Source organism: Lepidochelys kempii, chromosome 11, assembly GCF_965140285.1.
Source record: "Lepidochelys kempii isolate rLepKem1 chromosome 11, rLepKem1.hap1, whole genome shotgun sequence".
In the NCBI taxonomy this organism is placed as follows: Eukaryota; Metazoa; Chordata; order Testudines; family Cheloniidae; genus Lepidochelys; species Lepidochelys kempii.
Genome location: NC_136390.1, coordinates 33,623,345 through 33,767,523, shown reverse-complemented (window position 1 = coordinate 33,767,523; position 144,179 = coordinate 33,623,345). Strand labels below are relative to the sequence as shown.

The following is a 144,179-nucleotide window of genomic DNA, read 5'->3' as shown; positions in this document are numbered from 1 at the left end:
GTCTTAAGACAAACTCCTCCAGACAAGGGGTTGGAGACACTTATCACCAGAGGGACTATTGTGTATTATTGTGTTATATAATTGGAGTCTATTGTAATTCTAAGTCAAATACTAATCAAGAGCTGGTGGAGACTTGAGAAGGAAACTAACAGGAATAGATAATCAGTGGTGGGGAGGGAGAACTCTACCTTGAGGTGCACCTCAATGGTCTAATTTGGTATAATTAGGGAAACAAAGAGACACCTTGGTATCCTTCACCTAGGAAGTAAACAGAGAGTGAGTTTGCTTCCTGAAAAAAAGTTCTCAAGCAGACTTGGTTGAATAATGCTGAAGAAAACCTTGAGGATAACTTGTTAGTTAAGTTTAGGCTTTAGAATGTGTGTTATGATGTTATTTTATATGTAATCATTTATACTTATCTCTCACACTGGTTTTTATTTGAATCTCTGTTCTTTTTTACATAAATTTTATTTTGTTTTATAACTGAACCCAAGTGTTGTGCATGTTACAGGACTAGAGGCCTAAGGTAAAACAAGTAAATTGCGGTATACTGTTCCTGTTTGGAAACAGAGGAATTGGGATTTCCATGAGCATCCAGTGATCAGGGGCTAGATACCACAGGGGGACACTTTGAAGGGACTCATAGGTTGGGGAGAATCTGTTATTAACCTGTTATTAACCAAAGACAAGGCTGATGATCCCAGTAGAGTGCTTGAGTGGAAGACAGGCTGGTAGTCTTAGGGAGATAGCACCTAGCAGGTACAGGCAAGACTCCCGCGCTTTGGAGGCAGGTGGCAACAAGGTGACTCACAGCCCAGGGTGTCCTGAGAAGTGACACAGTGGTGCAGTTGGTAGGATTGGTACCCCACTTGCTAGCTAACCAAAAATCATGCTCCCTGTACTTATTAACCAAAAACTGAGAGACTCAAAGGTAAAAAGACTGGAAACCAATCAAGAAAATATTCATTTGTTATTTTCTGTTTGTTTGTTTTGGGTAAAGGTGATGAAACAAAGGAAAGTATGAGTAAGCAGGATCAACAGCAAAGAGATCAGACTGATCCATCAAAGGGGACTGAGTGCAGTGGTGGAGCAGGCTTAGAAGACCAACCTGACCCAATTCTCAGTGAGGCAGCCAGGAAAACCAAACTGGATGAGGTCCAAAAGATGGAAATAGCAGAGCAGACCAAAAGGCTGGAAATGGAAGCTGAGAAGCAAAAGCGGGAAGCAGAGAAGAAGAAACAGGCAGTGGAAATAGAGGCACAGCAGAGAGCACTGCAGCTGGCACAAGCTGCACATCAGTGAGCCAAGGAACTGAAGGAGTGGAAGCATGAGGCAAGAGATCCTGGGCACAAGATGCTGGAGATATGGCTACAGAACCCTCAGACAGCAAGCAATTCTCTCCAGAGATCCCAGAGCTGGGACAAACTGTACCTTACTTACAGGGAGAAAGATTGTACTAATGAATACTTAACCACCTTTGAAATAATCTGTAGCATACATAATATCCTGATGACTGGAGAATGACTGTTTTGCTCTCCAGACACTCTGGCAGAGCTTTGCAAGTGTTTAATATGGATGTAAATGAAGCTATGAGGTATGATATTTTAAAGGTTTAAAATTACAACAGTCATATTGCCTCAAACTCAGAAACCTCAAGATGGTTGATAAGTTATATCACTGGTAATAGATGCATAAAATGGTAGATTATTTGAAAAAAGTGGATAAAGATTAAAGGGGCAGACACCCATGACAAGTTGGTAGATTTGCTGTAGCTCAACGTCTCACTATCACGGCAGTTAAGCACTAGAACAGGTTTCCAAGAGAGTTCATGGAATCCCCATCATTGGAGGTTTTTACAAGCGGGCTGGACAAACCCCTGTCAGCAATGGTTTAGGTTTACCTAGTCCTGCCTCAGCGAAGGTGCTGCACTTCATGACTTCTCAATGTCCCTTCCCAAAAGGGCTAAAATGTGATCCTTGGATGTATAAACAGGGGACTACTGAGTAGGAATAGAGAGGTTAGATTACTTCTATATTCTAGTCAATGATGTGTCTGCTACTGAAATACTGTGTCAGGTTCTGGTGGTCCCACTTCAAAAAGGCTGTTGACAAATTGGAGGGGGTTCACTGAAAAGCCATAGGATTGATTAAAGAATTGGATAACATGCCTTACAGTGACAGATTCGAGGAACTCAACCTATTCAGCATAGTAAAGAGTAGGTTAAGGGGTGATTTGATCACAGTCTATAAGTACCTGCTTGGGGAACAGAAATTTGATAGAGAGCAAAAAATTAACAAGAACCCAGGGCTGGAAGTTGAAGCTAGACAAATTCAGACTAGAAACAAGGTGCACATTTTTAAAAGTGAGGGTAATTAATCATTAGAACAAATTATCAAGGATTGTAGTGAATTCTCCATCACTGGAAATTTTAAAATCAAGATTGGATGTTTTGCCAAAAGATATGCTCTAGTTGAAGCACAGCTATTGGACTCGAGTTAAGAATTTATTCAGGGTAGTCTTGTGCCCTGTGTTATGCAGGAGGTCAGAGTAGCTGATCACAGTGGTCCCTTCTGGCCTTAAAAATCTATGAAAAACAAAGAGGCTGGGTACTATAGAACCAGAACTACTGTACTTAGTTGTTCATTGCCAGGATCTCTTTCTTTCCATGAGTACACTCACGAGGGATTGCCTTAGGCCATCAGAGCCTTGTAGCAGCGCTCTTCTCTTTTTCAGTGACCTTGTATTCATTTATCTTTATATCTTTAAAAACTTCCCTATACTCTTGCCCTGTTTAAAGAAATTGTTTAGTCAGTTTTAACAGGTTTACAAAATCTTGCTATGTGTATATCAGAGACAAAACAATAATCGTGACAAGAGTGAGCTTTTGTTTGGAGAAACGTTATGCAGTAATTTAATCATCAGATCTCTCTATTTAACAAGGTGCTGCCATATAAAAGAGTGTCTTTACACTATTCCATGACATGTCTATTCTCGTAATTATTAAGTTGAGTGACATCTCAGATTATACATTTAACAAAGCAAACTATCAAATGTTAATATTCAAAAAAATTGGACAGGTATGCTTGTGTTCTTGCAGGTGAGTGCTCTTAGGCTGAATATTGAATAATGATCCCCATACAGTTAAGCTTCTATTTATCTTCTGTCTATTTTACTGGGTATGTAATTAGTATGTTAAATTTTCCATAACAATCTTCCTTTTCTTTTTCTTCAAAATTCAACCTTTTTTTAAATATCCTTTTTATCATCACTTATCCTATTAAGCTAATATATTTTCTTGGCCATTTGCATTTTTGTTATATATTCATTGATTGGAAAAAAATTTCTTGTGCAGCCTTCTTGTCCACAAGAATTGAATACAGTAGTAGATTATTTTTCATATTTACAATTTATTTGAAAATTATGTGTGACCAAGATTGCTAACCTTGCCTAACAATTACATTTTGTATTCAATATTTTCTAATTATTGTTTTGACCAATTGCAGGTAGTCCCTAACCAGTTCTGCAGTCCTTTATTGCATGTTTCTTTGTTGCTACAGATGCTTATGATTCTTAATGCCTGGTTTTAAATAATGTTATTGTTAATTGTAAATGTGCTGATGTAGAACTACTTGCTCACTTTACCTACATCTTTCAGGTAACTTAAGATGCTAATTATTTTCAAAAATCCAGGTCAAATGTTCACTGTCTGAATTCATTATCCACTCAGCAAAATTGCTTCTATTATGGCTGTTTCTGTAAAAACATGAAAACTTTACGAATGTTTTTAAAGGTCAAATTCTGGGCTCAGCTGCACCCATTTACTTTATTTGCACTCAGTAATGGATCTATGTTTTTGAAGTGATAGCAATATGAAAATAATATTAGACAAATGAGTGTTCACTAAACTAGCTATGTGGTTTGGGTTAGCTTTGTGAAATACAGTGAATTGTAGGATAACTTTCAGAGTAACAGCCGTGTTAGTCTGTATTCGCAAAAAGAAAAGGAGTACTTGTGGCACCTTAGAGACTAACCAATTTACTTGAGCATAAGCTTTCATGAGCTACAGCTCACTTCATCGGATGCATACTGTGGAAAGTTTAGAAGATCTTATTATATACACACAAAGCATGAAAAAAATACCTCCTCCCACCCCACTCTCCTGCTGGTAATAGCTTATCTAAAGTGATCACTCTCCTTACAATGTGTATGATAATCAAGTTGGGCCATTTCCAGCACAAATCCAGGTTTTCTCACCCCTCCCCCCCCCCACACACAAACTCACTCTCCTGCTGGTAATAGCTTATCTAAAGTGACCACTCTCCTTACAATGTGTATGATAATCAAGGTGGGCCATTTCCAACACAAATCCAGGTTTTCTCACCCCCCCCCCCCACACACACACAAACTCACTCTCCTGCTGGTAATAGCTTATCCAAAGTGACCACTCTCCTTACATTGTGTATGATAATCAAGATGGGCCATTTCCAGCACAAATCCAGGGTTTAACAAGAATGTCTGGGGGTGGGGGTAGGAAAAAACAAGGGGAAATAGGCTACCTTGCATAATGACTAAGCCACTCCCAGTCTCTATTCAAGCCTTAGTTAATTGTATCCAATTTGCAAATGAATTCCAATTCAGCGGTTTCTCGCTGGAGTCTGGATTTGAAGTTTTTTTGTTGTAAAATAGCGACTTTCATGTCTGTAATCGCGTGACCAGAGAGATTGAAGTGTTCTCCAACTGGTTTATGAATGTTATAATTCTTGACATCTGATTTGTGTCCATTTACTCTTTTACATAGAGACTGTCCAGTTTGACCAATGTACATGGCAGAGGGGCATTGCTGGCACATGATGGCATATATCACATTGGTGGATGTGCAGGTGAACGAGCCTCTGATAGTGTGGCTGATGTTATTAGGCCCTTTGATGGTGTCCCCTGAATAGATATGTGGGCACAGTTGGCAACGGGTTTTGTTGCAAGGATAGGTTCCTGGGTTAGTGGTTCTGTTGTGTGGTATGTGGTTGCTGGTGAGTATTTGCTTCAGGTTTGGGGGCTGTCTGTAGGCAAGGACTGGTGGAGAGTGATCGCTTTAGATAAGCTATTACCAGCAGGAGAGTGGGGTGGGAGGAGGTATTTTTTTCATGCTTTGTGTGTATATAATAAGATCTTCTAAACTTTCCACAGTATGCATCCGATTAAGTGAGCTGTAGCTCACGAAAGCTTATGCTCAAATAAATTGGTTAGTCTCTAAGGTGCCACAAGTACTCCTTTTCTTTTTGTAGGATAACTACAAATGCTTACAAAAGGAATAATTTTCAATATCCCCATCTAGCAAAGTAGTCACTGTAGAAACATCAAAGCCAGTCTATTTAAATTGTCCTCAGTCATGGTAGTGCATTGTTAGTTTTAAACTAAGCAAGCGTGGAAGAAGGAATATTCCTAATAGCTGTAGTCATATGTGGAGTAGCAAATAGAGTGACCAGACAGCAACTGTGAAAAATTGGGATGGGGTGGGGGTAATAGGAACCTATAAAAGAAAAAGACCCAAAAAATTGGGACTGTCCCTAAAAATCGGGACATCCAGTTACCCTAGTAGCAAATATCTTTGGCAAGTCAGTGGCACAGCTGGGAATAGAATCCAGGTTTCCAGATTCCCAGTCCTGTGCTCTCTCCACTGGACCACAATGCCTAGAAAAATCAAGTTTTCTACTTTACTAAAATTTTGTACTTTAGTAAAAGTTATTTCAACTAAGCAGGGTGCTGCATCTGGAGTAAAATTCAAATGGTAGCCAACTTGCATCTATACTTCTTCCTTTTGCACTACATGACTCAAAAATTACTACCTTATACACACAAAAACTGCCTTGAAAGATAGGAGGACCAATTTTAGAAGTAAGATTGACGCCTCTTTGAAAATATAAAGCGAAACAATTTTTGTCTTGCAACACAGAACACATTGCTTATTATTTGATATACACAGTATTCTGATTATTTTGAAAGTTCCTTGGATAGAATTTAGATTTCTAATGTATCGGCTGTTTATCTAGGTAGTAAACTTGACACTGTTTAGACCTTTTCATTTTCATTTATCATTTATTTCAATTCCTCCTTATATTCATTTGAGGATCATTTGTTACATTTTATTCAAACTACTGAAGAGTTTACCTAGCTTTGATACTTCTATGGCTACTTTCAAATTAGTTAAGATAACACTTCAGATGTAATATTACTTCTGAAAATGAAGTAGAATAGGTTTTTACTTGTTTATACTTTGTTAGAATAATAATGTATATGTATAATTTGTTCTTTGATTCTACCTTTGTGAACTGCTACACCATGAGAAGAAAATCTGAATAAGACAAAGCCTTTGATTTGACCAAGAGACCAGGCAATCTTTATGTATTTTGAATGAAGAAATAAGAGTAAAGAAGTCTCACTATTTGATGTTAGGCATGCAGAAACTCTCATATTTGGAAGTCTCGGACATTTTAACCAGTGTAACAAGCAGTTCTTTGTATGAATGCTAAGGATCCCACTAGGTACAAGAGTATTCAAAAGGCTCATTGGAGAATGCTGTTTTTAATTTGTTTTTACATTGATTGATGCCAGAAAAAAGGGAAGTCATGCATTATCAGCACTGGTATTGCATACAAATGTATTTAATTTGTCATTGTGTATACATTAATTATCTTCATGTTTATGGCCAAGACAAGTCTTCAAGAGCAAATTAATGGCATAAGTGATATTGTCCTTTCATTGTAATGAAGAATGGGCAATATAGCTTATTTTTATAAGCTTGAGGCCATCTCATAATAAATTGTGATCTTGCCAAAATGCACAAAGGAGTTAGTGCAAACTGGTGCTTTAAGTGAATAAGCCCAAGAGTTCCAAAGAGACACTGCCGCATCAGCTCTCTTTCTTTTGCACAGAACCATTCGCCCAATATGTTTGTTTTTAAGGTAAGACATTAAAGCAGAGGTTCTGGTTTGACATGGTCATCAAAATTCCCACAACACTCTAAAAGTAGGAATGCTAGCCCCAATATCTTGGCCAAACTCTGTCTACCTACATTCCCCATCTAGGTCCTGATTTTGCACCATAGAAGTCAATGGGAGTTTTTTGCTACTAATTTCAATGGGAGAAGAATCAGGTCGCTAGTTTCAATGGGATACAGTATACTTCTCCTTCTCCTGTGCTAAACTATTGTGTGGAGTGGCTGTTGAATAGTTGCACTTCAATGGTAGTCAAAATGATCCCATATAATCTGTATTATTAGTAGAGTTTGCAAAGCATATAAAGCTCTGCTCTTTGGAATCCATCTGGATGAAAAGCCCTTTACAGTTAAAAGATCATTATCATTTATTACTATTGATATTAAATATCTGTGCAAGTTGCATGCATTTGTTCTGAACATGGTGGTGGAAAATAAGGCCATGCATATTCCTACAACAAAGCTGTTCATTGTATAATTTAGTTTTCTGCTGAGTGAACTTACTGCAGGTGAAAATAAGATGATCCAGATCTGTCAGCACTGATATACATGTAGGTGGTTCCATTATTATAATTTGTGAAATGCTCACAAGCTGTCTTTGTGAGGATTCTTATATAGAATAATGTATTAAAACGAAGCAAGATGTTCTACCTTATGATGAGAGTTGCAGTTGTGCAGTTTGTATAAAGTGATCAAACGTGTCTCAAATACATAAGGAACGTTTTTGACCTGAAAGAGAGAATTTTGTTATTGTGTGATATATATTTTTGTGTAAGATATTCAATGTTGTAAGAAAAAAATTCGTTTCTGTTTCTAGGATGGATTCCCTTCAATCAAAAGTGACTGATAATATTTGTAAACCACCTGCTCTTTTCATGATCAGGGGGTTATTACAATAATTATAGCACAACTGTTCTCTACAGTAAGAATTGTCGGTAATAGTAGAACTCTCCATATCTCTTGAATGTGTCAAGTGGTTGTGTTAGTATCTTTAGATTAGCTGGGGTTGTTGCTGTTTTGAGAAGATCACTTTGTTTTTGTCAGCTGTTTCTTTAGATTCTAAAGGCAACTATTGCCTAAATTAAGTTTTCAGGGGTGACTGGAGCTTCAATAGAAGGTAGAACCAATTTGTAATGTCTGTTGAAAAAACAACAGCTTGATTTGACAAACAATAATGCCCACTTTTACTTTGAACACTGTTATTGTATTTCAGCAGTAGACCTGCTTGTGAAAAAAAGTTTGTTTCTTATATGTAATATGACAACATAACCTGATGTGATCCTGCACATAGTACACTGTATTTCAATTTAATTCTTTTACTTTTTCTCTCCAACAGTGTTCAGAAAAGTGGAGCCATCTCTAGTAAAAAAAAGAGAGGAAAAACTTGGTCTAAAACATGCACCAGTTTAATTTCACAATCATTCAATTGTATCCCCATAGGCAGGCTCATGCCACTTTGGAGCTTTGCTCAGTCGGGCTCTGTCTAGGCAGGAGTTGATTCAAGAGAGCATAAAAGAGAATCCAAAGCAAGCAGAAGAGCCAGTTCCATGAAACAATAGGTTAAATACGTGTTATGAAGACAATGAATTCTCACTAGTGGTAGGGTGACCAGATGACCGATTTTATAGGGACAGTCCCAATTTTTGGGTCTTTTTCTTATATAGGGTCCTATTACTCCCAACCCCCTGTCCCGATTTTTCACATTTGCTGTCTGATCACCCTAACTAGTGGTTTAATCCTGCAAACACTTAAACACATGAACAATCATATTCACATGAGTAAAGTCCCAACAGACTTACTATTCTTCTGCTTAAGTGATTTCTGGATGTGGGCCTACATGAGCATGGTGCTTGCAAACATGTGAAACGAAAAGCAAAGTATTCATGTTCTATACCTGAAAACAAAACTTGCATTAAAGTGAACTAAGTAAAACTAAATGGTTGAAGGGCAGGTCTCAGTTGGATAGGGTGACTCCTGAAGTGTATGTGTGGGAATTACAGGAGCCACTAAAGTTCCATACTGAAAGCAGCAGCACTGTTTTTTGCCTTTTGTTCTGGCCAGTGTGCCCATTTTTGAAGTATTCAAACAAAGAACCACAAACCGCTAGTCACACCATAATACCAGCTTGTGTTTATATTTTCAGCTCTCCAGATCATGAACCTTTTGAGTGCACGTAGAGCAAGTGTTCATGTGCACGCGTCCATACGCCATCAGGAGAAATGAAACTGTAAACACAAGCTGGTATTTTGGTGGGAGCACACTAATATGGCGGTTGGTAGGGTCAGAGGGTGGAAGGTGAATTATGGTTTCAGAATTTCCTTGCTTTTTACATTTGAGTCAGGCTGCTTACGCAGTAGCTGCTTTTCAAACTGAAATATTAATCTGCTTTAAAGCAATAGGGCCTAGATTACATGTTAGATTGGAGATCTAGACTTCCAAGAAAATTGATGGAAGCCTTACCAGTTAAAATATTGAAAGGTAGCCTTTCACAAAGTAATATAAAATATACTATGGGGAACTACTCTGCACTGGGAGAGGGATGGACTGGATGTCCTCACAGGTCTTTTCCATTTCTAGCTTCTATGATAGACCAACGGCCTGACAAATGTGATTGTTCAAAATTAAGTGAAATATAATAAAAAGCATTAAAAATTATGATTTTGGAGAAAGGGATGGTCATGTTTAAAACTCTGAGAAAACTATTTAAATCTAGGCTAAGGTTTGTATGCAAATGTAAACTATCAAACTATAAACCTCTTGATTGGTAAACTGAAGAGCTGAGAAATTTTTAACTATAGCTGCATTACCCAGGCATGTGTAAGAGGATTTCTAACGGTTTTTTCCCCTCCATTTAATTAATATTGTAATAGAATAGCATTATTCACCCAGAAGTGATCAGGCATACTTTAACCTACTAATGAGAAGGACAATTAAGGAGTAGCAAAATCATGAGTAATGGTAATGTTTCCTATAGATGAGCTAAATATATGTCACTGCAGCAATGCATACATCTTATATATCGGTACATGAAAACAAAATGCTGTAATATAAAAACTGTAGGTTTAGATCTAAGGACCCATTGGGGCTATATTTTCACAATGGTGTATGGAGAGTATATGTATAAATCTCATTGTCTCTCCTCTACCATATAGTACAACTAAGGCCATGTCTACACTACCACTTATGTCAGCAAAACTTACGTCACTCAGGGGTGTGAAATGACACATAGAATCATAGAATAGAATCATAGAATATCAGGGTTGGAAGGGACCCCAGAAGGTCATCTAGTCCAACCCCCTGCTCGAAGCAGGACCAATTCCCAGTTAAATCATCCCAGCCAGGGCTTTGTCAAGCCTGACCTTAAAAACCTCTAAGGAAGGAGATTCTACCACCTCCCTAGGTAACGCATTCCAGTGTTTCACCACCCTCTTAGTGAAAAAGTTTTTCCTAATATCCAATCTAAACCTCCCCCACTGCAACTTGAGACCATTACTCCTCGTTCTGTCATCTGCTACCATTGAGAACAGTCTAGAGCCATCCTCTTTGGAACCCCCTTTCAGGTAGTTGAAAGCAGCTATCAAATCCCCCCTCATTCTTCTCTTCTGCAGGCTAAACAATCCCAGCTCCCTCAGCCTCTCCTCATAACTCATGTGTTCCAGTCCCCTAATCATTTTTGTTGCCCTTCGCTGGACTCTCTCCAATTTATCCACATCCTTCTTGAAGTGTGGGGCCCAAAACTGGACACAGTACTCCAGATGAGGCCTCACCAATGTCGAATAGAGGGGAACGATCACGTCCCTCGATCTGCTCGCTATGCCCCTACTTATACATCCCAAAATGCCATTGGCCTTTTTGGCAACAAGGGCACACTGCTGACTCATATCCAGCTTCTCGTCCACTGTCACCCCTAGGTCCTTTTCTGCAGAACTGCTGCCTAGCCATTCGGTCCCTAGTCTGTAGCTGTGCATTGGGTTCTTCCGTCCTAAGTGCAGGACCCTGCACTTATCCTTATTGAACCTCATCAGATTCCTTTTGGCCCAATCTTCCAATTGGTCTAGGTCCTTCTGTATCCTATCCCTCCCCTCCAGCGTATCTACCACTCCTCCCAGTTTAGTATCACCTGCAAATTTGCTGAGAGTGCAATCCACACCATCCTCCAGATCATTTATGAAGATATTGAATAAAACCGGCCCCAGGACCGACCCTTGGGGCACTCCACTTGATACCGGCTGCCAACTAGACATGGAGCCATTGATCACTACCCGTTGAGCCCGACAATTTAGCCAGCTTTCTACCCACCTTATAGTGCATTCATCCAGCCCATACTTCCTTAACTTGCTGACAAGAATACTATGGGAGACCGTGTCAAAAGCTTTGCTAAAGTCAAGAAACAATACATCCACTGCTTTCCCTTCATCCACAGAACCAGTAATCTCATCATAAAAGGCGATTAGATTAGTCAGGCATGACCTTCCCTTGGTGAATCCATGCTGGCTGTTCCTGATCACTTTCCTCTCATGCAAGTGCTTCAGGATTGATTCTTTGAGGACCTGCTCCATGATTTTTCCAGGGACTGAGAAAACAGTTCAGGGACACAGTCCTGAGCAACATAGATTTTGCTGTCATAAGTGGTAATGTGCACAGCGCTATGTCAGCAGGAGAGCTTCTTCCACCGACATAGCTCCTGCCACTTGTTGGGGGTGGTTTAATTATGTTGATGGGAGAGCTCTTTCCCATCAGCACAGTGCGGCTACATGGGAGATCTTACAGCTGTGCCACTGCATCAGTACAGCGGTGCCGCTGTAAGCTCTCCAGTGTAGACATAGCCCAAGCTGTTGAAATGCTCTCAGAAGAGCCACTTATTTGTGCGGATATCTAAGGACTCCTTTCCGTGCTAGTGTTTTCCCAAATTCTATAAGTAGTAATTTCTGCTAAAAAAAAGGAGCAGTACATGTCAACATTACTCAAACCCTGAATTCTGAAATGAAAGTAAAACAAAAAGTTATCTTATTCACACATGAAATACTGTTATTTTAAGTGTATATTAAATACATTTTAAAAAGAGATTAACAGAGGATGATGCATGTACTGCACAGGGCTAAATTTTATCTAGAGAAAGCAAAAATTTGACAGCCTCTGTAAAAATCATTTATTCCACTGATTTGCACACAAAACTGATCCTGCACAACAAAGCCCATTTTCCCACCATTTCAAGATGACAGGATCTCATGCAGAGGCCATTGGTGGTCTATTTCCCTTTGCTTCTCAAAAGTAGAATATTGCCGGTGACCTATTCCTCCTTTCAGAGAGAGCAGCAATATGATGCAGAAATAGGCTGAGGGCCCTAAAAAACAAGAATAAAGATGTATGTCAAGAAGAGGAATGCCAGAATCTATGTCATGAACTCTGTGTGGCCTAGAGCAAGTCATATAACATTCTGTACATCTGTATACTCATTTTTAGGAGTTTAATATTTACCTGTCTCACAGGAGTTGTGAAGCTTAATACATTAATGTTTCTTTGGGATTACTGGGTAAAGGTACTATGTATTGTAAGTGCCACATACTATTATTTATTCTTATTATCAGTTCTGGAATTGTAATAGAGTTCAAAATAATCTAATTCTGTAAGTAAATCTGAGACAGTATTGCCAAACCAAGCATTCAAATGTAATGAGTCAGGCCCCCATAATCATTAAATTAACTTAAAAGTCATGGGATTTTTAAAATAATGAAACTTATGGGGCTCTTTGCTTTCTGGGTTTTAAGCCTTTAGGTCATATTTTAAAGCTTTTCTCTTCAAACATGCAGCCAAAAACTTATTTTTTAAAAAAATGAAAGCTGAGTTTCTCATGCAATCCCATCACTCCAAGAGCAGGGGCTTTAAGAACAAATCAATGTTGTGGGATTCTCAGTAAAATCATGAGAGTTGGCAACACTGCTAAAAGCTCGACATGCAAGAATTCCAGTGGGGTGTGTTGGCATGAAAATCCCATTTCCAATTCTCATTCCAATCAGTAGTTGTGGGTGCCAGTCTTTGGTTTGTGTCCTGCCTCTTTCCTCAGTCCTCTCTGTGCCTAAGCTCCCCTCTTCTTCCACTGTGGTGAGCAGCACAAGGTCCCTCAGTGGGGGTAGGATGCAGAGACCTGCTCTTTCTAGGCCTGCTGCCTGGCTTTGTGGGCCTCTCCTTCTCATTCAGTACTCCCTGTTCATGTTCCAGGGTAGAGAAAAAGAAACCCACCAAGGGGCAAAAGGAGTGGGAGAAACTGAGGGAATTCCCTAACTCCAGAGATAAGACAACTTCTGAAGAGGGGGAGTGATAGAAAGGCAGCAGACAGCCACCCAAAAACCCCTCACTTCTAGTCAAGGAAGGCTGTGGGGAAGAGGAGGAACTGAGACCTACTCAACAATCCTCCCTGATCCAGTCAGAAAAGCAGCTAACGGGCGCTGGGAGAGAGTGGAGAACTACTCAACAGCCTCTAGCTTCACAACAGAGCGTGAGTTCTGGTTATATTTCTCCCATTTCCATATTATTATTAGCAGTAGTGGTGGTGATGCTGTGTTGTTTTATTATTTGATATTTCCGTGAGTTCTTCTGTTATCCACCGGAAGCCATAAACCTCTGTTTCGTGACATCACCGCTGTGGACATGATTGTGATATCACACAGAGGATTATGACTTCAGGCTAAGAATAAACAGTAAAAGCAGATCAATCCATAAAAAGCACAGATCGCAGTTTTATGGGAATGTCCTTACTAATAAAAAGCCAAAAATCAGAAAATATTAGATAGTGTGGTGAAATCCTTTCTAAATAGACTATTATCCATTGTAGTGGTTTAGACTGGTTCCGCCCTGTCAGCCTCAAAAGGAGGACGCTCCATCTTGTTACACCACCTAGCATCTGATAGCCAATAGATAGGGGATTAGCGCAGTAAATGTAAGCAAAGAGGCTAGGACCCTGGCCCCTTAGGTCAGGGCAGGGCAATTGGCAGTCTATAGCCCAGCTCTCTGGCTGGAGCAGACAGCAAACAGTCAGGCCATCCAGCCTAAGGTGGGTAGGCTGCCACCTCAGGGGTGGTGTTGGCAGTAGGGGTTATTTCTACATTAGCAAAACTCTGATGTGGTGTTTGTAAGTGTTGAAGCAACAGATGAGCACCTTTTAAAATGCAAACCATTACATTTACAATTAGATTTTAAAACCTTTTTCCAAATGCAAGATTTTATGTTCCACATCTTATCCTGATTTAGGACCCAATCTAACCCCCATTGAAGTCAATGAAAAGACCCACCCTTACACTTATAGTATGTCAAGTGGCTACAGACATGTTTGGTGAAATACATTACTATTAGTGACCTTGTAATGACTATAATTGATTTGTTTGGTTCCTCTTGGTTTTGTGCCTATTTTTCCTTCAGAGTTAGGTCTTATTTACAGTGAATCCTAGGCAGTGAACTTGTGTTACTTTGTGCTCTTCAGTTAGAACAAGTTTTTGTAATTTAAAATAATGTCAGCTTGATACATGTGATTTGTAAAATAAAGTGATATCAATGTGTGTTTAAAAACAAATACTATTGTAATGGGTTAAGTAACTAATCTGAGTATTGTTGTAGGATGGGACACTAGAACAGATTGTAATAAGTTAGACATTAGTAAGAAAAAAAGCTATTATTAATTATTAAATATCATTATAATATGAAACTTAGGGCCCTGCTCATTTTCCCACTGAAGTCCATGAAAAGAAGCAGGATTAGACACATTCTCTAATTTCTCAGGAGTCTCACATGCCAGCACTTTATCAGAGATTGATCACTCAACTCTCTATGCAGAATTTAAGTAGACTTTAGCAGATTTTAGAGATTTAGGTCATAAAGTATATCAGGTTCTCCTCAAGGCAAGTAGACCTTGCTAGAGTATTCATTCATGTTAGAGTTCAAGATCTCTAACATTTCAGAAATAGCGGACAATACATTTGGGAATATAATAACTAAGGTTTATTGCAAAATTATTTACAAAAACAAAACAAACTCATCTTACGTTAAATATATTAACAGTGTTCACATCATCTTAACGTGCTCAAGGAAGGTTCAAAATGAAGACCTGTTTCTCAGAATTATTAATTGAGGTCAGTGGGACTCTGCATAGGTGTAAGGGTCCTCCAACAAGGATTCCTTGGTATGGTTAGGGACTTACTTGGGACCATGGTACAAATGAATCTGTCTATCTGTAAGAAGGTGGGTTTGCAATCCCATTGTTAGAGCTGGTCAAATAATTGATCATGATTAATTCACCTCTTTCTTTTCAGGAACTGTTTGTGAACAGAATGTGATTTTCTCAAATTGATTCATTTACTGTTTACTGTGAATAATTATTGGCCAGTTTGTTTATGAACAGTATACTGTGAATATCTGTTATTCAAAGGTGTTCTGTCTTAACCGGACACAGAGATACAATAATGATACACACAACACAGTAGTTCTCTCATCCGCACAAGCTTCTTCCTTGATGATGACCAACTCCCCCTAAGTAGTTCCTTATAAGGACTATCTTCCCAGCATGCCATCCTGGGAGCTGGCCCTTTAAATCTGGCAGAGACAGCCAGTTGTAATGCTAAAATGGTTCTTTTGCAGCTGGCTGCTGCCTCTCCCTCTATTTCAGCTGGTAAATACTGCGAACTCCTGTTATGTTTTCCCCTCATTTTCCTTTTGTTATCCCTGAGGAGATGGCACATTCCCACAGACAAAAAGACCATGTGTTAATTTTCTATTCCTTGATAGTATGTATCAGGTTGCCAGTGTGAATACTCATGACTACACATTCAGAATTCTCTTTCAGTGAATATTCTGCAATATTTGCTTAAAATTTGCTGCATCAGTGAATATTCCTTCAAGCTAACCCCAAAGGAGTGTGAACAGAGCTAGAGCAAATTAATTTAAAATTCCAAATTAATATCAAGGGAAGTTTTTGTAGCAGTATTTGGATAGCACTAATCAGTACATATGGCCTCATTGTTTCCTCCAAGATTCAGACATAGAAGGTTCTGCCATAGGTGATCTCTCCACCTTTGGTGTGGAAGTGGTGGCTAAACCACTTTTGTGACACCATTAGTTCCCTCCACCCTACCCCAACAACACCCTCTCCATGCAGTCTGGTGTTCACAATGGACGAACAGGAGGAAGATTGGGTGAGCCAGGGGCAGAGGAGATGCACATTTGTGCATGATGCAGACCTTCCCTGAAAAAGTTAATTCATCCTCAATGTGTACTTCCCCTCTGGATACCTTGTTTTGGCCCTATACCCTTACTCCTGTCCCGGTTTGTTCATTTGTTGTTAGTCAGTTGCTAACAGGGTTCAGTGGCTCCTCCCCCCTTAATTGAGGGGATGAGTCTTTAGTTTTGTGTGGACTTAGCCCCACTTGTTGCAGTACCTGCGATAGGGAACCTAAGAGAGCACAATCTGGCCCACAGAATGGAGTGTACTCAAATCTCCTGATGTCTGAATGGCCTCATAGTAGAATGGACAATATGGATTAAAACCCCAATCCATGGCAGGTGGATAAGAACATCAACACTATACTCTCACCCACAAAAATTATGAAATACCCTGCAGATGGTGAAAGGACGAAGAGGAAAAGTCTGTTTTTATTCTCTTTTCCTTTTCCTCAAAATGGAAGGGGATGGAAATAAGCTTTTCAGTTATGGTGTTCATAGACCAGGACTTTTCTCTAGTTACTATGCTATTTAACTGTGACTTAGTATTCCTTGTCTTCCCCAACCTTACAGATTACAAATACATTTTTCTTACAAGCTAGGAGAATGGGGATAATGATTCTAACAGTGAATTCTACTTTCTAACTTGTCTGCCCCAAATGTATTGAGATAGAAATTGGAAGGATTCCTTGCTTGATGGGTAAAAACCATAATTTCCCTCTGACCACTTTAGTTCTTAGCTGATGGCCAATTACGAGGAGGGAGAAAAATTGTTCTTCTTTACCTCTGCGGATAGGACAAGAAGTAATGGGCTTAAATTGCAGCCAGGGAGATTTAGGGTGGACATTAGGAAAAACTTCCTGTCAGGGTGGTTAAGCACTGGAATAAATTGCCTAGGGAGGTTGTGGAATCTCCATCATTAGAGATTTTTAAGAGCAGATTAGACAAACACCTGTCAAGGATGGTCCAGATAATACTTAGTCCTGCCATGAGTGCAGGGGACTGGACAAGATGACCTCTCGAGGTCCCTTCTAGTCCTATGTTTCTATGATACTTTGACAAACATGTAAAATAAATAGTCCAGCATCAGGGGACCCAAAAGTCAAAAAAGATCAAAAAATTATCACTCCTGTTCCTTAGAAGCAAAATGTATTTTGCAAAATTGATTTAAAATGTCTTTGGTTAGATTATATCATCTAGCATTTTTTAAAATGGGATATTTATACCATTGGCAAAAGTACATTCAAACATATGTACATCACTGCATATATCACAATTAGAAGAAATCTACAGCTAAAGATCACAAGCACATTCTGTCCTTGGTCCCTAGGTACTTCAGTACTCTCCAAACAATGAATGCAATGAGTCATGAGACAGAGTGCAGGGAGTGAACAGGTGAGCTTGCACTCTGATCACTCCAAGATCCATTAGTTCCCATTTCCTTCACTTCCTCTCCCTACCCCCAGAGCTGATTGTGGTAATCAGATAATCAGGCTGGCTGGCTGGGTGAGATAAAGAGCCAATTAGCCCATCATCCCAGAAGGATAAAGATACACAGGAAGGAAATGCCAGTGGAGGAAGGGAGAGAGGGAAAAGACAAGAAAAGATGGGAAGCCCAGCCAGCCAGCCAGCTATCTGAGCCCAGACTCACAGAGGCCTCAGAGAAGGGAGACCTCAGGTCCTGAGGAGAAGGCCTAAAGTATAGGGGATATTTACTGTTCCACATTTTCAGTTTTTACCCATTTTACTGATAAATTACCAGGGTTTTCTATTAAATGAGTTCAGTTTTTACTGATTTACACCTGTTTATCAATCCACTCAGTATTTTGTCAGGTACTTAATTTTGTTAAACACTAAAGCTTTACGTGATTGTTTGTCCTGCACCTCCAAGATTGAAGCTGTTCCACAGTGCAAAACACAGAACACACACACCGTGGAGGTCAGAAAATCAGAAACGTTAATATCTCGCTATGATTGGCTTATAAGGAGATGCTTCCTGCTATTTCTTTGTATCCATGTAGTGTGGCACTGAATTTAAGCAATCAGTCCTCCACAGATTAATATATGTAATGCCACTTATCCACCTGGTTACTTCCTTTAGTGCCAGTCTCCTTACAGATTTGGATGGACTGGCCTGGGTTCTTCTGGATCCCCACACAGTCAGTCCTTCCCTTTCTGTGGCTAGCTCCAGACCACCCCCCAAAATGGCTTCTCCCTCTTCCAGGGCTCATAGGAGAGGGAATCTCACTCCCTATTGCTCAGGCTAGCTCTTCTTCCTGGGCTTTCCCTTGTGATCATTTGACTCTGCCCCTCCCTCTGAGCAGGCACGCCTGCAATTCTTCCCAAAACCAGTGGGCCCCTGTTGTTCTACACAGTGTCTCTCCCCTCTCTCTCTCTCTGGGTTGCCTAGCAGACTGTCAGCCCTTGGCTCCCGCTTCCTACCAGGGACAGTGTGCTTCTCCTCCCTGAACTACCAGCACACAGAGCCCCAGGAACCTAGGTAAATTCCTTGGGGTTACATATAGATAAGGTAAAAAGTAAACACGGGGCAAAAATACAAATCTGTGCCTGAATACCAGCAAGAAAATCAGTGCTTCGAAATTTTCAAGAAAAGTGAAGACAGGAGTGAAGATGATGCCTTGCGCTGCAAGTACTGCAGCAGTGAGGTGAGTGCCTCCGCTGACGGAATAAAGGAGCATGTCGAAAGCAAGTGACACAAAAAGCTTAAAGGAGAAAGTGAGTTTTGAGATAAACAGTCAATATCAGGAACTTTCACCAGGACTTAAATGGAAGAGAGGACCCAGCACAATTCTGTCAATGAATTTGTGCATCATGCTTTTTTGTTTTTCCAGACAAACACTATTAATAGTAGACGGGCCTACTGGTGACTGTGCGACAGTACTGTCCAGCAGCAAAAACCCCTTCCGAATGCAGACCACCTCACTCGTAAGTATCTGAAAGAAAATGACAGTGCTTTAGTCTCTAACTGATGGAACAAATTGATGAAAATATGAGGTCTAATCTGATTTTTGACGAGCCTTATGATGCTTTGGACCATCTGATTCTTGGCCTTAATAAACCCACATTGTTTTGTGCTGATGTGACGTTCATCTCCTCTGCTGACAGCCGTTTTGTCGACGCAGTAATAACTGACATGTTTGAGATGTACCAACTAACTTGGGAAAATGTGGCCACAACTAACACAGATTCTGTTTCCTATATTGCTAAATTTACGCAGGAGATTAAACTCCATCAGAAACTGGAGTTGCTATGTATTATCTGTCCTGCTCATCTGATTAACGTTGCACTGTCAGAAGCTACTGCTACAGAAAAAATGAAAGACATGAATTCTTGCATCACTGGCTTCGGTGGCCATTTTCAAGCATGCAAACAAGTTGAAGGCTTTGTTTTACACAGTGCAAGACAAGTGCAGGGCCAACTGCTGATTACCTACCTCTGTTGTGCCACTTAGGTAGATGAGCTTGTATTTCGCTGTAAGTAATGAGCGGACTGTTCTAATGTGTCTCTTGATCATCCTCAGTTTGTTGGTTCTAAAGGAGAAACTCTGAAGAGACTGGCAAATAACCTAAATGACCACCAGATTCTGTGCAGTTAGGTAATGTTCATTGTTGAAAACTTGGAATCTCTGTGTGACACTCAGAAAATACTGGAGTTTTCTCCAACTACTGCCAACACATTTGCCAATACAGATGTTTACCACATCCTGACAAGGAAAATCTCAGCTGAACTGAGCACAAAAGCTGCAGGAGAAACATACAGCCAAAACCCCCAGCTGATTATGGAAATCCTTCTCACCCCAGAACACGAGAGAACCAAAAAACATTCAAAACCTTCAACACAACGCTCAGCAAGAAATGGGAGATGACCATTGCCCATAATCTGAACCCCAAAATGTTCTTTTTGAAATGTCATCCAGGTTATGCAGCCCTTCGTCAAGGTGAATTTTACAGCAGACTATGACTGTTATGCCAGAGTGTTTCAACCATTTGCCACTAAAGATGAAATTTCAAATCTGAAAGGGGAATTTACTACTTACATGAACTTGCCTAACCCTGACAATGTGAAACTAGATGTCTTGGCTTTTTGGAACATTCAAGACACATTTCCCAACTTCAGCAAAGTGGTACGGTGAGCTTTGAGTGTACCCCCTAGGTCTATTGATGCGGATTGCATATTTTCAAAGTTGGACTACCTCCAAGACAGCAAGAGATTCAACATAAGTGAGGATTCTTTGAAGAAAATTATGAGAGCATACACACACCAGGATTTCTGGAAAAACTACTGGGTCTGAGAGAGACAAAATATACCTTTGTACATTTAAAAAGTTGCAATTATATTATATTAAAGTGTGTATATTAGAAAAGGTTTTTTGTTTTGTTTTTTCTTTTGCCCTGGTTTTTTAATTTTTAACCCGAATTCATCCCAGTTTTAATGTCTGGAAAATAAACACTGAAAAATTCCCAGATTGTTTTACAAGTAAAAACTGAAAACATGGAACACTAGGGATATTATAAACAGACTGTTAAATGGGGACTGTAGTGGGCTTGATGGAGGGAACTCAAATAAATGGCACTGTGAATGCACCTCCTATAGAGTCTGTGCAGTTTCTGTGAGGCAAGAAAAAAGGACTAGATGTGGTGTACTGTCCAGGATCATGATTTTCCCCATGTGTGGTGACAGAGGACCAGAAGTGGGAAGCTGGTGGGAGGAGTTGGTGTTCGGGCAATGGAACAGACTCTACAATGGTTGATGGAACAATAATAAAAGATGCACAACATCATGCATTTGTTCCAGCAGTCCCACTGGATGGAACAGCAGTCCCTCCTTGCCTGGCAGACTAAGCAGCAGATGAGCCTGCAAGAGTTCATGAAGGAATCAGTGCAGGTGCAACAGCAATGGATCCGGAGTGTGGTGAGTCCCACAATGGAGAAAAGCAGTAAGACACAGGGTTATCCTGTGTAAGATGGGCTCAGCGCTTGACCTTGATGCATTTTTATCCACTTTTGAGGGGGTAGCGATGGAAGCCGGGTGGGATAAGAGATCATGGGCTCTCCGAGTGGCATCCTATTTGTCAGGGGAAGCACAGGCGGCTTATATGACCCTGAGTAAAGAACAGGCCTGGGACTACTATGGACTAATGGAGGCCATCCTGGACAAAGTAGGCCTCTCCATTGAAAAATCCAGATAGAAATTTCAGGCTGCTAGATGGACTGGAGGTGTGCAACCCAGGGTATTTGCATAAAAATTAACAGACTGGGCAACTCACGGGCTAAGGCCAGACACCCAAAGTGAAGGGGAAAGACACTAATATTGGAGGAATTTTTCCAGAGCCTCCCTGAAAGCGCTTGCCTCTGGGTCTGGAGGCAGCAGCCAACAGCCACAGAGGAAGCAGTGAAGCTTGCAAAAGAGTTTGTGGACATGGACTTTCCCAAGAAGGAATTACAGCTGTTTCAGGGACCGAACTCAGGGAAGAAGGGGGGCAATTTTTCAACACCAATGACAATCAAGAAGAAAAAGGAGGTGATGAGGAGACCTCATTCAGGGAAGTGGGGCATGGTTTGCTACCAATATGGATGCCCAGGGCATATAAAGTGGTTATGGAATGTGGGCTCACAGAGTTTTGTGGGTGGACTGTGGCTAGCAGAGACAGGCAGAAAAGAAAAACTCATAGCATCCCTGTAAAGATGGGGAGGAGGTATCAGAGGGGACTGGTGGAGACTGTTTCAGGATGTTCACTGGTCCAGAGAGATTTATTGAAGCCCCATTGGATGCTGCCAGGTGAGAGCTTAAAACTAGAATGCATACATTTTAGGTGAGAGGAGATTCTGTCTAATTCAGAGATGTCCCTAGAGGTCAAGGGGGCATTTAAGTGGAAGCTGGTGGGGGTGGGAGATAAACTGCTCACAGACTGGAAACCCTTCCCTTAGAAGAGAAAAATGGAAGTCTGGAGTCCCCTGTGACAGGAAGCAGGGCTAATCAGAAACAGGGCAAAGGAGCTTGACATAGAAAAATCAGAAAACCCGAGACCTAAAGACACAAGCCAGGAGGAAAATAGGACATCCCTAAGGGAGGCTGGCAGGCTGGGTAAGATAAAGAGCCAATTAGCCCATCAGCACGGAAGGATAAAGAGACACAGAAAGGAAGTGCTGGGGAGATCAGAGCTAGGGCTAGCTGGGCCCAGTCTCATACCGTATGTCCATACTGCAATTAAAAACCTGTGGCTTGCCTGTGCCAGGTGACTTGGGCTCATGGGGCTTGGGCTTAAGGGCTGTTTACTTGCAGTGTAGACGTGGGCTTCCACTGAAACCTGAGTTCTAAGACCCTGTGAACATCTACATTGCAATTAAACAGCGGTTTAGCCTGAGCCCTGCCAGACAGATTCAGGGCATGAGCCAGCTATGGCTGTCTAATTGCTGTGTAGACATACTCATAGAGGCTTCAGGGAAAGGCAACCTCTGCTCTGTTCAATTCCTGAGGAGAGGGCTGAGAGCACAGACAGTATTGTAAAGAGATGGTTGCATGGGGACTGTAGTGTTGGTGGAGGGAACTCAACCGAATGGTGCTGTGAATACACAATGAGTAAGGCTACATTTTAGTCACAGGTATTTTTAGTAAAAGTCATGGACAGGTCATGGGTGATAAAAATTCACAGCCCCGTGACCTGTGCATGACTTGTACTATATACCCCTGACTAAATCTTGGGTGTTCTGGGGGTCTCTGTGGGCACTGCTGGTGCTGGGGAGGCCACTGGGGCTGCTTGTGTTGGGGAGGGGGGATGTTCCAGGGTGCCCACTGGTGCTCATGGGGGCTTCGGGGCACTCACTGGTGCTGGGGGAAGGTGCTGGCGGTGTGATCTGGGGTGCTCGGGAGTGGGGGGATGACCTGGGACTGCCACTGCTGACAGGGGCCATTAGGGAGCACCGCCGTTGGTGGGGGCCTGCTGGGACTGCCGTGGCCACTGCTGGTGGGGGCCGGCCCAGGACTGCCGCAGCCAGATGCTCGGGTGGCCCTGGGGTCAGGCACACCTGCAGGCTGCAGAAGTCACGGAGGTCCCAGAAAGTCACAAAATCCATGACTTCCATGACCTCCACGACACTCTCACAGCCTTAACAATGAGTAATCTGTGCAATTTCTGTGGGGCAAGAAGAGAGGAAGGAAGGCATGCCCTGTTACAGAACATGTAATATGTTCTGCAAAATCATCACATACTGGAGTGAATTAATGACAGAGGACCAAATTCTGCTCCCCTTAATCAGGCATTTGGTCCCATAACTTCACACTTAATTTCTTTGGTTGGTTAAAGATGAATCCTAAAAATTCTTCAAGCTTATTTTTTGTAGAGTTAGGGTTTTTTAAAAAAAATAGTATTATTAACATGCTTTTCTGGAATTGTGTTGACTAAAGAGACTGAAATGGCTCCTTTGATCTTACTGTCTGGTATTAATATGAATTGAAATACATAAGGTATATATTTATTAGGTAGGTACAGTCCTGCTCCATCCAACAGAAGCCAATGACAAAACCTTCAATTGGAAAGTTATCGAGGCCTTTAATAGTTATGAATCCTTAAGAGCACTTACAGACTATAAAACTATTAGGGTTTTAATATGGACAAAAACAGACTATTCTTCACACGTTAGTAATTTTAGCCTTTCTAACGTTTTTATGTAATGTCCCTTATATTCCTTATATAGAGCAGGGGTTCTCAGACTTCATAGCACTGCAACCCCCTTCATTACTACACAACCCCAGGAGAAACATCCACCTTAACTGAATCGGCCTTGTTAGCATTGATCCCCACCCCCACCCCCACCTCCTAAGGCAACTCCCATCTTTTCATGTGCTGTAAAATATATATACTGCTTACTGTATTTTTCACTCCATGCATCTGATGAAGTGGGTTTTAGCCCACAAAACTTATGCCCAAATAAATTTGTTAGTCTCTAAGGTGCCACAAGGACTCCTCATTGTCTTTGCTGATACGGACTAACACACCTACCACTCTGAAACCCCAGGAGGGCAGACCGAAGCCTGAGCCCACCCGAACCCCACTGACCCGGGGGGAACGCAAAGCCAAAGCCCAAGGGCTTGAGCCCCAGGCAGGGAATCCTGTAACCTGAGTCCCAACACACAGGGCTGAAACTCTCAGGCTTTGGCCTTGGGTGGTGGGGCTCGGGCTTGGGCCCTGGGCCCTAGCAAGTCCAAGCCAGCCCTGACGACCCAAGTTTGAGAACCGCTGCTGTAGAATACAAAAATGCAGCCTAAACTATTTCACTTATTTACAGTTTTATTTTTTCACTTCTTAATCAGACTCTTAAATAACTTTTTACAAAAAATGTACAAAAATATTGAGGTGGAAACTTTGTAATACAGGCTTAAAAATTATTTGGGCTAAGAGGTGGTACGCGCACACTTGGAGAATTAGGTTTGTAATGGAAATGCAGTCAGAAGACTATTAACTGTAGTGGCACTAACAAGGCAGTGTTTAATAATAGATTTTTCATGTAGGAGACAAAGCCATTAAATCCACCTTGTGTGTGTGTGTATGTACATTGGAGGAACACCCCAGTAAGACTTTATGGAGAATTGGCAAGCATTGTCAATAAACAGGCAGGCACGGAGGTGACAAACTCATCTGTGTGGAATTATTGTTTATTGAATTTTCGGTGTATGGATTTCTGAATGTGTCCCTGGTTAAATTAATATTTAAAGAAGTCAGACCAAACTGGTATTTTCCGTTTAGTTAAGGATTCCACAATTTGAACTCTGGAAGCTCAAATGTTTCCTTAATTGTTACGATTCCCCAAATAACTTATTGTTTTAAGGAGCTGATGAGCGGAAGCCAAATGAGTGCATATTCCAAATTAAAATCGAAATGTATGACTCACTTCTTTACATTAAATATTTTCTTTACTTGGTGTAACGGGACATCCACCTATCCTTTGGGGGCTAGTGGGAAAAGGACTCTTAAAAAAAGTATGCAGCAATGGATAGTTATTCCTTTATTTTTAACTTCATTTTTCTTCTCTGAGTCTAGTTAAAGAGCTGTCTGGAAGTCTGAAGCTCTGAAGCTCTTGTTTTGAAGACAAGTGGGACGTTACTTTGGGCGCCTGGGTGAGCGTTGGAGGGCGATTTGATGTTGTTATTAGAAAGCATGGATAGTTTGTAAAGCCTTCCCTTTATTGGTCATGAAGTTTCTCTTTACAGATCAGCATGTACGTTGGTGATAGATTAAATAGACTTCTTTATGGTGACATCTCATCTGCATCACGTTCCCAAATTGTCTCAACTTGCGAGTCAGGTATCCTTGGGGTGTAAGAACAGGAAGGGTTTTCAACTAAAGACATAGTTAATTAGCAATGCAATGGCAATTAATAAGTGTGGGAGCGTAGATGGCACAGAGAAAAGAAAGCAGAAATGGCGATTTTCTGAACTGCATTCACGCTGCAGCATTTTATAATCTGCCTTTTCCTCCCAATTCCAGAGACGCTGAGCGCTTTAGACGTGAAAATATGACTGTTACGAATTCACAGATTATGGAAAACATTACCTAATCACCCCATCCCCGTGCTGGAAGAGAGAGACGTTGGGAAAGCACTGGGGACAGTCTGGTGTGAAATGCAGTAGTCCTGCCATGGGCTTTCCAAATTCATCCCCCTAGCACAAGGAAAGGATCAAGTGAGAATGCGGAGAAATGAAACGCTGAGAAATAAAACAATCAGGCTTCATCAACTGGGAGCCAATTACGCTTGGCGAAGTGAATTTCGCCAGGATTGCTGAGGCAGGCTGGGTGAAATTTGTAAACCATACCCTTGTCTATTGCTTTAGCATTGGCAAAGTCGCCCTAAGGAGCTGGTCCGAAGGCTCGCACGGCACAAGCCCAAGCATTTCATCTGCTTTGTTTAGAAAGATGGTAAGCAGTTATTTCCGAAAAAACAAAGGACAGGATCACCGGTAGAAGCGATTCCCCTACTCGCTGGAAGCGAGGCGCCTTGGGTATTTTTCCCCTGGGGTATCCTATTGTTATCTTTCACGATAAAGGCAAACTCGGCAGGACAACAAAGGTCTGATCTTTGTGTGAGAAGGGAAGGTAATAGAGTGAAAGTCCTCTCCAGAGGGTAATTAATTCCTGACCATTCAGACTAGAAGCCCCCTGTCACTGTTAAGGCTAATGTGCAGGTAGCTCCGCTCTATTTTTCTTTTTTCAAAAATCTTTTTTTTTTAGCAGAATGTTATACTATTAATTGCCAATTTGCATATGTGTGCAGCTGCTGTTTTGGCTCCGATCTCCCATCCGATAAGCTTGCTGGAGGTATCACAGAGCACTTGGCAGCTTTCCTATTTGAAAAGAAAGCCTTCCTAACTACAGAACAGCTGATAGTCTATCAGTGATAGACCCTGATGGCGTGAATTACAATTACACTACTTTTCACACTAAATCTGGGTGATAGCTACTTGGAAAGAAGTTTCATCATTTTTTACCACAAACTGGAAAAAGAATTACATGGTCATGCTGTGCTTTTAAAGGCAGTTTGGTTCACTTTTGTCTATTTAACACCTAATTCGGAGGAGTCCATAGGCATCTGGAGATCTGAACGCCGCGTAATGAATTCACTGTTTAGATGGGAGATTTTTAAAATCTACCTCAAATTACATTTATTAACAAGGCGACCAGGAAGTGTTATAGTTGTTAGACGCTTCATTTATTAAATAATTTGTGGGTATTTTCAGTTGTCATATCCAGAGTCATGGGGGTTTACTTATTTTTAATTAGCAATTCCAAAACAATGCTACTGCAATTTAATAATTCATCGACTAATCTGGGGCTCTTCGGTTCAGCTGCTAATGTTAGATCATTCAGATTGTTATTTTGATCTGTTTATAAATCATTTTGCTATGGTAAGAGAACTGCTGCTTTGAAATTAATAGTCAGGATCCTTAGACTCTGCTAGAACCTACCAGCCAGCAGTGTCTACCTTTGGGTGACCAGTTTTTAAAAAAAGATAAGGTTTGGTATGTGTCAGAGGAATAGTAATTTTAAAAACTCACTTATTTTTTCTCTCACTTTATGATTGGTCCCTATTTCCTGTTGGCTTCCTTTGAAAATCAACTGTGAGAAGGAGAGGGGGGAAATGGAAGTGTCAAAGCAAATTTAATTGTAATACTAAGTCACCCGCATTGCTTCTGAGGTCACAGTCTAAACTTTCCTTTTTATGCAAGGCAGTGAATTCAGCAAGATCCTTAAATGTTTCAGATACTTAAATATGGTTTTTTTTTTAAATATTGAAATGCCCACTGGAAAGCACGAGGCCTGACGTAGCTAACCTAACAGAAAATAGACTCTGTTTTCCTTTTTTAGTTGCTTGCTTTATTGGATTTCTCACTCTCACAGATTATCCAAAAACGACCCATTGATTGATCGCCCGTAGAGCTGCATTTGGTGTAAAGAAAAACTTCACAGCTTTATTGGCTCCCAGGAGACAAAACAAACAGAACAAGATATTCTTATTAATACAAACAATGTAACAAATGAGAAAATCACCACATTTAAATAAGATAGTCAAGTCAGTCCACTGTACATCCCAGCCGCTGATAAACCAGGGATGGCAGCTAAGGTAACGACCAGCTCTCTGAGGGACAAGTTCCCCTGAGAATTGCAATATTGCTCACAGCATCTCATCATAGGGAACACAATTAAGCTAAGAAAACGCCACCGAAGTCAACTTTCAGAAAAAAGAAAAGGAGTACTTGTGGCACCTTAGAGACTAACCAATTTATTTGAGCATGAGCTTTCGTGAGCTACAGCTCACTTCATCGGATGCTACTCTGAAACTTTCAGAAAGTAAACTAGCCTGCCTTTCCCACCCACTTATAATGGTGGTCCAATACGAAACTGCAACTCTGGATCTAAAAGGCGAAATGAGTTTATTCTTTCAAAAGCGTTTTGAAATCCTTCCTGGCATGGGAGATTTATATAGACTGTGATCTGAAAGCAGCTGGTCCGAATTTTGGGGCCTTCTACGAATAATCGTAACCACTATATTTACATGTGTGAGAGACCAGATCCAAACATCCTGCCACGTCTTCAGCAAAAATGATTTCTGTGTGTATATAAAGTCTGCTGCAGTTTCCACGGTAAACATCTGATGAAGTGAGCTGTAGCTCACGAAAGCTCATGCTCAAATAAATTGGTTAGTCTCTAAGGTGCCACAAGTACTCCTTTTCTTTTTGCGAATACAGACTAACACGGCTGTTCCTCTGAAACCAGCAAAAATACAAAGGCCGTTCCTTACTCTTTAATTAGGACTCCCAAGTCACAGAATCAATCTCCACTTTCCACGTGATTATTTAAAGTGGAACAAATGTCCTCCACTTTTTAAAGGAAGCCAACAACCGATTAACTTCCTTTGGGGAAAAGTCGAAAAGTTTGGAAAAATAAAACAGAAAGTGAACCATTTTCAAGGTCAATGACCCAGTAAGTCAACCACGTGTCTGCTGTATTGGCTGCTAACCCATTAGAGGAAGGATGTAGCCAGCCTCTTGGTTCCTAACATTTCCTAAACTTTACATGGGAAAGCCAAGGAGGCACAGAGGGAAATATGGACCTCTTTGAAATGTTGTGGAAGTCTTAACAGCCTTCTGGTCCTGTTACACTCAGGTAAAGAGCTGGGGGATTGCTATTCTACCATGCCACCAGCAATCTCTTCTCTCCTAACAGACAGCCTAAAAACAAGTTAAAGAAACATTTGTCCAAAGTTTGTGTGCTTCTGCTAAAAACAGGATGTCCCCCTGCCTGGATGGCGGCCACATGACTTCGATGAGGCCAGTGGGAGTTTTGAGAAAACTGCACATGTGTCCGCGGGCCTTTACTCTTCTAGATCTGCAAAGAAAAGCTGAAAGGATGGGTTCTTATTGTGTGTTTGCAGAGGGCCGGGCCCAATGGTGTGCCATCCTGGTTGCTGCCTCTAGACCCTACTGTGATACAAATAAAATAAATAATGAGAATAATGAATAAACGCCTACTACACTCAAACTGGTTGACTTGCCTTTGGCCTGCTGTGGGCCTGTGAGCTTGAGAAAGGGCTGCAGGCTCTTTTGAAGTATCAGCTGAAGAACACCACTTTATGCACCTCCAGCTCCCAGGGATAATAAACAGGATGGAGGCCATTCATTCCAGTGGTCATGATGGGTACACAAGGGATGCAGAATGGCACCAGGTGAGCATATATACACGTGGCCCTGTGTATGTGTGTGTGTGTGTAATGTGTATGCCCCCCTACAGGCTTAGTGGCCAGGTAACTTCCATGACGTCAAGGGGAGTTTTGCCCAGGCTCTCTAGAAAAGGTATATTCATATTTAAAGAGTAAAACAATTATGTTTCTACAGTCCAAGTGGAATCGCTTTACCTTTAAAAGAAATGTCACCATTGATTGACTTCCACCCACACTGCTCTTGGTTGGGGCAGTGATTACATAAATGAGTTTCTAGGATTAAGAAATAAATTATTTCAAACAATTGCAATGAAATTATAATACCTAACGTTTGTAAAATTTTTAAAGTTGTAATCAAACAAGTTCCAATAAAATGCTCTAGCCTTAAAATCTTAATATATTATTGCAGGACATTTCAGGCCAAATTAGAAGCAATTTTCATATTACTTTCCAATCACGTTTTCTTTTTACATTACTTTGGACTGAAAGAATATTAGTAAAACATTAATCGGAACCCCCTCGGAAAACATGTTGATATTAGTGTGTTGGGTCAGATTTGCACAAAGGAATGCAAAGCCACTTTGATTACTAGGAAAATTTGCCGTGCCTATTCCCGGTGTTGAAAGATGACTAGACCTGGCAGACGACGCTGTCAAGAACTAATGTTCAAAGAATATTTACCATTTCTTGGATGCCTATGGGCACGATATTCCATGAGCAAGTAAATTAGGGATGACATTCCTTTTGCCACAGTCTCTGTTGTCACTTGAAGCAATTGCGAATCTATGCGTAACAAGTGTGCTTGATAGACTCTATACAAACTGCAGTTAAATGGACACATGGTTGAGAACTTTATTAGAAATTCAGTTTCTGTGGTTTTGGCTGCTGAGTCTCCGTGGGCTTTCACATCTTGAATGGCATGGAGCCCGAGGTTTCTTTCCACTGCTCCTATTGAGCTTGGACTTGGCTTTTTACGCCCCCACCCTTATGTCCACAGTTATGTGTACTGTATTTCCACATACTGAAAATGTAGTCTACACTGCTGAGGCTGACAAGGCTAACAAAGGCTCTTGGGGCGCATACACACCAGATCTATTTGTGCTCTGGAACGTAGCTCTCCAAGCAGATAGTTCGACTGATCTAGTGCTGTACTGGTTGATATGCATAAAACTGGGATTATATTTTTCTTCTCCTTTATCATTATATACCTCCTCCGACTAGGGTAATGCCCAAAGGAAGTCGTGGATATTGCAGTTTCCTTTAATCCACCACAAATAACCTGCTGTTCACAAGTTGATGGTTCGGATGCCCTTTCAACTAGATGACACTTCTGGGACAAGTGCTAATGCACTAAATTTCTGGATTGGATTCCCATCCTACCTACGGTTCAGTTTATGCTATGGAGGCACTGTATTGTCACTCACAGACGCGCCTTCACACACGCAATCTGCATGCGCATTCCTGTTGCACATGTATTGACCCTAGAAATAGCTTTAAATGTTTTTTCAAGGCACCTGCTGTAAACACAACACATTTTACAGACAGCTTCTAAGTCCAGGATCTCAATGTCTTGTTTAATTCCACTCTCCAATTAGTAATTGTTTTTAATAGCCGATGTGCGTGCGCCTAGTGGTGGCGACAAGGGCATTTGGTCCGTTAGAAAATAGCTACATTATCGGTCGCACCAATGTTCACGCTGAAGTATGAAAAAGATGCTTGTAATGACAGTGCATTTTTAGTGCTGTCCGAAGGGTAGCAACGCAGCTGCACAGGCTGCCCTGGTGCATCCGTCTCTTCCAGTTTGTGGGCAGGTACCGAATCGTGTCCCAGCTGGCAGGCAAAGGGAGTTAGCAGGAGAAGAGAGTCTTTTTGCGTATCTTCTGTGAATCCTCAAGAAACACAATCGCGTTCTTGATCTCTAGTGCTTGTAATTAAGAGGATGGCATCTTGGGCTGGAGTGGACGGGAGAAAATCACTTTCACAGCACCTGGAGAGCTTGGGGTGGTGTTTGCTGACTAGGATGACCAGATAACAAGTGTGAATCTTTATGAAGGTTCCATAACCTTTTGCCCTAAGAGACTGTACTTTTGACACGGCAGGATGGAATAATATAGATGTTTGTATGTGGGTGATAGTGCGGGGATTTTAAAACAACGAGACTCCTATTAAAGTATTTTAATGAACTACATTCAAACAATGAAACCCTAACAAAGCCTCCGTGTCCCTGCTAAGAGTAAAGTCTAATTGCTAGCCAGCGACTGTTTTGCTTAGCGAGATTTTGTATTGCAATCAGATACAGAGAAAAAGCTAGCAGGTAAGATTCACATTTAACGTTTTCAGCTCGTGACCTCAGAAATGTCACGCCACTTTTCTTCTATACATCCCCTTTACCTATAGATCTTTATAAAGAAAGTGGTAAAACAAACAAAAAGACTTCATTCGCATTCCGCGTCTGCCTTCTGTCTCACACATATTAAATTTCACAAAACAGAAAGAAACAATAGAGCTTATTAAGAAAAACTTGTTCGGATTGGCAAATTAAGCATAACGGAAACACACACGTTTTTACAAGTACGTGGTTCTCTTCACCAACTGAACATTTATAACCTTTTTGAACGTATATACTTGTCTTTGCAAAATGTTTCCGTTTTAGTTCACTTTCACCATGTCACCCTGTTACATAAATCTGTAATTCGGCCAGTTTTCAGAATCCCTTCTAAATCAGAGCACTCTTCGCCTTTATTTTCTGGGCAGATAGTAACCAAACAAGTGTAATCACTGCTTGTTGATTTTCTTTCCCAGTGAAATAGCTGGAGAAATGCAATGCACTTCTGTAGGTAAGGTTAGTCCCCACTGAACGTTCTTAGGCATGAAAGAAGTGATTAATATGATAGCCAGGGTGGAACCCACAGTCTCAGCATTCCTCTTTCCGGCCAATATGTGTATCATATGATGATGTATATGTTAAACAATCTTGGAAAATTATGTCAAAGGAAGCAACAGCCCAATAAGCCATATGTTCAGGGAACTTAACCGGTTTCCATTAGGGATCAAATATCAGTTCATCTTTGTCTCCTTGTGTGCAAATATTTTTTACAAAAATTCCATGTAGATAAACTATAAAGAGAGCCGAGATTTCATCCCCCATCGCTAGATTCAGAAGCAAAGATGAACAATCTCCTACTTAGCAAAGGGCACAAAGGTTAACATGAATGTCTCCCCCTATTTGTGTATCCAGGAGGTCGGTATTATTTACATATACAAAACTGTGCACCTAGCGTTTTTAACAGTTCTAAAAATGTAAAGAAATCTAATGCTGAGCATCGCGAGGTACTAGACTTCTCCGCATCCTGCGTATTGTAGCGATCTGGAGAATTGATTTTGCAGCCTGGGATGTCAGAAAGCCACAGACGCATGAAAGTCTCACCATCTGTATGCTCATGGAAAGTCTCATCAAATAGTCTCAAATAAAGGCGTAGCATCATTTAAAAAAACAACAACAATAACTAGCTATATACATATTTGAAAACAATTAAAAAGCTATCGAAAGTAGTGTTCAACCTGGATTAGCACGGTCTTCATCACAGGCCTAAAACTAGCACTTTTCTTTGTTTGCTTAACCTTCAAATCCCCTGGTAAGGCACACCAAAATGGTTTTAAATATCTCTTGTAAACGAGAGGTTTTAAACTAAACCGAGACGTGTGGCTAGTGGATTTCGGTAAACCAGGACAGGCTCAGGAACCGGGTGGTGGGCTGACTTTGGGATTAGCTAGTATTCTGAACAAAATCCTCCTGTACGTATTTCTCCTGTCTGTGCCAGAGAACAAGGGGTGTGTATTATTAGGAACCACCTTCTCCCTCTTAATGCAGAAATTACATCGTTCATATACACTCCTGCAAGTAATACAGCATCAATATGTTATTCCCTTAACATAAAAACATCCAGTTTGTGTAAATCTGTAATAAATAATATTTTAATGTTAAGGAGAAGTGTATAGTAATCAAAATCTTTAGGGGCAGGATGGAATAGAAACTGAGAAACATTTGACAGTAAACAATCCAACGCTCATTCTTCTGCCTCACACTAGGAATATGGCGCATTTAGCTGTATCAGTGGTGCAGATGCTACCGCTCTCGGAGCTGCCTTGGTGAAGTCCCGGGGTGCTGGAAGTGGGGGGCAGTGAGCAAGGCCGAGCAGGGCCTGGGCAGACAGCGTCTTCCCCCCGCCTGGAGCGGGGTGGGCGGCTTTCCGCGCAGGGACGCGGTGCGCGCATGTAAAGCAATGTAGACCTGAGCACCTTGTACCCCACTCGAAGGCCACCTCCCTTTGTGCCTCCTCGCAGCCAGCGAGCGGGACCGGCATGTGCCGCGCTTCAGGCTTGCAAGGCCGAGCGGTCTGCAAGGCACGAGGCTGGGCTCAAGGAGAGCCGGGGCAGGCTGCTGATCTGCCGGAGCCGACCAGCGAGACACAAAGACAGCAGGGATCCCCCGGGTCGGGAGCGGCAGAGGCTGGAGCCCCAGTAACAGAGCGCGGCCGTGCGCTTCTCCCGCCTGGGCACCTCTTCTCTGACTCCTCGGCCCGCTACACTGCCAGGAACTAACGGGTCCAGCCTATCCCGGGGCCGGGAGGGGAGCGGGCACTGCCAGGGGACTGCCCCACACGCCGGCCTGTGTGAGGAAGGCCGGGCCAGCGGGAGCTGGGTGCCCCCGGGGGGTCGGGCCGGCTTGCAGGCGATAGGCACGGCGCGCGCGTGGTGTGGTTGCGGAGGGCCCTGGGCTTGCCATGCGGCGGGCGGGAAGGAGGGATCGCGGCAGGCGGGCGGGCGGAGGGAGGAAGGAGGCCGGGCTGATTAGCATGCAGAAGCGCTCGCAAGCCCGGCTCCATTGTTTTAACACCTCCCCTCTCCTCCGCGCCAATCTGTCACCGTTCAGCAGGCGAACGCTGCTGCCTCGAATGCTGCTCTTCTCAAATGAGACGGATAATTAGCTGCCCCGCACGAATGGCGCACTCTTCTCACCCCTGATTGCTATCACCTTCTTGCTCCTGGCAGTTTTGACACCTCGTAATCAGCCTGCTGCTTTTTCTCTTTTCTTTCCCTATTTCTGATTTTTTTCTCTCCCCCTTATTCCAGTTTTTTTTTTTAATGCAATCCCAGTTGCCATTTGGATTGAAACTCCTCTGCTGAGTTAACCTTGTCGGGTTGCGGGGGAAAGGAGGATGTTCGGCAGGGAGGGAAAGAGACAGAGCTTCCTCTGAGCCCCAGCTGCTGAGCTCACCATGGGTGGGAGAGAGGAATAGCTTCGTTTGAGCCTCTAGTGCCCTTTTCTACTGAGGGACCAGCTTCTCCCGAGTCGCCTCTGAATTCACCGTGGAGAGAGAGTGTGTGTGGCGGGGGAGAGGATACTTTGAATGGCACACCGGCTCAATTAATGGGGGGGGGGCAGTAGCATTGCCTCAGTTTAGTTACTTTTGTGGCATGGGGAGGGGAGTTTGAAAGTCCAGTGGCCATTTGGAGACTCTCTTCTGCACGGAGGGAGAAAGAGTTTAGCTTCATCTGAGGCTCCTCGAATGAGCTGACATCTGTGGGGGGGACGGGGGGGGACAGCTCCCACTGGAGCGTGGCAGAGGGGACTGATTCCAGAGCTAAGAGACCTCAATTGATGTCCCGAATCTCTCTCAGCAATCACACAGGGGAGGACTCGGAGGATCTGTCACAGGCGTGTTTTCCTCTCCTCTACCGAGCACTGCCATGACAGGCGAATGACTGGAGCTACACGCAGCTGTCGCGGTAGCCGCGAGACAGAGGAGCTACACGTGTTCTGCCGGGCCGCCAGCACCAGGCACCCCCTGCACCAACGCTACCCCCAGGGGAGACCTCTCGGCAGAGGCCGGGGAAACACGCTGCCTGGGTGGAGGTCAGACCCACTAAGACCTTCACGGGCTGCTGGCTCTGAACACGTGCGTTCGCTGCCACCTACCGCCCTCCCTGCGGGGCAGAGGACTGCAAGCGAGCCAGCAGTGGGGGCTTGTAAGCCTCTGCAGCGCCAGGGCTGGCGGGGACTCGGCTCACGCCTCTAGCCCGGCAGGAAGTAGAGAGAGGGAGGAAAGCAGCACCTTGGCACCAACCTGCTGCTCCTGCCCTCATTCTGCTTCCTTCCTCCCACCCGTGATGGGTTCTTAATGCACTTCCCCTGCGGCCTCAGCCTCCGCTGCTGCGTTAAACGGGGGAGAGGAGCAATCGCTGCAACGGAACCTGCTCTGGTGCGGGGCGTAGTAAAGCCGATGTCCGTGAGCCGCCGCCCCCTCCCCCAGGAGCGCAGCGCGAGAGCGGCGCCCTCACCTCCCGCTGCTCCAAGCGGCTCGCAGCTGGCCAGGGTGTGCTTTGGGGGTGGTGGGGTTTTAAATGGATGCTTGCAGCCCCTTGCTGTGGTCCGGGCACCGCTCGCTGCCCTGGACGTGGCGCCCCTCAGGCAGGAGTGTTTGAAATGCAGATTTAACTCTTGTCGGAGTCAGGCCCCCGAGGCTGATAGGCAAGGTGGATTAGGACTCCCCCTCTTTGGCTTCTTCCTCCAGGAGAGGGAAGGGGCGTTGCTAGGCCTGCCAGCCCTGCTGTGCACAGAGGAGAGCCCTGGCCCCTGGGCGGACACCTCTTCGGCTCGGAGCAGGAGAGGGAAAACGCAGGCACGCGCAAAAAAGGTGCAAAAAAGGTGGCAGGGATTAAAAGGTAATGTGAGTCTTGCTTTTTATGGGCCAGAGGACAAGGCAGTTGGGTGTCAGCCTATTTTGGAGAGCGATTCCCTCCCCCCCTCTCCCCCACACTAAGTACCACCCCCAGCAGCACTCACCTCCCAGCAATAACTGGAGGGGAACTTCACCTGCCCCACTGCGCCCAAAGACATGCCTGCCTCAAACCCTTCCATCCATGGAGCTACGTAGGAAAAGGTGTTTTAACCCTATTATGGTAACAAACGCACTCTCCAGGTCACACGAACAGACAAGCACTGTACCCTGTACTTTATTACAGTACATCAGCAGCCAACAGCTAGTCACATACACAGCAGGCACTTAAAACTACAGTAAATAGTTGTAGAAAAACGTTTAGTGTAGGATCATTCTCCAGTGACTTAAAAATCCACTTCTAAAAACGATGCAAGATTTATATTTCCCTTTAGCTTTGTAAAATGGTGACCCTCACCCCCTAAATCTTTGAAAAGAGAGAAGTTAGGGCCTTGCTTACCTGTAGCTATAGAAAATATATTAATGCTAACAACCACTTTGACTGAACAGTTCCAGTCCAGACTTAAGTGCAGACAGCTCTCTTAGAAGAGATCCTTGCAAGTCAACTGTTTAAAAACAAAATGCAAGCTAGCTGATCTAGCATTCATAAAATACACACACAGCCATCAAAATTTAAATTATAGTTTAAAAGTGATTTCTAGTTTAAGAGAGTATTTTGAAGTGAAGACTTTTGTTCAATTTTTTAAAAAATTCCCTTGTGGTTGAGTAACAGCCAGTAGAGAACCACAAGAAATGCTAAATTATCTTTTCAACTTGTAGTTTTAGGGGAAAGCGTAACCTGGTTCATCTCATCTTCTCTCTATGTAAAAGCATGCGTCAGCTCCCACAGAGGAACAGGTATTTTCCATGAGCTATGGATGCTAACAATATACATTATTTAATAGTGCACCTCTGCCAAAGATACATACCATTGCTATCTTCATTTTAGCCAGAGAGCGAGTATTGTTTTGTATCTGAGACAAATCTGTTTATTACATCATTGGCAGAGATCGGTGTAAACAAAAGACAAATGTATCTTAAGTATGACATACCTGTTACTTGGCTGCTCTAGTGATTTTATAAGAACCTTATCTGCAATAAAAATACAACACTGAACCTGTCTTAAGTCAAATTTAGACATTCCGCCCTCGCCCTTCAGATGTTCTTGGGGCCTGTTCCTGCTTCTATTTACTACAATAGGAGTAGGATCAGGCCCGAGGGCACTGAGGAAAATGGATAGGACTGCTCACACTATCTCCCCAAATTAAAGGCCAAGTTCTGCAAACATGTACTCATGCAAGTAGTCCTTACTTACATAAGTAGTCATTAATTATTGTGGGACTACTCAGGTGAAGATAACTTGCCTAAGAAAAGGTTTGTAGGATCAGGCCCAAAGATCATATTGCAACATGACATACTGAAGTGAAACTGAATTACAGTTTTCTATGGGCTAACTTAAATATGTAAAATTACAAACGTTAAATGTAATTTTAAAAAAATGAAATGAACTTAACTAAAAAACAGTTTCAGCGACATTATGAACATAGTCTTAATTCTGAAGTTAACATACACACATGAATTAAAAATATACAAAAGTGCAACCCAGTATCTCTACAAAGTCTTATTCAGCTTGCTTCCGGATACATTGATTGTTCTTTAAAGTGTGAATTAAGATGCCTGAGAAAATCCCCCCTGGATGTAGTAGATGGTGGGAAAACTTTTTGACAGAATTCACATATTCCAGACTGCTTCAGTTCTGAGTCTGTATAACCTTGTGCCAGTAAGTTATTATCTTGAGTGTGATATGGCTTCCAGAAGGGCTGGAGAAAAAAAAAAAAAAAAGGCAAAAAAGTTATTTATTTGTGTTTTAAATGAATACAGTTCTAAATATAAAAGTTACCAGCATTTGTTTTCCACTAGTTAGATTTTGTACATACGCGATATATTTTAACAACAAAAATGGCATCTCTGGTTCTCATTACATTAAAATCAAGAAAAGACTTCACATTTTGGCAAAGTAAAAGAATCAGAAGGAAACTAAGCATTTATACATTTACATCTGCAAACACTGTGTCAAATACAAGAATAGAAGTAAGATTTTAAAAAACACTCATGAGAATCAACTAAAGCTTCCTTTATCAACAATGTCAGTGTAATAAATACTAAGGCTTTTTATGGACTCTTCAAATATTTCACTGTAGGAAACTAAACCATGGCATCTGTAGTCTCTGTACTGAGATACTGTATAAACATTCCTGTACAGATAATATTGCCCTTTTTAGAAAAAAAAGCAATATACATTTTACATTAGAGTACAGCATAGGTTTACTATATAAGAGTTTAACATGAGGCAGATTTTATTTTACATTCCCCCTATTGGAACGTATCTAGTTTTCAATTTAATCAGAAAGCAATCTCCCTGGCAATGTAGGGTAATTTATATTTTACCTCTTATCTGTTGCTAATATTACAATAATGAAATTAAATTAATCCTTAACCTCCCTTTGCAATCCTCATTTCTTCATCACAAAGACTGTGTGGCCTGAAGTGTCTGAGTCTCTGCTTCTTCTTCCTACTTGGCATCAAGTTATAAGCCAAAGTGCACTCAAACTGAATGGCAGCAAGTAAGTGGCAGGAGGGGGCACAACCCAGGAGAGATTGCTACAGTCTTTTTGCTATAACCTCATGTATGCACAGAAGGGAAAGAGTATTTTGGCAGTAGAAAGGCAAGCAGTTTCCCTTGAAGTTAAGTCTCTTGCTGTCCATCCCCATAAAAGAGCTTCAATTTTCATGTTCCCAAACTTTGCCAGGCTAAAAAGCAGGTGCTTAATCCTCCAGTGGCAACAAACTGTGCTACCAACCTGGCTTTCACAGTGGTTAGTTCTTATTTCTAAACCAGATGCAGTTTCTTTTAGGAGTTAATTCCCTTCCTAAACAAGGTTTAGCATTTCAGGGGGCTGTTGTTCATTAGAAATTACATCAGTTTCTTCTGCAATACAATCTATGGATTGTATATCATGGGTAGTTGATGTAAGTTGCATATGAAATTTGTCTAGATACTAACATACTTTTAAATATTCCTATAGGAGTGTGTTTGTGGTTACTTGCAACACCACCTTGAATAAACTGGCATTTTTAATAACCATATAAAGAGGCATGATATTTAAAGTGGCCAAAAAGATTCTCGTAAAATTTGCTGAAATGTATTGGGGACTAAATAAGGTTCTACTCTTACAATCTGGAACTACCAGGCTTAGGTACCAATCCAGAAAAAAACTTAATACCACAGACTTCTTGGGGACTTAAGCATGTGCTTAAGTGTTTCTCTGAATAGGGACAGATTTAAGGAGATGCTTAAGCATTATGCTGAATTGGGACCTTAAGCATCTATTTAACTGTCTTCAAGCAATAGCAGTCCCATTACAGTCAATGGACTATTCATGTGCTTAAAGTTATGCATTTTTAATGGTTTTCTGAATTGTGGCCTCGCTAGGGTTGGCAGTCCCACTAAATAAAGCACTGCATCAGTAATTAATATTTGAGGAATCAGACCTTAAGTTGTAAAGGTATGCATATATGTACAAACACAGTTAACTATAAATCTGTAAAGTCTTAGGTCCAGTAAGATGCATGTTTATTGTAATCTGCCACATGTTTCAATCACATTGTTTTCAAAGAGGTACTATATCCTAACAGGGCCACCCAGATGGAGAAAAGGGAGGAGGAGAGGAAAAGGGACTGTTTGCAGGGGGCCCCCTAAACTGAGTGGCATTGTGACCGGGCGCATGGGGTTGCAGTGCCACTCAGATTTGGCACTGTGACCCTGTGTAACAGCTCACAATGCCCAGGGTGGGTAGCCAGCCCCACAGGACAAGAGCCACTGCTACACAGTAAGTGTGGGGTAGGCTCACTCTCCATACCCAACCCCTACAGCCTCCCCTCAGCGTTTCTGCACCTTTTTTTTTTTTGGGGGGGGGGGGGGAGGGAAGGGAAGGGAAGGGGAGACTGCTTCAGATTTTGTCCCAGGCCTCCAAAATCTCTGTGCAGCCCTGTACCCTAAGGAAACAGCACTGAGTTTTCCATTTAATATCCATAAAAACAAGAAAGCTAAATTTACCATATAAACTGAGAGCAACAGCTCCAGAGGTTCATTGTTGCCAAATATATTGTATTTTAAGGGGTTGTTCCATCTTATAAGTTAACATATATAGTAACTATGACAAAGTCCTAGTCTATACTAGGGGCAAAAAAAATCCAGCATGTAATTCACCACTGTTGGAGCTTCACCAGTAGCAACTATAGACAGGGCACAGGCAGGCTTCCCAGTACTCAGCATAGGTATCGACAGGGCTTGGATGTTTATTACTAGTCCCTCTACGACAAGGTGGTAAAAAAGATCTGGGCACTGTCTAAACTAGAGCACAACTGCTGCAGCTACACCAGTGAAGAGAATTACACCCCCAAGTTTTGCCAAAGTTGTATTAATCTAACTGGATAATACTTCAGCACTTGAACTCAGCTAAGAGCAAATCTCTAACCCTATAATCAGTAAAAAGACAACAGATCAATTCAATTCACCCAAAACAAAATGCATGAAAACGTTTTGGAGGCAGTTAAGTAAATATACATCACCTTTATTTAAATATACACACATGTATATTTAATGGATTCTAAAGTAATATTGGCTTCTGTCAAATAAACTTCTGGATAAGATGCAACATTTTAATCAATGTCCTTATGTTCTACTTTGCTACATGGATATGACTTCTAAATATTGAAACTATTTTGTATTGCCAGTTTTCTTTTGAAATGTAACATTCGATATTAAAATCTCCCCATAGAGCTGTAGTATTGGTCATTCACATTCTAAAATGATACCCTCAAACTAAAGTAATTTCCTTATTTTTCACAAATACCAATTATCTAACCCTATGCTCTCTTGTCCACCAACTCTCCTGCACTTTTAAAGCTGCATACTTCCCTATCAACTTTTAATCACACACCAGCTGTTTCACTTACTGTAATATACAATGCAGGGTGCCATCTATTGAAAAATGAATTCACAGACTAGCTAGTAAAAGAACAAGCAGGAGAGATAATGGAGAAAAAGGGGGAAAAAAACAAGTAGTAGAATGGACGCTTCATAGATCCACAGGAATTCTACTTGTAATAAAAAGTTGTTTAATGTCTTGTACTCAGTCCCAACTATAACTGAGAATTTGGAGGAAAATAAAGTACAATAAAAAGGAGTATGTAATTAATAATTCAGGATAAAATTAAAATCTACCACAGCACAAACAATATATTGAAAATATAATCATACACTTTGAACAATGAATCTATGGCAATTAAAAAAATAAAATTATGTAAATCAGCACTACAAATCTCGGATTCGCTGCCAAAAATTTTCAGAAATTAAATTTAAGACTATGGTAGACAGTAGAACGAGGCTGGGTCAGTTTTAATAATACATCTACAGCATCTGAGGATCTCTAGAGCAAGGTAAATGTTATTTTAGCCTCACAGCTCCTCTTTTCCTTATTTTAAAGGCAAAGTTGAGGCACAGAGCAGTTAAGGCAATTTGCCCAAGGTCAAAGGGAATAACTGGAAGAGCTGAGAAGAAAGTGCAAAAATTCTAAATATCAATATCTGCTCTAGCCTTTGGGTAATGCTCCCTCCTACGAGAAAGAGACAAAAAGTGAAATCCTGGCCCTATTAAAGTCAATGGAAGTTTTGCCACTGACTTCAATGGAACCAGGATGTCATCCAAAGGCTCTGATTAAGCAGAGCACTCAATGGGACTCACACACACACACAATTGTTTTGCTGAATTTGGCCAAAGGGCCTTATTTTCAGGGACACCGAGCATCTACAGCTCACGCTGAATTCATCTGGAGTTCTGGACATTCATACTTCTGAAAAAAAAAAAAAATCACACCTCAAGCGTCTACTTAAAAAGTAGATATACATTTGCCTGTATTTCCTTAGGTTTCCATTTATGACTATTTGTGGAAATACATATTTTCCTATTCTACAAGTACTTCTAAAGTATTTTATCCCTTTTAAGTTGTTCTGTGTTTGTCCCTCATTAGATCTAAAGATAATTCCTTCTGGGGAAAAAAAAAAAATCATCTATCTGGTATTTTTTTAAAAATAGCACATGCCCAAATGTTCAGTTGTACATTTTTAAAAAGTATAGAGATGCACACTATTTGATTCTATGGAATAAATACCTGGGTAAAGAGAATTTTTGGATAGTTGTGATTAAAATCAATTTTGCAATGGATACAGAAACAGTTACTTAATATCTTCCTGAAGTGAAATTTGTGCAAACATCTATATTCTTAAATCTAATTTAAATCCCTCCATTATTTCACTGAAAATGTAGTTAATGTACACAAATTTAGTGTCAGAAAGCAGATCTACATAAATGTCAAATGTTCACCATAAAAATGGTGTGATTCATATAGGTTTCATTCCTGCCTGAAAGACCTTTGCACGGCACTTGTTTAAATGAAATATTAACTTTTAAAATATACAATATCAATATAAAGATACCTGCTGAGGTCCTCTGACAGCCCTCCCAGTGGCCTCTGAAGAGGGAAAATTTAATTCAATGGCATCTTGATTTGTGTACGGATATACAAGTTTCGTACCAATGTCTGCTGTTTTCAAACATGGTGTTTTGTCCTGAGTATTCTGTTTGAGCATGGTTGTATGGCTTGGGGGTTTTGTTTTGTCAAGTGTAGTTAGGTTTTGCATAGTTATGGGGTCAACTCCATGAGTTTCAAATGGGTTACATTCCAATTTACTCCAGTTCATAGTATGGTCTTCATGCTTCATGTTAAAATGATGATCTTGAAGTATATTTTCAGCTATTGCAGTACAAGGAACTGTTGGTTTATCTGGAGTGCTCTGTAAGAAAGTAGAGTCATTGTCTGTAGGTGGAAACTTGACATTCAATTTAGAAAGTGATTCTACAGAGTTGTCTTCCTCATCTTGGCCCACTCCTCTTGGTGTGATAGATGTTGTGCATGATACACCTCTATTTATATCTGGTTTAACCTGAGGTTTAAAAAGTTCTTCTGCTTGTTCATCAGTTTTATCAGTACACTGAATAGGCATGGAAAATGGAATTTCTGTAAAGGGGGGAAAAAGGAAATTGTCAGACGCCATCTATGGAAATATTTCAAAGTAATTGTTAAAGCACAGATGTGTGGATCAGTTATTTTTCTTGATTCTCTTTCTTGATTTTTTTAGAATATTTTCCTGAAGCCAATAATTTGAGGGATGCTCCCCCTATCATCCCATTAAAGAAGGATAGCCTCAGGGCAAAAAAACCAGAACGTGAAATAAGAGCTTGATTAATTTATTCTAACAATTCTATCCCTCTTAGATTGCCCCATATTCTCAACACACACTCACGTACATTTACTACAGTGTTCTGGCAGCTGTTGCAACTCAAGATATTGTTTTACGGAGTGCCAACAGTGTGCTAGGCACTGTAGTCCCAAAGTATTTGAAGTGAATAGACCTTCACAGTAGGGATGGTCTTCCTCTGTGTTTGAGAGCTCTCAGTGCATTCGAGAACTACAAATAATAATCTACATATTACTTCTAATCAAGTTGGGGAATAGTTTTACTATATATTTCATGTATGCAAAGTCCTCCTGAAATCGCTCCAATCTATGGTGATAGACGCCATATAAATTCACAGGCAGAAACCGGCATGGTAAGTCTACTGCTTTCTATGCTGCAGATATATATTTTTTAAAATTATAGGGTAAATTTGCCCCTTCTAAAACTACGTATAGTCATGTTGGTCCCAGGATATGAGAGACACAAGTTTGGTGAGGTAATATCTTTCTATTGGGCCAACTTCTGCTTTTCAGACCCACAGCTCATCTTCAGGTCTGGGGAAGAGCTCAGTGTGGTCAAAAGTTCATCTCTCTCACCAACAGAAGTTGGGCCAATAAAAGATATTACCTCACCCAACTTGTCTCTTCCTGAATGAGGCAGAGAATCTTAATGCAAAAAGGGGACACAGTATTGTTTATATAGAATAAACAATACACAATAATAATGTACTGTCAAAAAACCCCTCAGAAATCAATTTCACAGGCATCTATTAATTAACTGGAAGCAGCTTGACAGATACCCAGAACTTTGGAATATCAGGTCCCTTATTTACGTTTTAAAATATGGATTTAGGAGCATAACTTTAGACTCTTTCAGTATTTTTTTCAGCATTTGATGTCCAGGTTTAGCTGAAGTAGATACTTGTACATATTGATTTCAGCTGAGTAGAGCAATAAGTGGGTACCATTAAAATTTTATCTTTTTAATTGTTATCTATGAGAAATTATCACAAGTATGGTTACCGTTTAACAGTTAGACAGTGAATACAAGTTTTAAGGGAGTCCAGTGTACTACTTATTAGGACTGGAAGTCACGTTATTAATAAATATATCTCACAGTCTTGATCAGCACTTCATTGTACTTGCCTCAAGAAAAGACAAAACATCAACTTTGGAATAACTTGCTGAGTGCCCCAAATCAGACATAAGAGGGGCACATTTGGCACATAAATAAAAGATCAACTTTCATGTACCCTTTCTCCCCCTTGAAGTCATGGACCACTAGCTCTTATTTCATATGAAGTTGTAACATCTAGTTTGTCAATATGTATTGGAGACATCTGCAGGGAGCTGGAAGAGTAAAGTAAATTTTTTTTTTGTGAGGGCTTGAAAAGCAGTCTATAAAACCCTATCGGGACCTGATCCTGCTGTCTTATAGTATGCAAAAGCTAATGAAACTACTTCAAGTATTATGTACTGTGTCCAGTATAAGTGTTAGCAGGATCAGGCTCATAGGACCTAGTCCAGTTCTCGCTGAAGTCAGTTTTTCCACTGATTTTGGTGAGAGTTGGACCTTTAGTCTGTATAATAAATAACTAACTAAATAAATTAAAAAAGAAAAAAAAAAAGGGCGTTTCAAGTCTGCACAAGGCACTTTGTCTTAAAGTCCTCTACCTCTCCACATGCCAGCAGCCTTCTTTGACAAACGTGAGGCTAGAAATATTCATAACAGGCATTTTTATAAACAGAGCTAAATAAAAAACAAAAAGTGCCGTCACTCAGAGCATGCTGGGGCATCAGACTGAGTGAGAGCCAATGATCTACTTCAAGGGACAAAAAAAGAAGTCTCTTACATGGTGACTGCCTCTTACACATGTAATTTGGAATGTTCCTCATACAATTCCAAAACTCATGGTGCATTTTCTTAGTGAACTGCAGAGCACCATGTGAGCAGACTTGAAAGAAGCAGATGGTAAATAGTGGAAGTACTTTCAATGTATGTGTAATTTACAGTATTTTCAAATATAAAGCAAAGCTTTCAAACAGTTGAATCACAATAAGAGCTAAAGGAAGATGTTACCATTTACAGGTTCTCTCTTTATGTTAAGTTTACTGAGTTGGTCTGTTTGCTTTCTTGCTAGTGTGCATATTCGATGACATTCTTCCTTCATCTCCTGGAAAACCATCTCTAGATCTTCCCTAAAAGTTCAATATTTTAAATCAAAAAGTGTCAGTGGGTTCAGCTCTTTCATGACCTTGAATTAAAAAAAAATATATATATTCCACAACTGTAAGCCAGAGATAGTGTTGACCACCAGAACCATTTAGCTGGTAGTCTTCTCCTTAAGGTGTGTGTGCGCACACACACACTCCTTTGCAAAAGCAAATGGAAGGGAAGAAAGTAGTCAAACATGATGAAATATGTAGCTGTTTGGTCATATCACATGCATAGGCCCCCTGCATGGAAGTGATGGAATGGAGAAAAAAACCTTTATAGGCCAGGGATTCAAAGGAAATGTGAGCCACAGACCTTTCATGTTTCACTGAGTTCCCTCCAGCATTGGCAGTACAACACATCCTTGGCAATTATAGTGCTTCTGTGTTCATGCGAGGGCCAGTCCAGAGAAATTAGCTAATGCTGTTGTGAACATACATTATTTCCCATTTTTGCTGTGGACTTTTTGCATAGCATATTTCCTTTCTTGCATGGACTGAGCAGCTGCTCCCTGGCTCCCTCCTCTCCTTGCTTATGTGACATTTTTGCAGCGGGCTGGAGAACTCCTCACTTAGGCCACGTCTACATTGGCAATTGAACGACAAAACTTGTGTCTTTCAGAGGTGTTTAAAAACAAAACAAAAAACCACACACCCTTGAAAGACAAAAAAGTTTTGTGGGTGACAAGCGCCAGTGTGAACAACGCTTTGTCGGCAGGAGCACTCTCCTGCGGACAATGCTAACGCTGCTCATTGCGGGTGGAAGTTTTTTGTCAGCAGGAGAACCAACAAACAGCGGCTACACAGCACGACTTTTAGCGGCATGGCTGTAGCAACACAGCCATGCCACTAAAGTTGTGTAGTGTAGACATGGTGTCTGTTGCCATTCCCTTCTGCACAACCCACATCCTAGCTTTTTTCTCTTGCTTTTTTTCCCCCTCAGGGCCTTTCACAGGTTCCTAAATGGCTGTCAAATACTTAGTAAAATCACGCTAAGAACGGAAAACATAGCTCTTCATACAAGGGCAGTTTTTGGCTTCTTGAAAAACATGGCATATTACATTATTCTGCTTACTTATGCATCACAAATACTTGAATTGAGGCACATGAGACCACGCAGACTAATGAAGCATAAGTTCCTAGATCTTGCAAAAAGGACTTTTAGTTAAAGGTGAACTGAAGATTTGAGGTGGAGTAGAGGAGAGACACAGAGCGTTAGTGTTTTATTTTGCTTCTTTATGCCGCAGGGTTTTTTTGTTGCTTTTATCAAAAGGTTTTTCTTTGTGAGTTTTTATTCACCCTGTTGCAGTTTGGACTATTAAGTGCTGCCTTCCTTATTTTGCTGGAGGTGTCCCTTGGAGGACACAGAGATGTGGATTAGGAACTCACTCAGAAGAATGAGGACAGCTGGTGAGTGGTTTTAGTATGCATTCCAACTGTTTCTCAGGTGTTTCAGTTCGTTAGTAGTTAAACACCCCAAACTCCACTCAAAGCTTTAAATAGTCTGATACCACAGATATTTTATTCAGTCAGTCAGATTTCACTTGCTTCTCTCTGATGCCATGTCATAATCCTGCAAATTCTTCAGTCATGCATAGCCTGGAGAGAAGAAGAACTGGGCATACGAGAGCTGAATTTTAATGTAAAGAACATGTGCTCAGGTGGGAGGGGGAGAAAAGGGGGAATAATTTAAAAAAACAAAAAAACTAGACACTTCAAATAAGATCTAGAAAAAAAAATAAAGTAGCAAAAAGCACAATGCCATTTTTTTCACCCCATGTGACACCTTTAAGAATCTCCTTCTAAATGATCCTTCAGCAAAAGTTGGTAAAAACCTGCCTTAGGGTCTGCACTTTTCACAGGAGAATATTACTAAGGCTCTGGTCAACCCCCTTCACCATAAAACATGCAGAAGGGCAATACTCACTCATTAAATACAGCAAGGTTCAGTGTCATACACCTCTATGATGCCCTACATTTGATTATTCAGGGATCACAAGGCCTCCTTTGCATTGTGGGCAGTGACTCCATAGCTAAACCTGGCCCCAAACACTCAGATTTGGAAACATAAAGTTGAAGGATTAGTCCCTTGTGCAATCTGTTGAGCCCTCTCCTGGCAGCACTGCCCTCCTATGCTGCACTAGTTATTCCAGCATGGCTGCACGATCGCCTCAAAAGGAGTTAAGGCTGATACAATAACCAGCATTAACATCCATAGCTATTTCCCATGGAGCTTAAACTCCTGCTGCATCACGTGGTTGTTTTTTCTTCCTCCTGATATATCCCTGAATATCCACAGAACACCAGCTATGCATCCACATGCCACACAGGCTCTGCTCCCCTCCCTACGCTGCTTCTGGGCCCTTTTCTGTTCTTTCTGTATTGTGAAAAGGGAGGGAAGCAGCTGACCTTATTACTTTTTAGCAAATGTGAACATTGTTTACAAAAATGCTGCAAAATTATTTACCTTTCATGCACAGTTAAAATACCAGGGATCCCTGGAGATAAATCCTGTCTAGCTGGAGCAATCTTCGTATGTTTAATCTTAAAGTAAAACATGGGATTAGGGATCTTGTTTTGGTGTACGAATTTCGATTCTTACATTTACATGGATTTAACACAAAGGTAGATTAACAAATGTCTCAACATTCTTCAACAATCAGCAGAACCAACTAATCTTACGTGTATCCCAAGAAGCCATTTAGAAAACAAATGTACAAGAAATCTCATGTTTCATTCTTTGATTTTAAAATCCCTTCTAGTACAAATTTGGTAATGCCACTATTTTGCCCTTATACAGAGGTTTTCATATGAGACCACAGGCGCCGACTCTGTGGGTGCTCAGGGCTGGAGCACCCACGGGGAAAAATTAGAGGATGCTCTGCACCCACCGGCAGCCAAGCTCCCCTCCTCCTTTCCCCCGGAGCATGCCCCATCGCTGCTCCTCCACCTACCTCCCAGTGTTTCCTGCCCAGCTGCCAAACAGCTGTTTGGCAGTGTTAGCAAACTCCAGGCTGGGGGGAGGAGGCAGGGCCGAAGCCAGGATTTGGGCAAGGGGTTGGAATAGGGGCGGGGGGGTCAAGTACCCGCAGAAAAGAGCGGAAGTCAGCGCCTATGTTTGAGGCTCTCATAGGACTTTAATATGTGGGTAAGCATTATCCTCCTCTTTATAGGTAGGGAAGCTAATGCACAGAAGTTGTATTGTATTACAATTCAGTTTTAATCATGTATCAGATCATAGGCTCATTTCTAAGGAACTGATGTATTTTAAATTCCAAAAATCAATTGTCTCTAAAATTTTCAACAAGCAGATTAAAGGCTGATAAATTATCTATCATGCTTTTAAACAAGTTGTTACCTTTGACTACCACCTTGTGGATTACACTAGTATTACATGGACTGTAAATTGTTCACTAAATATTGGCTACCCCAGTGGTTTTCAACCTTTTCTCAGTTGTGGACCCCTAAAATATTGCGAATGGAAGTGCAGACTCTTTTGGAAATCTTAGACATAGTCTACAGTCCAGCAGGGGTCTGTGGATCACAGGTTGAAAACCACTGCTCTACCCTGGATGTTTTTCCTGGTAAGTGAAACTCCAAATCTGACCAAAAAAGAGTGGGATAAAAATGGAAGACTGAAGCTAGATATAATATGCAATTTGAGTCTGAACGGTAAAGACCAACTACAATACAGCTATGTAATTTTTCTCCAGCAATATAATAATATTTAATTGTATAACCATTTAAAATAAAAATATGAAGAATAATTAAGGTACACAAAATAAGATTCAAGTATTTTATGGCTTAACTGAAGGAACATTACAGCTAGTGTTACTGTATATATTTTAACAATTTTCTTAGCAACTTACATACAGTTGTAATCTAAAATCTGTTAACCAGAGTAATTTGTATAAACAAAATCTTAAATAAGCATAATTATTTGCAAAGGTGTGGTGTCTCATTTTATTTACTTACCTCCATTTCATATATTGGCATATTTATGCAATCCTGTGCTTCACTTTTTTCTTTTAATCTGTTTTTTAGAAACCTTATTTCTTCTTCTTTAATGGCAATAATAGATACAAGTTTATTTTCCTTTAGAGTGTTTTCTTCCTCAGTTTGCTTCAATTTAATGCCCTCTGTTTCCAATTGTTCCTAAAAATAGCACAATTGGTTAATATTTCCAGAATAGGAAGAATATCATTATGCAACAGCCTGGGATATACTACATTAAGTCTTGGCAACCTAAATGAAATGAGTCTTATCTACTCACTAATGTCAATTTGCGTTGAAATAATTAAAGACCATTTAGTGCTATATACAGATATGTCTGATCATGGACAATTACTCAAAACAATTGTGTGCTGTTTTGAGCTTATAAAAGCCAAGCCAGCAGATTTCACATTAGTGTTTTAAGAAAAGTGGAAGACATGGTCTTACTTCATTTATACACACTGTGTGCAGTAACATTTAGTTTCATAGCATGCTAAACATTGAGTTACAGCAATTTTAAAGAAGGTGACAAAGTCTTCAGAGTTAATTTCTGGAGCAGTTAGAAATGTAGCTCTATCACTTAGGTGATTTAGATTTCCAAAAGACCCAAGCTGCATGCAATGCTGAAAAGATAAGGAATTAGACATTTTAAGTGTAGGCCCTATCCCAAATATTCAACCAGAATTTTGTAGAAATTAAATATGTACAGAGAAAAATCTATCAGGACACCAAAAGGGAAGACTTAGGTTGGTTTTTTTTTTTTTTAAATGTGTAAGTAGGCAATCCTTGAATTATTTCTCAGTAAAAGAATATATGGCTAGCGACACAGAGATGCAGTTACAACAGCTAAAAAGCTGTCTTTCCTTGAAAGTGGTGGAAATGTCTATACCCAAAGTTTCTATACTAATGGAAGCACGGGATTTCTAGAAACTTTGAAGAGGACAATAGAAGCACTAATGACCATTATCCAGTTACATGAATAAACACATTTAAAAAGGGGGAGTAAGAGGGAATTTGGGCAGTTATTTTTGGAGGGATTCAGGCAGCACTGTGGCAGTCAAATAAGAAAAGGCAAATTATGGAAGAGAACTATTTGAATATGGATGACTGAACTGTATTTTTAAAATGCCACAATGCAAACAGGAGACAGACATTCACTTGGTTCAAAATTATATTTGTCCAAAAGCAACCAAATACACCACAAATATTCTGCTCTTATCATTTTGAAATTGGATACAAAAGTCTTTCTCTGAAACAAATTTCAAATTGCTTTGCAAGTTATCCAAATAACAAAGTAATTCAGGTGTTTCATTCCCGAGACTTATTTTCCCACTAAAATTAAATGTTTGTTTGTTTATAAGTGTATTGATCTAACTGATCAAAATAGTTAAATAGAAACACTGTGACTTAGACGCAGGGCTGGAAAAGTCACATGCAATGTCAAGATAAATAATGTGCCAAAATGCAAGTCACACCATCTGGAAAAATAATTATTTTAAAAACAAGGTCAGTGGGAAGGCAGATAAAGAATGCTCAAGGGATGAGCCATATTAAGCCAGGTACCTGCCTCCAACAGGATAAAACTTAAGTCACTGAGTAAAGAATTAGGCCCAAGGTATACCCTGTTCACCAAAACAAAATAAACAAAAAAACCAACTCCTCCCTTCCCCCACCATGTTTTATGAAGCCTGTACATGCAAATACAATGAACTCAAAGTATAATGTATACATGGGATGGGGGGCAGATGGAGGCAATGGAGAAGGAGCCAGCCCCAGGTGTGGTGATACAAGGAGGGGAGTGTATTCAGATAATCCATTAGCAGAATCCCAAAGAGGCTGCCGTAAGAGTCAAAAATATAGACACATTCTGGGATGAAATTTAAAGAAGACATGTTTCTATATTTAAATTTCACAATTTAAGCCAGTTAACCAAGAGTCAGTGCTCCAGGTCAGCTCATCCCGCCCCGCAAATTACCTAGTCCATAGTTGGCCTTCCCTTGCCTCAAGGAGCCACACAGTCAGCTTCTTCCACTCACTGAGTGGTCAAAACAGTCTTTAAAATGGGTTCTCTCCACCGGAGGGAAACCCCTCATCTCCCTGGCTAGCTGAAGTCCTAGCAAACCCAGTTCCTCTCAGTTGGCAGGACAACCCATTTCTAAAGCCATCCTCATATATCTATATATGCTGTTACCTTCCCGATTATTTCCTACAGCTGGAGGACCCTACTTTCAGGTTTGATGCTTCTGCCAGGTACTGTGGGACAGATTTTAGTACCTGTTTCCAGGACAGGCCATTAACCCCTTTCTGTCCTTGTCCAGATTAGGATCTATATACCCCATTACAGGGAGTAGAAAGAGGTCTAGTATCCAAGGAGTCCAAGGAATGGGATGAAGAGAAAAGATGCAGCAAGAGAAGGGTTAGTCTTGACGGGACATGAATACTAGGAAGGAAGAGATTTTTGTACTCAGTTCTGAAATGGATAGGAAGTCTGAAGATTTCAGACTCAAGGTCATGTGTTCCCAACTTCCAGAGAGGGATGAGATTGTTCAAAATATGACAGCTAAATCTTAATTTGACTTAGGAGGGACTTAGGGAAAGCAAAAGGAAATAATCACAAAAGTGAGAGGAGTAGAAGGCACAAAAAGTTTCTGTAGTCAAGGTAATATTTGATGTGGATCAGGTTAGGAGGGGATAAACATTTAGTGAGTTGGGAAGCAAGTAAAAACTTTGCTGAAGTTTAAGACACAGGTTCCTGACCATTTGGGTGAGGTGGTGGTGTTTTTGGATTAAGATATTCTTACCAGTTTTGAATGTGCTGAAGTTGAAGGAAGTTATGGTGGAGCCAGGAGTTGCATAAGGTTGAAGTACTTAGAGAGTGAGGAAAGGGCTGTAAGAGTAAAGGTTATAAAGCATAAGGAGGTCTGAAAAACATTACACAGTAAAGTTAAGAATAAAAATGTAACAATTGTAAAGCAAGGTTAAGCATGAAATGTATTAAGTACATACATTAGAAACAGGCAAATGTACACCACCACTTAGCTCATGGCTCCTTCAGTCCCTGCACACAGCTCTTGCAGAGTCTAAATAGGATTGTGCTCTTTTTACTCTGGCCAAAAGTCAGGCAAATCAAGAGGAGCACAGATTACAGGAGAGCCCCCTGAAACACAGGGCAAAGACCAGAAGCAGTGTGGGAGTTGCTATGGTCTTCCTCTAGACCGAGGACAAAGGCAATGGGGCATAAGGAAGGCAGAGAGAAGAGAAATTCAGTGGGAGAGTCACTACATACCAGCACAACAGCCTGTCTGTGTACTAAAACGAGCATCATGTTGTTGTGAAGAAGCTATTTCATCACATACTGATGAAAGTCGGCATCACGGTGCGCGGTCATGACATTACAGCAGGATACGTTTTGGGTCTCTGACTATTTGGTTATCCATCCAAGTCGTTATATTGCCTTTTCCATATCTTACAGACACTATAACAGTGGCAATTCAACCTTTAAGAACTAGAGTCACCAAGACTGATTGGGTCTGGGTGGCTTCAACATCAATACGATAACTCTCCCAGATTAGTTTATGAACTCATGATATATTTCATATATCTTATATCTCATGATCCCATGACAGCTATGGGACTGTCTAGATGGTACCTAGCTCAATTAACATATCTGGCCATGTTCTGGATCTTATGTACTGGGATTAGCAACAGGGATAGAAATTATACCTTTGTCATGGAGCTCTCCATTATGACACATCTTTCCTGTCAGGGCATGGCAACCTATTTTAATGGTCTGTCCTAGGAAGCTAATGGAACAGGTAAAATTTCAGATGGCTCTAAGGAAGAATGCTGGTCAGCTGACAAACTGCTATCAATGACCTTATGGAACATTAACCATCTTTTGTCTGACTATTGATAAGTTTACCAATAAGTGTCCCATTCAGCTTCAGAGGTCACCTGACTAATTCTGCTTTTCATCACTCCAGTGGTGCACAAAAGGAGGCTTAAAGCTGTCTCAGACAGGCAGGTGCAGGAGAGTCTGCAGCTGGTATAAACCCAGCATATCAGCTATCCATTAGCTGCTCCCTCATCTCAGAGGTAGGTGGAATGGAGGAGGTATAATGGGGTGGGAGGCTGGAACACACAGCACTCCACAGGACTGCCCCAGCTAGCATTTCTTAGAGTAGCCTCTCAGGCTGCTTTAAGTTACATGGGGTGAGGGAGAGGGGCATTTCAGCCCCAGGATCAGGGGCACAGAATGGTGACTTATAGCACAATCCTTACCACTCTGCTTATGCTCTGAACAGCTCAGAACCTAGACCACAAAGTAACTTATTGCAGGATAAAATTATTTTTGAGATTGATGCCCTGGCAGTGCCTCAGGTGTAGAAGCATTTCTTCCCCTCTGCTATAGCATCTAAAGTCTTGGAATATTTCTGGGAGGAATGTGAAGAGTATGGTAAATATGGATGTTTTGTCTTGGTTGTGGAGTCAAGTATTCATGCTTCACAGATAAATTTACTCTGATTCACATGGCACTGTTTGCCTTTGTGGGGAGAGCTGTGTTTAGGGGAGAGAAATGCAAGGTCTTCTTTGCTTGGGTTTCATGTAGTTTTGCCTACAAAGGTCATGGCTATCCTGGGGAGGTTTGGGCTATGACATGAAAAGTGGACCCATGTCCTTCCTAGTTGATAAGATCTAACTGGGAAATACTCAAGACCATTCTGGAATGGAATGGGATATTGACCCCTTGGTCTCCTGAAGGGAAGCATTGACAAATAACTCCTAGTCCCTTTGATCATTCTTTACTGTCTCTGGGTCCTCATAATTATGCCAGTTATTACCCTCTCTAATCTCCTTTTCTGAGGGAAGATTGTTGAGAAGGCTGTGGCGAGGCAGTTCTGGATATAAAGGAGTCCACAGATTTCCATGACTTCATTTTGGTTTTAGCTTGGGTATGGTATAGAGAGACTGCACTAGTCTCTTTGGTCAGTCCCCTTCTGGGATATATGAAGATCATATCAACGATCGTTCTTTCAGACCTAGGAACTAAAAATACAAGTACTTAATGGTGAAAGGCTGACTATGAGGTATAGCTCACACATCTGCAGATTCCAACAGAGAAGACAACGTTTCTCTTGAGAGGCTATGGTTTTTCCTCTGCAAGAGGATCCAGAGGGATATGTTGAGCAATGCTCATATGTCCCAAGGGCACACTCAGGTATGGTTGTATAGGAATTATTCTGTCACCCCTCTTGATCAATGTATAAGAATGCCAATCTGGGAAATCTGTTTGGGTTACAATGTCAACAGATTGCAGATGAAAGAGCCGTGTTCTCAACAAGGGGTACAAGTACCCCGGGGGTACACAGAGGTCTTCCAGGGGGTACATTAATTCATTTAGATATTGGACTAGTTTTATAACAGGCTACATAAAAAGCACTAGCGAAGTCCGTACTAATTAAAATTTCATACAGATAGCTTTATACTGCTCTAAATACTATACACTGAAATGTAAGTACAATATTTATATTCCAATGGATTTATTTTATAATTATATGGTAAAAGTGAGAAAGCAAGCAATTTTTCAACAACAGTGTGCTGTGACACTTTTTATTTGTATGTCTGATTGTGTAAGCAAACACACCTCACTTGAAGGCTGATTTGAAGGCATGAGACAAAGATCAGACTCCTGAAAGGGATACAGTAATCTGGAAAGGTTGAGAATCACTACTAGCCCTGGATAGTGCAACTGTCTATCTCTGAACATTTAAGCAAACATTTTGAACCGCTAGAAATCAGGGATTGATCCTGTACCCATTAAAGTCAATAACAACATTTCCATCAACTTCAGTGGGTACAGGATTGAGCCAAGAGAAAGATTCCAGTAGACCCAGGTGAAGACAATTTGCGTATTTAAGTGAAGTTCTAGGGAAGACCCGGGTAATTACATAACTGGGGAATGTTCTAAAACAGGGGTTCTCAAACTTCATTGCACTGTGACCCCTTTCTGACAACAAAAATTATGCTAGGACTGCAGGAGTGGAGGACCAAAGCCTGAGCCTGCCTAAGCCCCGTCACCCTGGGGGAAAAAGCGGTGGCAAAGCCAAGCCCCACCTCCCCAGGCCAGGAGACCAAAGCCCAAGACCTCAGCCCCAGGCAGGGGGCCTGTAACCTGAGCCCTACCGCCCAGGGCTGAAGCTTTAGGGCTTGGGCTTTGGCCCTAGGCCCCAGCAAGTCTAAGCCAGCCCTGGCGACCTCATTAAAACAGGATTGTGACCCACTTTGGGGTCCTGACCCACAGTTTCAGATCCACGATAAATCTAAACACTAACTAGAGACAGAATGAGGGGACACAAACTATTTTTAATTTAAATGCCACCACCATGGATTTACCCATACTGAATTTATACAGCTAGTGAATGAGACCGTTTTGCTAGGGATGTAGCAGAAAGGAGTTCATGTGGTGGAGGACAATGGCTGTGGATATAGTTTACCTGGTTTTTGGGGAAAAAATTTTGATAGGACATTTAAAAAAAACAAAAAAACCAAAAAACTGAAGTGAACTACCATACTTGGGTTGATGAAAAATCGGTTCTTCTACTGAAGACAGCGTTTACAAGAGAAAGCAATTTAGATTGGGCAGGGTGAAAAATGCAATACTAGGAGGATCAGTTTTGTTCAATATATACCAAAGATCCACATTAAGTAAGCGATTAAATTTACAACGGATACACCTCTTACTCATGCACATTTTTCTGTAAATCAGAGAGATACCTGAATAGTCTAGGAGCAGGTACCGATAGGTAGTTTGTGCCTCAAAAAGAAAGACAGTCTTGTGGTTAAGACACTGGACTAGAATTCAGAAGATCAAAGATCAGAAGATCATTTCCCAGCTCTGCCACAGACTTCCCATGACAGTGTAAGTACATCATATAATCTCGGTGTCTCAGGTCCTTATCTGAGAAATTGGGATAATTCAGCTTCCTTTCTCCCACTCCTTTTCGGTCTTATTTAGATAGATTGTAAGATCCTCGAGGTAGGGGCTGTCTCTTAATATTTGTACAATATAGATTACAATGAGACTTCAATCATGGTTGGACCTCTAGGCTCTACCAGAATACACATAATAATAATGAAATTCAATACAGAAAAATGGAAAGACCTGCAAAGATGTTTTGACAAGGAGTTAACTCTCCAACTAAATTCTACTCTCATTTTCTAATTAAATACAAAGAACTACCAAGGAAATTATATTGTGGGGTTACAAGTGCTAACCCAGAGGCGGAGACCATATGAGGAGGAGATTCTTGTATGCTCCTTTCATTCTAAAATGTCCTAGTAACAATAAACTGAAAATGCTTATTTAAAAAAATAAATAAAATCTTAAAATTAGATTCCTACAAGATAATTAGCAACTGTCACTAATCCGATAAAATGATTTTCAAAACAACACCTCTGATTAAAATGTGCTTAGTTCACCAAAATGCAGGATCACTTTGCCCATAGCTCAGATTTAGCAAACAAATCCCCAAATTAAACTTTTTTAGTCTGAGCTTTTGGTTTTACAAGGTTTATTAAGACAACACTGTGGGGTCATGCTCAGACTGATAATTCAGCCTTATGGGATGTGCAAGCCCCAGAAAACGCAGCAGGGAAAGGATCAGCTTGATGCACAAGGTCTGCTCTGGGTGTGGGAGCCTCATGTAAATCACTTCCTCCCTCCTGAATGCTGCTGTTCTATTCTCATCCCTGCCAACCTCAGTAGGTCTGTGATGAAAACCCTTGTGTGGCTTCAGCCAGCAGCGGGTAGGGGAAAGGAATATATCCAGCCAGTTTTCACAGCAAGTCACTTCTCACCCCAATCACTTGCTGCCGCGCAGACTTGCCAAGTCCCCATCCTCACCCCGATGACTGCATTGTGACAGATTCTCATTACAGAAAAGGGGAGCTCCTTCTTGACTGTCACATACGTGAGGTGAAGAAATAAGTGAGCAGACATGTTCCCCCACCCCTTATTTTTCCCCCGAGTCAACATTATTCCCATGATCGACCCTGCCAAACAGCAACAGAGCTGGGAAAAGTGAAGCCTTATCCTCAACTGGTGGAAATCAGCACAGCTCAACCAACTTTGGTAGAGCTATGATAATTGACATCAGCTGAGGATCAAGTCCATAAGACCCTGGAAAGGGAGCAGTTCTGGGCATCTCTGAAAGCTCATTTCTCCATTAGAGCTTAAAAGCATAAATATAATAATCCCGTTAAAGACAATCAGGCTAGTGTACCTTTAAAAGTTTCTCTCTTTGCATTGCTAGTTTGAGTTTTTCATGGAGCTGATCAAAAGTTAGATTAGGGGAGGTGTCATTTCTCCATGCTTCACTATCTTCAGACACTAGAATGCGGCCATGTGCGCTACCTGTAAAATAAAAACAGCTCTCTGAGCAACACTATTTTTTTCCACCCACCAACCACGTTAGGATTTTTTTTTTTAAATGCATCATATGAATTTGGTATTTTCACTGGGCCAAGTATCACTGCAGATACATATTAAGTTGATTTTAGTTTCCTTTATTGGACCTAGTATTAATCCAACAGAGGCCCAATTCTGCCCTCAAATCTCAGACGGATGAGCAAATCCAACAATAAACACATATTCTTGAAAATAAAGCCATCAGCTTTGCTGGCATTTGTGAAAAGGAAAAGCATTAGACTAGTGTGAATAAATAAAATATTCACAAGAGTGCTTTTACTGAAAGAGTTTTAATGGCCATTTTGCAAACTTTATTTCCATCCTGTGTAGAATTGATTCAGAGAATTAAGAATGTTCACTGACCATTTGAACAGAAAGAGAAACTCCTGTTTATAAAGCTTAAGTAACCCAATAAGTTAACAAAAGAGTGCCATGTAACTTAGCTGACCCGTCACACAACATAAAAAGTGAACACCTATTGTACCCAGTTCTAGAAAAAACTATAGGCTAAAACTTGTTCACACAAATTATTCAAACAATTGTAATAAATATTCATAAAAATAAATCATATCCTGTTTGCAGATAATTTGTTACTACAATTAACAACTCTACTCACCTAAAGTCCATTGGCTTCAATGTGAACAAGCTGTACATTTTTAAAAAAAAAAATCTTCAGTTTCTTCTTGAAGAACAAACAAAAAGGTTTCCAAAGATTTTTCATTTTATAAACAAGATTTGAAAATGCAAAAGTATGTTAAGACTATTTCCGTGTGAACTTGATGATCACTTTAGATAAGCTATTACCAGCAGGACAGTGGGGTGGGAGAGGGTATTGTTTCATGGTCTCTGTGTGTATATAATGTCTACTGCAGTTTCCACGGTATGCATCCGATGAAGTGAGCTGTAGCTCACGAAAGCTCATGCTCAAATAAATTGGTTAGTCTCTAAGGTGCCACAAGTACTCCTTTTCTGTGTGAACAGAAGTAGTTATTTCCCTTAAGCATAGCATTACCGCAGAGTCCTTTTGTGGATACATATTGTAGAATCTGAAGCAATACACAAGTCAAAACTATTCTGCAGTACAATACATGATTAAAGGAAAGACATATAAAGCACACAAATTAGAGTACGTACCTTTGTTAGCATTCACAGGAGCCAACTGTGATTTAAGTTTTGTAATCGTACTTTTCTGAAACGCTATCTGTTCCTGCTGTTCAGATATTTGCTGCTTATAGCTATCTATCTGAAAATACAATAATTTAATTAGCATTAGTCTTATTTTGTTTTGATTAAAGGCTTCAATTTTAGCAGATACAGTTTATCAGCTTTCTTTTTGGGATGCCTGCGGCTGCAATTTGTGCACAGAAACGTGACAGTTTTCACCTGTGACACGTCTAATTTTAAGTCTGTACTGATTGGAAAAAGGTAAACTACTAGATAAAACAAGATTGCTGTAACTCTTGGTTAACAGTGATGGTAGTAAATGTCAGGATAACGTTTATACGGGAGGCAATTTTCAGTCATAACCATAAATTAAAATGTGTTTTAAAATTAGGATTTGGATATTTATTTATTCTTTCACAGAATCTGTTAGTTACCCCAGTTATATCTATATAGGACTCTATTAATTTAACTTTTCAGGAAATAAATCTAAATGTCTAAGTAAAGATATTAGTTTTTTCAAACTTAATTTGAAACAGTATTATAGTTCCACTCCCCATACCTGATGTTTGCTGTTTAACTAAAAAAAAACAAACAAACCAGGAATAAATATACATGTCTATATTTAATACATCAAACTGCGTGTCTTTGCTAACTTTGCCTTCCAAGGCTCCTGGAAGAGGGATGGGGAGAAGGCCCAACTAGCAAAGAAAAGAATAGCTGCTCAGTGTTATTCTTCATCCAACTTTGCCTGATCTTTTCCCCTAGCTTGACCTGCCCTGTTAGAACCTAGAAGGCCACGGAGCTACTCCAGGTAGATGAATATTGGCCAGCCAGTTAACTGAACAACAATCAGCTACCATTCAGGTAGCTGAACAACAAGAATATTAAAATATATACATGATGACACTAGCCCATTCTTGATGGCACAACACTAATAGTGCTGAAGTTATGGGAGAAAACTTGTGAAATTCTAAGAAGAAAGTTTTAGGAGGATTATTTGAATTTTTACTGAAAAAATGATACACATTACTCTACAAAGAGTGGGGGCAAGATTTGTTTAATGAGTTACTTCACTGTTATTGTACTTCATGTTATTGTACTACTGTATTGGAAGCCTCACAGAGTTAAGAGGACTTACTGAAAAGTCGCACTTGTCCATACATCAAGAATAAACCTACAATCTGACTAAAGGTTACTCTGAAAGGCCAAGTAATTGTTGCAGTGAGAGCGTTAAAAAAAAAAAAAAAAAAAAAGAGATCATAGAGCAGTACACTCCAGCAACTATAAAAGACCTCAGGAAGCAGAAAAATCACTGAAAACCAAATTGAAAATGTACAACAGCAATGTCTTGTCAACACTTCTGTACAGAGCACAGACATGACAGCTAAAACAGACAGAAGAGAAGATGCTTTTGACAGCCAGTGTGCACAAATTATTCTTTGAGTCAGATGGCAGCAACAAGTTACCAACTAGAAGATCTGCATGACAACCAACTATCCATCTGTACCAAACACCATCTGGCCAAGGAGACTCTGGCTTCTGTGTGTTTGACATGGCTCCCAACTCTAGAGACTGGTAAAACAAGTGGCCTACCAGTAACTTCAGTAAACTGTTAACAACAAAATGATGGACAAGCCAACAAAGTGCTAAGGCTATGGAGTGAACAGAGAAAGAGGAAGGAAACATTAGAGCAAGCAACATATGTAGGTCATCCAAAATAAACAAACAAACAAAAACTCATGTTTGGTAAAAACCTGTAGTTTCTATAGGTTGACTTCCCTTAGGAAATACTTTTACCTTTAATGGTTCTTTTCTGCAGTCAGAGAATCTGATTGCTGAAGGTTGATTAGGGCAAAGACAAGTTATTATGAACACTTTATGGAAGATCTGTGTATTGCTTGTCTAAGCAAAAGAGAAATGCACAACAAAATCCCATAGAAATTTGTTTCCATCACTGTAGAATACTCACAGTCTCACCCATTTGTTCCTTATGTTCCAATTTTCCACTGAGCTTTAGAAAGGCTGTTCCATAAGCATGTATTTATTTTCTTGTTTTGAATGCAGCATATGTATCCAAAGAGGACAAAATTAAGTTTATAATTTAGCAATTAATTTCAAAGAACGCAGAGTTAGAGTTTAGGAGCTTCTCAGTTGTGTTAAGAGAGCGAGAGCCCCAGTCCAGAACAGCAAATAGCTTGCGGGTAAGGCACTCAGCTAACATGTGGGTGACCCAGGGTTCAAGCATCTGGTCTTTGACTCAGGCAGAGAATGCACTTGAACTGAGGTCTCCCACATCCAAATAAGTGCTCTGAGCACCAGACTATTCTGCGGTAGGACTATTTCTGGGGAGGCAGTAGGGAGGGTTACTGGATTTCAGAATAAAAAGTGTGCTCTCTGGCAAACACTCTCTTACCCCTAACTCCATTACTTCCTCTCTCTGAACTGTAAGTTAATTTAGGACCCATGTTGCTCCAGACAGGCCTGCACCATAGCACCTCCATTGAACTGTGTGTGAACTGATGAACAATGGAGTCTCTCATTCAAGAGCAGGATTTGAAATGCTCTAGAAACCCCTGTGTGCTAGGCAGTATCACAAAGCCACAAACTGCTGCTTTTGCAGAGTATTGGACTGCATGTGCGGCTAGCAGCTCCAGACAACTCATGGAAATGTTGTTGGGTCCAACATGATGGTTGAAATATATCCTTGTAAATGCTTGTTCACATCATTCCAAAATCCTGAAAAACCCAAAATGCTATAAACTGTTCAGAATCTTCCTTGAACCTCCCTCTTCACTGCTTCATTGTTGGATAAAAGGATATAAGTATACAGTTTGATTCCTGTATTTTAAAAAGTGGTAATATTAAAACAACTTGTAAGTTAATTAAAAATACTTATGACAGAAACTATCTTTCTATGTGCTTGTACAGCATCTAGTACAGTGACCAAAGACCCCAATATCTCAATTATTAATAACTTATAAGGCACATCTGTGTGTCAGGTAAGTAACAATATAAATAACTGTCTGAAAGACCTTCAGATTTCCCTATCAATTTGTTGTAAAATAAGAGTAAGATAAATTAGATTTAATATTTTCCATGAAAGATGCTGTCTACAAAGATACATTTACATTTTTAAAGAGCTCCCTGATTATCTTCCGGAGACACCTTTCCCACACCTAAAACCACCTCAAAATTACAAATAAAAGATTAAAGACATGCCAGATGATACACACACATATTGGGAGTTTCTTCCCCACACCATAATGTGCTATTCTTTGATTTAGTGGTTTGGTTTTTTTAATTGCAATTTCCATCTTTAACAAGATGCACTGAAATTTCAGTTGCTGAAGTAAAGCAAAACTGAAGTCTCCACATTTACTTTGATTCTCAACAGAATGGATAGCTTTAAAAACAAAACCAACACATACTTTTTGCTGCAGTTCTGTCACAGCATGGTCTTTATCCATGCATGCCTGTCGAAAGGCTTCATAAGCTTTATTAAGCTGCTCTCCAATATTTTTATCCATACTTCCCAGCACTGTCTCATCACTGAAAAGATGGACAAATTAACAGACCTGAAAAGTGATCAGAAAAAAAGGATAGTTAATTAACAAAGGTAAATTTGAGAGACAAGGTGAGTGAGGGTAATATCTTTTATTGGATCAACTTCTGTTGGTGAAAGAGACAAGCTGTCGGGCTACACAGAACTCTTTTTCAGGATTAGGGAAGGTACTCTGAGTGTCACAGCTAAATACAAGGTGGAACAGATTGTTTAACATAAGTAGTTAGCACATATTCCAAAAAAAGGGACCATGCAAAGTAGAGTGACCCGTTAACACCTCTGCAGTGATAGGACCCGCCCCCCCCCCCAAAAAGGGTGTGTGTGTGGTTAGTGGGTTACAGATTGCTGTAATAAACCATAAATCCAGTGTCTTTGTTCAGTCCATGATTTTTAGTGCCTAGCAGAGTTATGAATTTAAACTCCCAGGCTCATCTTTTGAAAGTGTTGTGCAGGTTTGAAGATGAGGACTGACAGATCACTTTATATCAGACTTCCTTGTGAAAAAAGTGTTCACCCACAGGTGATGGGATGTTTGTGTCTTTTATGGTTTTCCTGTGTGACAATCACTACGCTCTCGAATGAACTCACACGGAAAAATGAAAAAAAGACAAAAACATCCCATCACCTGTGGGTGAACACTTTTCACAAAGCCATCACTCTCTCTGACCTATCAGTCCTCATCCCCAAAGGAAACCTGCAGAACACTTTCAGAAGATACGCCTTGGAGCTTAAATTCCTAATTCTGCTAGGTACTAACAAAGACACTGGATTTATGGCTTATTAGACTAATCTGTAACCAACTAACCTCTCCTTCCCCTTTTTGTCCCATCACTGCACAGGTGTTAACAGCACATATTCAAGGTGGAGAGTGGCCAAACTACTTATACTAATCAATCTGTTCCACCTTGTATTATTAAACTGAGACATTCACAGTACCGTTCTTCTTCCCTGTTGAGCTCTGTGTAGCTTGAAATCTTGTCTCTCTCATCCACAGAAGTTGGTGCAATAAAAGTTATTACTCCACTCACCTTCTCTCTCTAATATCCTGGGACTAACACTGCATACAAAAGGTAAATTTGTAATTTTATCATGTCACGTAACAACTTTGCATCAATCAAGTACATGGGACAAATTATCAAAATCACCCAGTGTTATGAACTATGTATGGTCCTGCCCATGCAAACATTTAGGGTGTAAGTGTGGGCCTGAATCAAGGCTTAATGAAGTCAGTTTGGCTTTGGTTCAAGCTATATATGCACATGCGTAGTGCCACTGTGTTATTCATGTTTAAGTGTTTGCAAGACTGAGTGATTGTATATCATCAACTTTCTGATTTCAACAACACACAAAAGCGTTGAGGATTTTAATGATTATTCAACTGTCCAACCACCAGAGAGTTTTCCATTATGGAACAGAAAAATAAATAAATAAAAACCACCACGTAAACAATAGCACATGGACACATCCCTTTCCTGTCATATCTAACACTACAATGAATTTCAGAACACCTTTTATCAACAGGTTAACAATACCAAGCAGTGAAATCTAGCAAAAAAACCTCGGACCTGCTGTATTAATTTAGATGGAATAAGTGGGTCAGAGGTGTTAACATTCAAAGGTGTTAAACAAGGTCCGGGGTTTTTGGTGTACAGAGATTTCAGTCTGCTGAATGCCATGACAAATACGCCATTGACATTTTCTAAACCATTTATTAAAGATACAGAAAAGTAGTAAAAACAGTTAAAGCATTTGAAGTGTAAAATATTAAGTAAGGCTTTTATTTTAACAACATTCTTGTTCCCTTTAGCTGGAGAGCCTTAGAAGAAAAGAGTCTCTGGTTGACAGTCTTTTAGAAGGTATTAAAGATTGTAATAATTGTCTCTTTGGGTAAAAGAGAAGTTAGTTGGCATAAGCTGGAGCTGTTGCTGCTAAAATCCAATCCCGTTTCATTTTAGGTGGTGTTTGGGATTCAGTTGGAGCTGGTAGACGTGGCAATATCATCTGGAGCCCTCGCGCAGGCCTGAGCTGGTCATGACATCCCTCAGGATTAAGATCAAGACGGTCTGGGGTCCCAGGTGATGGGGGTGGGGAGAACAGAAGGGAGCAGCAGCTGCCACGATGGGGAAACTTGTTCCAGTAGCCTCTATTTGTTTCCTGCCCCATTTTATTTAAGGGCTTAATAAGGGTGTGATGGGTGGAATAGCCCATCTCCTCATTATATGTCAACCACTTAGGTCTAATATGACACAGCAGTTTTGGCTTATTAATTTCCAGACTTGTATTTCCTTGTTTACAAAATCTGACATGTTTAACAGTCTGACATATTATTAAGCTTTGTTGTTTGCACTAATCTAGTTTCTGTTGGTTTTCTTGCACCTATTTTTAATCAACATTCTTTATTGAAAATAACAATCTACTTTCCATGGTAAATTCAAAAAAAGCAGGCAAAAGTTATAGACCAATTGTCACAACAGACCTTTCTCCATATATTGGGATGTGTAACTGTAGGGGCTGGAGGGTCAGGGGTTAGACAACTCTGATTACTTTAAAGAGGCACACCTGAGAGGAATCAAGTGATTTCCCCTACAAACAGTAACTGGCAGCTGCAATGATAAGATGTAGTTTGTTCAGGAATGAGAGACTGCTAGGAGTGAGCGGGTGCAAACAGAAGATTGGGACTAAGACTCCAGCCAGGTAGGGCTTCATAGTGGCCTGCCAAAGCAGGAAAGGCCTGGGAGGGGTAACAGAAATGTGTTTGGTAGAGTTTGAGTTAATCTTCTGTGAATAAACCCAGACCCCCAGGAGGAGTATTTTGAACATACACTTCTTCTGTGTAATGGACCCTGAAGAGGGGAGAAACAGAGGCAGGGTACTACAGAGTGACCTCTGGCCACAAGGGGGTTCTCTGGAGGCAGCCAATTCTGTTACAGGATGTCTATTGTATGTAATGAACAGCTCCAATACCAATTCTTAGAGCTGAAAATCAGTGACCCCTCCTCCCCCAAACACAACAGTTTCCAGGACACAACTAGGGCAGATTTCTATTTCAGACAGAATGAAACATAATGCCATAAATCTTTTGCTTTGACATTTATTAATAATTATTATTTTTATTAAAGGAAAACTTATGTTCCTGAAGCTTGTGGAGGAATCTGGATGTAGTCCTAGAGAGGGTGAGCCAGGAAAAGGGGAACAGGGATGTGCATCTTCCCACCACTGAACCTTTGGTGGGAAATCCACCAAAAACTGCACTTTGAAGTGGTTAGTGTTTTTTGGGGGGGGGGGGTTCTTTTGTGGCATGCCCTCCATGCAGTAGAACCTCAATAAGGGGGTGGTTGTTTTAGAGACAGTGGTGGGTCTTTGCTGCGAGACTCCATTTGAGCAGTGCAGCAGGCCTCTACACCGATGCCCTGGCTTGGGGAAGAAAATCAGATCCTATGGTTTTGAGGGTTAGGCCAGTTGTCTTCCACTAAATTCATGTTAATGAGGTGGCTGGAATGACAGCTATTGCTAATTAAAAATTGAAAATTAAAACTTAATTTCAAATGAATTGGAAATCAGAAGATGCACCTGAGTCACTGTTTATTGTTTCTATCTAAATACAGTTTATAATCAGAACACCCACATTCAGCATGACCATGACTTAACAGCATTTCTGCTACTGTAGCACTTTTCTAACATTCTTTTTAGATGTTAAAGAGTGAGCTTAGGCAAACTTTAAATGAAACTTCAGTTCAGTAACACAGAAGCGGAAGTATTATTGTAGAACACAATCCCTGCTACATCAAAGCAATTCTGCTCCTGGTAAGCTTCAAAGCAAGGAGACTCAGGGGGAGATAAGGCAGAATACCCAAGGTAATCTTTCATACTAGAAATGTTTCAAACAAACAATTTATGCTTTATATAAGGCTTTTATTAGGGAAAAATCATAAAGTTCCTTATCTTCCTAATAGAAGAATAGAAAACAGTCTGGCTTTACAGATGTGAAACTAGTAAGATGACAAGAGGAAGACATCAGTATGGGAATTTTTAGTAACATATGACCATCTAAGCTATGCTACCATGGAAAGAAAACAGTACATTTATATAAATTGAATGGGATACTAGTTTAGAACTGTACAAGTTAGCAGGCTGAAAAGGTGACATATGCTTTGGCCATCTATATTCCTGTGTTTATATACACAAGAATATATAAAAGACCTGAAAAGGGAGGATAGAACATGCATGGATGCATGCGACTGTGGTAAGTAGAATCACAATTCTGTGATTATTCCTTGGTGAGCAACCAGCAACAAAGTGGACAGTTTAATTAGTGCTGCAGTCCTTTATGGGGGAATGCTAGTAGTCTTATCAGGAAAGGAATTAAGTACAAGTAGATGTGGGACCAAATTTTCCAACAGGGCTCAGCGCACACAAAAAAAAAATCTCCGCTCCCAGTTAGACAACTAAATAAAGTAGGCAAACTTTCAAAAGCAATCAGCTGCTCTCCTTGTTCTTAATAAGAGGTGCTGGGTTTTGAATGCTTTAAGACTGTCACAATTGTGGGTGTTGAGCCCTTCTGAAAATTCTGGCCATATTGGCTAAGTCCTCAGCTGGTGTAAACTGGCATAGCTCCATTAAGTTAAAGAACCACAGTGTTTTACACCAGCCAAAGAACTTGGCTCAGTATTTTTAAGACTGTTATATTTGTGTCCTATCAGCTCTGAGAGTCACTCCAACACTGAATATAAATAACATTTCATTACAAATATGCTAACAGGTACAAACACACACATTGTGTTTTGTATCAGAGAAAGGAAATACACATTACATAGCATTTATGGTAGCTCTCTCTTCAAGTTACAATATCACCTACGGTTGTGGTTGCTTCAGCTACCATAGCTAAATAAGGTCAAGGTAGGTCAGTACTTACATAGAAGATAGGAAAAACCCAGGTGCTGCAGGAAATGGTGTTGGTAATTCAGAAGGTGGCACTACTGCCTCTGAGTCAGTAAATTAACCATTCCCCCAGCATAGTAGTCAGATGTTACACAATTTTTGTATTGATCTAATTTCTTAATTCAGGGGTGTGATCGTTTACTGAAATAGTTCTCAGTGCAATCCCTCCTGTTGACATAGGTATACAAGTATAAAGGTTCCTTATACTAGTATAGCTCTTTCCCCTTCCCATATGGGGAATAAAATACTTTTACACCGATATAGTTGTGTCCATATTGGGGGGGGGGGGTGTATAACTGGTACAGTGAAAGCAGTACAATGTGTGTGTGTAGATAAGCCCTCAAACTGCTTCAAGGGTCATCTTTCAGCTGAAGTGTGAACCAGAAACCTTAACTGTTGGTTATGTATCTTGTATCTGTTCTAATTGGTTTTATTTGAACTGTTCTTTTAAATGGAGAGAAGATCTCTTCTCTGCTGTAGAGGCTGTATCTATTTTGTGATCAGATGCATACCAAAGAGGAGAGACTCACTGGGTGCTCCCTTGCTGGGACCTCACTCTTGTTCTCTAGATATAAAATATAGATTAGATTATTGTGTCTGTAAAAGGTATTGGAAGAAAAACAGTATCTGATCATTAAATCTCACAAGTATCTTTCTCAAGAATGAAGGGTGACAACAGCAGTGACCGTGCTCTGTGTGTGTGTACAATTACATTCTGCCTACATAAACTTCCCACTGTACATGAAGTTGAATAATGTAACACTTCTCTCACTGTTGTGGAGTACTTCTGAGTGCTGTTGAACTGGATGAATTTCAACCCAGAAGTGACTGCACTTTTGTAGCCGGTGAAGCTATTTCTATATACTAGGTTCTGAAGTACTTGCGGATATTTAGGAATAAAAGGCATCATGTGGATGTAAGATTATAATAATACAAGTAGCTAGCAGTGATTGTGGGCTATGATGGGCATCATTGTCCTCCACCAATGCAACATAAGGGCAATGCATACTGCCCCAAGGCATCTTGTGTAATGTACACTATTTCTTCCCCTTCCCAAAGATTAGCAGTCTTCCTCTAAATGGAATAGTTTTCACTGTAGTCTATAGATGGGCAGGCAATTAGCTGCATCACTTACAGGAAGTCAAAAAGGAAAAGCATTGTTAAAAATCAGAATTACTGAAAGTGTGCTCTTATGTTCCTGAAAGGCTGGCACAGGACAATGAAACTGTTTTTATACCTTTTTGTAACTTCCCTCAAGTCACCCAACAGGTTGTTAGGCAAACTGTTGTGAGTTATGTCTTGTACTAAAAAATAATAATAATAGACAACTGGTTTTAATGGAGTTTGAAAGAATTGTGAACAGAAGAAATCTAAGTACAGGAAGATATGGTTTTTAGCTTTAGATGACTCACATTCTGTACAAAAATGAAGATCCTTTAGATTGATTGTTTCCAAAATACCTTTAGCCTAGTCTCTTGCGCAGCATAGTTCATCTAATTCTCTGAGGCAGTAACACAATGACTAGAGATGTTAAGTATTGAGACTTACCATTCAGGACAAAGTATTGAAGGTAGGGGGCCAGGTCAGCCACCGGTGTAAACCAATGTAACACCATTGAAGTCAAGACAACTACAGTGATTTACACCAGCTGAGATTAGTCTCCTTATGTACTGTTTAATATTTAACTAATCACTCAAGTCAGAAGACTAGACAGCACTTAATGAACCCTAGAAAAAAAATCACCTCAGAAATCTTGGCCTTTTGAGGCATCACTCTACAAACACTGATACCTGCTACTGGGGGAGGACTGAGAAATCTCCCTTGAAGACTCATTCTGGTCTCAAAGCATGAAGGGAAAGGCTATCAAGTAGAGCTAGGCAGGAAACAGTTTGTGTCCAATCCATATTTTTGAGAGAAGATTTCTCATCCTGAATCTTAACAAAACATCACTCTCATTTTCCTTAAAAAAAGCCTTTCAGTCTAACAGACTTAAATTTATTTCTTAAATAAAGAGCTGTTTTGAACTGGAAAACTGGAAACTTTAATTCTGAAAGTGTCAAAACAAGACATTTTGACAACATTGATGCATTTCAAAAAGCTTGAGTCAGGAGATTGGTCTGGAATTTGACAATTTTTTTGTTGAAAAATGTCAGTTTGTTGAAACTGACCACTTTTACTATCAATCTTCCCCCCAAATAGTGTTAATGGGAGGTGTCAGAGGAGATGACACAAGGAGGACAAGTCATAAACAGGGCCCTCAAAGATTTAGAGCAAGCATGCACAGTTCTGGATACTTGTCTGATCCTCCAAACTTTGAGTTTATGCCCCCTCCCTTAATTATAATATAATCACAGCACAGAGGGAGCAATACAAAATGCTACATACACCATATGCATCTGTTGTATTGCATTTGCCAAACAGTATCATCTAACAGTGTTAAGTAGCACTTTTACATCCCTGTACAAACTCTGTGATCATGTAATTAAATATTTATTGAAATGCATATGCTGAAGAGGGGGGAGTTAAGGTCTATGTGACATCCATAAGGCCCAATCTTCGCCAGTGAACTGCTGCACCTACATGGAGTCCCAGTTGGGCCTCGGTAAGTATTTCCTGTTTAATTACATAAACATGATTGTGTAGGTCTGATGACACTGCTCTGCTACAGGATGGTACAATATCATGCAAAATATATTACAATAAGAAATGGCTACATGTACCAGGACTAGTAAGTTATAGTTTTAACAAAACACTGGAAAGTGCTCAGATACCACGGTGACAGGCACAACACCAGACATTATGAGAGAGGAAACAAAAGATACAAGAGCCTATGGCCATCTGCACACATAAGACTCCAACTGATTTCGGTTGTTGAAAGCAGCATGTTCCTTAATGCTGTGCTATGCTGTTCCATTCATAGTACCACTACACTGACAGCCATTCAGCATATTATAAAGAAGTAGAAACAACAACTTAATTTGTTACTATTTATATATGTATTACTTCATATTCTAGCATACTGATAATGAAGATGTACACCATGAGTGTCCTTGCCAGCAACTTCTCAAAAGCCTTCTTAAAATGTTTAAAAACAAATTTATCAAATTGAGTGTATACACACCCCCTTAATGCTAAAAAGTTCACATCAGAATATTGGTGCCGTTCCAGCAACAAACACTTCTCTACATTTCATCTACTTTTCTATGTAGTTTTCTTCCATGGGAATATTTTTTTAAAATTACTTTGCCACAACCAGACCACCACTGAGAACTGGTGAAGCAGCTGAAGTCATCATTCAAAAAAAGTTGAGGGGTTGTCACTGTAGATGGGCTCTTTTCTCCAAAATGCCTGATTTTACACCACTGCTAGTGAGAGCGGAATCATACCCAAAGCCTCTAGTGCCCTGACTTTGCCTTGCTGTGAACAATGCTGAGGACCTCTGTTCTTAGGTCTTATAAATACAGATTATTGTTACTGTTGATTAATGTTATGGTAGGTTCCTTTAAAAAAATTAATTGAGCAAAGACATCACAAGGCAGGCCCCCAGTTCAGGTCCAGAAAAAGAGTCGTGTGATGAAATTCCCTCCCCCCATATTTCTTGCAACAGAATTTTCCCCTCATGATCTGAAAAATCTCCCATTCATTCCCCCTGTCCCAGCCACCTGTGCTCAGCCCCTGCAGAATAAGCCACCTGTGGAAGCTACCGGAGCGGGGGGAGGAGGGGATCGTTTTGTCCCATGACTGGCTCACAGAGCAGTGAACAAACCCTCCCCGCCCTGGGACCTCTGCAGCCGCTTCTGAACACAGCCCCCGCCTGTCAGCCCCTACAGAACAACTCCTCCCTCGCCCGCGCCTGCCCCACACAAGCCAAGCAGCCCGCACGTCTCCCTGCCCCGGCAAACCCAAAACAGGGCCCTGGCGGAACTCACGAGCACCTCGAGTCCCCATCCCCCCTTTCCTCCTCCCCAGGCAGGCGCTTCACTTCCGTCTTTCTGTCAGGATCTGCAGGGCGACTGCAGAGCTCCCCCCCGGCAGGCTGCCCTGGTTACCTGCGTGCGAGCTTCAGAGCAGAGGGGGAGAGGGGCACGAGTTGCCCCCAAACCGGGGGAGGGCGGGCGAGCGAGCGGGCGAAGGGCTGAAGGAGACGCAAGCCGGCTGTAAATGCGAGAATGAAACGAAGAGGAGCGAGCGGCTTCGGGGGCGTGCGGCTGGCCCGCTCAGAGCCGAGCCGCAGCTGCGACGCGAAGGCCGCTCAGGCCGCTCAGGCCCCGGCCGCTCTGCCCAGCAGGGCAAAGACAACGGCTGAAAAGTGAGTTAAACTTACGAACTCCTCGGGGCTCAGGCGGCGGCGGCGGCACCTCTCCCTGGAGCTGTGCAGGAGCAGACTGCTCTTCGCCAGCCTCACTCTTTAACCCAGGAACCAGCATTTACTTCCTGTGGTGTCCCCCACCGGCCCCAGCCCATGTGACAGCGTACGGGCGAGCATCACAGCTCTGCCCTTTCCCCCCAGGTCAGGGGTTACCAGCTGCTGGGTGGTTAAACCAGACATAACTTTAAATGTTAGTAACTGTAGCAAACGCACACTTTGTACTGCAACGTGGACGTTACAAGATCCCCAGTAGCACTTTCCTTAAGAACAGGAGAAAGACTGTTTCAGTGCCTTTGGCCATCTCTCCTCCATTCACTTTTGTGTAGTATTATGTGCCAATTTTCTGCCTGTTTGTTACCCCCTACTCCCTACCAAAGTGGCTGCACTTTCATGCCCAATGGAGATTATAATACATTACGGTTCCAGAGAGCACCTTTCATCCAAGGATTTGAAAGCATCTTTTGATCCTGTGTATTGGTTCAGGATGACACTAAAAACTTTTCCACACAATTAATTTAGGCAAATAATTCTGTTTCTCTAAGTTGCACTGCACTGTCGCTTTTTGAAAATAACATTAGAAAATAAGCCAATCATTCATTTCATGCACATGTTAATTATGGATGAACAGTAATCACTCCAGAGCCAAGGTTGCAACTAAGTTCTCATTATAACCTTGAATTGCCTCTGTCCCATATACTGCTCTCTCCAGCTCCTGTAGATCTCTTTTAGGACCTCGGGGGAGGGAAGGAGACTAGACCTGGGAGAAGATCTGGGTCATCCCCCAATCTCCTTCCTCTGGCCTTCCTGATGTCAGCAGGAGGGGAGGATACCCTTCCCCCCCCCACCCCGGTAAGCCTCAGGAAAGTCATTGGGTCCCCTACGTATTCCTCTTGGGAAGCTACCCAGTGACCTTAGGAAGTGAATCAAGGGCCACTCTGACCCACACCATCCCCTGCCCCTCTGAGCCTTGGGAGGCTCATGGAGGCCTACCCTCAGTCTCCCACAAGGTTAGTTGGTCCATGATAAAACAGTTTTTACTGATAAGAGGCTGACAACTCTGTTTTGGCCCATTTAGTTCTACTATGGCTATGAAGACAGCTACAAGGAACCTAATTAGTCTTTGAGCCCTCCTCAGGTGAGGCCCTCACAAGCCGCCTAAAGCTTGCTAAAGGTTCTCTCCCGTTACAGACCCCTGGACATCTACAAGAAAGGGGGAAGTAGGCCCTCAATTTCCTCCATCGGAGCTTTAACCATCACCAGACATAGAAGGCTCAAATTCTCAAGTAATTTAATTTGGGGGTGGGGGGGGTATATCAAGCTTTTTATGGTTTTTTGTTTGTAAAAGTAAAAAAACAAGATTTTTTTTGTACCGATTCAGTCCTGCCACCTATGTCTGTACTTCAGCATTCTGTTCTTCAGCTCCAATTTGTCTGCTCATGAAAATGACCCCAATAAGTAGCTGACATAACAGAACTCTGGAGCTGCTGTATTCAATTCAAGCTGTGCTAAATTTAGTACAATTTAAGCCACATTAAAAACAGGCTAAGTGTGTCATAAATCAAATAATGTTATCTGACAACAGTGAAGATAATCCAGTATGTATTCAGCTGGTGTAAATTGTCATAGCGCTATAGATGTCAATGGAACTATGACAATGTATACCAGATGAACAGCTTCCTCAGGGTATGTGCTGTTGGTTTTACAAGAAACAGAAGTTCTCTGCTCAAACTCTAATACACTCAGTACAAGTTTCATGTTAATTTATTAAAGCTGCCAGAGCAAAAAGTGACAACCATTTAGAATTTTTTTCAATTCATAAGAACGGCCATACTGGGTCAGACCAAAGGTCCATCTAGCACAGTATCCTATCTTCTGACAGTGGGCAATGCCAGGTGCCCCACAGGGAATGAACAGAACAGGTAATCATCCATCCCCTGTTGCCCATTCCCAGCTTCTAGCAAACAGAGGCGAGGGACACCAAATACATGTACATTATTCTTCTATTTAGCACCTTGTCAGTAATATTTTGTGATACGCCACAAGGAAAGCTAGTCTTTCCTCCTTGATCCATATTTAGCATCATTTTTCTCTTTCCCCAAGTATGATTTGATATATAAGGTGGTACATGCTGTGGGTGGAGGAGTTCACATTTCTGAAGTGTTGTTCCAGGCTGCCTGCAGTCTTATTTGTTATACTTGGTCTATGTTTGGAAGTTGTTCTTTGTGGCTCACATTCTGCACAAACTGAATAGGTCAGACAGACCACATAACTACTTCAAGTGGGCTGCAGCTGGCCTCAGGCTGGGTGTTTGACACCCCTGCCATAAAGGACAGTTTAACAAAAGATACAAATACTTCACTCTGGGGTCAACATACAAAATATATTATTGTAGATAACATCAGTCAGGCTACTGCCATTGTAAATCAAGTAGCAATAAATTGTGGGGTAGAACTTACTACACATATGTTTGCAATGCAATATAGCTTCAGGAGGATTAAATTTAACTTAGTTTAAGGATGATCCTTCATGAGGTTTTATTGCTCATATATGAATTGGCCTCTACAAATCAACTTTCAGAAGCTGAAAGGTTAAAATGTTTCTCCAAGCTTCTTTATGTATCCACATTTTCAAACACTAGGTGGCCCACGTCAGATGTTTAATGTTTTTCCCCAGGACTATTAACTTTTATAGGGAAAGCATAGTACATTGTGAGGCGCAGACACAGCTTTTGGCATTGTATGAATTGAGAAGTTGGCGTTACTCTGGATATTCACAGAAGGGTAATTATCAGACTAAGAGAGGAGACCAAATCTAAAGTTTGGTCACAGAATTAACATGTCAGAATTAAAGAGAGGATCTACAGTACGTTGGTGCAGATGGAAAGTATCACCTCTGGGTTGGAGAAAGAGAAAGAGTTGTGGAGCAATTTAAATGAATCTGTAGAACTGTTATAAGATAGAGGAGACTAACTTTTTTTCTGAGAAAGTAGTAATCTGTAAACTTTAGCTATATGTAACATAAATTTGGTTTTGGTTTTGCATGGAATATTTTCATAGCAGACACAAATGCACAGAAGGCTTGAGTTCCAGAGACTAGCTAAACAACAGTTATCTTTAAATGCAGTTTAAAAAAAAACAACCTTGGTGTAATCCATAATAATAAGGCAAATATGAGTACAATTACAGTATTTACATCTCCCCTTGCAACCTTACGATAGCAATACAGTAAGACAATAAAGATAGGAGAAAATCATAATCTGACATTGTTTAATTATTTCAGTTTGACTGCAGGCAGTCTTTTGCCTATAAGCTATAGCAGCTAAAGTTTTTGATTACCTTGTAAGTAATCTCTTTAAGAATATTTTTCTCCGGTCACTTTCTTCAATAACAAGATAGGCAATTTTTATGTAGTCTGGAAGCTTTATCAACAGGATTTTGAAATGCAGCTCAGTCAGTCTCCTATATTGATTATGACTGACGATAGCTGGGAACTTCCACTGAGAAATCCCCCACTTAAGAACTTCCTTATATGCAGCTGCAAACAACCAATCATTATGAGATATTGCCCGCAACAGAGCCTTTTAGCAGAAGACAATCTGTAAACCAGCTATGGGCCTGATCCTGCAGTCCTTACTCTGCGTAGTTCCAATTATTTTCATGGTACCACTCACATGAGTAAATGCTACTCTGTGTGAGTAAGGGTTGCAGAATCAGGCCCTATTAATTTAAATGGCTGCTTCTTCAGAGCTAATGTAACTATTCCATTTGCAACTAGTTTTTTTTGTCTTGATGGGGGGAAAAAATCTAATATGTTGCTAAACCTTGGTCCCAAAATTCACATGAAGTCTGTGTCACTGACAATGCTGATAGTAAAAAGCGACAACTTTGTATATACCTTGATAAAATATATAGAGATTAGATGTATATGGTACGTAAGTACAGGGTGTAATTCATCACTCCGCAGAGAGCCTGAGCAAAACCTAGGCACCACTTAAGTCTCATTTAAGCTCTAAAGCAGTAGTTCCCAAACTGGGGTTGTGAACCTCTGGGGGTTTGTGAAATGTTACAGGGGGTTCTCGGGAAAATATTCCCTAATGGTGGACAGAGCTGTCCTTAGGGACCCCGGGCATCACGGGGCCAGCAGCCCGGAGCCCCTGGACTTCCAAGGGCTAAGCAGATCAAAGCAAGCATATCTATCACCGTGAAGAGATTTAAACTTCAAGACTCCTTACAAGAAATGGAGAGGGAGGTGGATATTTTTCGCTGTTTTTAAAATTAAACAGGCAGCTAGTATTGTTTTTAAAATTATTATGAAGAACAAGTTTAAGCTTTGTTGTAACGTGTGTTGTTTGCCTGGACTGCTCAAGACCTGAATGCTTGTGTAGGAGGAACTCTTTGAGTTGGCTTCTTAAATACCTTCATGCTGTTTCACATCTGATACTCTTTGATGAAACATAGGAGCCTTGTCTTATAACAGGCTTATTCAAAGTGATACAAGCTACAAAAGTGAGATCTTGGAAGAGTGTTACCGTTTTCATAATGTAATAAAAATACGGTAATGATAAATAATAATTAATAATAAATAGTGTGTAATAAGCATGTTATTAAAACAAATTTTATATTTCCAAAATCACTGCTTTTATAATTTATACTCAGGTAAAGGAGAAAATCCCCAGAAATATTCATTTTTAGGAGGGGGTTTGCGAGACTTGACATTTTAATGAAAGGGGTTCACGGGTTGTTAAAGTTAGGGAACCACTGCTTTAAAGGGACTTAAGTGCTACAGACCTTGGGCTTGGGTGAATTTTATCTCTAGTGAAAATTCTTTTCCCCCACCAAAAAAATGTATAGTGAAATTTACAAACTGAGTTTTGCTATTAGAATATGGAGGAGAGCATCTGTCTGGGAAAAATTCCCCTTCTTCCCACCTCGAGGAGCAGCAGCACACCCTTCTGTTGCAGGGTACTCTTAGTGATGTCACACTGATGCAGACTTCCAGGAATTTCCCTACATATGATAACCTCCTGTGGAAGCATCCTATATGATGCTGGAGGAGCAGGTAGCAATGCAGTCTCAACTCCTTAGGATATCCATGAGTTTAGAAAAACAAACTTTCTGCCCAATTAATGGAGGGAGATTGGAAGGTTGTAACCATGGTTTCTGAAATAATGCTGAACAGTTTGTCCTTTAAGAAAAGGAGTACTTGTGGCACCTTAGAGGCTAACCAATTTATTAGAGCATAAGCTTTCGTGATCTACAGCTCACTTCATTACACTATGGTCAGCACTGACTCAGCTGCACATTTTGTTGGCTCCTGTTGGCATAAGAGACACCAATTTATCAGCACAGCTTCAGTTAGACTTAGATCTCTTGCTAGCAAAAGTGACAATGCAAGAACCCACAGAGAAACAGCAATGTGACTTACCTGCTAGCAGCATAGGAGAGTTTAATAAATGTAGGAACTTCTCAGTCAGGAAGTTCTCTAATTACTGCTTGAAGGATGACTCTTCATGTTTATGTCACACTTCAGAACCCATTGTCAACAACAGGTACATTCAATAGTGTAGACGAGGCTAAAAAAGTGGGTTACAATAAATCAATTGTGGGGGTGAAATTCACCCCATGCAAAGGGCCTGCACAAGGCCTATTTACCATTTAAAACTTCACAATTGGGTGTGAGAAGGTAAAGATACTGCAGTCTGTAAAGGATTACCAAATTTCAGCTGGATACCTGGCTACTAGGGTGAATCAAAGGGAAAGGGGGAGGTCTCTGGGGAAATTATTGTCTTGTGTTTTTCACTTGATTTGCTTTTGTGATTGTTTGGTGGATAATAATCAAGCCTTGAGGAAAAGGCATTGCAATAGTGAAGGGGCAGGAGTTTTATTTCCATTCCTTGACTGATAAAACCAAACACAGCAGATTAAATGGGATTTACCTGGTGCAAAGGCTTTGGAGTGGCCTGCTGCCAGGAGGTGAATATCATCCTAGTAGCACTTTAAATTGCTTCAGTTAGGAATCCAAACCATTTTCCATTGTCACCCATGTTTTTTCATATGCTTGTGACTGTATGAAAAATGCTGTCGTTTTCCAGGGTTGTTTTCTTCCCAAAGCTAAATTATTTGGGAAAACTTTAAAAAAACAACAACAAAAAACAAACAAAAAAACCCTTCAGCCATTTGATTCAGAGGAGAATTTAAAAAGAAAAAACAAATACTGTCTCCCCTTTCTCTAAACATTCTTTGTTAGAGCATGCCAAGAGAAAAATCAGCTGAAAATATTTGTACATACTAGGGCTGTTGATTAATCGTGGTTAACTCATGCAATTAAGTAAAAAAAATTAACAGCAATTAAAAAAATTAATTGCAATTAATTGCACTGTTAAACAATAGAATACCAATTGAAATTTATTAAACATTTTAGGATGTTTTTCTCCATTTTCAAATATATTGATTTCTATTACAACACAGAATACAAAGTGTACAGTGCTCACTTTATATTATTTTTATTTCAAATATTTGTACTGTAAAAATGATAAAAGAAATAGTATTTTTCAATTCAACTCATACAAGTACTATAGTGCAATCTCTATCATGAAAGTGTAACTTACAAATGTAGATTTTTTTTTGTTACATGACTGCACTCAAAAACAGAACAAAGTAAAACTTTAGAGCCTACAAGTCCACTCAGTCCTACTTCTTTGTTCAGCCAGACGCTAAGACAGACAAGTTTGTTTACATTTACGGGAGATACTGTTGCCTGCTTTTTATTTAGAATATCACCTGAAAGTGAGAGCATGGCACTTTTGTAGCTGAGGTTGCAAGGTATGTACATGCCAGATATGTTAAACATTCGTATGCCCCTTCATGCTTTAGCCATCATTCCGGAGAACATGCTTCCATGCTGATGATGTTTGTTAAAAAAATAGTGCATTAATTAAATTTGTGACTGAACGCCTTGGGGGATAATTGTATGTCCCCTGCAGAATATGCATTCTGCCATATATTTGATGATATAGCAGTCTTGGATGATGACCCAGCACATGTTGTTTGATTTACAAATACTGTCACGGCAGATTTGACAAAATGCAAAGAAGGTACCAATGTGAGATTTCTAAAAATAGTTACCGCTCTCCACCCAAGGTTTAAGAATCTGTAGTGCCATCCAAAATCTGAGCGGGACAAGGTGTGAAGCATGCTTTCAGAAGTCCTAAAAGAGCAAAACTGAGATGCGGAAACTACAGAACCCGAACCACCAAAAAAGAAAATCAACCTTCTGCTGGTGGCATCTGACTCAGATAATGAAAACGAACATGCATCGGTCCGCTCTGCTTTGGATCGTTATCGAGCAGAACCCATCAGCAGCATGGATGCATATCCTCTGGAATGGTGGTTGAAGCATGAAGGGACATATGAATCTTTAGTGCAACTGGCTAAGTATCTTACAATGCCGGTTACAATAGTGCCATGCGAACGCCTGTTCTCACTTTCAGGTGACATTGTAAACAAGAAGCGGGCAGCATTATCTCCTGCATATTTAAACAAACTTTTTTGTCTGAGTGATTGGCTGAACAAGAAGGAGGACTGAGTGGACTTGTAGGCGCTAAAGTTTTACACTGTTTTATTTTTGAATACATTGAATTATTTTTTGTACATAATTCGACATTTGTAAGTTCAATTTTCATGATAAAGAGATTGCACTGCAGTACTTATATTAGGTGAGTTGAAAATACTATTTCTTTTGTTTTTTACAGTGCAAATATTTGTAATCAAAAATAAAGTGAGCACTGTACACTTCGTATTCTGTGTTGTAATTGAAATCAAGATACTTGAAAATGCAGAAAACATCCAAAAATATTTAAATAAATGGTATTCTATTATCGTTTAACAGTGTGATTCATCGCATGATTAGTCACCATTAATTTTTTAATTGTGCGATTAATTGTTTTAATCGTTTGACAACCCTAGTATATATTCTTCCTGATTTCATTGGTTTGGATATACTTTCCTGGGGCTAATTAGACTAAACATTTATAGTGATATCTGAAAGTCAGATAATGCTACTTCTCTACATACTGAGTGCTAGTATCTCTTCTTTTGAATCATTCATTTCCTCTGTCCTTTTTAAAACTGCCTTAACATGAAAAATCTATTTCTTTAGAATCTGAGTGCTTACTGCTTTTTTTCTGTATTATTTGACTGCAACCAAGCCATCAAGCTTACTGGCAATTGTTTATGTTGGCAGATGGTCAAAAAGAAATCTGTACTACTTTGAAAATGTAGGGGTCTGGAAACTTGAGTCACAGCACAGGGCTTTTCAGGATTGTTCTCGAAGGACTGGTGATATCCATCCTCAGCTGTCCTCTGTAAGGCTTGTATTGGTGAAAATAACTTTCATGGCTCCTTAGCTGATGATAGTATTTATAAAAGCAATTGGCCTCTGTATATGGTTCGTCTCTTATACAACCTTTTTTAAGACTCAAGTGTTTGGCTTTAGTTCTTATTATCTTCTCTAAGGAGTCTAAGGAGAGGGGAAGTTCCCCTACAAAGTACTTTTGCCACTTTTATGATTTTCATTTAATTTCACTCAGTTGTCCCATTTTAAGGGCACTCGAACTTTCTTTCTGAATATTGTAGTACAGTACTAGGCTTTTTAGTGCTATGGACTTTCTCTGACTCCAGCTGATTTGGGTGAGTGGCTCTCACACAGCCTCCCTCTGTAGGCAGGAGAAGCAATGGCTCCCTCTTACTGAATGTTTGTCAGCTGCGGTAGACTCACTTTTTCAGCTGTAGGGTCTGCAAGGGAAGAAATTCTTCCCATTGATTGCAGTAATCTGCATAGTTCCTCCTGACCTCAGCCTGCTAACTCTAGCGTCTCCTCCCTTCTCATTAGAGCATAGGAAGGCCCAATAGAAAACACCTCATGGCTCCCAGAAAATTGATGGGTTCCAGAAATCCTGCCCCCAGCCCCTATGCAGGGAAACCATACTGTCTCAACTGCATCCAGGGGTCCCTTAGCCCAAGGAGGGTGAGCAGAATTTACCCCAGTATCTATCGATACTGTCGGCAGTAAGATCAGAATTTGGCCTGTATGCTGAATACATGCAACAGCCAATGGAGTTACATATGTGTGACAGACCCTTTGGCTACATTTTAATTAATACAGGGAAAACTCTATAACTGACAAATTGCTAATTGTATGGACAGATTCCTTTGTATACCGAATTCAAAAAGCGAAAACATGTTCTGTCTTGGCTGTAACTGCTATAAAGCCTTTATATTCTTATTTTAGCATTTATTTAAAACACTTTCAATTCAATGTTACCAAACAAGTCAATGGGCCAGTTCATGAATATTAAGGCCCTTTTATACTATTCTGACAGGGTAACATGGATGGAAATAGCCCCCCTCTGTAAAACTAATTATTAGAGCTCTACATCAACCCTCTTCTGTCATCACTGGCATAGGCAATGGATTTGGGGTGTTGCTAGAGTAGACTGCAGTATAGCTATTCTCTGCTTCCCAGGACCATTAGAAGCAGAGTGAATTACAGCAGGCCTGAGGCTGCTCTAAATTATCCAGAGAACTAGGTAAGGCCCTGCAAGGCCCCAGAATATAGGGAGAATAAAGGTCACTTAAAGCTACCTTAGGCCTCCCTTCCCTACCTCAGACAAAGGAGTGGAGTAGCTGGGAATCAGGCCCAACATATCTAAGACTGTTCAGTGCTCAACATTTAACAGGGAAACACAGAGACATGGGAACATCATTCGGACAGTACTATTGCTCATGCCAGTAATTTCAGACATTATTGAGGCACATGTAATATCAGTTTACAACCAGTGGCTACAAAAGTCAAAAGGAATCTTCTGAACTCAAATCCTATGTCAACACAAGGCCAATTGACAGCGCTGACTTTCCTGAATGGGAGCCAAATCTGAGTAGAAGGCCAGGTTTAATGACAAATCATGTGGGTTTTTAATTAACTATTAGTTAGTTCACTTCATCTCTTCCCCCTCATCTACCAGATGAAGTTAAGTCTAGATTGTAGCACTAATGATGTACGTTAGAGGTGAATGATAACATAAAGGGGTGCCACAAGGGGGAGCAATTATTTGGGAAGTTAGCTAGTCATAAACAAAACATGTCTAATCCTGTCCTGTGTTCCTAATTATTGTACTCTCCGCAGTACAATAATCATGTCATGTCCCATTATTGTGTTCCATAATCATGACAGTTCTGTCATGATAATGGGACAACAGGTCAGTTTAAAATGAGTAAAATTAAGCTAATCTTGCAACCCATGTAAAACTGCAGCAGTAACCTAGGATATATCTTACAAATTTCACCTCTTTGCCACATCGTTCATTGCACTTTTCCATGTGCCATTACTTATAAGGGAAGGATGATCTGAATGACACCTCCACACCATCCAGTGTTTTTATTATTGTTCCTTGCTGATCTAATTGCTCCATCTTCCTGTTTTAAAATTCTTACTGTTTTTAGAATAGGAAAAGTGGCTTTGTGGCTCAAGCACGAACTGGAAGTTGGGAGAACTGAGCTCTGTTCTTGACTCTTCCATACACACGCTGTGCAAGCTTGGGCAAGTCACTTTGGCCTGGATGCACAAAGAGACATAAGTCTTGCAATGCTGAGCATTACAGTGCCTAACTTTTATGAGCTTAGAAAATCACTGGGACAATAATGGGATTCACAAACCCTGAGTATGGCACCTGGGTTCCCTATACAACAAATGTGGCAAGACAGGTACCTAAGAAAGGGACCCAAAAAGCAAGCACACTAGACAGGCAGCCACCTAATATAGCCACTGGGAGATGCCAACAAGAAGGGTGCATCCTAAGCCCTGACCCTGTCATGGAGTTAGGCACCTAAGCCCGGTATGCAGGGAGGCATCTATCTCTGCTTGCAGTCTACAGCTGGGAATCACCTCTCGTACAGTCAGGTGGCTTAGGTGCCGAAGTCGTTTCTTGTGAGAATGAGTTAGGCACCCGCCTCACTCCACACAAAATGGCTGGAGGAGGAGGTAGCCACCTTACAGCTATTAACCCAGTGGCTAGCACAATTACCTAGGAGGTGGGAGACCCAGGTTCAATTTCCCCCACTGCCTCAGGAAGAGAAAGGAGACCTCTGTGCAAACCCTACCTCTCAGGAAGGTGCTTTAATCACTGAGCTATAGGATAGTCTGACATGGGGGTTCCCTCATTCTCATCCCCAGTGAACATCCCCTAGAGTGACAGATTGTGTCTGGGAGCCTAGAGTGAAGCTGCAGTGCTCATCACCACAGGGGTAGAAACTTAGGCACGTAGGGAACTTTTATGGTGGAAAAATTAGAGGCACCTACAGCGGTAGACCACAGCCAAGCAGGAGTTTTGTGGATCACAGTGGGCTTAGAACTGGAGCTTAAGTGCCTAAGTCTGGGGTTTAGGTGCCTAAGTACTTTTTGGGAATCTGGGCCTTTACTTTTTCATGCCTCAATTTAATCTATCTGTAAAATGGAGGTAATATTTACCAACCTCAATGAATATTGAGAAGGCTTAGCTGTAAAGTGAAATGAGATGCTCAGATAAAAGACACTGTAGAGGGGCAAAGTATTGATTAATTAAGCTTACCTAGACACACATGCAGAGCTTCATGAAACTTCTGTAACAAAGCTCACAGCCAGGTGAAATTCACTTGTTTTCAGCAAAAGCCTGTACCGTTGCCAGGTTTGCCTTAATGTTTGCTGAGGTCCATGTACTTTCAAAAGAAGTTTCAGGTGAAAGAAGCTGAATTTTGAACAAATATGGGATGAATTTGGGGCCGATCTTCTTCCTCCCCCGAGGTACAGACAATTATCAATTGTGTTTGAAGCTATACGCTAGTTGGTGATTTTGCTTTGACATTTTGTGTTCATTTGAATCCAAACTTCTGTAAGAACTAAGCCAGATGAAACAATACAGACTAACCCCCATGCAAACCAAAGCCACTGTCTTTCCATAGCTGTACTCGCAAGTGTTAAAAAGAATGGCAAAATTATTCATCAGGCTGGTTTCCCAGCTCTTATTCACACAACAAGTAATTGATAAAAAATTTTAACTTCCTGAAAGAGTTGTCATACAACTTGTATTTATTCTTTAGATGAAGAAGGAAGAGAACAATATGATCAATGGAATTAGAGATTTTGCATAATTAGTTGGGGGGGGGGAACAAGCACAAAAAACATGCACACGCTTCGTCTGGCACAACTTCAATCTTCTTATTCACCAGCTGCTAAATAATTTTCATATCCCTTGCTGCTTTCTCCAAGTGAAAACACACCTGTTCCTTCAGTATTGTACCCATTTATTGTTGGCTCTCTGTAAGCAAGAGATGTAAGAGCATTTTGACTTGCATCACAGATCTGTCATGATAGAGCTATTTAATGGGGCTGTGGCCATATTAACTGCTGATTCCCTTTAGTTGTGTCCACAGCTATAGCTCATTCAATGTGTGAGCAGTATTATATGTGCTGACTGACATGCTCTCTTACATTTATTCTAGTGATAACATGCTGAGACCATTAGAAAATACAGTCCAGTTTACTCTGGTTTGCCAGTATTGCTGCACACTTCCCAATAGCTCTCTACATACACAGCAGTTATAAACTCCATCTCCATCAAGTCAGTTGGTCTGAGAAGTGCAGGCAGAGCTGTAGAGGTAGAGCCCAGCAACAGAGACTTACTGAATTGCAGTCTATGTAGCAGGTGGAAGAGCAGGTCATAGGCGCCTAGATGAAAGCGATATATCAGAGTAGGGATAATGGCAGGAAAGACCGAAAGAATAGCAGTAAGGAAGTAGAGTGATGATGCCTAGTAGAAAGCACAGGATGACTATGAGGTGAAAGGTGCTGTGGGATAGGATGAGAGGAGAGTAGCAAGTCATGACTTTGTGCCTGATCATATCCTACTGTAGAAAAATCCAAAGAAGAGACTAAAGAGGAGGAAACCACCAGTTGGTTCCTCTCATTGAGAAATTCTCATTCTTTCCATTGGAAGCCAGGAATTTACACACATGGCTGTGGGCCTTGCTTGTAAGATCTGGTAGATCCCCTAGAACCTACACACATCCTGCAGGATCAGTGGGAGGGTGGGACTATCTGCATGGAAACTCTGGGTTTCAGGTCTGCTCCCATTTCACACACACACCTTGCAGTGGAGCCACACTGACAAAGCTTCTGTAGCATATCAGCATTATAAGGAACAGACCAATGGTTAGTTGCAATCAATGACTAGACACTTTTCAGGAAAGGAAACAATTTGCCTGATTGTTGCCTGCTACCAACACTAGTCTGCTACAGTCAGTCATAAAAGAGGTACTATCATCTAAGTCAGGGGTAGGCAGCCTATGGCAACCATGCCAAAGGCGGCAAGCGAGCTGATTTTCAGTGGCACTCACACTGCCCAGGTCCTGGCCACCAGTCCCTGGGGCTCTGCTGCCGGCCAGGGTTCTGACCACCGGCCCTGCTCAACCTGCTGCCAGCCCCGGGTCACAGCCACCGGTCCCAGGGGCTCCGCTGCTGGCCTGGGGTACTAGCCACTGGCCCACTGCCAGCCGGGGTTCCGTTCGCCGGCCCCCTCAGCCCGCTGCCGGGCCCAGGTCCCAGCCACCGGTCCGGGGGGCTCTGCTGCTGGCCTGTGGTTCCGTCTGCTGGCCCCGCTCAACCTGCTGCCAGCTGCGGGTCCCGGCCACCGGTCCGGGGGGCTCTGCTGACGGCCTGGGGTCCCGACTGCTGGCTCGGGGCTCTGCTCCTGTCCTCAACCCAGGGCTCTGCAGCCGCCCCAGCTGTGGCCCTCTGGCCCCAGCCTGAGGCATTGAGGGGTGCAGACAGGGCCAAGAAGGGGCTCAGCTCAGTGTGAATCACATGGATTCTTATTACTGGCACGCAAAACCTTAAATTAGAGTGAATAAATGAAGATTTGGCACACCACTTCTGAAAGGTTGCAGACCCCTGATCTAAGTACCGATTAATAATAATTTGTAGCACTTATATAGCACTTCACAGACATTAGTTCATTCTCAGAATACCTGACCAAGGTAAGTATTCCCACTTTACAAATAGGAAATTGAAGCACAGAGAGGCTAAGTAATTTGCCAAAGGCCCCACTGCAAGTCTTGGTAGAGCTGGAATTGGAGCACAGGAGTTTCTAGCTCTCAATTCTGTTCTCACACCACTGGTCTATGGTTTCTCTTATTTACCATGTGACACCAGCAGTTTTATTTGGTTACTATCCAGCATCCATAGGTTTCTTTTATTCTAGCAAATTGCCTTTTTTTACCAGTGTCTCTCAAGTGGCTACATGCTCTTCACCATCCTTGACAGGATTTTTCTACATTGTTTTTTTGTTTTGTTTTTTAAATTCCTGTATGTATTCTTCCCATCTGGCTAGTCCATCACTCTTCTTAATTAGTAAAATGCCATCCTGTTAGATTCTCTCCTGCCGGGAAGTCAGTCAGCTACCAAATCATTTCTTCACCTCCATCATATATTTTAACATTTTAAAACAGCAAAACTGTAACATTCTTCTTTAACAGGAAAAAGTGAAATTAACTACAACAACACTAATTAAGTATAGTTTAACATTAGCTTGAATTTAAAACAGTCCTCATGAGACTTCAGAGCATGTACCCAAAGTATCATAAAATATGTAGCCACACTCCTTCTCAATTAACAGTCATTTATTTGGGAACAAGAAAAAGAAGCAACAAACAGGCACAACCTGTTCCTCACTCCTTTTCTCTCTAGTATTTATCCTCTGCCCAGCAACACCAGACTGCTTTCTCTCCTTGCATTCCAAAAAAGAGCTCCTTCTTGTGTCTGGGGAATACTAAGGTAGTTACAGCATCATTATATTTCCCTTTCTTGAGCCTTAAGCATGTTTTTACCATTATAAAGCTACTTAAAGACAAAATATTGGCTATTAAATTGTAAGCCTTATGTTGAATGTATCAGTTGTATTACAAAAATGTCATTATTTTACTTCTGTCTAACACTTACACCAAGTGGAATGACAACCATTTCAGATCACTGAATGCCTTAACTTTATTTATTGATATGGTGAAGAAAGAAAACTTAAGACAGTCACATACTACCATAATGATGTCTTTTTAAATGTAAAATTAATTCTTTATTAATTTTATAATAATATGATCATAATATAGCAATCATATGGAGACATATTCCACTGGTTTTTAAGCAGTCAGACAACTTGATTGAGAAAGTCACATTTAATAAATAAGAATAGATTCAATGAGAAATTACTCTAGAGATTTATAGAAATGAATAGAGATAATTTCCATTCGTCAAGAATTTTTTTAGCTGTCCTGTAGTATTTTATAGCAGAGATGTAGTTCTCCTAAATTCTATAGGACTCTTTTATAAGGAAGAACTTTAAAATAAAATACAATATAATGAAACATTGCTAAGTGTATAAATATGTACAGGTATAGTGCTACAAACTATTTTAAGACTATGTAAATGCTCTAATATCAAAATAAGCACACTGAAGTAAACAAGTTGTGTGGAGTAGAAGGGAGCAAATTCCTGTTAATCACAAAAAGGCCGATTCTGCCACATTTACTTGTAAGGAGTGTTACTTCGCTCCCCATGCAATCTCATTGAAGCCCTGAGACCAACTGCCTGAATAAGATACCACTCACTCTCTTTAACAGACAGATTTAGGCTATGGCATTGGGAGATACGTAGAGAGCAAAGGCCGCTATGCTCCCTCCCTTGCTATGTAGCTTCTGGGGAGTCCTCTGTGTCAATAATGTGTGAACAGAATTCTGTGTTAATTCAAAAACATAGCCTAGCAGAAAAGGAATTGGAACTAGGGAACAGACAATCTACATGCAAAATGTCATGACAGGTTCAGCATTAACTCACCTTCTTCACTTTAACCCCCACTGGAGGAGTCAGAAGTGCCAGGTGCCACTTGGGGAGCTGTAGCATAGTGGTAAAAGAGCAAAACTTTGCTTCTAGCATTGTGGCCTTACAGAGAAGCCAGCACTTAAATCCATAGGTTGAGACCTGTGGGGCTTCATTCGGCAGTGTCCTGCAGCAATCTCGCTTACATAACATTGTGACTGTTCTTTCAGACTTAGAACCAGATCCATTCCTGATACATGAGTACAGCATGACCAATATTTTAGTACATGGGAGCAATAGTATGAATAGATCAATGCATGTAGCTAGTCTCTGTTCATCACTGTCACTTTGGATAGCATGTTGCCTCTTCAAATCTTTGTCAGACTGGTGGCCTAGGGCATGCATGCCTGGAAAATATACTCTTATTTGGGCATTTTGAATAACATGGCACATCTCATTAATAATAAGTAACTTCTTCTGACAGAACAACATAAGACTCATTAAGCACAACTTTGCTGGGTTCACTCAATGTCTAAACAGGTGCATGTATCAAATCCCTATTTACAGGTTGTAACATACATACAGTAAATTGCCTTAGGCAGTATCTCAGTGGCTCATAGGAATAATGAGCATAAACAGTGATAATAAATCACATGGCCCCTTTAATATAAAAGAAATGAGAGCACCATCCTCAGCGTTGCGGAAAGGAAAACACTGGTTAACAAAATATTGAGGGGTGTTCAGTATAATAAAAAAAGTTACTTACGGAGAGAGCCAAGATACCACCACTGTTATGGATGAAGTAAGTCCAGTTTTGACCCCTCCTCCTATCTTTTCCAAACCAACTGTAGTACATGAAATTTCTCAGGCGTGATGATATGTAGTTGAGTGATTTTTGCCCAGAAAGTTGAGGGTCACTTCATGAGGCTCCCAGAAGCAAATCTTCCCTCCTTTCACCCAGACATTCTCTGTTTCTGTCTTTCAGGTTAAATTGTCTTTCCTGTGTGCGCTGCTTCTCCCAGAATCCTATACTGTCTTTCCAGTTCCCTCTGTCTTTGTATCTGCATTCTTCCCCAAAGTCCCCAGTCTCAGCTGCCTTTGCTCAGACCTACCATCTCTTTCCCACTCACCTGTTCTTCCTCAGTCTTTGCCTCCCACTCACCAGAGTTCCCATCACCAGCCTCTGATCTCCAACACCTCCCATCCCTAGTCTCTCCCTCCCCAGCAAACCTGTCTCCTCATGCTGCCTTGTGTAAGATATGTATCCCAGTTGGATGTGTACTTTATAAACACCTCATCAGCACTATGCACAACAGGCTGGCAGTATAGCAAAACCTCTCACAATACTTCAGGTGAGAAGGGGAGAAGATTTCTCTTTTACCTGCACCAACATTTCAGTAGGGAAATGTGAGGCAGTCATAGTCCCGGGCGGCGTGTGACTCCTGCATTGGGAAGGCTAGGCGTGAGTGCCGGAAGCTCCCTAGAAGTGGGAGGGACCACCAGTGCCTGGACCACAGCCCCGCCCCCTTCTCTGCCCAAGGCCTTGCCCCCACTTGGTCCCCTCCCCCAAGGCCCTCCCCTGCCACCGCTCATGCCTCTTCACCACTTTCCCTGAGCCCGCCCTCCCTCCCCCCCCCGGCCACTCATCGGCAGACGGTGGTGGGGGGGCTCAGGGGAACGGGCGGAGAGGCACGAATGGTGGGTGGGGTGATCCTGGGGGAAAGAGGTGGAGCAAGGGCAAGACCTCAGGGGAATAGGTGGAGTGGGGACAGAAAGAGGAGCAGTGCAGGGGGGGCCACAGGGCAAAAGTGGGAGCGAGGCTTTGGGATGGAGTGCGGGTGGGGCTATGGCCTGGGCACCCTTTTGGTGGCGGCACCCCAAAGGCAGTGGGCTGGCATACCTCCAGATGGAGGTGCTGCTGCATCCTGGCATCTTATACCCACTGCCTATGGTCACAGACAGAGAGAAGGGGGATTTATGCAGTTAAGGAGGTGTCCAGAAGGAAGGGAGGACAATAGGTTCAGGCATAGGGCGTGGGAGACATTCCTGAGGAGAGGGAAGCACAGATGCACAATGAGATCATCCTGAAGCGTGATGCATGTACTTATGTCACTTGAAGACTTAAGTAGATGGATGTGCAACAGTTATTGACCTTGGATCCATTGTTTTAAATGAATGGTTTATGAAAGATTGTGTTCTACTCCGTGGGGAAGGGTTACCACTGCTCCTCCAGAAACTAAAAGCAGTGGGTGCTGATGAAGTCAAATCAGCCAAGTTGTAATCCCCTTCACTTGCAAGAGGTACCACTTCCTGGGGAAGCTCACATAGACTAGTTCAAACTGGATTCTCCAGAGGCCAGACAAAGAAAGGATTGGTTAAATAGCCTGAGTTTAAACTGACTCAGGCCCTTCTTTCTGATCCAGGATATTGACAGGACCTTCTGTCCAAGGGGAGGCCCCAACCCTGGCTGAAGTTTGGAAAGGTTTGACCTACTAGGGCCATACAAGATTTGTGGGTGACCTCTGGTAAACTTTTAGCATGTGCATAGGAACTTTTTTGCTTTCTGTAATGCTTCTAACTGAAGAATAAATGTGCTTGCTTAGGAGGAGCTGTGTGGTGACTTGTAACTGCAGGCAATACACTGGTCATAGCCTTCAGAGAGAAAAAATAGCATAAGCACTGGCCTGTTTAGGCAGTCTGGCTTGCTGGGTATATCACAATAAGGGGGCTTTCCGGCCTTAAAACCCCTGGTTAGGGAGAGGAGTGAGGTCTTTACCTAACAGAGGTGTTAGCTGTGTGCCAGAAATCTTTAACAGTGCACCCTTGAACCATGGAGGGGGAATGAAAGTGCAGATACCCTGAAACTGTGACAGGATTAATCTAATTTTCTGTGTAGTACAGCTTTAAATGGAAGGAGTTTTGCTAGGCCCTGGTTCAGTGGGGGTGAGGGGCGTGCTCTGTTGTAGTTCATGTCAGCTGCTGCTTGTGCAGACTTTACTTTTGTTCTTTCTTGTTTTCCTTAATTTAAAATTAAAAGGTTTCAGAGTAGCAGCCGTGTTAGTCTGTATTCTCAGAAAAAGGAGTACTTGTGGCACCTTAGAGACTAACCAATTTATTTGAGCATAAGCTTTCGTGAGCTACAGATAAAGTGAGCTGTAGCTCATTAACCAATTTATTTGAGCATAAACTTTTATGAGCTACAGCTCACTTTATCTGTAGCTCACGAAAGCTTATGCTCAAATAAATTGGTTAGTCTCTAAGGTGCCACAAGTACTCCTTTTTTAAAATTAAAAGTAATTCAGGTGGAAAATACAGGTTTTCTCATAGTGTATAAGAAACATAGCTAAAGACACTGGTCTTTGGAAAGTGAAGAGGGAAGACTGGTAAAGCAATCTCTATGACAGATAGGAGGAGTAGAAGGGAGGACAGCAGTGGTTCTAATCTGCGCTAGTCCTACTTACCTCTCGAGAAACCTCAGGATTCTATTTCCCCATCCCACATATTCCCATCTGCCTATTCAACCACGCCAGCTCATCCCCTCCCCAAATATCACATTGGGTCCTTCAGTTAATTTGCCTTTGGGACCCTTATTCATAAATCCACTTAGCCATCAGAGAATGTATTAAATGGGGCTTGTTGTTCTTGTTATTTAAACCCATGTCTTTTCAAAGGCAACCAAATTAAAAACTAACATTTTTCTAGCTACATGCTTGTGATACAAGAACATCCTCAAAACACCAGGTTGGCAGAGTGGAGACCATATATACACACACATTAGTGGACTTGTTTCTTTCATCAGACTTTTTTTTTTCTCTTTCCCCGCTGCTCCTTTTTGGCATTTGTGTGAGTTTGGCATTAGGCAAAATGAAGATGACTTGGCTGAGGATGAGAAAACAAGAACTGACTTCAACATTTTTTTTAATTAAATGAGATTCTTACTTTAGCTTTTCAAGACCATCCATGCTGCACGTACCAACCCCTCCCCATTATTAACGTTTCCTTTTCTATTGTTAACACTTGAGAAGATGAGAATGTGTATATTTGCTAGTTAGCATATCTCAGATGGTAATAGCTTAAATAATACAAAGAAGAAAAATAAGTTACTGGAGAGTAAAAAAAGCACTGGGAAGATTTGAAGTGCTGTCAAATACAAAAGATATTTTAGGACATCTGTTCAAAATGCTGGCTTCTCATATCCTTCAATTTCATATTCCTTTTTTATATGTGGGCAATAAAATTGCATGATTCATTAAATACATATTTTGGCATCTGCGTTTACTGTATATTTTTGAATACTGGAAGTCAGAATAGAGAACTTCCTTCTCAGCATTTTTTTTAATGGTACACTTTGAGCAGAACATTACAGATGGTGTTCCCTGATTGCTCATAAAATTTCAGGTTTAGGCTGTAGTTCCCTGATAATTCTCCAAAATAGCCTGAAGGATTGCAGAACTGTATAACTGAGTTTTGATCATATATGGACTTACAGGTGAGCAGAACAAACTCAGGATTATTTAAAGACCTATTTGTTGTTAAGCCTAGGGTGACCAGACACCAAATGTGAAAAATCGGGACGGGGGTGGGAGGTAATAGGAGCCTATATAAGAAAAAGACCCAAAAATCGAGACTGTCCCTATAAAATCGGGAAATCTGGTCACCCTAGTTAAGCCATATATATGATATACAGAAGGCTAGTGCAAGCATTTTCAGCTTTCATAGCTTAGATCCCATCTTAATTGGTTAGTCTCTAAGGTGCCACAAGTACTCCTTTTCTTTTTGCGAATACAGACTAACACGGCTGTTCCTCTGAAACCCATCTTAATACAGCAATTGTTTCATGGATACCTCCCCCTCCATTCACACTCATGTAAAGTACCACCCTTCCCATTCACAATCACATAACATCCCTGTGGCAACTACTTGCTTACATGGATGTTTAATATTCATGTATATTCATTTTTTTTTAAAAAAAAGTGATTTAGCATCTGGAAAAAAGGAAAAGAGTTAGCCCCATATGACCAGCCAAGTCTTCTCAACAAATCACTCATTGCCTATGACCACAGATTAAGGACTGTTAGCTAAGCATCAGGTTTGATATAACTTGAGTGGAGCCAAGCAAAATTTTTTGTGCAAAACTTTTTTTTTAACAGAACAGGTCAACCAAAACAATTAGCAAATTTAGGCCAATTTTGTCAAATTGTGCCAATAAAAAAACAAAACGGGGAAAAAAAATCTGAAAAAATTGAAATGTTTCATTTCAACTTTTTTTGAAAATGAAAGGTTTTGATCTGAAACAAGCTTTCATTTTGAATTTTATTGATTCTTTACAAAAAAAAAAAGGTTAAAAATATCCTGAAAACTAAATGAAACTTTCAGTTCAGGTCATATTCAATTTCACCCTTCCCTCCCCCATTTTTTTTTTGTTTGGTTGGGTTTTTTTTGGTTCAGCCACTTAACCAAAAAAAAAAAAAATTATTCACACAACTCTAAACTTGAGTTTTTGAAATTAAAATGTATTGATATTGTTTACTCAGTGTTTTGTCAAGGTAAGTAAAAAGTCATGGAGTTTAATGCATGTGCATTATTTGCATATGACTTGAAAAGCTGTGATAAAAATTTACAAATTTGAGCACTTTGACAAAGGCACCACTTACTCCTCATGGTCATGGTATAGCTTTGCCTCATTTTCCCCACCAGTTGGCAGCCTCCCTGTGCCTTTCAGAGTTTCTATGAAGTGTTCTTAAAACTACAGTACCCACCTTCTGAAGTGAAGAAACAGATTGACAGAGCCAGAAGGGTACCCAGAGGTCACCTACTATAGGACAGGCCCAACAAAGAAAGTAACAGAATGCCACTAACCGTCACCTTCAGTCCCCAACTAAAACCTCTCCAGCACATCATCAAGGATCTACAACATATCCTGAAGGACAATCCCTCACTCTCACAGACCTTGGGAGACAGGCTAGTCCTTGCTTACAGACAGCCCCCCAACCTGAAGCAAATACTCAACAGCAACCACACACCACCCAACAGAACCACTAACCCAGGAACCTATCCCTGCAACAAAGCCGTTGCCAACTGTGTCCACATATCTATTCAGGGGACAACATCATAGGGCCTAATCACATCAGCCACATCATCAGGGGCTCATTCACCTGCACATCTACCAATGTGATATATGCCATCATGTGCCAGCAATGCCCCTCTGCCACGTACATTGATCAAACCGAACAGTCGCTACGCAAAAGAATAAATGGACACAAATCAGACGTCAAGAATTATAACATTCAAAAACCAGTCAGAGAACACTTCAACCTCTCTAGTCACTCAATAACAGACTTAAAAGTGGCAATTCTTCAGCAAAAAAACTTCAAAAACAGACTCCAACAAGAAACTGCAGAACTGGAATTAATTTGCAAACTGGACACCATCAAATTAGGCCTGAATAAAGACTGGGAGTGGATGGGTCACTACAAGAACTAAAAACTAATTTCCCCATTCTAATTTCCCGCTACTGTTACTCACACCTTCTTGTCAACTGTTCGAAATGAGCCACCCTTATTACCAATACAGAAGTGATTTTTCGTCCTGTTGATAATAGCCCACTTTAATTGACTTGTCTCGACCCCCCACTTGGTAAGGGAACTCCCATCTTTTCATGTACTGTTATATATATCTTCCTACTGTATTTTCCACTCCATGCATCTGATGAAATAGGTTTTAGCCAACAAAAGCTTATGCCCAAATAAATTTGTTAGTCTCTAAGGTGCCACAAGTACACCTCATTGTTTTTGCTTTCCCTCTGTGATAAGGAAAGTCCAACAGAACCAAAACCACTCCTTCATCCCTTGATTGGATCCTCCCCTAAGCTACAGCTCTCTCTCTAGGTCCACACAATCTTCAGTCTTTGGTCACAGGGTTCACAACAATCCCTTTACCACTTGGTCCCAGGCATGTTGTATTTGCCAGAGACAGTTTGGCCTGCCCCAGGACAGAGCAAATGTGAATAAGTCCCAGGCACAAATTCAAAGTGGTGTTCACCTAAAAAGCTTTTGTGACTCATTTCTCATGCTCCTCTCCTCATTCCGACAAAACCCACAAACATAGCCCCTTTTCCCTGACAGCTACCTCTTCCTCTGCCTCCTCCTCTTTTACCACCACCAAAACTCACCCCTTCCCTTGGTGGCTGCTTCCTATTACACCTGCCACCATCCTGTCTCTCTTTTTTCCATTGGCTTCCATCTCCTCCACCGCCACTCTTCTCTTCTTTCCTTAGTGGCTGTTCCCTTTGAAAGCTCCACTTAACTTTTCTAATGGCTTAGTGGAGCTGACGAGCATGCCTAGGTGAGTGGCCCTGCCCCATAGCTGTTTCACTGTGGGGAGAGAGAGCATGTGTGTTCTCAGATGTGTTGCTTCCATGGCTGGCTCCATAAGGGGCCACGGTGGAAGCAGGAGTGAAGGCGTTAGAGGATACTAGAGTTCAAAGTAACTGACAATTAGTTCCTTTCCCTTCCATGTAGCAATGGCACTCTGCTTCCCTATCACCTTTTCCTGGGTCCTTCTTCCCCTCACCTAGCCAGTCACAGATAGTAAGTGAAATAGAAGCGGGAGCTTCAGTTTGGTTCTTCTTTTTATGGCAGTTCTTTGTGTGGTCCTCCTGCAGCCCCAAAGCAGCCTGGGGCAGTTGAGATGGGAGTCATACTTCCAAGTGAGGCCATCCATATTTTTATTTTTAGCTTGATTTCCTCTCAAGTACATTTGTGATTTCTACCATCCTGATACCCCTCAGAATGACACACATATCAATAATATTGTTGCTCGTTGGAGCCTTGCCTGGTTGTACTGTTAGGAGGAGAAATTGATCTGAGTCAGGTATTTTGTTGTGCAATTCTGTTTATTTACAAAGAATGTGCACAAACTTCTGTTTCCCTGAACACAGTAAGAACAAACAACAGCAGGCAGTTTCCTTGCTCAGAATTTCCAAGCTGCCTTTCTAGTCAGTCCTGTGCCCCACAGAGCTCTATCTCTGCTACCTCACAGGGTCCCACTTATGACTGCTTCCCTGACTGCATCGAGGTCTATTAGCCAGGATGGGCAGAGATGGTGTCCCTAGCCTCTGTTTACCAGGCGCTGGGAATAGGCGACAGGGGCTGGATCACTTGATGATTGTCTGTTCTGTTCATTCCCTTGGGGCAGCTGGATTGGCCACTGTCAGAAGACAGGATATTGGGCTAGATGAACCTTTGGTCTGACCCAGTATAGCCGTTCTTATGTTCTGGCTTTCTGCCTCTGACACACATAGTTCCAATCAGCCAATGCCCTAGCCCAGGGGTTCTCACAACAAATTTTTCAGTGACCTCAGAGTGCAGCCACCAACTCTTGCTTGTGGCCACTCTGACAATTTTTCATAAAATACTTATTAACTTTAGGAAAAACAATAAATATTCACATACACATGTCCAAATCATTGTAATTCATTTATGTAGGGTTTATTGCTGACTCAGTAATAAAAATAATGTACAGTTGTCTTTATTCTTTACTGGACCTAGACAGAATAGAAACAAAGATAAGGTGCTTTACACGTTCTTGTCTTTTTTTGTTATTGTATCTTCTGAGGTTTTTGGTTGATTTTTTTTTTTTTTTAGATTTGCTAGTTAGTAAGTCTGCTGCTGTGAAAAGTGATACTTGTATGTTGATATCACTTTTCACAGCCTCCCAACTAACTACTAAGTTTGAAAAGTGATATTAACAAACATACAAATATCACTTTTCACAGCAGATTTATTCATCCCTAGCAAGCCTGGGGACAAATTAAGCCCTGGATGGGGAGGTGGGTAGTGAGGCAGTGGGGGCCAGGGATGATGGCGGGGAGGTTAGCCCAGGGGACAGAGCCCAGTGCCCTGCACCTGGAGGATGGAGACCTGCTGCCCGCCATCCCAGGACTGAAGCCTGATTCCCACTGCCTCTGGGAAGGTGGGGAATTCAGTGACTGCCTGCTCCTCCAGCATTTGTGTCTCCAGAGGAGGGTAGGGCCCAACTCCTGGTGGTGGTCCTGGGGGAGGGGCCACTGCTTTGCCCCCCAAATCACCACCCAGGAGACTGTGGCTGCAAGAAAAGCCCCTGGTGGCCACATGGGCCACGGTGGCCACATTTGAGAAAATGCTGCCCTAGCTCCTGCATTTACAATTAGTCACCAGGGAAACCTCTTGGCTCTGCATACAGACGAGTGCCTTGGGTGGTGGCTCTCTTTCTCTCCAGCTATTTTACTCCATAAAGGAACTTAATTGCTTCTTCCTTTTAGCCTGAATGAAGGGTGGCTAGCATGCCCATCTGCTCTAAGGTCTGTGATTTCCCATAGATCAAATACACTCCTGATGGCAGCCACTAACACCTTCCAATATAACAATATCCTGATCTTTTATAGTGCATTAAAACTCAATTTTTCCTCACTTCTCCCCATAATTAACACAAACACTGTCTCATCCTTTTTTCTTCCCCTCTGTATCTTTTCCTAATCTTAGTATTTGTGTAATGCAAGGCCAAACTGCACAGTTACAATCCTTCTGGATTCCCTCTTCAGACATGGTCCTAATAATCTCCGCTTTGTACTATATCCTGCTATGTATCCCAGTGTTTGCTTTGCTTTTCTTGCTGCTGCCAAATATTCTGTAATGTGATGCATTTAATAAATAATTGTTTTAAATATTGTCTGGATAGAGTTGAGAGGGAGGAAGGATTTTCTACGGTTCAGCCTCAAAATAGGAACTCAGGAAATTTCACTTCTATTCCCAGCTTTGCTATTGCCCTTCCAGCCTTGTCTAAACTAGGGAGTTTTTACCATAAACTCCCATCATTGCTCTCACCAGTTGAGCTGCATCATCGTTAGCAATATTGGGAGGATGAGTGCAGCCTTGCTTTGGCAGCTATTTTCAGCATTGTGTCAGTGAAACTCGGTCAGAACAAGTCTAATCGGCAGGATGGTGAAAACAGCTGCCAAAGTTAAAAGAGGTGTGTCCTCACACCAGGACAGCTGATAGCAAGGTTGGGAGTTTCTGGGGGGAAAAATCCCTTATGCAGTCAACCCTTGTTGTTCCTCACTTTTAGGATTGCTGGGAGTAGGGATGCTGTGAGTGCATCAGCACCCCTGGCTTGGAGTACAAATATCAATGAATGTATGGCTTCCATCATAGATAGGGTTTACAGTTTTTCCAATGGCTTTCTGCGCCCTCACTATAAAAATTGTTCCAGTGTCCCTGCCCACCCACAGACTCCTCCTGTGTTAAATGAGGATAGTAAAACTTATCTCAAAGTTATTGCAAACATTAGTGTTTGAGAAACAATTTGAAATCCTTGGATAGCAGGCATAACAGGAATGTGAGCATATAAAATTTGATTTAGATGTTCGAGAGGCTTTTCTTCTTACTTTCTTCAGTATCAGAGAATACCTTTCCAAACAGGTTGTAAGAAGGACTGTTTAATGAGTATTCATTATATCACCTCGGATGTTGCTGCAATGTACTCTTTTAGCGAGACTAGTAATTGAAAAAAGACATGGGTGGTGGCATTAATGAAGATATGAAGAGGGCCAGATGTACTAAAGGGCTGTATCCTGTGAGCTTTATTCAAGGGAGTCATTCGTACTCCTGCGAGAGTCCTATTGGAGAAAAGATCTAACATTTAAAAAGCTGTGAGCAATACATACATGTATATTCCTGTAATAAAAAGCTAGCAGAGAAAAGCGTGTGGAACACACAACATATGGCATTCTCTCACACCTCGCCTGGCATTTGCCATATTCTGCTTGTAACTTTCTAAATTTTGTATATTTTTTCCTCAGTTTCAGTGAATTGGATTTTTGGCGGGGGTTGGGGGGGGCATATACTATAATATCAGCAGGAGATGATTTACAACTACATTTGCATGATCTGAATCAGGGGGTTTAGTCTAGGTCACATCTTAGTAGAGACCACCACACTCATTAGCAGTTGTTCAGCTCATATAAATCTTACTGATTGTACATCCTGGCAGTAATGACAGCAGTCTTTCACGTGAAAAAGAAATATTAGAGAAGTGATGAATTTATTTTAGCTAGCTTCTCATGTGGATTTGACAGCTGGAAATAAAGAGAAGCAGCACCACGTGACCAACCTGCTCACGACAGATCACAGTTTGGGAAACTCTGATCTAAATGATTAATGGGCGATTTATTTTTATTGGTCATAAGACTGAAAGCACTGGGGGTTTTTAGAGGCAGTGGTTGCAGATCTGAATTTAGTAAATGTGACAGACTGACTTTATTTGTCAATAATTCATGTCTGATACAGAGTAGAAACACGGGTAAGGAAAGATATCAAACATCAAATCAAATATCAGGCAGAAAATGAGTTATTTTCAAGATTAAAACCTTGGGTCCATGCCAGTAAACATCTGAACGGATGTTTAATTAGCATCTCAAAAGGACCTTTTTCAGCGCCAGTTACCTGGAAGGTAGATGAATACAACTGTGGGCTGAGAGTCAGTGGTTGTGTGGATACACCTTCAAAGGAACATTTGGAGAAATCAGTGTGTGTAACAGAAAGAAAAACAGGAACCCAAATGTCTTCACCCAAAGATTGATTAATTAAAATAGGGAGTAACTTAAAAATATACAGTGGATTTTCATAAGAAACTTCCTATTCCCTCAGAAAGGGCATGTATATAAATACTTTAGCTCACATGCTGGGACTAGGAATACAGGCTAACATCTTGAGCATCAAAAGGATCATCGTCTGTAACTGCAGTGGAAGGGGACCAGACTCCTAAGAGTGGAAGATGATCTAAGACACCAGAAGAGACTGGTGTGTATGTGGAGAGAGAGAGAGAGAGATGCTGCCTGACAAAGAGAGTGGTAGGGAATAAAGAATACATGCTCTACTCGGCTGTAACATATTGCTTGTTCTCATGTAATGGCATGAAGGGGACCTGTCTAGAATAGCTTTTGCAGAATTTCATACTAGGCATGCTATGAATATCCCTTTCTTTTTAATCCAGGTTTTTCTCTCTCCTTAACAAATATTGTTTTGAGACCATCTGAGTCTTAGATTGTTTTGAGGTAAAATCCCTTCAGTGCATCCCTGAAGAGGAGAAGATCTCTTGTGAGAGGCAGCTGAACACAATACCTGACCCATAGCAATCATCTGAGGCAACTCCCATATAAACACTCCCCAATAGTGATTGTGGTCAGTAGATGGATAGGAAAGCTGGGTGCCCTTGCAGAGTGGGAGGAATAGGGGAGTGAAAGTTACAGTAATTATTTATACAAGGGCTCCAAAGGCCATTAATCAACACGTTTCCAGTCACTTTTCTGTTAGTTCTTGTTAACGTAGTTCCTCCCTGTGACTCTTTCCACTGATGACCAACCAAGAAGTAGTTTAGAAGCCTGTTATTCTTTCCAGAACATATGTATCTTATAGAATGAACAATATTAGTTCTCCCAAAGTATTCGTATTCTCCCGAGACTGCAGAAATCTGGATAAAATTTATTACAGACATGAAGCTGCTCACCTCTGTGATATTTAGTACCATGAAGCTAATATGTAATATCAGATTTCAAATCCTTAGTTATGTTCCCTGTTTAGAGACTGTTAAATTTCAGAATGTTAGATGGTTCCCTGTTAGTCTTGCTTACAATTATAAGAAATGATCAATAATACAACAATCAATAACACTTTTTTCTGTAACTTGTCAGTGAAATACAGTAGCTTTTGAAATAGCAGTGTCTGCTTATTTGATTTGTTCATTTACATCTTTACAGTCCACAGATGTCCTTGACCTCTTTATTTTACTTGCCAGATGGCAGTAGCAACTAATTTCCCCCTTCGCCCCCCCACCTACTTTTCTATATTCATGCAGTTCAGAATGTTTTTTAATGATCTCATGGCCTCGATTAGTAATTTATCATTTAACACATTTACAAAACTTACATCAAAATGTTCTTTTCCCTTCCCTCTTCAAAACAAATGGAAATATTTTTCTCCTGCTAAAACCCACTCCCACAACTCATGCATTTCTTATGGATATGTCCTGCACAGTTCTGCAGTAACAGAATTTGCAGGGAATTATCAGCCTCACTTCAAATCTTCTGTGGGTCAGGGAGTAAATTGGATCAGGGACTAAAAAGGACAGCTCCAGCACTCAGGTACATATTGTCTCTGCAGGCAGAAATGATGAAAAATAGGTGAATCTGTCCAGAAGAGTGAGGAATGGTCAGGTATGGGGAGGGGAGTGTTATTTCTATCGCATTGTACCGAAGACTTCTTGGAGCCCATCCATGTGTGTTCAGTGGGGTTCAGGTTCTACAGTTTTGGAGGGGCTGGGACAGAGCCAGAGGGAACAGTTACTCTCAGCAGTATTGCCTCCCCCACTTGCCTACAGTATTGCCTCCTCCAAGCCTACAGACTTTTGTGAGGAAGTTAATGCTTATTCTACCATAATCTCTGTCCCTCCTCTTTACTGTAAAGCTTTCTTTGGCAACCAGGAGACGAGCCCCTGACTACAAAGGGACGTGGAGGGATGAGTAACCAATGCAGATGGTTTTAGCGTCATGAATCGTCCAGAATCTGCTGATTTGTGGGAGAGAAACCTCCGGCCACTTCCCCAGGAAGAAGGGGAAGCCCCTGAACCTGAATGAAAGACTGCATCAGAAATTCCACCACTGCAGATGGAATTTCCTACATGGAAATAACCTGGGCACGGGATGGCGTGGCCCTATGTTATCTAGCAAGGTAATACAAAACTGAGTCACTGTAAATTGGTGTCTATCAGCAGTGACAGATTCATTATGATGTCATCATTGGGCTTCCAACATAAAATCAACATAACTTAGGACAGTGGCAAGAAGGTAGGTGGAACTGTTCTTTTAAATGCTGTTTCTACCCTTTTTGTAAGGGTAGGGTTTCTGCTCCCATGGCTCTCATGCTGTACTGCAGTAGGTTATTGTCCTCCTTTCTGGAAGTAGTTGCTTTCCAGGGGTACTGAATATACATAGCTTCTAAAGTGCTTTTGGAGCCAGGATGAGAGGTGTTAGAGAAAATATTATCAGTATAACATTTTAAAGCATATTTTCTAGAGTGGATGGGGGAATGGGGAAGGTAAAAAACTGAAGGCCTAAAAACTCTGGTGGCAGAAGAGGAGCAGACTGGTTATTAAACTGATTGTGTAATAAACAGTTAAGAGAGCTACTATGATGATTGATGGAAAGAAACACTTCTGGCAGCAACCATAAACTTTCAGCCTGAATGACTTTCAGAGAAATAACAAATCTAAAGTAAAACACAGAACAAAAGTATCTCTCAGAGAGCCCCAGCACACATCTCCTCTGTAACATGCTGCATTAACTTTCTCCTACCCAATGGCAGCTATCCTGGCACTCCACCACAGACATTTAGAAATGGAAAGATGCAGTACCCAGAGAACAATCATAACTACTAAATATCTCGTCATAATACTTAAGACATAACAGTTGAAGCAAAAAAAAAAAAAAAGAAAATTACATAAAACATCAGTCAACTAATTCTATATATTTCCTTCCCAAGAAGTCGGTTGTACAGACAATGCCAGAAACAGAAATACATTTTCAAGGGAAGTTATGACCACCCCAAAATGGAGGCCTGATTCTGCAGCCCTTATACACACAAGCACTGAAATCCTGTTATGGTATGTGTAACCTACATGCTTGAATAAGAAATCCTCAATGAGCCAGGGTTTCCCTAGGTGTTTAGGAAATGTAAGAGAGTGAAAGGCTGAAAATCTTTTCCAACCAGCAAGTGAGTTGTATAAATTACCAAAGAGAAGCATCAGATAGGAATTGAGTGGGTGGGGGGACTATTGGGTGACTGAACAGCTATCTGAAGAGAGGAGAAAACTAATCCATTAAAGTCTTTCCTTCCTCCTCAAATTCCTTCCTCAAAACCCACTTCTGTGTTGGTTACAAGCCAGCAACCAACCAATAAGTGTGAGGCTGAGCATCAGCTGGGGATAGGTGATCTATATAATTTGCTTTAAAAAATATTCAAGAGCTTTGGAACCATGAAGTTGTAAAACAGCTAACCTATAGAAACACATCCTTGTCCTTCTCTTTTCTCATAGCAAATTTCAAGTTAATTGCAGTGACCATGTCTTCCTATGTGTTTATACAGCATGTGACACAATGAGCTCTGGAACTGACTGGGGCATATGTATGCTCCCACAATAGAAATAATAGTAATCAAACATAACAGCAAGACTAAGGCCCTGCCTGAGTCTATAATCCTTACATAGGTAAAACTCCCACTGATTTCAAGGTGAGTTTTGCCTAACTGAGGACTTCAGGATTCAACCCCCTGATGCTTAGCGCGATCTTGTTCTGCCTCTGAACTTCCTACTGTTCCAGTTAGTAGGACATTATTTGTTGCCTATTTTGATTAGATTCTAAACTCTTTGGGGAGCAGGAACTATTTTATTTTGTGCTGTGTACAGCACCAAGTACATTCTTTGGCATTAATAAATAGCAAATTAAAAAATATAGAACATTGTAGAACTATAGAACTCAGTTATCAGGGATATCTACTGATCTTGTCCTTATTGTTAGTTATTTAAAACCTAATTTATTGCTTTGTTTGTTTTTGAGTTTAGAGCTTAAGCATCTGAAGAGATTTTAGTTTCTGGACCAAGAAGAGTTATTCCCATAGCACAGAAAGTAGACAGCTCATTTGTTCAATGGATCTGAAGCAGTTCTGTGTCTTTACTCAGTAATTAGCATGTTTTTCTTTAGTATAGCATATGGCATGCTTACTTGTAAACATACCCTGAAAAACCCTTTCCATGTAGCTGGCGCTCTGAACTAAGTTGCAATTTCATCCACACACGCTTGTGGAAATACAGTGGCAGTTCTGAAAGCGCTGATATTTTAACAAATTCTATGTGACATGCCCGTAACCTGAATTTCCTCTGTGAGTTTCATCACGAGAATTGGATTACACCTTGCATTCACAGTAGACCTGGTTCTCAGTTATGCTAAGGCCACTTTACGCTGTTTTGACGGCATAAAAGGTCTTCAAAGTGGGCATAGACAGCCCCCTGAGAACGTCACCTGTGTGGAGGGCCTCTGTGGTCAGTGTACAGCCTGGCTCTATGCTGGCCCTGATGCCAGCCTCCAGTTTAGGGTCTGAGGTGGGGGGCGGGGAGGGGTGGAGGAGGATTTCATCGGGGTGGCTAGTGTTCAGTGGTCCATGGAAAGCCAAGTGTAAGTTCGAGCAGATCTGGGAAACATGCAGGTGGCTTAAATTCCCCGCTGGCCCGAATACAGTAGTGTATTAAATGAGAATCAGGTCCTATATGTGTAGTTTAACCTCAGTGGAACTCATTTATAGGGTGAAATTTACCACTGTGCCAAGGGCTAACCAAAGGCCTCTGTACTAAGCTCTTGCAAGGAAATATTAAGTAGGACTTAAGTGGCATCACCGGCCTCATGCCACCCCTCCATACTGGGATGAATTTCACTCATTAGCGAGGTAACATAAAAGTTTCAGATGCTTTCAATGCATTTCAAAGTGAAAATGGCAGTGTTGTTATTGTGCTCTCTCAACAACTCTCTCTTTTCTGGACACAAAAGCAACTTGGCTTGGATACTAGAGTAGGCTTTTGTTGGAAATTTCTGTAATCAACCACAAAGGATTTGGGGATGGGAGCTTCAATTCAGTATAAGGTGATGGGTTGGCCCATGGGCCATTGATAAATGGAAAAATATTTTTAAAGAGAAAAATCTCCATTATCTAGACACTAGAATTAGCTATGCAAATGGCCATATAATCATATTGTCCTCCCCCTTCTCCTATCCTTCCTTATGCTATCATCTTTCTCCTTTTGTTCTCAACTTAATTTAGATGGATAATTTTTCAGGGCAGGGTAACTATTGTTATCTGTATTGTAATGTACATGTGCATCTGTGGCACGACTTAAGTAATAAATAACTATCATAATTCCTCAGTGAACAGCAGACTTATTTATATAGCACCCATTAACATTTTTCTGGTTTCTGTATCAAAGTTAAAAACAAAAATCATCTACTTAAATGGATCTAGGACAAATGAAACAGAGAGATGTAGCTACTCTCAAAGGCAGGCAGACAAAAAAGGAGAAAACAGCCCTAAAAGGAAGATGTAGAACAGAACAGGAAATGATCTGACCCAACTACAAAGGCTTTGCAGTAAGCCTTGAAGATAGCTACAAAGGGAGGGTGATTGACTTTTTCAGAAGGGGAAATCTACAATCAGGCTTTCTGAATGGAGAGGGCTCAGTCCCCAGACTGGTAAGCCAGACTGGTCCACGGAAAATTACAACTCCTTTTCCATGCACAATATGAAAAATCCTCTGTGACTGGACTAGTTCAGAGAGGCTTCAAAACCTATAGCCAGAGCAGCTTCTAGTGAAGGTAGGGCCTCAAGCATTGGGTCTAAGTTTTCTGGGGGAAGAGGGCCAGTGAGAAGAGGCTCCAGGGCCAGTACAAGCAGATCCAGTGTCCCCTTCAAAGAGAACATTGGCGAACCCCTTATGATACCTTTTTAAACTATAAGACCCAACACATGGTGCAGATGCCCTTGACTTTGACACAAACTGGGATCTTCTGAGCCACAGATTTAGCAACATGTTCATATGCTATAATGCTTCGGTTCCAAATTAGGGCACTCAAGCAATTAAAAAAATTAATCATGATTAATTGCACGATTGAAAGATTAATTGCGATTAATCACGCTGTTAAACAATAATAGAATACCACTTATGTAAATATTTTTGGTTGTTTGCCACATTTTCAAATAGATTGATTTCAATTACAATGCAGAATACAAAGTGTACAGTGCTCACTTTATATTTTTATTACAAATATTTGAGCTGTAAATATAAAAGAAATAGTATTTTCAATTCACTTAATACAAGTACTGAAGTGCAATCTCTTTATCATGAAAGTTGAACTTACAAATGTAGAATTATGTACAAAAAAAACCTGCATTCAAAAATAAGACAATGCAATACTTTAGAGTCTACAAGTCCACTCAGTCCTCCTCCTTGTTCAGCCAATCACTCAGACAAGTAAGTTTGTTTACATTTGCAGGAGATAATGCTGCCCACTTCTTGTTTACAATGTCACCTGAAAGTGAGAACAGGCGTTCATATGGCACTGTTGTAATCGGCATCGTAAGATATTTATGTGCCAGATGAGCTAAGATTCATATGTCCCTTCATGCTTCAACCACCATTCCAGAGGACATGCGTCCATGCTGATGATGGGTTCTGCTCATTAACAATCCAAAGCAGAGCAGACCAACACATGTTCGTTTTCATCATCATGAGTCAGATGCCAGCAGCAGAAGGTTGAGTTTCTTTTTTGATTGTTCGGGTTCTGTAGTTTCCGCATCGGAATGTTGCTCTTTTAAGAGTTCTGAAAGCACGCTCCACACCTGTAACTATCTTTAGAAATCTCACATTTCTGCCTTCTTTGCGTTTTGTCAGATCTGCAGTGAAAGTGTTCTTAAAATGAACAACATGCTGGGTCATCATCCGAGACTGCTATAATATGAAATAAATGGCAGAATGCTGGTAAAACACAGAGTAGGAGACATACAATTCTCCCCCAAGGAGTTCAGTCACAAGTTTAATTAACACATTATCTTTTTAACGAGCATCATCAGCATGGAAGCATGTCCTCTGGAATGGTAGCCAAAGCATGAAGGGGCCTACGGATGTCTAGCTTATCTGGCACATAAATACCTTGAAATGCTGGCTACAAAAGAGCCATGTGAATGTCTGTTCTCACTGTCAGGTGACACTGTAAACAGGAAGCAGGCAGCATTATTTCCTGTAAATATAAACAAACTTGTTTGTCTTAGCAATTGACTGAAAGAAGTAGGACTGAGTGGACTTGTAGGCTCTAAAGATTTACATTGTTTGGTTTTTGAGTGCAGTTATGTAACAAAAAAAATCTACATTTGTAAGTTGTGCCTTCACAATAAAGAGATTGTATTACGGTACTTGTATGAGGTGAATTGAAAAATACTATTTCTTTTGTTTATCATTTTTACAGTGCAAATATTTGTAGTAAAAATAATATAAAGTGAGCACTGTACACTTGATTTCAATTACAACACAGAATACAAATATATTTGAAAATGTAGAAAAACATCCAAAATATTTAATAAGTTTCAATTGTTATTCTATTGTTTAACAGTGCGATTAAAACTGTGATTAATCGTGATTAATTTTTTTAATCATGGTTAATTTGTTTGAGTTAATCATGTGAGTTAACTGCGATTAATTGACAGCCCTATTCCAAATGCTGTCTACTCCATTAGATGTAACTACATAGCATATTTGCAATTAAGCTATTTTCAAATATAGTCTATATGACTGTAATGAACCTTTTGTGTTTGAAGCATTGCTACGATGCACCCTTTCCACTTCTAAAATGCTCCATATAACCACTTTATTGGTTCTGATTCACAGACAGTGTGAAGGGAGGTACCCAGGTGCTGTGCAACTCGATGTGTCACATGGGGAAGCCATTGTCATCCTGCATAGTCTGCCTCTACACTGGAAGTGCTGTGCAAGCAGGCAATTGCCAATACACACTACAGAATGATGCAGGTTCTGGCCCTTAATTACAACCATTCTCATCTCACTGTGCAAGGATTTGGATTTAGGAATTTAACTAGTACTAATTCTAATGTTTCACCTAATGAAGTACCTGTACTGGCCAGATCAATTCTGAGAGGCTTTAATATTCACATACTAACATACAGAAGGAATATGTTCGGAAGGGGCAAGGATTTGTGTATGAAATATCTACTCATTCTGACAAATGAATAATTTTTCTAAAGACCTTCTTCTCAAGTCACATTATAATTACAGTACAATTGTTTTAGGCACCTCAAAAAGCATGACAAAATATTAGCCATTTCAAGCTAATAACACTTCTAAAACTGTGACCCAAACTTTGTGAAGATGGAGTGAATTTTATTTCAAAGGATGATGTATATTTTTCCATGGGAGTAAAAAGAACCATTTAATTAATCAAATGTTCAACTAACTCATCCTTCCTTCTAACAATGATCTACCTTTTGCTGTTATAAATGCTAATTTGCCTATGTCACATGCAACAAATTACATTTTAGAAAATTTGAACTGGATGATTATATAAAAATATGTGCAGTGTTGTACCTGGTGTTAAATTGTTTTCATTTATGTCTCATATAAGTTCTGCATTAATGGAATATTTCTGACTGTCATTGATTATACAATGAAGTCCCTTTGACAGAATGTAGATTCTAGAAGAGTAAAACCTCTCAAGTATGCAATATCCTGCCCCCGCTGATTAAGTAGTATCAACAGCTGCACTGAAGTACAGAACTATTCTGCTGATTGACCAGGCAAATCGGACCATATGAGTCTCATTTGTTCCCACTCAGAAGAGATAAAAAGCTGAAAGTTGCTTGAAAAAATAGAGGGTGGGGTCAGGAGGTCTTGAAAGCGAAAACTGTGAATAGTCAGTTCAGGAGGAAAACTGGGCCAAGTTTGTTGGCTTATTTTCAAATAGAGCACTGCTTCAGGGCTCTGTTGCTTGACTAAACTCACTGAGGAAGTTGAATAAAAGAAACCATTAGAAATATGGTAGGTTTTAACAGCCAGTATTTCTAAGTGTGGTATTTTTCTGAGGACCATGCCCTCCTACTTACACACCCTGTCTTTACAGTCACAGCTCTCATTAACAGTATTGGGAGATCTGTTTGTGTGAGGTCCGACTGAACTAGAATGCTTATCTTCTCCAAAAACATTAGGCTTCTTTATCAAGCACATTTTTGTAGCCTGGATTTATAGAAGAGCTGGCCCGTCACATCAACAGGATGCTATGAGCGTCTGACTCATTTTCAGTGCACATGTTTAATTCCATTCTTATAAAAACCTATTATAGGTGGGATTGGTACTGCCTCCTATTATTAAGGCTGACCACTACTTCCCATTATAAAACTGTTTTAATTGCTTTGAACTTTCTGAAATTGTCTGTGCTGTCTCCTTGTTTGTTTTTGTTAATCTTAGCCAAAAAGGTTCAACCATTTCTGAGACCAAGGCTAGGGGGAAATATCATTTTGCGTATGTTAAAAAATTCTGCTGACCTTTTGTTTGAAATGCTCTAGTGTCCCCATGCTTTGGAGCAGGCACCTGAAATGGGCCAGGGAGTGGTCTTTGTGTCAGGGATGTATCTTTAGCCATCCCTGTGAAAACCCATGCAAAGTTGGCCACATTGTAAGTCTGGAAAGAAACCACTTGCACATGCTCAGATTTCTTTGATTTTTAGCAGTTTAAATCGCTGAAGATTCTCATTCTTATGTACTCATTAAGCATATTCAAGCCATTCACAGCTCCTATGTGTGACTGAACTGTGTCATCCCCACAGAGCAACTAAGCATTTCCAGGCCATGGCTACAAGGGATCTGGACTTTAATGGCTTCTCCAGGCCAGCGTAGAGCTGGGTACTGGAAGGGAGAGCAGGGATCCTGTTTCACCTGTGCTGTCAATAACCCCTCCTGCTGGTACCCAGGCAGTATAAAGGAGGAAGCTTCCTGGTTTGACTGCACAGGGCACAAAAGTTTGGTTGGAGGAGAAGCAAAGGAGTAGACTCTCACTAGAAGTCTGGTGAGACTGGGAGTTTGGAACTGGCTGGCCAAGAGCTAGAGGGGTATAGGCTGGGATTGGTACAGGGGGAAAGTTAGGCTGGAACTGTTTGGTGAGAAGACTATGATTGGAAGTAAGGGGGGCACTGGAACTGGTGAGGGAAGCAGAGCAAGTGGGAGCTAGTTGGCTGGGGCAGATGCTGAGATTGGATGAAGAGTTAGAGGAGGAGGAGGAGGCTGGGGCTGTGTCTTGACAAAAAGACTGGGACTAGGAACCAGTGTGGAGGGAACAAGGGGCAGAAAGATCAGATGCGGAGCTGGGAGAGAGATGAAGACTGGGACTAGGATGAGAAGCCTGAGGAATTGAGACTGGCTGGGCAAGGAGCTAGAATGGGCTAGGCTGGGATTGGGAAGAGGAGCTATGCATAGATAATGAAACTGAGACAAGGAGCCAGGGGTGGGAAAGAGACCAGATTGGGACTGGGAGAGAGACAGGTTGGAGGGGATGGGGCGAAAGCAATCAGACTTGTGGGAAATGGGCAGATCAATCCATACGCATTAGAGCACATGCTTCTCCAGAGCTTTGAATGGAACCCAGATTCCTGAGTGTCACCATTCCTCTGCTGTCAGCAAATATCTGTGAACCCATTGACCAAGTGTCCCATTCCTCCCTGATTCTGATCCACATAGAGGATTACAACATATTATTGCTATTAGTTACTCCATTCACTCAAGTGACAGAGGCAAGGTTGCACGGGCAACCTTAATTCTGACATTTTCTAACTTCTGAGTGTTTGACTTTACAGCCTTAATAATGTCCTTTTAACATAGTTTCTCTGTGTGTAATATAAAATAATTTTAAATATATAAATCTAGGTTTGAAGATAATGTTTATTGATAATGGAAAATACTATGGCTGGATTTGAAAAAGAACAGGTTATTTTGATGAGCCCTAATAACATTTGTAGCTATGCAAGCTTGCTGTAACAGTAATATTCAATTTAAACAAATCTCATACTTCAGGGTTCAAAAACTGTAGAGGTCAGGAAGCATTGCACTCACTCCCCCAAATATACACAATATTACACACTGGCTATGTTACATAGTGTTTTTCACTTTCTTTTGAAACTTTAATGAGGAAGGGTAATGGGCCAATGGTCTAATCTGATATGGAGAAACTTATGTTCGTCTGTTTTTATTTTATTTTATTTCTTTATTTATTAGGTAGTGCACATCTTAAAGAAGAAAGACCTATTTTGTTATTCCTGATCTTTAAAAGCATTTATAGATGCATTATTCAAAGAGTAGACTGTTATGGCTAAACTGGTCCATCCAGACTGATCACTGAAAGCCAAGCCAATCACTTTAACATAGAGCTGGGACACACCAGACTTTATTAGTTGTTGATGCTTAAGCAGTTGGGATTTATGAAGACAGAGCATCCACCCTATCCAAGTTTCTTAGGGAACCAGGTTGGCTCTAAACCTGCAATTTATAGTATGTGCATTAGTACTCTATGTAAACAGAGCACCATTGACTTCAAGGAGATTCTGTGCAGGTGCTGCTTTATACCCACATACAGTAAATTTCAGGATCAGGGCCTGGTCATCAAATATTAATGCCATGTGAATTGTTAAGCCATTGGAGAAATTCAAAGTGGACTAATATTTAATATAAGTTTTTTTCTCTTTTCTGGTTATTAAAATTGCTCATTCCCTACAAAATTCCATGGTGACTGGGTTAGTAGGATGAGCTACTTTGCTGGAGTATCAAGGTAAAGGTGGACTGAAATGCTGTTCAGACTTATAATACAATACAAATCCGTTTAAGATCCTAAATCATTAGTGGAATACTTTTAGCTTCAAAGTTAAAGAAATATATTAAAAAACCAAAATATTTTAAAATCTTTTCCATGTTTATATATATGCCAGAATCTCATGTCTCAATGTTTCCTTGTAGGCCCATGTCACTCTGTCTGTCTATCTACCTGTTGTCTCTTCTCTTCTACTCATATTGTAAGTTCTTTGGAGCAGGATGTGAAGGCTAGGACTATAACAGGGTTTAAAAGAGAACCGGATAAATTCATGGAGGTTAAGTCCATTAATGACTATTAGCCAGGATGGTTAAGGAATGGTGTCCCTAGCCTCTGTTTGTCAGAGGGTGGAGATGGATGGCAGGAGAGAGATCACTTGATTATTACCTGTTAGGTTTACTCCCTCTGGGGCATCTGGCATTGGCCACTGTCGGTAGGCAGGATACTGGGCTGGCTGGACCTTTGGTCTGACCCAGTGTGGCCATTCTTATGTTCTTAGGTACTGTCTTTTCGTTCAGCATTTGTACAGCATCTAGCACAATGGGGTCCTGGTCCAGGGCTGGGGCTCCTAAGCTTATAACAAACAGGTTTAAAACAAACAAAAGGAAACATTTCTTCACACACAACACAGTCAACCCGTGGAACTCTTTGCCAGAGGATGTTGTGAAGGCCAAGATTATAACACGGTTTAAAAAAAAAAACTAGATAAGTTTCTGGACGATAGGGGTCCATCAATGGTTATTAGCCAGGATGGGCAGGGATGGTGTCCCAGCCTTTATTTGCCTGACGCTGGGAACGGGTGACAGGGGATGGATCACTTGATGATAACCTGTTCTGTTCATTCCCTCTGTTCATTGGCTACTGTCAGAAGACAAGTACTGAGCTAGATAGTGTGGCTGTTTTTATGATATAAAAATGCCTATGTCAAACTGTCTAGAGTGGCTCATGATCATGAATGCCAACCTCAGCGCAGACTGTTATAAACCAGGGCACAAACCCCAAACTGGTTGTATGTTCTATAATTAGATTTCACCAACCAAGGATCAAGTGTGAATTCCTGAAGCACTATACCAACCTTAACATGGAGTCACAGACACTCTTCTTGGGCACTCCAGTCTATCTTGCCACCCAGACAAGCCTGCCTTTGTGATAGATGGTCCCTTATACCAAAAAAACGCAACAATATTCTGGTCACTCCCACACCCAAAGGACCAGTCACTTACCCCAAGTCAAGTGTACCCGAGATCTCTCACCAGTGAAACACTTGTTGCCAATTGTTTGTTAAATTAACTAAAGGTTTATTAATTATGAAAAAGAAAGAAGTTATTTACAAGGTTAAAGCTGGTAAACATACACATGCAAATGAGTTGCGGTGTTAGGTTCCAAAAAGTAATAAAAGCTACTGTAACGTGCAAGCTCTATACTTTATGACCTTTAAGGTAAGCTGTTCAGGGATCCCTTGCTTATGTTTAGAAATATCGCCCTCTCCAAATTGCAAGCAGTATAGTGAGAGCAATTTCTTCTTGACAGGGATTTTTATTCCTTTTCCCCAGAGCTCAAGCTGAAGGGATGAGTGTTTGTACATATCTCCTCTTCATGGGTGTAGAGGGAACAATCCACTGATGTTCTGCAATAGCTTGTCTGATGTTTAGAGGCCTTGTTTTGTTGGGCAGGAGATGACATCTCTTGTGGTAAACTGATATTTCAGACTCGGTAATTCTTCTCCCCTGACTGTGGAGGTTTCCAGTTTCATAGCAAACACCTTTATAGTTACAGAATAAAACACTTAAATATTACCTTATAACATAGAGTATGGATATTATAAATGAACTTAATGCATGCAGCAACTCACAAGCATTATATTCACATTTAATTGCTATACGATATGGCACTCAACAGGTACAAACATCCATGCAGAGCTTTTCCAGCCTCCTCCCCTGGTTCCAATGCCTTTTGAGGTCTATGTGCCCCCTCCTCACTAAGGATTCATAGCCCAAAAGGCAGAGGGACTTTACCACATATATTCAAGTCTAGTGCCCATCTCTTCCTTTACCAGCCGTTTGACCAGCAATCTCAAAAGTGTTCTGCTACATCTCTGTAATTCAACAAGAGTAATTGTCATTAATATTTCTTCTACCATTACAGTAGAATAATATTTTGTTATTCTAGTAAAAGCTAGGTTTTTTTAAAGTGATGATCTTTTTGAAAATAAAAAACATTTTTCATGGCTGTCAAGAGGTGTATAACTAGTATGAAAACCAGTCTCATTCGGCTTTAGAGACTTGATAGCTCAGATAATTATGCAGAACTAATTAATTCAAAACCTGTTTATCAACAGTAGCCTGTAGCTGCAGCATTTCATCACAGAGGCATTAACAAAGGCTTATCACCTGCTTTCTTGATGCTTTTTATCTCAAAGGCAAATCAATATGCAGAGTATGGAAAAAATGTTATTCCCACAACTAACACTTCCCATAACTTGCAAGAAATTTTAGTGTCTGATACCAATTAGTTTTCCTAGGTTAAATTTTCAACAGTTGTACTTGGAGATGAGAAGTGTTAAACACCAAAGTTTCTAGTACATAAAGTCTGTTCATGAGAAAAAATTTAAATACAAATAAATGTTTAGAAAATTTAAATCTTTGTTTAACCCTCCCCAACACCTAGATTATTATTTTCATATTCATTCTCACAGTGTATTTATTTTACTGTCCGAATGAGCTAAATCACCTGCTCCCAACTAATTGTGTACATCCTAAAAATTGTGTACATCCTATATTTATACTTTGTCTTCCCTGCTCCCCGTCCCAACCCACGTTTTTTTTCTCATTCACCTCTCATGCCTTTTTAGATTGTATGCTCTTTGAGGCAGGGACTGTCATTCACTATGTATTTGTATAGCAATATAAATGTGTAACAGTAACAGAGTACACAGACCTTCCCACAGTGAGGTAGCATTTTTCTGCATGGTCCTAACATCAGCTAACACAGTGGATCAGCAGAGGTGCTCTACCACCTAAAATGTGCTAGGCGCCATCCACTCACATAGGAACATGCAGTCGCTGCCTCAAAAGGCTTACAGTTCCATTTCTAGAGTGTACCTATCACTAAATTATAGGTACATGAATACATTTATAATTGAACCGCTTTTCAAAAATAAATCAAACTCCAATACCAAGCAAACCCCACTTCACTAAGTTTGAAGATGGACCTGAAGGTGTCTCCACTCAACCACACCTGGACATTTAAAGTCTGGATAACTAGACGGGCTTAGTAACTTATCCTGAAAACCATCACATCTGGGCTTTTGGCAGCATGAGAAGTGAATTTCAGAGCTGCTATGAATGCCCTGTTTACAATTCCAGATGAACAAATCTAGGGGTCTGTCATTTTTAGTCACTTCATCTGAACCGAGCAAGCATAGTATGACACAAAATTACACCCAAATCATAAAGCGTAAAAGCAACAACATTACTTGTACTCAGGAACAAATTGGATGCCAATACAGTTTATGGACCACTAATGTAAAGTGCTCTTATTTTTCAGGTTGCTATATAGTCTCCTTGCTGAAGTTGCAAACTGTTTTTTAAGAAAAGCCCCTTGTAGATTGCACTGCTTTAATCCAGTCTAGAGATGGCAAAGCCATGGATGTCTGTCAAAGAGATTTACATCAGGGGGAGAGGTCTCAACCTCTTGGCCAGATGCTGATGGGGGAAAAAAGCACTCGTGTACATTGCTGCTAATTGGAGATTATTTTACTAAGGGATATGGTGGATTTTCCATCACTTGAAATCTATATCAGGATCAGATGTCTTTCTAAAAGATTGCTCCCTGTTGAACTACAGTATATGGCCTGTGTTATGCAAGAGATTGGGGGAGATGATCATAATGGCCCTTTCTGGCCTTAAAATCTAAGGGGGAAATCCTGACCTCATTTAAATCAATGGCAAAATTCCCATTTACTGTAATATACCGGATTGCACCCTGGGAATCTATAATAGCCCTCGGTGGTCCTAGTCCAGTGGTCCTAGTCCACAATGGGTCCAAATGTGTAAATTTATCTATATGCATAAGTGATTGAAGGATTGGGGCCATTGTCAGTGAGTTATTCATAATATTCAGCTTAAATATTTTTCTGTCCTTTAATTACACCTGCTTATACTCTCTAGTAACATCTTTAATAATTCATTCTCTTCCTGGTGTTTACTTCCTTCCAAAGAGAACAGTACTTATACACATCTATTAATAAAAACATTCACTGAGACATTTCTCTGTATGCTGCAAAATCACAGAATTTGTTGAACAACGTGGGGAGTTTTTTGAGGGGCGGAGGGAGAAAGGATAATTGTCTCATGTTGCTTTATTTCTTTTTATAGCTTTGTAGCAAAAAATGGGAATAGATCAAGGATACAAAGTAGAAACTAGCTAGAAATATAATGCCCATTCCTTTCTTCAGATAAACTACACTTATGCATGAAATATCCACTGACTATACTAGCTACAGTTGTAAAATCTCTGGAATAAAATGCAGGGTGGTTTATGCCTCCTGCTCAGCATTGTAAATACTGGATATAATGGCTTCAGCAACAAAGAAACGAAATGGTCCCAGGGTTATACATTGTCTGTATATTCTGCCTGCTCACAGAAAACTATAGGTATAGCAATAAGAAGTGACGCTGGAAGGGTTAAATCACTAAATTTTCAGACTTATTTCTTATCATTTATGAGATTGTTAAATGTCCAAAAGTGGATTTTTTTCTTTTACTATCAGTATAAAACTGAACATACTGTGAGACATAAGGTAGCAGGTGTCTTGGCGCTAAACTATCAAGTCTGTGGGCATTCTGTTATAACAGGTGCTCCAAAAATTCGAACAGATTTTAACAAGAGCTATATGGGCTTTTTTAATTAGCCTGGTTACTCAGCATGTGTAGAAAGTACTAGGTATGTGCTTAAAACATCATAATGTCTTGAAAACAAATGCTTCACATACCCATAGTCATTCTTTGTGGTTGTTAACTTAAGATTCATTTCTTTCTCACATTAGTATTTAATCCTTATAGTCATCCCTTTATTATATGTCCTGTTGAAAAGAACAGTCTTACTAAAAGAATGTAGAAATTCATCCAAGCTGTCAGTGAGTGTTTAAAAGCTTGGATTTACCTGATTTTACCTGGGAATTGTACTCTGCATTAAAGAACTAAAGGATCATATAAGCCAGAAAAAATATTTGCTTTGATTCTCTCTCATATTGAACAACAAGGTGCCACTTTTCTTCATTTCCAATTGTGCTTATTGCATTGTCATGAAACACATCAGAAGAATTATTTTAAAAAGGAAAATATATTGATTTGTAAAAGATTTTAGACTAAAATCAAAATACCTAATTGTTTGGAAATGGTATCTCTGTATTACAGAATCTCATGCGATGTATGATATCTAGTACCTGACAAGACAGCTCATGCTGTTTCAAATAAGTTTGTATACAATAAGGTAAAAAAAAAATCCCCCTAAAGAATAGGCCATATTACATTGAAAAAGTATAGAAGGGATAATATAACTGAGGCTTTTACTTGAATTGTTCTATAGCAAAATTTGCGATTTGATTTATGGACTGTTTTTCTAGTCAAATAAAAGATGAAATTCCTAGTTAATTGTTCAGTGACTCTAATGCAGGTATCCATCCCCAGATTTTGCTCTCGTATTTGCCAGTATTTATTTAGAAATGACTAGATACATTCTATCTATAATGCTATTTTATATATAGTTTAATCTGACATATCTTAACTAAGGGATCCAGTTGCTCTAACCTAGTACATGAAGAACAAATTGTTGAAATTTAATGTGGGTTTTCACTTCCTAGATGTTTCTTGTACCTTAAATCCCTTGGTCCAACAGAGAAAATGATCAATCTTTGTACATGAACATTCAAAAAACCTGTTCAGTTACAAAACTGTTGAAAACTATTTATTTATTTTGGAGGGAAAAAACTAACATTTTTCACAGTCCTTTTTCTTTCTTTCTATTGTTATTTACTTGCTAAACACGAACAGTATGCTCAGCACTGTAAGAAAAACATGTAAGGACAGTTTCATAACCCTATATCTTCATAGACTAAAATAATACTACTTAGCACTTAGTGTTTTTAATCTATGTATCTCAAAGCTGTTTCAAAGTTACATAAGCAATATTATCTTCACTTTACATTAAGGTGGGGAATTGTGATACAGAAAAATAAATGACTTGACCAAGGTCATGCTGCAAGTCAATGGCAGAGCTAGGAACAAATATATGGACCATGTGATGACATACACAGATGATAAGAATCACACTGGGAAACACTGTGGTGGTGTTAGCTTACGATGATGATTTTTTCCCCCTATTTTTCTCCTTAAATAATAACAGAATCCTCGCTCTCTGCAGACTTCCAAGTCCTGGAGAATAGTGAGCAGAGAACATGCTACAGCAGTGCAGGCTTCATGGATCATCCTCACAGCTACGTTATGTACCTGCAATTTCCTCCAAAATGGCATTTATGCTGTTCATAACATGCACAACTGAGCAACCAGAAAGCTGTAAATATCACTGCTGCAGGAGCATATTTTGCACTAATAAGGTACAGTATGTCAGGGTCAGTTGTCGGTTTGTAATGATAAATTTCAGGCAAGACACTAGGTGAAATTCCTGGTTCCACTGAAGTTCCTATTTCACCCACTGAGTTTATGCTCTCCAACTCCCCTTTGGCAATAAAGCAGCTGCTTTGGAAATATTGCCGGGATTGTCTCTTTATATAAATATCACTTTAAATAATGATAATAATATCTTACATGTATATACCAACTTCACAGTAAAGTATACAGAGGGTTTATACAAACTATGGACAGAATTCTCCCTGATGATCTGTGTCTCAGATCTCTTCTCCAAGTGGGTAGAGAGTGAGTTGGGGAGAGTTTGCTATGGCTGATGGGATATTATTCTTTGTCCCCCTCTATTAAGCAGTATCTTTTAAATGTTAGTACTCTGTCCAGTACATTTGATGGGCACTTCCACAAGAACAAATCTAAAAATAAGCACATGCATGAACCACACCAGGCATTACTGAAAGGCAGTTACCTCTGGGAGGGGAGAGGTCAGCACAGTAGCACAGCTTAAGATAGTTTGTGAAGTATACAGCAAATGAGACTATTGGAGGAGTTCTTATAACCAGAAGTTAGGAATCACTGTTGCAATATTAGGAGATACTGAGTGGCATGGGCTATGACTAAGGGGAGTGGGTTGTCACAGTCAGAATCCAAGAGATATTTTTGTCATTGTTTATGACAGCAAACCCTATACAGTTGCAGCAACCTACTCCTCAGACTGCTAAGGTTAGTAAATTAATGTACAATACCAGCAAGAGCCTCTCTTTTCAGATTTGGGGCTATAAACAAAAAGCATCTGCGTCAAAAGTTAGCACTGTTATAGGTGATAATTCCCACAGATGTAATATTTCACTTGTGAATGCGAAGGCTCTGAATGGATCTTGCAATGCAGGAAACTGCTCCCTATACTGGGATACTCCACACAAGCAACAGAGCAAAAGCACCATTTTCTGGGATTGGGGAGTTAATGACTCTCTTGTTCACATAAAAGAATATCAAAAATAAAGGGGATTTTAACACTACTTGTATAAGTGTCAGAATATACAGGGTGAGATTAATACAGGGATTCAGTTATTCTAATAAAATCTTTGAAGCCAGGATTAGGGATTTCAAAAATATATATATATATATTTCATTACACAAAGTAAAAACTATTTCCCCATGTTTATTCCCCCCCCACAAACCCCCAAAGCTCCTCGGAGGTTCCTGTTAACTGCTGGAAATGGCCCACCTTGATTATCACTACAAAAGGTTTTCTCCCCCCCCGCTCTCCTATTGGTAATAGCTCATCTTAAGTGATCACTCTCCTTACAGTGTGTATGATAACACTCATTTTTTCACGTTCTATGTGTATATAAATCTCCTCACTGTATTTTCCACTGAATGCATCGGATGAAGTGAGCTGTAGCTCACGAAAGCTTATGCTCAAATAAATTGATTAGTCTCTAAGGTGCCACTAGTACTCCTTTTCTTTTTGCGAATACAGACTAACACGGCTGCTATTCTGAAACCTGTAAATATACAGCAAGATTTCAAAGGAACATCACTTTGGTTTGGTTATGCAAACAGAATTTGTGTGTGCCATTCAGGTATGAACAGATCTAGCTAACTTCTCTTTGTGGGCAAATCCTGTGTGTGAATTAAAATTCTATTATTGCAACACACAAACTGATTGTGCCTGTAAAACTGTAAGTGCAAATTTAGTCCCCGATCCTGCAAATACTGCCAAACCCACACACAAGACTTTAAGCATACACGTAGTCACATTGTAGTCAATGTAGTCACATTCCTAAAATTAAGCAAAGTCTTTCAGGGAGTCTTTGAAATTTTGGTTTAAGAAAGTGTCACTTTCAAAACAGAGTGAATTCTGCAGCCCTGGAAGGAACTTTGAATGATGTACTTAATATTCATCACTATTTTATTTCCTATTGAACGTCTCTATGGTACTTACTGCTTGCCTCCAGAAATAAATAATATATATTTCAAGTATCAGAGGGGTAGCCATGTTAGTCTGGATCTGTAAAAGCGGCAAAGAGTCCTGTGGCACCTTATAGACTAACAGACATATTGGAGCATTAGCTTTCATGGGTGAATACCCACTTCGCTGGATGCGTGTTGTGGAAATTTCCAGAGGCAGGTATAAATATGCAAGCAAGAATCAGGCTAGGGATAACGAGGTTAGCTCAATCAGGGAGAATGAGGCCCTCTTCTAGCAGTTGAGGTGTGAACACCAAGGGAGGAGAAACTGCTTTTGCAGTTGGCTAGCCATTCACAGTCTTTGTTTAATCCTGAGCTGATGGTGTCAAATTTGCAAATGAACTGAAGCTCAGCAGTTTCTCTTTGAAGTCTGGTCCTGAAGTTTTTTTGCTGCAGGATGGCTACCTATAAATCTGCTATTGTGTGCTTAAGGGATATTGAAGTGTTCTCCTACAGGTTTTTTTATATAACCATTCCTAATATCTGATTTGTGTCCATTTATCCTTTTACGTAGGGACTGTCCAGTTTGGCCGATGTACATAGCAGAGGGGCATTGCTGGCACATGATGGCATATATTACATTGGTGAATGTGCAGGTGAATGAACCGGTGATGGCGTGGCTGATCTGGTTAGGTCCTGTGATGGTGTCGCTGGTGTAGATATGTGGGCAGAATTGGCATCAAGGTTTGTTGCATGGATTGATTCCTGAGTTAGAGTTACTATCGTGCGGTGTGTAATTGCTGGTGAGAATATGCTTCAGGTTGGCGGGTTGTTTGTGGGCGAGGACTGGCCTGCCTCCCAAGGTCTGTGAAAGTGAGGGATCGTTGTCCAGGATGGGTTGTAGACCAAACATTATAATCAAAGAGGCTGATAAAGGAGGTGCTGTTTTCATCATGAACAGGTCTGACATTCACCTGCACGTCAGTTAGTCTATAAGGTGCCACAGGACTCTTTGCCGCTTATGTATTTCAAGAGATTCATTACATGGTGCCCAACTTCTAAAAATTCAGCCTTAAAAACAACTTTTAAAGAAGATATTGCAATTATGAATAATAGCAGGGAAATATGAAATGGAAAATTAGGAGTTTAAGTACTAATTACAGTTTGTTTATTTTTCCATTTGGTTTGGCAATTCTGACTATCTTTCACTGTACAATATCTGAGGTCAATTAGGATTCAGCTGATCTTGGAGTCAGTTGACACAGATTATAATTAGATGGAGTAAAGGGAAGAGGATGATGTTTTCTCTTTCTCCCTCATTAGGGCTAACTGGCTGAGCTAGTTTTATTGCTATCTTAAAGGCAGTAAAAAGGTCATGTGACTGTTTCCCAAATGAATTGTTTTGAAAAATGCTGTTGTCTTTTTATGGACACATCCATCCCTGGGATGTATAAACAGTTCTTATTAAAATTAAAAGTGTGGAATTCGTCTTTGTTAGCAGTCAAAATGGGCCGTTTATTTAGTTGAATCCCACCCATCCAGCTCTTGAACTGTGAGGATTCAGATCAAATAGATCCCTGCTCATAACTACTGAGTCTAATTTTGCAGAAACCTGGACTACAAGAGTTGGAAAGATCAAAAACAAACTCAGCTTCCCCCCCTCTTACCTTTACTTAATCATCATTGCCCTAAACTACTATCATCTACTTAAATTTCCCCACATCAGATCTTAGGAACCACAACCTGAAACATTCCACCTTGGTGTCAATTTTGCAAAACAAAACCACAGCCAGCAAGACTTTGTGAAACTGAAAAACTGCCTGAAGTTTTGTGTTTAGCTGACAAGAATGAAAGTGTCTGTCTAATGATTCATTACTGCATTAAGCAAAAGGCATACAGCTCAAAGAAAGCAAATAGACGGTCACACTGACCCCAGTTTCAGAAATTTAAAATGCCACTTCACCAATTCATTTGTCTCTATGTTATCTCTGTAAGAAGCTAACCTTGTTTTGTAAGTATATTTGTAATCTACTTAATTATAGGTTTATAAATATTGCAGTGTTTTGCTTCTTTATAAGTGTACCACTGATTCTATGTTTACATTAAATAAGAAATGAGATGCACATTATATTTTGGGGGTGTTCGGTTACACCACATATCTGCAGTTTTACAATATAATAACCTTTTACTTTGGGAACAGTACTGGAATAGTAAACAAACTTAAGAAAGAACACACGCTAGTCCTGTTACAAAAGAAAAGCAGTCTCTCCAGTTATACAACTTGAAATTAATACCAACTGACACTTGGGCCCTCATGAGGGAAGTAAGAAAATAAGAGAAAGAGACGTTTCATCAGATTTCATGCAGCTGTAACGTCAGAACTCAAGCATTCCATAAACGCAAATGTTCATCTTTCTTGCATGAATACGCAATGGAAAAAAGATCACCACTTTTAATTATTGTCTACAATTCTGTCCTCAATGACATATATTATTCTCTCATAATAAATAATTTCTTCTATAATTCTTTATCCAAGTCAGTGGCAGCAAGAGTTTTTGCAGAGCCAGGTTTATAAAAATTACACAGAATAGTAGTATTTACATTAATAAAAAATTTTAGCTGCAGGCAGATTTAAAGTAGCTTCCAGCAGTCCCTGCTAGTAATATGTTGCCTTCCTTCAACACATACAAGGCAATGGAGAAATCTGAAGAAGGTAAATAACTAATTAACTTGTGGAAAAATAAAATGTATATTTTCTTTATAATTTTATTTCATTTGAAGAGAGGAAAAGCGAGAACAAAAAGCCAACACTTCCTTGGCAAAGTAGCAGATGAGGCCAACCTTATATAGCTATTTTTTTTCCCGGTGGCTTTAGAAAAGAGAGAATTCTTTATTATTATAATTCAGCACCAGCAGAAGGCAGCAATAACATTTTGGCCTGTTGGTGTTTAGAATTTTAGCAAAAACAAGTCAATGGACAATGTTACCCTTTTAGTCATCATCGCGCTTAAAACTGGGGATAGTAAACTCAGAGGCTTGCAAAGCTCTCAAACTATATTTAGGGGTTCACAAAACTAGTTTATGGATTCCGTTTTCCATTTAAACCATGTCCCCTATTACTAGGCAGATTCTTTTGAAAAACATGTTTACAAACTAAGAAAAGACCACTGTGTCTTGGGTCCAGAAGAAAACCAAGAAGCCTGGCTGATACAGGTCAACGCCTGCACACAGTATATTTATTTGGCTTTCTTCTTTCTCTGTTTCTCTTTCTTCCACAGGCCCCTTCTAAGCAAAACACAAACCTGATCACGTTCAATAAGTGTCAGAGTGGGTTTGAGATTAGGCAAAATGGGTTTACCCATCCCAGTTTAAAATACATGTAGGTAGCCTGGGCTGTTCAACATTCCTTTTCCCCTTTAAATGGAAATTAATATTACTACTGCACTAGCCAATGCCTTACGATTTGTTCAACCACCATCAAACAATATTTTAGGATTTGCAGTGTTCAATCCTGGAAAGGGCAGAAACTCTGTTGAACTGTGGGGCACACAGCAGGCTAACCCCTCCCCCCCCAAACTAGTGTCCAGTTCTGAAGCCATACAATTTTTAAGTGCTTGTGACGGGGTATAAATGACATTTTGGCTCTGAAAGGGTGGATTTGGGCCTGAGAGGCCAATTAACCCCATTTAGCTGCACCTGGAGGATGGTTCAGGCTTAATTAAAGATGAAGGTGAGATGGGGAAGGAGCTGAATGGTGACCATAAAGAAGAGAAGCACAGATTAGAAAGAGGCTGCAAGGAGAAACTTTGTAATCATTCTCTGGGATTAGTGAGATGAGGAGGGTCAAGGAGGAATCCCAGGGGGAGAGTTGGCCCTGTGATCCTCTCCTATGTAGAGATATATGGCTGGGATGAAAGATTAAGCCTGTGGAGGGCAGAAGGTGGGTTAAGTAGTACTTTTTGTTTGAGGCTTTATTGGGGGATTCTAGAGGAGAGATTTGAGAGCCAGCCAGCGCTGAAAGAAGGATGAATTTCTTTGGAAGAGGCCTGCTGACAGACTGTGACAGGAAGAAGTCCAGGGAGGCAACTACAAGGAGTCTGAAGGAACAGACCTTGGCTGCTGGTCATAGGGTCCCTGGACTGGCCCAGAGTTGGGGCCAAAAACCTTTTGTAAGGACATTAGACTGTTGTTTGTTGGACTTCTTGTTACCCTGGAAGGGGTCAGACTACAATGTGACTTTGCCAGAGGGCTGAGTCACAAGGAGAGGCAGACTACCACAGGCCTGGAGTGACCACTGACAGAGAGAAGAGAACCTGCAATGATGTGCCAAGTCACAAGGGGGTGCTCAAGCAGTAATTCGACTCTTCCATAGTGCTTAGTGAAAATCACTGGTATCTAGGGACCTAAGTCACCTATATGCATTTAAAAATTTTATCTGAAGTCTATGCTCTGACAAAATGCCTGTCATGGGATGGAAGGATGGTCTTATGGTTAAGTTGTTAAAGTCAGATGCAGATCTGGGATTCAATCCCTGATTCTGTCACCTTGGGCAAGTCAGTTAATCTGTGCCTCAGTTTCCCTTCTGTAAAATGGAGGTGATGATACAATATAACAAGGATGTTGTGAGGATAAACCCTGAAATATATTAGAGATGTTGCCAATGTAGACCATAAGTGCCTAGACAAAGAGAAAACTCTTGGATAGTGAGTTTTCTGTGCATTACGGTAATTCAAACAACAAATTATAGGACTTGCTGGTGGCAGAGGACAGGTATGTGCTTCAAGATGAGTTGTAATGAGGAAGGACACAAAGGATGGCAAATAAATTGTCCAGGGTTAGCTCAGCATTCAGCAGCAGTGAGGGATCAACATTGTAGAGTTATCACTGTAGATCATAAAACACTTGTACAAGTACTTCTGCTGGACCACATCTACATATCTCGCACATCCAAAATCTGTTGATTTCTGTGAGCAAGTAATGTAGGTTCAGACCCAGTATTTTCCAATAATTTCCATTATTTCCTGCATGTTAACCTCAGAGTAATAACCAATACCTTTGGGATAACTGAATGTACATAATCTGTTCCTTCAAACCAAACCCATTCCCATAACCCCAATGCACTAAAGTGCCTATCAAAAATCCATATCACTGCTGCTGAAAAATAATGCAGCGCATCTGTGGAGTCCTCATTGCATTGTATAGAAAGTACTGAATCTAGTGAAAAGATAAAACTCACTGAAGCATCAAAACACTGAAGCTAGAGCCAGTTGGCTGCCCTGTTTAGTGTGACCAAATGCCAGTACAACCAAAATCCTCATTAGCTATGAAGACCTCATGCTGAATGAGAAGCTGTTGCTTAGATAAAGGAAGCTACTCTTTGCACGAGTTGTCATCTTTTCTTCCTTGGATTCTCCAGCAGAGAAGATAGTTTAGACAACGAGGAACGTCTGTCTCATCAATTTCTGATAAATTAAGAATTTTCATACCTTGAAGAGTGGAAGCTGATGGAACCAAAGCACTGAAGAACAACTCTGCAAGTGTGCAACAATGGAGAAGCTTGTCCCGAAAGAGATGCTGTTGTGACTGAAAACTATGAAGGCACTTCCTATTGCAGAAAGTAATATGAAATGACTCTGTATTTGACAAGCAAAATGATTTGGAGATGTTGGCTCTACAGAAATTCGTTGATGAGGCTGTCATTTCTGAACCTTGATGGATAACACTTCCCTAAAACTTCCAAAGCAAGTGTTTCTCCACTAATCCTTAATGCCTTCACTGAATACATACTGTGGATATATGTTAGCCGTAGTCTATAGGAAGATTCCACTTTATAAAACAGGACTCAGTTATTAGATGTGGGCAACAAAAATAAAGAATTATTAATGTCATCTATGTAAATTGCAGCGAAACCTCTTGACTACATTAGCAATGTAAATAAAGCTGTACCTTTCGCTACAATAAATTTCTCTTAATACTTTTCTTCTATTGCATTCCCAACATCATCATAAAATACAGTGCCATATATAAAAATTACTCCCAAGAGTCTAACAAGCAGGATTCACACATTTAAATGAATTCAAAAAAAAGCTGAACAGTTTCCAAATTCTTCTATCCAAGCATCACTTAAGAAACTGTTTGTTCAGTTCAGTTTCATCTCTGCAGCTGCCAAACCACTTCAGTTCTGCCAGCTCTGATCTTTGATTGCAAAATAAAGGGTGGTCACTTAACAGTGTATGCAAGAAATATTCCTATTTTGTGAAAAATACGACATTTAAGAAGTCTTTTCAATGGTAAATTGCTAGACTATTAAGTCTATTTATTTAAGCAAAAATGAAGTAGGCTTTGTTCAGTTCTCCCTGTCTTGCTGTTAAATTAGTGAACATGGTATACAGGGTTTGCATTCTCTAAGACTGATGCACTTTGCTGCAGCTTACATTCATAAATATTTCTGTAGTATAATAGTCTGTCAAAACAAATCTGTTTTCCTTGTGTGTGTATGTCAGGGTATCTTTACTGCTGCTGTCCATCTTGAATGAAAACAAAAGGAATTTTATTTTGCACAATCTAGCAAAGCTCATCTCAGTTTTTATAAGTCACCAAAAAGCCCAATAGGGGCAAGAATAAAGTAAATAGCTACTTAATATATGAAAAGTGTTTGTGCATAAGTGCATTAGCCATTCAAAATCTCTCTGAATGTCTGGCTATCCATCTTGTGGGTATACTGCATGCAGCAGTGCAAACAAAGACATTCTGTGCATTAGAAATCTGGTAGGTCTAACAGGTAAATAAGAAATGCCCACTTTACACAAACATTAGCCACACAGATTTTTGTTAAGGGTATAACCTGCATAAACTCATTGACTCACTGGTGACTAAGCGAACAGATACCTAGTGTACAATGCAACACAATGTAACAATAAACATCTCACATGTTTTTTTTTTTCCCCTCAGTATTTTTCCCTCCCAAAAGTAAAAGAGATGGAAATATTAAGCTGGTTATTGGGCAGCTCTTCTAGTTTCCAAAGATTTTTCTTTTTGTAAGGGAGGGGATTATTCCTCTTACATGAAGAAAAAGTTAAAGGCAGTGCTTGATTTGTGCCAGGGCTTACCAAGTCTGAGCCCTGGCACCTCTAGCCATTCATAGTCCTGGCACCTCTGGCTTGCCATGTCAGTTATAAAAGTAAACAAAGTACTTGAGCCCTGGCACCTCTTTCATTACAAATTAAGCACTAGTTAAAAGGGTAGTATTTATAAATGAAAAAAGAAACTGATTATAATAGGGCTTAAGTTAGTTAGCCATAGAAATATTTGAGCATTTCTGCTCTTCTAAAAGTTGTCTGACAAAGACCACTAGATACTCGATGTTGCCATCCACTGAAGCCATATGGGAATTTCATCAGTGACTTCAGAGGGTGTAGGATTGGGTTGTAGATATGAACACATCTGCAGCAGGATTCTGATTTTCCATGCAACTAGAACCTTGTATTGTTCAAAGTGCTATTAACTTAGAGTCAGATTCTGTTGCTTTTCCACATATTGAGAAGTACCTTGCTGCGCAAGCAGTCCCATTGATTTCAGAGAGACTGCCTGCAGGGTAAGGAACTACACAATGGTGCTGGTCTCCATTACTTTGTACCTTGTGTTATCATATATGCTAGTGTAGAAAGAGTAAAAACTCGGGATAAAACACGACCAAATCAGAATGGTAGTATTTTGCACACACACCAACTTCTGTGAATGACCACACAAAATGCAAACTATGGAGACCTGGGTCCAATGTGAATAATGAGGGCAGAATCTGGGCATCGTTTAGTTATTTTTCCATTTAGAAATGTAACTTTTTTTAAAAAAAATCAGCCCCATAGTCAGTATTTAATGTAAGCATTGACTAATGTAGTGCCCATCTTTAAAAAGGGGAAGGAGGAAGATCCTGGGAACTACAGGCCACTCAGCCTCACCTCAGTCCCTGGAAAAATCATGGAGCAGGTCTTCAAGGAATCAATTCTGAAGCACTTAGAGGAAAGGAAAGTCATCAGGAACAGTCAGCATGGATTCACCAAGGGCAAGTCATGCCTGACTAATCTAATTGCCTTTTATGACGAGATAACTGGATCTGTGGATGAGGGGAAAGCAGTGGACGTGTTATTCCTTGACTTTAACCAAGCTTTTGACACCGTCTCCCACAGTATTCTTGCCAGCAAGTTAAAGAAGTATGGGCTGGATGAATGGATATAAGGTGGATAGAAAGCTGGCTAGATCGTCGGGCTCAGCAGGTAGTGATCAATGGCTTCGTGTCTAGTTGGCAGCCACTTTCAAGCGGAGCGCCCCAAGGGGCGGTCCTGGGGCCAGTTTTGTTCAATATCTTCATTAATGATCTGGAGGATGGTGTGGATTGCACCCTCAGCAAGTTTGCAGGTGACACTAAACTGGGAGGAGAGGTAGAAATGCTGGAGGGTAGGAATAGGATACAGAGGGCCCTAGACAAATTAGAGGATTGGGCCAAAAGAAATCCGATGAGGTTCAACAAGGACAAGTACAGAGTCCTGCACCTTAGGACGGAAGAATCCCATGCACCGCTACAGGCTGGGGACCAGCTGGCTAAGAAGCAGTTCTGCAGAAAAGGACCTAGGGGTTACAGTGGACGAGAAGCTGGATATGAGTCAACAGTGTGCCCTTGTTGCCAAGAAGGCCAATGGCATTTTGGGACGTGTAAGTAGGTGCATTGCCAGCAGATCGAGGGACGTGATTGTTCCCCTCTATTCAACATTGGTGAGGCCTCATCTGGAGTACTGTGTCCAGTTTTCGGCCCCACACTACAAGACGGATGTGAAAAAATTGGAAAATGTCCAGCGGAGGGCAACAAAAATTATTAGGGGACTGGAACACATGACTTATGAGGCGAGGCTGAGGGAACTGGGATTGTTTAGTCTGCAAAAGAGAAGAATGAGGGGGGATTTGATAGCTGCTTTCAACTACCTGAAAGGGGGTTCCAAAGAGGATGGATCTAGACTGTTCTCAGTGGTAGCAGATGACAGAACAAGGAGTAATGGTCTCAAGTTGCAGTGGGGGAGGTTTAGGTTGGATATTAGAAAAAACCTTTTCACTGGGAGGGTGGTGAAGCACTGGAATGCGTTACCTAGGGAGGTGGTGGAATCTCCCTCCTTTGAGGTTTTTAAGATCAGGCTTGACAAAGCCCTGGCTGGGATGATTTAGTTGGGGATTGGTCCTGCTTTGAGCAGGGGGTTGGACTAGATGACCTCCTGAGGTCCCTTCCAACCCTGATAGTCTATGATTCCTTGATTCTATTATTCTAATTCTGACAAGCTTCACTTCGTCTGTATCATATCACATGAGCACTAAGGTGGGGGGCACGGATTAGCATTACTTGAGCTGGGGAAGTTAATGATCCATCCAGTGGACCAAATTTGATGATGAATCCTGGTCATGTGCCACCTAAGACACATTGCACACACGCTAAGAAGAAGCACTAAGTTCCCTGGGCCCAATTCTGCCCTCACAGAGGTGCATGGAAACCCACTGATGTAATGGGCATTGTATATGTGTATTAAAGGGCCCATGCTGTATTAAATTGTGAACCCAAAAGAAATATTCTTTGCAGCATAGCTATGCCCAAATGCCTCTGCAGCTAACCCTACCATGGCAGGGGCATGATGAGTTTATCATTACTGATATAGCTTAACTTCTGTATCCGGAAAGATAATAGAGCAAATAATAAAGCAATCAATTTCTAAACATCTAGAAGATAATAAGGCGATAAGTAACAGTCAGCATGGATTTGTCAAGAACAAATGATAGCAAAACAACCTGATAGCTTTCTTTGACAGGGTAACAAGCCTTGTGGATGGGGGGAAGCAGTAAATATGGTATATCTTGACTTTAGTAAGGCTTTTGATAGTCTCACATGACCTTCTCATAAACAAACTAGGGAAATACAACCTAAATGGAGCTACTATAAGGTGAGTGCAAAACTAGTTGGAAAACTGTTCCCAGAGAGTAGTTATCAGTGGTTCACAGTCATGCTGGAAGGGCATAATGAGTGGAGTCCTGCGGGGATCGGTTCTGTTCAATATCTTCATCATCACATTAGATAATAGCATAGAGAGTACACTTATAAAGTTTGCAGATGATACCAAGCTGGGAGGGGTTGCAAGTGCTTTGGAGGATAGGATTATAATTCAGAAAGATCTGGACAAACTGGAGAAATAGTCTGAAGTAAATAGAATGAAATTCAATAGGACAAATGCAAAGTACTCCACTTAGGAAGGAACAATCAGTTGCACACATACAAAATGGGAAATGACTGCCTAGGAAGGAGTACTGCGGAAAGGGATCTGGGGGTCATAGTGGACCACAAGCTAAATATGCATCAACAGTGTAACACTGTTGTGAAAAAAGCGAAAATCATTCTGGGATGTATTAGCAGGAGTGTTGTAAGCAAGACACGAGAAGTAATTCTCCCTCTCTACTCTGCGCTGATTAGGCCTCAACTGGAGTATTGTGTGCAGTTCTGGGCACCACATTTCAGGAAAGATGTGGAGAAATTGGAGAAAGTCCAGAGAAGAGCAACAAAAATTGTTAAAGATCTAGAAAACATGACCTTCCAGGGAAGATTGAGAAAATTGGGTTTATTTAGTCTGGAAAAGAGAAGACTAGAAAGGGACATAACAGTTTTCAAGTACATAAAAAATTGTTACAAGGAGGAGGGAGAAAAATGGTTGTTCTTAATCTCTGAGGATAGGACAAGAAGCAATGGACTTATATTGCAGCAAGGGCGGTCTAAGTTTGACATTAGGAAAAACTTCCTAACTGTCAGGGTAATTAAGCACTGGAATAAATTGCCCTAGGGAGGTTGTGGAATCTCCATCATTGGAGATTTTTAAGAGCAGGTTAGACAAACACCTGTCAGGCATGGTCTAGACAATACTTAGTCCTGCCATGACTGCAGGGGACTGGACTAGATGACCACTTGAGGTCCCTTTCAGTCCTGTAATCCTATGATTCTTTTGATAAAGCACTATACTTAAGGGGATAATATATTGATATAATATATCTCTAAAATGCACCAAATTTCCACATTATCTTTAATGCTAAAAATATATGCTGTGGGTGTGGAGTGATAGGGGCCATACCCCACCCCCACAAACAGTTTCTTTACCACCCCATCTGCCACCCCAAATGTTAAGTCTCAGGAATACCACTGCTTTGCAGTACATTTTCTTATTCAAGTCTTGGTGGAAGGAGAGCCACACAGAGAGTGGGAACTGCAGGGCTAGAGAAACAGAGGGTCAAGCTTAGATCCAGGTAAGCAGTGCAGCTGCACTGAGGCCAGGGTAGTTGTACATGCTTCCAGTGGGTCTGAATTTGCCCTACCCAGCATAAGGCAAGAGCAAAAACTGCTAAAAATCAGCTTGAATGTTGCAAATAAGGCACAGAGAAGATGTGAGCACATTTATCAAAGAATTAATAAAGAGGCTAAAGGTATTTATGTAGGCAGGAACATATGGAAGAGGGAGAAGGCAGACTTGCTGAAGAAATTAGTTTGTTTCATTTAAAAAAAGGGATGAGAATGGAAAATAACAAAGTTTAGACTGTTCTAATGAAGCTATTCAATAGATACAATGGGAATTAGGTACTTGGGGCCTGAGCTATAGCTCACAGAAGTCTATGGGATGACTCCTATTGGTTTGGATCAAGCCGTTGAAATACAGCTGGATAAGTGTCAAATGTTGATGAGTGCTAATGGAGGGATAAAGGACAAAGAGTTTGATCTGATACACTTATTGGCTGTCTACACTATTGGCTGTTGCCAGAAACATGTCCATTGTTATTATCAGTGTTTTGAGCCCTACCAGTGGCTACCAACATTTTAGTCACTGTGTCCTCTAATCTTGCTCAGCACATATTTAGTAGTTAAAAGTACGGTTGCCCCTTTTAGCCTGAGCAGTTAGACAATTTTTGGGGCCTGGCTGGGAGAAGGAAAAATTGATGATAGTCAAGTATTTCTGTGGTGCAATAATGTTTATTTATAATGTACACAAAGTCTGGTTTCTCTGAACAGAAACAAACAATATCAGGAAAGAAACCATCTCCTAATTCCAAATCTGCTTTTCCAGACAAGAACTCTGTCCAAAAGAAGTGCTCTCTCTCATGCTGTGTCGGTTTGCGCTCCAGGCCATGCTACCCGTGCTTCTTTGGCTTTCTCCTGGCTCTTTTGGCTGCTTTCTGTTTGACTGGATTATAATTGTGTGTCAGTGTCCCAGCCCCTGCCTTGGCAATTGGTTCCCAGGGAAATCCTTTTTATTCTACATGAGTTAGTTCTAGTTTGGACCTTCCATGAGACAAGGAATTTGTGTGGTGGCTTTTGTTGCTTCAGGTATATTACTCCATAAAGGAGCTTAATTGTTTGTTCCATTTAGCCAGACCCATGAGTGGCTAGCATGCCCATCAACATCAGTGAAAGCTGTGATTGCCTATGGATGAAAGACATGCTTGCTGGCAGCTACCAATACAGTCCAGCATAACAATACTGCTACATGTAGCAAGAATCTGATCACATACCTTTATTTCACTAAAGAATTGCTTCAAGTTAAATACTATTTTAACCTGATTTTGCTAGCCAGGGTTAACAGGGACAAATTGTTTTAAAACAAACAAAAAGACACGACTAAACCACTGGTTCCTGGGAATGCTGTCAAGTCAGATTTGCCCCAGTGATTTGGTTTTGCAAAATCAAACTCTTCTAAAACCTGAAACCAACAGAAAAGTTCAACAGTTACCATAAAGAGTAAAAAGTAAAAGTGGATGTTAAAACCCTCTCTAGTGTTAATAACACAAGATGGTGTTGGTAAAATGGGTAAGAACAGGTGTTTATTTACAATGGCCCTGATTGTGCAGATTACAACGGATTACAACACAAAGTGGACTTAAAGTGGCAAGAAACAGCCAGGGGAGAATTCATGCTCTACAGGCAATTTCACCACTGGAGGAGCTGGTTCCTGAACAGGCTGCTCTCCAAACTCCCAGTGTAAGGGAAGGAGTGGGTATATTAGGGTATGCCAGGGGAGCTCTGCATGCCCCATTCTCCAAAGGTGTAAATTCTCTGCGACGTGGGTCTAATTTATGCCAGGGTTGTGCAATGCAGAATCAGGGGGCCACAAATGACTTTCTGATGGTCCCTCCCTCCCAACTGAATGCAAACAGAGTTCAGGTGGGGCAGAGAATCTGGCCAATTGACTTCAGTGGGACTGTATGTGGAGTAAGATACTCTTATTCATTCTGAATTGTATCAGACTCTGGCCCAATATCGTTAAACTGACAGCGTCCTGCCCTTAAGGCAGGCCCTTAAGGTTCCTTGCGAACCACAGATTCAAATCCTAGCATAAGTGGCACAGCCCTTCATCCGGAAAACAGTAAAGAGCTGTGTAGTACTGTTAAATGTAACATACTGTGTAGCAGTCATTTGTGAGACACTTCCAGGCTGATTCCCTTTTGCTCCATGCAGCCAGTAGAGATCCCATGGCACTTTTCTCATGAAAACTTCTATTCTCCTCCACTGGTGGAAAGTGTCCTACAAGTTTTGTTGGCTGCCTCTCTCTACTCCAAAGGTATTTCACTTGTGTGATAGGTACATTACATAGTTTGCAAAGCATTCTGAGATGAAAAATACTATAATATGAAAGTTACTATATTGTGTACATGCATTTGAGTAGGGGGGAAATAGATATCCCACATCCTGCATGCAAATGATTAATATAATCAACCTATGTGGACAAAGGTTTTTGATGAATAGTAGAGAGGAAAAGACAACACTGCCAACTAAACAGGACTCGGCACATCAATGGGGTTGCAGTATTTTGGTTCTATAGAAAGGAAATCTGTGTTCTCACAATTCTGAAGCTAAGAGAAGTATTAGCACATAAGCTAAGACTTAGGGTTTAGGTGTTAATCCTACTGGACAGTTTTACATGATCATTTTTATGTGTAGCAGAAATCTATTTTTACAAAATAACTTCTTCAGCACAGTCAGAGCTACATTTGCTGAGAATGGGTGGGACCAAAGCCACATTGGTTACCTGGAATACTTAAACTTGACATTCCCAACACAGTAGGAAGGGACTGGGACTCACAAATTGTCTTTATCTAATTGTCTTTTGGCTCAGTTTGGGAAATGCAAATAGGCCTAGGCTGCAAAAATTAGTTCAAGAAACCCTAACAAGATATCAAGTATTAGGCAGTACAGAGCAGATGGTAAAATATTTTTAAAAAGCAATCTTCATGAAGTTTACAATAGACTAGTGAGTAGGAAAATAGTTCCCTTTCCACCTGTTATCATGTTATGAGTTATCAGTTTTCTTTTCAGCAGTGATGAAACTGCTCCTGAAATCAGTAGAAAGGCGGTAGTGATGCACTTGGGAGTTGGGAGTCATGTGCCACAAGTGAGAGTTGACAAAAATGTAACTATTACTACAAAAATTACAGAAGAGGATGATTGTCTAATAAAATTATAATATATAGCCTAATTTTAAAATTAAATTCATACCATGAAATCTAGGACCTTGGTATTTCTGACAAAGAAACACAAACAGCAAATCAAGAGAGAGAATTTCTGGATTATATAGGCTGTCCAGTTAAATGTTAAGGAACATACGTAGCAACTGAGATTATGATCATCAGTGTGCTTGCAAACATAGGACACACAATTCATACCCCAACGTGCCTACAATCTACAACTGAGACAGACATTACAGTTCAGAAATATGATTTATAGGATGAAATTCTAAATTTGAAGCAGTGAAGAACTGGGAATGTGGGTGACACGTATCTTCGGTAGAACGAATACACTACCAGCAGGAGTTAGAAAAGAAAGATAAATTACTGTGGTCAAACAGATACAAAGTGAAGCAAAAGATGGTGTATGAAATTCCAGTCTTTAATATAAAAAAAATGGAAAGAAATATTGAAATGTAATTATCATGGTGAGTCTGCATCTACAGAGTCTGAAACACCACCAGCAGAGAGATGTGAATTTCACCATTCATCTTAATGTGGCATTACGTGCTAAGCCTTATTATGACAAGTTAATTGCTAATGGTATTAACTGTTCATTTTCTGAACTGTGTACCAGATATCACCACTATTCATTAATCGAACATGGTTGGGCTTTCCTGGTACAAACTAAGGCTTCATTCATCTGAATGAAAATTTAGGAAGCTGTTGCTGAAGTCCATTAACCTTCCAAAATCAGCCAACGCGCCAGCCACAGAGATAATTCAGGAGAGTCCATTACAATGAAGTAGTTTTCAAATCTTATTTCTATTCTTAATCAGCTCAATTATCTCAAATAGCATTTACTTGTGATAAAGTTTGTCTCTCTCTGCAGACTTAGTCATATAGCTTCAGACGTCCTTTTCTCTCTCTCTGTCCCCTTGGAAAACAGGTCTCTTTAGATGCTTATTTCAGTGTCTTGAATGACAGATGTGTAGAAGACACTGTCACAGTTGGAGCATGAATAAGGTAGAAAGCCACAGGACTCCAGCCTGGAGAGAAAAGAGCTAAGGGACAGAGGTCAAAAACAACTGAGACTTGTTAATGCTTATAGAGAGAGAGGTAGGAAGCTACAGGGAGTGAATTAGGAGCCGAACTACACACATAGAGATAGAAGAGCTTCTCTGTATCTTCAGTCTATTAGCAGCACCTACACTGCACCAGGGGATTGGCCAGGTAACTGATTCCCCCCACTCTATATAGGAGCTGGCCTCTGGGGACAGGGGCTGGAAATGTAAAGGAATTTCATTTACAAGGAGTGCTGCACGGGGGAGATTCCTGTAAATCAAGAGTGAAAGAATGAGCACTGAATAATTGTGAAGCAGGCTCCTGCACTCAGGGTGCTGTGCTTGCCTATAAATTAAACTAGCAGAGAAATCCCACTCCACATTTTCGTGCTTGCCCACTTCCCACTGGAAGAGGGGAATGCTGCTCCTAAAGAGTTGCTCAGTTCTGCCCATGAGGAGACCAGGAACTGGCTACAGACAGCTGGTTGGTGCAGGGGAAGGGCTGCCTGGAGGCCACATCGTGGGTGGGGAGGGCATGTTGCTGCAGATGCTGTTGCAGGGCCAAATGCTGTTTGAACCCAGGCCTGCTGGCTGCCTAGCCATATCTAGCCTGGCAGAGAGTGCCAAGCATGGCAGAAGAAGCCCTGAGGAGCTTGCTGATTACAGGAACAGACCCTCCACTCTGAGCTCACACCATAGCCAAGCATCAGTGACCATGGCAAAGGAAACAGCTACCCTATTTAGGGACTGAGGCATGGGGCAGTTTAGACCATTTGTGAGTTAATTTAGGGTTATTCTGTTGTGTAAATGGAGGCTCAGTTCACTATTATTGCTGGGGTTATACATGTGACTTCTCAGAGGAGACCCTTAATGGTTCCTTTTAATGACTGTAGTTTTTTCTCTTCCTGCTAGAGGTCAGATAGTCATTCCTGTATCACTCAATGCAGCATTTATTTCTCGGTAAATCTCTGAACATAAGAACAGTCATACCGGGTCAGACCACTGATCTATCTAAACAGTATCCTGTCTTCAACACTGATCGGTGCCAGAAACTTTAGAAGGAGTGAACAGAACAGGGCAATTATTGAGTGATCCATCCCCTGCCATCCAGTCCCAGCTTATGGTAGGCAGATGTTGAGGGACACCCCGAGCACCGGGTTGCATCCCTGACCATCTTGGCCAATAGCCCTTGATGGACCTATCCTCCAGAACTTATTTAGTTCTTTTTTTTAACCCAGTGATACTTTTGGCCTTCAGAAAATTTCCTGGCAGCCAGTTCCACAGGTTGACTGTGCGCTGTGTGAAGTAGAACTTCCTTAAGTTTTTGGTTTATTGTTTATGTTTGTTGTTTGCCTATTAATTTCACTGGGTGACGTCTGCTTACCATTCCTGTGTTATGTAAAGGGGTATGTCTCCACACCATTCATGACTTTATAGATCTCTATCACATCCTCCATCAATTGTCTCTTTCCCAAACTCAGCAGTCCCAGTCTTCTTACTCTCTCCTCATATGGAAACTGTTCCAGACACCTAATCATTTTTGTTGCCCATCTCTGTTCTAATTCTAATATATCTTTTTTGAGATGGGGGTGACCAGAACTGCATACAGTATTCAAGGTGGGAGCATACAGGAGATGTATGCAGTGGCATTATGATATTTTCTGTCTTATTATCTATCCCTTTCTTAATAGTTCCTAACATTGTTAGTTTTTTTGACTGCCGCTGCACATTGAGTGGATGGTTTTTCAGAGAACTATCCACAATGACTCCAAGATCTCTCTCTTGAGTGGTAACAGGTAATTTAGACCCCATCATTTTGTATGTATAGTTAGGATTATGTTTTCCAATGTGCATTACTTTGCATACATCAACATTGAATTTCATCTGCCATTTTGTTGCCCACTCACCAAGTTTTGTGAGACCCCTTTGTAACTCTTCTCAGTCTGCTTTGGACGTAACTATCCTGAGTAATTCAGTATTGTCAGCAAACTTTGCTACCTCACTATTTACCCCTTTTTCCAAATCATTTATGAATATGTTGAACAGCACAGATCTCAGGGGGACCTTGCTATTTACCTCTCTCCATTCTGAAAACTGACCATTTAGTCCTACCCTTTGTTTCCTGTCTTTTTACCCGTTACTGATCCAGGAGAGGACCTTCCCTCTTATCCCATGACTGCTTACTTTGCTTAAGAGCCTTTGCCTCTGCTTCTCCAAAGGTTGTGGAAGAGAACCAAAAGGCTTAGGCTGCGTGAGAGGCAAGTGACATTCTCCACCCCAAGGCATTTGGGTTGGAAATTGGGGACAGTTTAGAGAACTAGGGTGCCCCCACCACATAGCAAAGAGTACCAAATGTCATGGAACCCACACCGCCATCTCAGGCTTATTTTCCTTCTGGCATTCCTCCCTACACCCTTCAGCCAGTGATACCGGCGTACATATTCCGTTTGTCACCTTCTTCCACAGGGATTTCATGTCATCTTTCTTGCTGCCTGTTATACCTGGAATGTAGTTTCCAAATGTATCCCAAAGCTATCACCTTTTCCTCATCTGTATCATGCCTAAAAAAGTTACTTTTATATCATCACTTATTAAAAAAAAAAAAAAGTGAATCTGCACACAAATAGTGCCAACACCACAAATATGAACCATTAACATGAGTAAAAAGGGTTTCCATACAGTCTTTTTATAATCCAAAATCACCCTTTCCCTTCTTCAATCCTGTGTCTATATGATATCCACTTGTCCTTTAGTTCATCACTTAACTTGCAATCTGCAAAGTCATCAGGACTACTCACAACACATGTATTTAAATCTTTGTAGGATTAGACCCTTGGATTGTAAGGTCCTCAGGGAAGAGACTCATTTGCTGTGTGTGCACATTTGTATGTGCTATTAAACATTTCTATTTCTCAAGAAATAAAGCACAAGATAGGTATTAAACTTTACTACTATATGAACCAAACCTTTGGAGGCTCACCCACTACGAACTGTGGGATCTTTGAAAATATATTTTAGAATCCTATTGAATTGTACAGTATGTAGCATAATGTAATCAATACAAGATGCGGCATATAAATAAACTGTTTGGATTCTCACACATTTTAAGATGAGAGAGGGCACCATTCCCAGCAGTATGTCCCCTCCCTCAGAATTCACACCTTTTTTGGGGAGGGGAGAATGATTGCAAAGTATTAATTTAAGCCAATAACCAAAGCTTATGTTATTCATTTCTCGGTGATATACATAGTGCTCTTTTCGTATACTATTAGCCATGGACATATGTTTTTCGTTTGACTATGTTACTTACACACACAATTCTTTTTCAAAAATATGTAAAATATAACAGCTGCTACAAAAAATATATTTTTAGATCACTGAAGTGCTTAACAAGCTGTAGTGCACAAAAAAAAAGTATCTGATCTATATATCATGTCTATGACCAAAAAAAAGCTAATGCAGTTAGTCATCTACTAGACTCTCTGTTTTAAAAGAGAATGAAATAGCCTTTCTGTTGTGCTCAACTTGTTCAATATGGAGTATATTCCCTGGCTATAATGGCAAGGTTTTTATAATTAAATACATTATAGAAATGACACAGTGGACAAGCCAACTTTAAAAACAGCAGTCCAAAAGCAATTGTGTAGCCACCAACTGTATTTTTGCAGTTGAGCCGTGCTTTGACATTGGAGCTTTTTGATGGTTAAAATAGATCTGCTTCCTGTCTGTATCAATGAGAGAGATTAAGGAGTAATATAGAAAACCTAGTTTGCTTTGGATGTGAGCTTTTTTCTTCATGAATGATTGAATACATCAAATAACCTACTAATAATACTTCTCAGCAGAGTGTGATGATCGCTATTTCCAAAAAATCTGTCATGAGCAAATGTTGGTAAGGGTGAAGCAGTATAATCCCATGCCTGCAGATGATTAAGGATAAGAAGACATGTAGGATTCACAGCTAGCACTTCAGTATAAATGGCAGTGGTGAAATTCAGCCTAGACCCATAGATTACTAAAGCCGTGAAGTGGAATTTATGTGGTTTCTCTGCATAGTAGTGAATTTCGTGCTTGGAGAATACAAAGATGAAATTTCTTTCACTGCACCTTTTTTGGCTTCTACTATATGAGGGAATCTGAAGCATCAACAGCAGCCAAAGCTGAATGTCTGTTCCATCTCCCTTCCAGCTGATGGAGTCAGGAGAGGTAAAATGTGCTCTTGAAATCAGTAATGTGGTGTTTCGACGGAAGGATGAAAACCCAAAATTTTCAGCTTCCTGACTAAGTCCCCAATCCTACAATGCACTCTATACAGTGACTTCAAGTAGAGCTACATTCAGGATCAGGGTCTGAGAACGGAGCAGTGCTTTAAGAATAGTTGGCTCATGTATATAGTATTTTAGACTAATGCAACACAACTTCATTGTCTATAATCTTTTATACAAAATGTATATAGGGTTTCTACCTGCCCAGGTTTTCCCAGGATCGTCCCTTTTTTGAGGTAGCTGTCCTGGGAAATTTGTGAGAGTGATCAGTACACACTGCAAGCTATTCAGTTTTATGGTCTTAGGATCATCCTGAATTTTCTGTTTTTTTAATACTTCAGTGGTGGCAACCCTAACTTTATTCTAAAGTGCTTTACTGATGGTACAGTTGTACTGTAATACAATTACAGAGATGAGTAAAGGCAGAGGGATTAAGAGGTTTAGCTAAGGTAGTGGTGTCACATCTGAGTTTGGAAATGAGATGGAGAATAAATGTTGCTGCTCTTATGTGCTATGAATGCTGTTTATTGCAGTCATCTCACTGTTATCTTGTATTCCCCCATCTATTGTACCATCCATTGTCTCTTGTTTTAAAATTGGACTGTATGCTTTTTTGGACAGGGACTGTCATGTATGTACGTGTAGAGTACCGGACAATTCTTCAAGGGAGATGGGGAGTTGGAATTGCCCATCAGCTACATTCAGCAGTAAGTTTGGAGTGGCACTTACCCTTCACTTTGTTCTGCAAATTCCACTAAAGTTCAGGAAGGAGGATTTTGCCATATGTTGTTGGGCCACATGTAAATGGGAGGCATTCCTAAGATACAAGAGAAAATCAATGAAGTAAGAAGCACCCTGCACATCTGTCACCTCCAGGGAAGCGAGCCCTCCAGTTACCAATGACTCTCCATCTACTTACTACCAATGCAGCCTGCTAGTAATAATTAAAATTCTATTTGTAGAATGACAGGTTTCAAGAGCAGCCGTGTTAGTCTGTATCCACAAAAGGAAAAGGAGGACTTGTGGCACCTTAGAGACTAACAAATTAATTTGAGCTCAAGAAAGCTTATGCTCAAATAAATTTGTTAGTCTCTAAGGTGCCACGAGTCCTCCTTTTCTTTTTATTTGTAGAATGCCATTGATGTGCATCTTAAAAAGAGAGTTTTGATCCCTACTCTGTGGCATTTATAGGGCAGGGAACTTGTCTTAAAGTAACAGAAAGGAGTGGGAGTGTGTTTTCTTGCACGATTTTCAAAAAACTTAGACACAAATGCTATTTGTCCTCAAAATAATTGCAATGCAAACCCTTTAAGTGCATGTGCAAATGAGACATGCATTTCTGTTCATGCAGCGTGTAGCAACATTTTGGTTGTTAACATCTAGTGAGTGAGAAAAATATTGAATTCAATGGGAGTTTTGCCACAGCAAAGACTGCAGGATTGGGCCTATTGCTTTTATCTTGACGTGGACCGTTCATGGGAATAAAATAAGACTCCAAATAATGTCAGTTGACATAACCTGTCCTCATAGCACTACCTATCAGTCTCAAATTGTGACAGAATTTCAGGAACAATATGGAATGCTAACATGCTCATTGAGAACTGCATATGGTGTAGTTTTTACCATGGTATAGCAATCAGATATTTTTGAATTAATATTACAATTATGCATGATTTAAAGTCTAGCATACTTTGGGCATGCTGTAAATAACTCTGGGCCAGATTCTGATCTCCCACCTGTTTCACACTGATGAGACCTCAGTTCATTTACTGAAGTCACTTCTAATTTACATTGGTACTAGTGAGAGGAGAGTCAGATTTCCTGGCCCTGACCAGGAGAACAAGTGTCACATTTTTGTCTTCTTGTGGCTCGTCATTTTCCAAAGGAGCTAGTGGTGAAGAGGAGGATCCGGGTTACAGTGACAGGATCATGAGTTTGCTTTGATGGCTTGCTATGGATTTTATTTTTAATATGACAAATGATTTTAACTTTTTAAGCTTGTTGAGTTAGAAATGGGGGAGAGTGGATGGGGGAAAATACTGGATGGGGGAGAGTGGATGGGGTTGAAATCAAAGAGTTGAGACATCCCCTATGTTATGTGGGGTGTCTTGCAATTCTTTTGGAAGAATCTAACGTTTATGATCAGACAGTGAAGGGAAACTTGGAATAAATAACTCTAAGCAATCAGAGAAAATCAGAGTTGAATTCTGAGCTACTTCAGAAGATAGCTGGTAAAGGGAGCTATAATGACTGAGTCTGAAGACTCATATTGTGGGGAAAGAGTTTACACTAGGGGGCAGCCTCTAGCTGATCTGTTAGATTATAAATTCTGTATCTGATTTCAGTAAGAAACTGTGGCCCAGTAGACTCATATTCTGCACAGCTTTTAAGTGAAAATTTATGCAAATAGAAACTGTTGAGTCAGCACTGTCTCACGGTGTGAAGTAAAGGTCTTGCACAACATTAGAAGCCTAGCACAAAAGGGATGGTTAATGATGACATTTCTCTATGCCGTGAAAATGAAATCCTCTCTCATTCTAAGCAATAGAACTTGTTCTGACTTCAGATTTTTCCAATGCAGTTGCATTTTTAAACAATGTTGTTGGGTTTTGTTTTGTTTTTTCAAGCTCATCCATCTTTACAGAGGTGTTTTTTATTTTATTTATTCATTTATTTATTTTTTGTGGGGCGAGTTGGGAGAATTTCCTCCCTAATCAAAATGACCCGAGCAAATCACAGTTCCCAATCCAAACTGAAGGCAATTCTTTAGCTATGAAACATTTTTATATATTAAACCTCTTCTTTAACCTGAAATACTTAAAAATAGACATTGCTCAACTTTCCTGTTTAAGCAATACTTGTTAGTCAAATGACACCTCTAAAAATGTAGGGTGAATTTATTCCTGTTCAGTAAAGTACTTAAATCCATCCCTGTTTAGCAGAGGATTTAAGTATGTGCTTAAGTGCATTCCTGAACTGCGACCTTACAGTTGCTTCACAATAAGTAGTAGTAGTGCTTATTCCAAATAAAGTCTCATCATTGCTCTTCAGCTTATCAGGACCCACCACAGCTATGGACGAGGTCATGGCTCCATGTTCGTTACTTATTAGTCTCTCTGCTCGTACCAACAAGTGTGTCAGTTAGGGCCATTTGTGGTGGTTGCAAAGAACGGTAGGGACTTTTGATTGTGGCAAGACACCATAGTTCCTCCTGGGTAGGAAAAAGTTCAGCTTCTTTCCTGTACTTGATATATACATTGCACTTACATAATGACATTTGTGTGAGGATCTCAAAAACATCTTGCAAATACGGGTATTGCTTCCCCATTTACAGCTGAAGGAAACTGAGACACAGAAAGTGAAGTGATGAGCCCAGGGCGAAGCAGTGGTAGAGCTGGAAATAGAACAAAACTTTACCTCACAATATCTAGACTATGCTGACAATGAATTGTCCTATTGCTGCAGTACTTTTCTTATTGCTTCTTTGTTAAAACTTTTCTTATTGCTTCTTTGTTAAAGTTCATGTGAATGTATGCTAACTTGCAGTGACGGAGAAGGGTGGTACTGTCCAGCTCTTCTCTCCTCTGCATTTGAGGTTAGGCATATTCCTCTTCTTTGCTGTCTGTGCACCAGCAGGGGAGGTCACTGACAGCACAAGAGAAAATCTCTCTGCTCTGGTGCCTGCCAGGAGCTGCAATTTCAGGGGAAGTCCTGCTGCGCCCATGTAGCCTTGGGCTCAGTTGCTCCAGGGGGATAGTGCATGCACAGTCCAGTCACTTGCTGGGGCTGGAGCATGCTCAATGCAGACAGAAACTTCTGAGATTTTACCTGTAGTGCTCTAACAAGTCTCTACTGAGCATGTGTAAATTGAGATTTTTTGAAAGGCTTATAATGTGGCCAACTTTGGGGCAAATTTTCACAGGAATACCAAAAAGCACATCCCTCACACAAAGGTCCCTTGCCAAGTTTCAAGCCCCTGCTCCAAAACACGGGGGGCACTAGAGCTTTTCAACAAAATGGTTCAAGATTTTATTTGAACAACATATTTTCCCCTGACCTGATTACTTCATTATTGGAAATGGTGAAAATTGGCTGAAATTTAAATAAATAAATCAGCCTG

At 40.7% G+C, this 144,179-nt stretch overlaps 1 protein-coding gene and 1 long non-coding RNA gene across 10 annotated transcripts; one reads left to right on the top strand and one right to left on the bottom strand.

Moving 5' to 3' along the window:
• Positions 1-36,421: 36,421 nt before the first annotated feature.
• Positions 36,422-72,385, bottom strand: TANK (TRAF family member associated NFKB activator). Of its 5 annotated transcripts, none has more exons than XM_073305614.2 (9): positions 72,230-72,385; positions 62,834-62,980; positions 59,376-59,484; positions 58,057-58,187; positions 49,757-49,936; positions 48,249-48,325; positions 45,648-45,766; positions 42,768-43,348; positions 36,422-38,029 (listed from the first exon to the last, which is right to left on the bottom strand). In XM_073305614.2, exons 2-9 carry the CDS (start codon positions 62,930-62,932, stop codon positions 37,835-37,837), a joined length of 1,491 nt encoding a protein of 496 aa, XP_073161715.1. In that variant the 5' UTR covers positions 62,933-62,980; positions 72,230-72,385; the 3' UTR covers positions 36,422-37,834. The 5 variants fall into 5 exon arrangements, with proteins under 5 accessions (XP_073161715.1, XP_073161717.1, XP_073161716.1 ...); XM_073305616.2 differs by lacking the exon at positions 72,230-72,385 and adding an exon at positions 61,375-61,453 and having other exon boundaries at positions 62,834-62,878; XM_073305617.2 differs by having other exon boundaries at positions 37,910-38,029; positions 42,866-43,348.
• On the top strand, positions 71,875-126,412 carry LOC140895577 (uncharacterized). Of its 5 annotated transcripts, XR_012154271.1 has the most exons (5): positions 71,875-72,214; positions 101,671-101,934; positions 118,088-118,280; positions 120,797-122,233; positions 123,501-126,412. It is a non-coding gene; the product is annotated as an uncharacterized LOC140895577 (long non-coding RNA). The 5 variants fall into 5 exon arrangements; XR_012154270.1 differs by lacking the exon at positions 123,501-126,412 and having other exon boundaries at positions 120,797-123,392; XR_012154272.2 differs by lacking the exon at positions 123,501-126,412 and having other exon boundaries at positions 101,688-101,934; positions 120,797-123,391.
• The last annotated feature ends 17,767 nt before the right edge of the window (positions 126,413-144,179 follow it).

Bases quoted from the DNA above. Each gene is read 5' to 3' on its own strand.
- TANK (XM_073305614.2), bottom strand. From the start codon at position 62,932: ATGGATAAAAATATTGGAGAGCAGCTTAATAAAGCTTATGAAGCCTTT. The intron at 45,767-48,248 runs GTAAATAATTTT...TTGAACTTTTAG, and splicing joins ATTTTAACTGTGCATGAAAG to GGAAGATCTAGAGATGGTTT. The intron at 43,349-45,647 runs GTAACATCTTCC...CCCCCTTTACAG, and splicing joins AAAGAGAGAACCTGTAAATG to AAATTCCATTTTCCATGCCT.